The 107,254-nt window shown below is 39.7% G+C and overlaps 1 protein-coding gene across 6 annotated transcripts; it reads right to left on the bottom strand.

Moving 5' to 3' along the window:
• Positions 1–39,002: 39,002 nt before the first annotated feature.
• On the bottom strand, positions 39,003–106,484 carry TMCC2 (transmembrane and coiled-coil domain family 2). Of its 6 annotated transcripts, none has more exons than XM_003767614.4 (5): positions 106,278–106,484; positions 79,238–79,798; positions 43,898–44,832; positions 41,423–41,558; positions 39,003–40,647 (listed from the first exon to the last, which is right to left on the bottom strand). In XM_003767614.4, the coding sequence occupies exons 1-5, from the start codon at positions 106,482–106,484 to the stop codon at positions 40,336–40,338; spliced, it is 2,151 nt and encodes a 716-aa protein (XP_003767662.1). In that variant the 3' UTR covers positions 39,003–40,335. The 6 variants fall into 6 exon arrangements, with proteins under 6 accessions (XP_003767662.1, XP_031793086.1, XP_012403299.1 ...); XM_031937226.1 differs by lacking the exon at positions 106,278–106,484 and adding an exon at positions 105,131–105,380; XM_012547845.3 differs by lacking the exons at positions 79,238–79,798; positions 106,278–106,484 and adding an exon at positions 63,368–63,611.
• Between the last annotated feature and the right edge of the window lie 770 nt (positions 106,485–107,254).

Below are 107,254 nucleotides of genomic sequence, written 5' to 3'. Positions count from 1 at the left end.
TGGGAAATGACTGAATAAATTGTGGCATATGATTATTATAGGATATTATTGTTCTCTGGGAAGGGATAAGCAGAATGCCCTTGGGAAAAACAATTTGGAAGGTCCTCCATGAACTCAAGCAAAGTGAAATGTACTACATACAAAGTAATAGCATCTGGGATGACCAGCTGCAAATGAATTTGCTATTCTCAGCAGTACAATTATCCACAACTACTATGATGAAAAATCCTGTTCATACTGAAAGAAGAAATTGGTTGTATCTGAATATAGAATGAATCATAATCTCTTCCCCAAGACAATTGGAATTAAGTGACTTGCCCAAGATCACACAGCTAGGAAGCATTAAGTATTTGAGGCCAGATTTTAACTCAGGCACTCCTAACTTCAGGACTGGTGTTCTATCCACTGCACCACCTAGCTACCTCCCTCTCCCCTCTCCCTCTCCTCTCCCTCTCCTTCTCCCTCTCTCTCTCTCTCTCCTTCTCCTTCTCCCTCTCTCTCCCCTCTCCCTCTCCCTTCTCCCCTCTCCCTTTCCCCCTCCCTCTCCCTTCTCCCTCTCCCTTCTCCCCTCTCCCTTCTCCCCTCTCCCTTTCCCCTCCCTCTCCCTTCTCCCCTCTCCCTTCTCCCCTCTCCCTTTCCCCCTCCCTCTCCCTCTCCCTGTCCCTTCTCCCCTCTCCCTTTCCCCTCCCTCTCCCCTCTCCCTGTCCCTTCTCCCTCTCCCTCTCCCTCTCCTCTCCCTCTCCCTCTCCCTCTCCCTCTCCCTCTCCCTCTCCCCCTCCCTCTCCCTCTCTTTGTTTTTCTTGAGATTTTTTTTTTTTTTTTACTAATATGGCAGAAACTAGGCATTGATCCACACTTAATACCATACACCAAGATAAGGTCAAAATGGGTTAATGACCTAGGCATAAAGAATGAGATTATAAATAAATTAGAGGAACACAGGATAGTTTACCTCTCAGACCTGTGGAAGGGGAAGGAATTTATGACCAAAGAAGAACTAGAGATCATTACTGATCACAAAATAGAAAATTTCGACTATATCAAACTGAAAAGTTTTTGTACAAACAAAACTAATGCAGACAAGATTAGAAGGGAAGCAATAAACTGGGAAAACATTTTTACAGTCAAAGGTTATGATAAAGGCCTCATTTCCAAAATATATAGAGAATTGACTCTAATTTATAAAAAATCAAGCCATTCTCCAATTGATAAATGGTCAAAAGAGATTTTTTTTTTAGAGTAGAAGATCTATATTTTCTTTCACACATAACTTTTATGCAAATGTTTTGTATAACTTCACATGTGATTTCTAAATGGGGGCTAAAGAAAGGGATAAGGAAGAGAAATGGAATCCAAAAGTTTAAAAAAAATTCTTTAAAAAGGTTTAAAATGTAATTGGGGAAAATATTGAATAAATAAATATGATTTTAGGAAGGCAGCATGATACATGATATCCCACTTTTTGTGAAGTTAAAGGATTTGGGTTCAAATTCTGCCTTGAATGTTTGCTGCTTATGTGATCTTAGGCAACTCATATAAGTCCTGGGACTTGGGTTCCTCATCTATAAAATTGGAGGGCAGGACCAGATGATCTCTAAGGTCTCTTCCTCTTCTAGCTCTATGGCATATGAACAATTTGTGTTATGCAAATCCAATGTAATATTATTTTACAGTGAGAAATATAAAAAATTCAAAGAAATATGGGAAATTTTTATAAAAACTGATACAGCACAAAATAAGTAGAATTTTAATGCATAATCTTGTTGTTCAGTCATGTTGGATTTTTCATGACTCCATTTGGAGTTTTCTTGGCAAAGATACTGGAGTGATATACCACTTCCTTCTTCAGCACATTTTATAGATGAGGAAACTGAGGCAAACAGGGTTAAGTGACCTGTCCAGGGTCACATAGCTAGTAAATGTCTGAAACTGGATTTAAATTCAGGAAGATTAAACTCAGGAAAATGAGTCTTCCTGACTCCAGGCCCAGAGCTCTATCCACTAAGCCACCAGCAGCTAGTTCTACATATAATTACTATAATGTAAATGAAAAATCACTAAGGAAGCCAAATCTGAGTAACCAAAAAATGAGTGATTTCCCAGAGCATTACCTATTATTGACCATGGGAGAGATACCTCAGTCTTCTTGGCAAAAACAAAAACAAAAAAACAGAAGAGTAGTAGGGCAGAACAATTTATGTATTGGCAGATATGGTTTTTTCTGGGAAAAGGGAGGGTTAAGGCTGGAGGGACAGGAAATAAATAACTCTGATGAAATGAAAGGTAAGATTTGAACTCAGGACCTCCTGACTTCAGGACTGGTGCTCTATTCCCTGCACCACCTGGCTGCCCTGATGAAATGAGGGGAAGGAAGGAAGGAAGGAAGGAAGGAAGGAAGGAAGGAAGGAAGGAAGGAAGGAAGGAAGGAAGGAAGGAAGGAAGGAAGGAAGGAAGGAAGGAAGGAAGGAAAGGAGGGAGTGAGGAAGGAAGGAAAGGAGGGAGTGAAGAAGGAAGGGAGGAAGGGAAAGAGGGAAGAAAATTGTCAGAACTGAACATATGCTCTAGATATGGTCTGGCCAAGGCAGAAGACATCAAACAATTCATAATGTGATCTAAGAACAATAGTAGTCAGCATCTCTTAGAAGTCTAAGGAGGGCCAAAAAACTATAAGCACTCTAAAAAGCTAGAAAGCTTAGAACCTATTAAAACTGGACTTTATGTTTCCTTTTTTCCTTTTTTTTTCTAGAGGGAATAATCAAATGAGTTATTTTATTGTGTGAATAATATTGACCACTTCTAACCAAAAGGACTTTAATTTGGGAATTTGGGAGACAACCACAATATCTGTAATAAAGTTCTAAGTTCCATATTACACAGAGGACACTGGAAAATATCCCCTTAATATAAACCACAATTCTTTTTGAGAGGAAATAAGTATTATGGAGTGTTTTAATAAGCCCAAATAAAAGCCAAATGACTTGAGAGAACCATGACCTATATAACTGTGAAGTGCAAAGTCAAAGTTGCTTTGTCCATTTTATACCTAAATCAATTTTCAACTGCTTTTTAATTTTAATAACTTACTTTGTGGACACTCTGGGATTACAAATATAAATTTTGTACACACATTCGTCATGCCATAATTTAGGAAAAAGAATGGTAAGTGTTATACTTGAGACCAATACCAAGTTTACTTAGATTCTAATTAGAAGAGTAATTTGACTTTAGAGATCATGGCAATATATATTACTTGATCCTGATTTCAAAAGTGTTCTTCATTTGGAATTCTATTTATAACTGACTAGTATATATATATGTGTACCACTCCATTGGACTTTATGACTCTAGGTTTATACATCTTTATTTTTATATGTCACTTAAGGCTTTACATACATTATCCCTTTGGATGCTCACATCTATATATCACAGATATTATTATTTTATTATTTTCATTTCACTGATGAAGAAACTTAGACTTAGCAAGATTAAGTGATTTGCCAGAGGTTATACAGCTATTATATATGCTTATTCTTCTTTCTCAAAGAGCACTGATATTAGAAAAGCAATGCCATGACACAAAAGTGAATTGGATTTAAGTGAAGTTAAATGTTGAAAGCAGAGCTCCTGGTGGAAAGATCTAAGTGGATGAAAGGTGCAGAATTAGACAAACCTCTTTAGACAAGTTCAGTTTGTGCATTTGGCTTGCTTGACTACACTTGCTCCAAAAAAAAAAGGGGGGATTGTGTTTTTATTTTTTTAAGAAGGGAGAATTATGAGAGGAGTAAGAGAGAAGTGATACTGATACCAAAAAAAAAAAAAAAAAAAAAAAAAGAAAAGAAAAAAAGCCATCTGTGAGGTATTTAAAAAGCACACAGAAGTTTTAGAGGAAATGCAGACAGAGCAATATTGGTACTACTGTGTTAAATTTATTACTTAAAAAAAAGGAATCAGATATATTTATTATATGTATTACAGATTTATGGTTACATATTCGATCTTTTTTTGTTCTTCATTGTATATGGAAATTTTTAATTCACAATTTTAAAGAGGAATTTTTAAATTAAGTGCAAAGTAGGTATTATTATCCCCACAAAACAGCCAGCTATACAGTCTACTGCCTTGATTCCTTTCCTTATTTGTACTGTTACCTCTCGTGCAATGCCAGATACCAGCTCTGGGTTACTCCAACCACCTGTTTTCTATGCTCCTACTAAATACCTCAGGAGTATGTCATACTATCATGTCAACTGGTATTGTTGTTCTTCAGTCATTTTCCAGTCATGCCGTATGCCATCTTTGACCATTTGGGATTTCTTGGCAAAAATTCTAGAGTGATTTGCCACCTCCTTCTCCAGTTCATTTTACAGATGAGGAAGGAAGGCAAGCAGGATTAAATGACTTGGCCAGGTTCTCACAGCTAGTAGGTGCAGGAAGATGAGTCTTTCTGACTTCAGGCTTGGAGCTCTATCCACTGTACCACTTAACTATTCCATGTCAACAAGGTCTGCTACAAATTTATCCTGTTTCATCTCAATGTCCTCACTGTTCCATAGGTAACAATTTCTTTTTCTCTGGTTGACAAACACCCCCACAGTAGCTATTATAAACCCTCTTCTCTATGTCCCTTCTCTCATCTTTGCTTCCTACTGAGAAAACAGAGATCAATCATCATGACAAAGTGAGCTCTTCTCTTCTCTGTTCTGTCCTTGCCAAGGCCAACCCTTCTACTTCCATACTTAGTCCCTTTCCCTCTCAATTCCCCCAAGACCTCATCCCTCCAGCCATCTCCCAACCTTTTAAATAGCTTATCTTCTGGATCCTTTACTGTCACTGACAATCACACCCAGGTCTCCCCATTTCTTTAAAGACTTGCAATTGATCCTGTCAACTCTATTAATTGAGCAGTTTTCATAATACCACTCTCTCCTGGTTCTTCTCCTTCCTTACTAATTTCTTAACTAACCCCTCTTTTCCAATCTTCCTTTCTGGATCATCACTCATCTATTTCTTTCTCTGTCTGTCCTGGGCCCTTTTGTCTTCTCTTTTCTCCCTACATATTTTCCTTTAGTGACCTGATAAGCTTATCAGCTTTGTCCCAATGACTCCCAAATCTAGTTCTCTAGCTCTCATCTCTCTCCTCAGTTAATCTACCTTCTGGATGCCTCTATCATCCCAATGTCTCACTCGAAAGTCAAACCAATCTTATCCAAAACAGAGTCATTATCTTCCTTTCAAGGCAGCATCTTTCCCCAAATAGCCCTATATCTCTGGAGAATACTACCATCCTCATAATTAATAAGGTACAAAACCTTGGTTTCATTCCCAATCTCTCATTCTCTTTAGTTTTTCTTTTTTAAAAATTACTAATAGTTTTTTTTTAATTTTTCAAAATACATGCAAAGATAGTTTTCAACATTTACCATTTAAAAATCTTGGGTTTTAAACTTTTTTCCCTCCCTCCCTCTCCCTTACCCCTTCCCCTAGACAGTAAGTAATGCAATATAGGTTAAATGTGTGCAATTCTTCTTGATGTATTTCCACATTCAGCATGCTGCACAAGAAAAATCAGATGAAAAGGGGAAAAAACAAGAAAGGAAAAATAAGGAAACAAACAACAACAACAACAAAAAGATGAAAATATTATGCTGTGACCCACATTCAGTCTTTATTCAGTCCTCTCTCTGGATGTGAATGGTATGGAATTGCATTGAATTGCTGAAAACAGCCAAGTCCATAGGCTTTTTCACTTGGATTTGCAACAGCCTCATAATTGATCTTTTTGCTTTCAGTCTCTTCTCTTAATTTATTATTCACATAGTTTTTAATCTTCCTAAAGCAAAAATTTGACCATGTCTCTCTCCTGCTCAAGAATATTCAATGACTCTCTACTGGTATTATATCCAAATGACTCATTCTAACTCTAAATTCTAGTCCTTCTAATTCTAAATCTATGGTCTTATAAATTAGTCAATTTATCTAAAATACATTGACTAGGTTTTGTTTTCATTTGGGTGAGAGATTTATGTTTTCTTTCACAACTTCACTTTTATGGAAATGTTTTGCATAAGTTCACATGTGGTTTCTTAATTGTGGTTGGGGATAAGAAAGAGAACCTAGAACTAAAAATTTTTAAAAACAGATATAAACAAAAGTTTTCAATGTAACTGGAGAAAAATATTAAATAAATAAGTCAAATACCGAAAATCATAAAATACTCTGACTGTAAAATATGCAAGAAATTCAACCTGAATTTTCAAAGCTATCTTGCTTTTCTGTGCTTCTTTCTGGTCTCTCTTTTCCATTAAAAAGGAAAAAAAACAGATGTCTTATTTGCTCACTTTTTCTTTTCTTTTCTTTTGCTATATAATCCCTATCCACTCACCTCATTCTATCCCCTACCTCAGTCCTCACCCTTCTCCAATGGAAAAACAAAGTCTATGTCTTATATATTCATGGTCAAAAATTTTCTGCATAAACAGGCTGTGGCCCAAACATGTGACTCTTATTCTGCATCTTGAGTCCATCATCTTTCTGTCAGGAGGTGAGTAACAGGTTTCAATCCTTTGGAATCATGGGTGGTCATTAAATTGATTTGGGAGTCCCAAGTAGCCACTCTCCTTCTTAAGCCTTAAGATGCAGACAAAACTTGTTTATCTCTTTCTCTAGACTGATTTGGCAGAGCAAGGATTGCAACATGAATCTCTGGAAAGTCTAAAGGATGGAGAGAGTCAGACTCCCTTAGTCCTAGAGACTCTGATGTTCACACCCTGATTTCCTCACCCACTCAAGCCACTTTCATTTCAGAGGTCTTAAAGAAACAGATCTGAGTGTACCATCTCCCAGATCCTCACTATTACTAATTGTCTCAAAAATGTTGCATAAAAATTGGAACAAGAGGTTTGGCAATTGTTATTGCTGTAAAGTTACCCATACATATAATCTGTAAATAAAAGGCTATTAAATAAAACAAACAAATAAATAAATAAACAAAAATGTTGCATAAACTACATTAAAAAGTAGCCTTCCTCCCCCCATTTGTCAGGATTCTCATGAAAATCACAGGCCTTATCCTGGGGAAAGAGAGTATTTCCTGGATCTCAACTTTTTATTTCATGGACCTTTAAGCAACGCTTCTCTATTGTCAGTTAAAGATCAGTGAAAATGAAAATATGTATTTTTTTTCTCATTCACATTTACTGTCCCTTCCCTTCCAATATCTTCATGTACTATGGGATCATGGACTTCATGTTAAAAACTCTTGCACTAAAATCTTAGGTTATCGTGGGAAGGAATTGGGGTAAATGCCAGAAAGAACGTGTGGTTCTTCTACTGGAGTCACAGAATGTTAGAACTGATTGTTAGACCTGAAAGATCATTCTAGATAATTTTAAATATGAGAAAATTGAGTCTCAGGGAGATAGTCACTTATCCAGTGTCACAAAACTAATAGCAAGCATGTATAATTGCACCTTATATCTTATTTGAATCTCACAATAACCTGTGATGCTGGTGATATTACCATCCCATTTTATAGATAAGAAAATTGAGAGTGTGGTTACGTGACTTGTTCAAGGTCCCACAGTAAATATCTAAGATTATATTTAAACTCAGGTCTTCATGACTCCAAGTATAATGCTCTACTGAACTACCTGGATAACTACTTAGTAACTGATTTGTGTGCAAGAAATAAAATAGATTGCACCATCAAAGAAACATCATGGGAAAAGGAGGCAGGACCAGTCATTTAGTGAGAGGAAGCACCAAGAAATAGATAACCACAGGGTTATACTGGTACCCAGAAAAGTCCTAGAAAGAGGACTTAAAGGATACGGAGTAAATTCTTCATAAAGCTAAACTAGATAGGTCCATGCAATAAACAGGATTTTGTTAAGATTATGGATCTATTTTTAAAACTCCATTGTCTCCCTATTACCTCCAAGATCAAATGTAAAATCCTCTGTTTTTTAAAGATCTCCATAATCTGGCCTACCTCCCCAGGCTTCTTATAAATCACTTCTCTCCCCTCTTTGATCCTGTGCCGACTTTTCTACTATTTGGAGCATTTTTACTGGCTTTCCCTCAAGCTTCCTTTAAGTCTCAGTCCTATCTTCTGCTAGAAACTTTTGCCAGTGCTTAATGTTAAAGCCTCCTTTCTGAGGTTCTCTCCAATTTATCCTGTTAGTTTCTTTTTTTTGTACATAATTCTTTGCATGCTGTTTTCCCCTTAATGACTGTGAGGCCCTCAAGAGTAGGTATTGCTTTTGGCTTTTCTTTGAATCAATGATTAAAACAGTATCTGTTACTTAATAAATATTAGTTGACTTGATTAGTCTTGAGAGAAGAAAGCAGATAAGATAGCCTCCCCAAAGGAATATAGCAAAGAAACATATGTAGCACAAGCAAATAGAGATACAAGATTATATTCTGGTGATACATAGACAAAATCTAGCTAATTTATTCTCGAAGATCTTCCAGTCTATGGGAGATAAAGACAAGTACAAAGTACATGTGTCTAATACATAGTTATTGTTCATTCATTTCAATTATATTCTCTTTGTGAACACACTTGGAGATTTCTTGGCAAAGATACTGGAATGATTTGCCATTTCCTTTTCCAGCTCATTTTACAGATGCCAAAACTGAGGCAAACAAGGTTAAATGATTTGCCTAGTTACATATGTTCTAAATTTTGGGGGCCATATTTGAACTCAGAAAGATGAGTCTTCCTAATTCCAGTACTCTATTTACTGTGCCATTGACCTGCTTCTAGTACATAGATGGGGCTTAATAAATTCTAGTTAACTGATTGATCTAGAAGAGCCTGAGTAAAATTCTAATTAGATGGTATATATATGAATAAATAATTATCTATACTAGCCAAGGGAATGCTCACATTGCTCTAATTCCAGATTTTTTGATGCATAAATAAATAGAAATGGATGCCATCACTGATGTAATGCCTCAGGATTCTGTTCTGTTCAAATCAGTGATATGGATGAACATATAGACTTTGTGCTTGTCAAATTTACAAATGACACAAAACTGGGAGAGGTAGTAAATATTCTGTCTAATAGAACTGGGTTTGTCTTGGGAGATCAACAGACTAGTCAATGAGATGAAATTTAATAAATATAAATGCAAAGTTCCACATAGAGGTCCAAAAAATTTACCCCCTGGGTTAGAGGACAGAGAGATAAAATAAGACATAAATTCCTGTAGCAAAAAAAAAATCTGGCAATTTTCATGAATTGAAGACTTCAGTTGTAATCCATATTGAAATAATAGCTGTAATGCCGGAGAAACTGAGCAAGACAGAAGTTAGAGACCAATTTAATAGTTTATTAAATGGAGAGTTATACTGGGACCAAATGGATCTTGGTCCCAGGACTGGATGAGACTATCATCTCAAAGAATCCAGCCCTAAGTATCAGAGAGCAAGATTTTTTATAGGATAACAAGAACAGTGACATAATGGGGGAGGTACCTGGATGGGCATAACCTAATGGGGGAGAAGCACCTAGGATGACACAATGGAGGGAGGTACTGGAGAGGTTACTGATATTCTAATGATCTCTAAAATGGATAAACCTTTATCCTGTCAAACATTAAGAAGGAATGACTATAAGCTAAAGATATAAAACCTTTATCTCATCAACCATTTAAGAGGGAATGATTATAGCCTGGGGTTTTGGGGCAGAGCAACTGAGGTAGACCTTTATCTCATCAAACATTAAGAGGGAAAGGTTATAACCTGAGACAGGTTATGGTTCTCCATAGTTCTCCTAGTTTCTCCTAGTTTCTACTAGGTCAGGACATCAAAAGGGAACTGTGGCACAACATTCCACACTCTCTCTCTTCTAACTATTCAAATCTTTGAATTGCCTTCCTCTAGAAGGTCTTAGCACCATAATTTTGAACAACCCTATGTGAACTAAATAGACCAAATCAAAATCAAAATAAAACTACAACAATGCAAGGTCAAATCTCTCCCTGATAACCCTAGAGTTAATCTGCCATACACAAAGTTCCTTATTTCAATCATGTCAGGCCCTCTGCAGTTGGGGAGCATCGGCAAACCCCAAACTTTTAGAGGCCTGATATCAACTACAATGTCCTTTTAAGTATGCTGAAATACTAATTAAGGACCTGGGGTAACAGGAGTGGAGAAACAGATCAGAGACTGCCAGTTCCAAGACAGGTATACAATTTCTGGTTGTTTCTAAAAAATAATCCCCCAAACTGAGTCTGCCAGGGCAATGCCAACAGAATAATGGATTTCAAAGTTAAAGCACAACCAGCAAATCATAGTTCAGTAAATTTAAGCAAGGAGTAAAAAATAAAAGGGACTGTTTAAAGGATTTCCAATTAAATCTTAACTAATAAGATAGGGGGTAGGATAGACATGCCTAAGAAAATACACCAATTTACCCAGTTTCCTATTTCTTCCTCCCTTTTTTTTTCTTTTGGAAAGGAATTATCAAATAACCATCCCACATATAAGTCATATATGTATGCATATGCATAACAGACTAAAAGTCCCTCAAACATAACAGCAATAGTTACACAAGTTTACCAATTTCTATCCCAAGTCTTAAACACACAGTAATACAGTTAAAATTCTAACAATTTAACCACTTTCCCACTCCCCCATATCAGTCTAAATTACATCAGGAAAAGGGGTGATGGTTCTCAAAAGCTGCTTCCTGCTGAAAATGGGCAAAGATGCTCAGTCCAGGGAGAGGAATGGATGTAGTGTGGTATGCTGACCATCAAAGCTTGATCTAGATCCCAGAAGCAAGTCAATATATCTGTAATTTGACCAGATCTAGAAACAAAAACAGATCTGACAAAGAAAAGTTAGAACAGTCTGAGATAGAAAGACTGGTCCACAAGGACTGCTACAAGATGTGGCCTCTCATTAGTTATAAACCTTAAAAAAAAACTTGAATATCCAGACACAATATCTAGCAATCAATAGATGACCAGACTAAATATTTATTTGCTCAAGTATTTAGGATATAATGATTACAGATAACCAGATTGGAAACAGCAATGCATGGCATAGTTGAATTGCATTAACAATTTCTTATTGACCATTGCTCTGATTATAGAAATCAGTAACAGGAGGGAAAAAAATGCAGTGACATTAACTACAAACCCAAGAAATTTTGCCTCCAATAACAAATCCTAAACAGATGTTTATTATAACCTTGTATTTATACAAATCGGTTTGCTGCTTTTAGCCAAGAACCAGGTAGCTACAACTTGATAAAAAAATGTCTGGAACAGTTTAGAGGGAGGGGGCAGGAGAGGATTCCATGTGACTGCCTTTCCCCCCACTCCACCTCCAAAGAGACAGGGGTGGGGGGAGGGGAGTCAAACTAAACTTCACTCCAGGCTAACTAAATGCTCCAATAGCTGAAGTAACAGCAGTGGGGGGCAAGTTCAAATCTTTACAAAAGATCCCTATCCCACCCAACATTTAAAGTAGCAGAAATCAGTGGGTGGGTGAGTAGGTGGGGGAATTCCATAAAACTCACATGTCCAGCAGAGCTGGATTTAAAGCATAATTTACAATGTTATAATATAGGTAACAAACAGCTTTAAATTCCCAATAATATGAAACTGCTTTTCTTATCTCATTTCAAATATCAAAACAGCATAGTTTCTTTCTCTCCTTCTGGTCCCATGTATCCATTATTCCCAATGAACTTCTCCTAAACTCCAACTTGGCCAAAGTTGAAGCTTTCAGAAAAGTCAGATCCTTTTTGCTACATACTTTACCTAATTAGAGGCACATGACCCCTTTCAGGCAAGTTAACAGAACTTCTTTAACAAGCTATTGTTCTTTTATGATCTTATATTTAAAGATAACCAATTCTAGCCTGCATAGGCAACAGTAAAATTTATTTCCCACAATTTTAAAACTGCCCTTAGCCAGGAAGGAGGGTAAGAAATAACTTGTAGCCAGATGTCAATATAAGGATACTGATATGGATGGCCAGGTACACCAGTAACTATCTGGTGCACTGCTCATGCTATTTCTTTATCATATGTTCCTTCTGGTGGCCATCCTACCCCAAAGGAAGGCCACACTTTTTGGCAAAACAGTTTTAATTTATCCTTTTTCCATAATATATCCCATAATCCCATAATCATCGTGTTTAAATGTCTCAGAAAAATGTTTAAGGAGATGATTTGGCTTTGAGACAGATTTTCCCATGATAAAGTGACCTTATAGCATATACTACTAGAACTCCCAATATCTTTTTAACAGTTTTTTTTTTAAAACCTTAAGCCACAAAACAGGCTATAGCATTGAAGACATACAGAACATTGATCACATTTAGACTGCACAATTACAACATTCAGTAGGACACTGACATTAAAACCAAGCCAGTGGTATCTTGAAAGGACACCCCAATAGTGACAACCACATCCAATTCGACACTAATCAAGAACCAAGCCAAATGGTGTCTTAAAAAGACACCTCAGTAGTGACAACCATGTCTGGTTCAACATTTAATCAAGGCTAAGCCAAATGGTGTCTTTAAAAGACACTCAGGTTTATATTCTGGAATGCCCAAAATTGTGCCAACTGGTGCACTGAACCAGATGTGTCTTAGGAGACACTCAGGTAGTGCCAACCGCGTCCGGGATGGCACTACTTCTCAGATTTTAACACCTGTCAGTATCCTGTTATTCTGAAAACCCAGGTGTAAGCACAAGCAAGTATCAGACCAGGTGTCTAGGAGACACAAAACCAGAGGGTATTATCCAGCCTCCTGAATAAGAGAATCCAAGTGCCAACACAGACAAACAAAAGCAAATCAGATTGGACTTACTCTCTCCTGGCCAAATCGAAAGTATCCCACTATTGGGAGTGGCCCCAGCTGGTGAACTGCTCTCTTTCTGGAGCCTCTGGAAGAATCCAAAGGGCTAGCCTTTCCAAGAAAGAGAAAACCCAGATCCCCAACTGTCTTCCAGGCCCAAAATGGAGACTTGAAATGTCTCACCCCTAGTCCCATTCTCAGTTCCCAATATCTCGCTGGGGGAGCTCTAAAATGCAATGCCAGAGAAACTGAGCAAGACAGAGGTTAGAGACCAATTTAATAGTTTATTAAATGGAGAGATATACTGGGACCAAATGGATCTTGGTCCCAGGGCTGGACGAGACTGTCATCTCAAAGAATCCAGCCCTAAGTATCAGAGAGCAAGCTTTTTTATAGGATAATAAGAACAATGACATAATGGGGGAAGTACCTGGATGGGGATAATCTAATGGGGAAGAAGCACCTAGGATGACACAATGGAGGGAGGTACTGGAGAGGTTACTGATAGTCTAATGATCTCTAAAATGGATAAACCTTTATCCTGTCAAACATTAAGAAGGAATGACTATAAGCTAAAGATATAAAACCTTTATCTCATCAACCATTTAAGAGGGAATGATTATAGCCTGGAGTTTTGGGGCAGAGCAACTGAAGTAGACCTTTATCTCACCAAACATTAAGAGGGAAAGGTTATAACCTGAGGCAGATTGGACAATGGGGAAACTAGGTCAGGACATCAAAGGGAACTGTGGCACAACATAGCAACTCTCAAAATTAATAGAATCCTAAGCTCCATTAACAAAAGAAGCACAGTGATCAGGAAAAAAAGATCATAGTAGAGATATACTTTGACTTGGTTAGACTGCATGGAAGTATTAGGTTGTTTTGTGCCCCACATTTTAGGCATGGTATAGACCCAAAAGGGTCACTGGGATGGTGTAGAAAAATTAAAGGACCTGGGAATGTTTAGCTTGGAGATGAGAATGGGAGGATATGGGAGCAACTGTCTTTAACAATCTGAAGGATTTCCACGAAGAAATGATGTGGCTGATGTAGACACCAGACGATGGTGGGCACCAAGTGTTGGGGTCAGGTCATGTGAAGAATTCACAAGGGGCATTGTCTTTGGCAAAAAGCAGATTTATTTAGGGAAATGGTTACAGACAAAATGATGGGATACAGTAGACATCAGGGATGATAAACATGAAATAGAGTGGGAGAGCATATGAAAAACAAGTTCCTTAGTGGAACTCACAATTCCCCAGTAGAAAGGGAGCACCCCATGAGTTTGGGAAACATCTTTAGCTGGCAGGCTAAATCCTGAAAAGGACTTAGTACCCCAGAAGAGTTTGCTAATAAGGAGAAGTGGGGTCAAGAAACATAGTGGAGTTAGGAGAGATACCACATGACATGGGAAAGAAGGGGGGAAAACACCATGGAGTTGGGGAGAGGACTGACCAAAAGGAAGGCAAAACCAAAGCCAGGGTGTCTTAAGGGAAAATTTAGCCTCAGGAACTTGACGTAACTAGATTATCTCCACAGAGGGTGGGACCAAGAAACTGAACTTATCTGTATCAAAACTTATCTCTAGCATAGGCTTCTTCCTGCCTGTCCCAGGGAACAATTTAATTTTATCAATACTTCAGTTTCTCCCTGCCTACCACACCCACCATTCAGGACCTCTTAAGAAGGATTGGCACAGCTTGGTAGTACAGTGGATTGGAAAGCAGGAAGTCACCCGGAGCTCTTTCACTTTTCTCTGTTTTATCCCAAACTAAGCCTCTGCTCTTTAGCTGCTCCAAGGACTGAATCAGGTTATTTTTAGTCTGGTATACAGGAAAGAGGGACTATATCTCAAATTTTCCAGGACTCACAATTTTTTTTGTTTATTTTATTATAGCTTTTTATTTACAAAACATATGCATGGTAATTTTTCAACATCGACCCTTGCAAAACCTTCTGTTCCAACTTTTCCCCTCCTTTCCTCCCCCCTCTCCCCCCCAAATGGCAGGTAGTCCCATACATGTTAAATATGTTAAAATATGTTAAATCCAATATGTGTATATATAGACCCACAATTCCAAACCTTCTCCAATTGCTGGAGTCAGGAAGACCTAAATTCAAATCCTGACCTCATTCCCTTACCAGCTAGGTGACCTCATTTAACCTCTACTTGCCTTAATCTACTGAAAAAGCAAATAGCAAACCACATGAAATGACTTGGACAGATGAAACAACTAAACAACAAACAGGTAGAAAAGGATTTTGACTTTTTCTGCGGCCCCACAGGGCACAATTAAGATTGATGGGTAGCAGTTACAGAGAGGCAAATTTCTAGTAAATTAAGAAGAACATCCAGAAATTAGAGCTGCCCCAAAGTGAAATTGATATGTTGCAGCTCCTAGGGAGAATGTAGCAATAACCTTAAGGCAGCCTGGGCTGGAAACCCAATCTTTTGGGGTCCCCCTTGGATCACAACAAAAGTAATTGTTTTAGGGAGTAGTGAGTCTGCTTCTGGATCTTCAGGTGGCAGGGATGTCTGATTACATACAAATTGTCCTAGTTGACCTTTAAACTCTGACATTCTAATTTTATTAGAAAAATAACAGTATAGTATCATGGAAAGAGCTCTGTTTTCATCCCTGCTCTCTGCTCTTCCTCCCTATGACTTTAATTTCTCTGGTTCTCAGTTTTTGTTTTTGTTTTTGTTTTTTTGTTTACCTATAAAATGGGACAAATGGATTCAATAACCTCTTCTAGTTCAGTGTGTATAATCCTACCATCACATTAGTGTTTTCTACATTCAAGGCTTGGGTGATTTTTATAATGGTTTCCAAATCCATCAGACCCAAGATTGAGAATCTCTGTCTAAACTAAGGTTTATCTAGTTATCTATAGAGGAATTTATGATTTATGTGTGAGGGAAAAGGCTAAATGAGAAGACCATCACTATCTCTTCCACCTCTAAGAGTCTGTGATTCTAAGATCTGTTAATTGGATCTCTTCTCCCCTTTGAGTTTTAGTTCCCTCCTATAGGAAAAGGAGTAGCCTCTAAGCACCCAGGAAGGGAAACAAGACCTAAGAATGAAGAGTCATGTCAAGAGTCATGTCAAACCATGTTATGATTATTTAAAAGAGGAAGTGTGGTCTGGTGGACTGACTGGGAGCAGGGAAGGCAGGCTTCAACTTGTGGTCCCTGGAGAACATCAAATTCTCAGCAAAATGAAGTCATATGGCCCTCCTTCCCCACATATCAACTAAAAATAATTTGTTTGACTCAGTTCTTGCAGGGGCTAGAGAGGATAAGCTTGGTACAGGACAGAACAGAGAAGTGAGAGGGCTCTGGATAAAGTCACATGAAGGTCACAGCAAATGTAGGTGTGGCAATAGGCTAGATTTCTAGGGAAGAGGGATGCTGCACTTTTTTTTTTTTTTTTTTTGCTGAGGCAATTGGAGTTAAGTGACTTGTCCAGGGTCACACAGCTGGGAAGTGTTAAGTGACTGAGGTCATATTTGAACTCAGGTCCTTCTGACTTCAGGGCTGGTGCTCTATCCACTGCACCACCTAGCTGCTCTGATATTGCACTTTTAAGGAACAATGTGATTTTATGGAGAGAAAACAAATTTAGGAAGACAGAAGCCCTGGGTTCTGAAGCTGGGCTCTACTAGCCTTGTGACTGATCTCATGCAAGTCATAATTTCAGTGGGGCCTAATTTTCTTACCTTGTAAATTAAGGATTATTGTAATAATAGCTCACATTTATTTAAAAAAAAAAACTATTTCAGATTTGCAAATCCCTTTACATATATTACCTCAAGTAACAGTTCCAATTAAGAGGCCTTTCCTGTTTTCCAATTGTCAGTCTACACTTCCACCCATCCACCCCCCCTTTAAAATTACTTTGCTTTTCCTCCATCATACCCCAGAAAACTTAATCCTGGCAGATCACTTCAACCAAGGAATTCATACCTCAGAAGTACGCCAGGATCAAATGGCATAATATTTGTTAAAAACAAAAAACAGAACCACTTAATACAACCTTACATACCCTGGGAGCTCCATAAATGCTTATTCCCCATCTTGATGCTCCTCCCAGAACCTGCATTTAAAATAGGTTCTCAGGCTTGCAATCTCTTTATTTCTTCCCTGGTTGTACTTTGGATCCCTTCATCATGCCCCAGGACCAGAAATGGCCCTCTCCATTTTCCCCATTCAACTCTCCCTTTTAGAATGTAATGTATGGCATTTCTCCATTAGAATATAAGCTCATTGAGGGCAGGAATTGACTAATTTGCTTGTATTTTTATTCTTGTAATTCCTGGCACTTTGTAAGGGATTAATAAATGCTTGTTGGCTATCTATATTTTGTGTTTATTTTTATCTCTGTATATGTTTTCCTCTATTAAGGAAAGTTTTTTTTCTAGTTCTTTTGCCTAAGAACAGAAACTTCCAGTGCCTGACACATAGTACCCTTAATAATTAATGCTTTTTGAAATAAATCAAATTTCATTTGAGTCCCTGCCTCACAGCAACTCTAGGAAGGAGGAAATGTCCTTATCATACTCATTTTAGAGATGAGAAAACAGGTTCAGAGAGGTAAATGACTTACTCTTTTTTTGGAGGGGGGAGTGAGACAATCAGCATTAAGTGGCTTGCCCAAGGTCACACAGCTAGGAAGTGTTAAGACTGAACTCAGGTCCTCCTAATTCCAGGGATAGGGCTCTATCCACTGTGCCATCTAGCCGCCCCTAAATGATTTAATTTTGCAGCTACTGTCTGAGGTAGGATTTGAATCCAGGACTCCCAGGTCCAGTACTTTTTCCACTGCACTGTACTGTGTCTCCAGTAAGAAACAAAATCTCTTACTAAGAACTCCACAGACTCACTGGTGAATGCAGGAAAGATTTATTTTACATTCTTGCAAGTATGGGTGCCTAACTGAATAGACGCACACCTTTGAAACTCCAAAGACAGCATTTTATTCATTTATATTCCTATCCTGAATCACAAGTCCCTTCCCTGATTCCCCATTAATTGGATGATACAGAAATTCCATGACAAGAATCTCCATCCTTCATTAATAGCCAGTCCCTGTCCCCTAATAAAAGTGGGAAACTAATAGAAGGCGGCTAAGGACAGAGAACAAAAAACTCTTTACATTTTAGGTCACCATCTCTGATTACAAAAGTCCTGTCCCCAAGGAGCTTACAATTTTTTGAGGAAAGATAATCTCTATCTTTGATTATTCTTTGACAGCCTACATTACATAGTTTGATGCTTGGTAATAGAGGTAAAGTTCCTGTACAAGTGGAGTAAAATGGGCAGAAGTCTGTGTTCAGCCATTTTTTGATCTCATCCTGCTCTTCAGGACCCCATTTGAGATTTTTTAAATAAAGATATTGGAGTAGCTTGCCATTTTCTTCTACAACTTATTTTCACAGATGAGAAAACAGGTAAATTGGATTAAGTGACTTATCTAGGATCATACAGATACTAAGTGTCTGGGGACACATTTCAACTCAGATTTTTCTAAATCCAGGCCAGACATTCTATCCACTGTACTGCCTAGCACCCCATGGCAGAAGCTTAGCTTGAGGGAAATGATGCCATTGCTGGCATGATAGCTTGATTCCTGAATTTATCTGCCAATTTGTTACTGGAACCCAGGCTTAAAAAGTTTGTCTTTTTAAGGCTATTGAGCCTAAAATAAAACCAAAAGAAAGCAATGAGGTATTGAACAGTAGACAGGTTAGCCAAAAGAGGTTTGGGACTCTTCCTAGAAGCTTCTTTTTCAAATTTATTGTTTTTAACATTTTTAAAGATCATGAGTTCCAAAGTCAACTCCCACTCACCCATTGAAAAGGCAAGCAATGTTATCAATTACATATGCAAATTTTATAAAGTAAAAAAATATATATATATATTCACTTTGTACTCAAGAGTTCACAGCTCTCTCTCTGGATATAAGATAGAATTTTTCATCATGGGATGAATTGTCTTTGGAATTGTCTTAGATCATTGTATGATCAGAGTCACTAGCTAAGTCTTTCTTTTTTTTTTTTTAATTTAATAGCCTTTTATTTACAGGTTATATTCATGGGTAACTTTACAGCATTAACAATTGCCAAACCTCTTGTTCCAATTTTTCACCTCTTACCCCCCCCACCCCCTCCCCCAGATGGCAGGATGACCGGTAGATGTTAAATATATCAAAATATAAATTAGATACATAATAACCATACATGACCAAACCGTTATTTTGCTGTACAAAAAGAATCAGACTCTGAAATATTGTACAATTAGCTTGTGAAGGAAATCAAAGATGCAAGTGGGCATAAATATAGGGATTGGGAATTCAATGTAATGGTTTTCAGTCATCACCCAGAGTTCTTTCTCTGGGCGTAGCTGGTTCAGTTCATTACTGCTCCATTGGAAATGATTTGGTTGATCTCATTGCTGAGGATGGCCAGGTCCATCAGAACTGGTCATTACATAGTATTGTTGTTGAAGTATATAATGATCTCCTGGTCCTGCTCATTTCACTCAGCATCAGTTCGTGTAAGTCTCTCCAGGCCTTTCTGAAATCATCCTCTTGGTCATTTCTTACTGAACATAATATTCCATAATATTCATATACCACAATTTATTCAGCCATTCTCCACCTGAGGGGCATCCATTCAGTTTCCAGTTTCTAGCCACTACAAAGAGGGCTGCCACAAACATTCGTGTACATACAGGTCCCTTTCCCTTCTTTATAATCTCTTTGGGCTATAAGCCCAGTAGTAACACTGCTGGATCAAAGGGTATACACAGTTTGATAACTTTTTGTAGCTAAGTCTTTCATAAGTGATCATCTTTATAATATTGCTGTTACTATGTATATTATTTCTTGGTTTTACTCTTTCTGGTATGCATCAGTTCATTTAAGTCTTCCTAGGTTTTTCTGAAACCTTCCCTGTCATCATTTCTTGTAGCATTCCATCACAATCATATGAAACTACTTGTTTAACGGAGACATTGAAGCTTTTAAGTCTATAGTCCTTAAGTCAGAGAGAAAATGCCAGATAAAAAGGACTAAGGCACCTAACCCTCGGTATCTTTCTCTACAATTTAATTGACCCAGAAGGGCCAGACAAGGGCAGATGTCTTAACTGAAATACCTATCTCAGGCTGCTCGTGCTTATCATAATGAGTTATCTCAGGAGCCACTTCATGTGGACCAAATGACATAGATGGTCCCATTTGCCTATCTTCAGAAGGTGGATCTGTGTTTCCTTCCCCTTCTCATAACCTCTGTTCTATATTTCAGTGTGAGGCTCTTAGAATTATAGATTTAGAACGGAAGGGGCCATAAAGATCATCTAGACCAACCTTTTCATTTTACAGAAGTTGTCTGATTTGCCTGAGGTCACGCAAGTTAAAAGTGGAAGAACTGAGATTTGATCTCTGGTCGTCTGACTGTAATGGAAGGAAGACAGAGAAAGGAGGAGGAAAGAAGGAAAGCATGAGGAAAGATAATATTCAGGAGGGCAAAAATACAGTGGTAATTTACCAATAGAAAAGTGGAAACTGAAGCATTTATATGATGAAATGAGTGAATTATATGCAAATAAATGACTTTTTTGGTTTGTTTTCTGTAAAGGAAACACCTGTTCTCCCCATCCTGTCTCTGCTTCACTGGTCCTGAGACCCCTCCTCTGCACCCATCTATACCCATCATGCCCAGGATCCAGGCTATGGTACAATTGTTAATCTCTCCCCAAAAGCAGTCCAGTCTTTTCCCTCACCAATCTGAGTATCTCAGAAAGAACCACAGCTTCTCACTTAATAGTATTTTATTTTTTACCAAAGACATGTAAAGATAGTATTCAACCTTCATTTTTGTAAGATTTTGACTTCCAGATTTTTCTCCCTTCTTTCTCCCCAAGACAGCAAGCAATCTGTTAGAAGAACCCCAGCTTCTCACTCGCTATCCTCTGGGCACAGTGGGATATGAGGGTTAAGGGTCCAGGCTGAGACCTAGTAGCCATGAGCCCAAGAGAAAGGCAGGTTATTGGATCTCCTGGATTTTCCTCCTTTTCAGTCTCTATTGACTGTTTAACTTAAGTCAGGGAATCCTCAGTCTAAGGATTATTGTCCTGAAAAGCTACCCATTCTCAAGGTCACTTCTCTCTTCATAGGGGTCAAGCCTGAAACTCCTCATTTGAGGAGATCATGAGACGTCACGAAGACCAGGGTGCTGAGCAGAGTATCCAAGGCTTCAGTCTCCATTACTCCCTTCCAACTCCTTGGGTATATGGCCCATTGTACTTGGATGATGAGGAAGAATCTTGAGCTGGGATAGTAAATGAAGTTTCATAATTTTCTAGATTTTGAGCTGGAAGGGACCCCAGAGATTTAGGATTGGGATTATATACTCCCAAACCTTTATTTTTCCAGAAGAAGGAGGCTCAGATAATTTAAGTGACTTGTCCAAGGTTACACAAATAAAAAATAGTAGAATGGTGTCTTTTTAAGTCTTCTGTCTCCAGATCCAGTATTCTTTCCACTATGCCAGAATCAAATTGTAGCATAGTGGGTAGATCACAACTGAGTCAGAAGAAATGTATTGGAATCTTGTCTGTGACACTTCCTGATTATAAGATCAAAGACAAATCACTTCATCTCTTTCCTCATCCATAGTAACAGGATAATACCTACAGTGCCCACCTCATGATGTGATTGTGAAACCCAAATGAGATCGAGTACAGAACAGCAGTATATAAATGTCAGCTGTTATTATTAGGACCAGATCAACAGCTTTTAGCCTGTCCCTGGTGGCCTTGGAGAAGATGAGAAAAATGTCTGTGACTCACTGCTTTGTCACTGGAGACATTTAAACAAAATCAGGATGCTGTAGAGGAGATTCATGCTCTGGAGACGAGTCGGACAGGATGATGTCTGGTCCAACTAGACAACAGTCCATCTAGCCCGGGATAGTTGGGTAGGATGCCTTCCCTTTGCCTGGCCCTTCTGGCTAAGTGAGTTGGAGAGAAGGATATTGAAGATTAGACATAATGATATTTAATTTTTAGATACTTTTCAAATCTGTGGTTCTGAGTGAAAGGCTTTAGCTCTCCAGTCATTCAAAAACTACTCACCTAAGAGAAATGGGAACATTGTGGAAGAGACAATAGGCTCCCCTGTGTCCCTGGCCTAAGGGTAGATGAGTCCCCCTTCCTAAAGGCAGGAACAGCTTGGGTTGCAGGGTGTCTGGCTCCCAGACATTTATATTGTTAGGACATGGCTGAGAGGGCAAAGTTAGTTATAAAGTCAGCAGTCTGATGACTCTTGGCTCTACTACTTATTGGCAGGTCATGGAACCTCTCCAGGTCTGTTTTCTCATCTTTAAAATAAGGAAAGGGGTTGGCTGAAAATAAATAAATGTCCATCAATTGGGCTCTGTAGCATGTGAATGTAATGGAATATTATTAAGAAAAGATTGCTGTTGTTCAATCATGTCTGACTCTTTATGATCTGATTTGGGGTTTTCTTGACAAAATTACTGTTATGGTTTGCCATGTTCTTCTCCAGTTCATTTTACAGATGAGGAACTGAGGCAAACAGGGTTAAGTGACTTGCTTGCGTTCCCATAGCTAATAAGTATCTGAAGGTGGATTTGAACTTAGAAAGAGGAATCTTCCTAATTCAAAGCCCAGTGTTCTATCTACTGTACCACCAAGCTGCCGAAAAAAAGAATGAATGTGAAGAATAAATGAATATGAAGAATAACATGGGTGGGCTCCTATGAATTGATGTAAAGCAAGCCAAACTGGGAAAACAGTATTTACAATAATTGCAATCACCTATTTATAGAAATCAAAATGCCTAAACCTCAACATTTTGTAATTATAAGGCTCAAAAGGAAGAGAAGAAATAAATGCCCCTCCCTTTCTTCTTTTCTAAGGTAGAAGACTATCCTGGCCTATACTTGCAATTGCCATTAATGTATTGGTTAATTTTGCTAGACTGCTTTCTCCCCACTTTTAAAAACTTTCCTTATTTTTTTAAGCTTTGTTGTTGTAAGGTATGGCCTTTTGGGAAAGGTAGGAGAGAGGGGAGAAATATATTTGAAAATGAATCTTGCTTATAAATAAAAATTATTTTTAAAAAAATGAAGAAATTGTGCTCATTGATGTCTCAGTGGCCCCTTTCTGGCTCTGAATCCGTGATTCTTTGATTTCCCCACTGGAGATGACTAAGTAAAGGAAGCCGTTGGAAGGCTCTGCTGAGGTCCATACCACTCCTGGCTCCCCTGACTTTCTTCTAGCCCTTTCAAACAAAGCCTCCCTAGGTGCCCCACCTAGATCTCATTCCCTGCCCAGACCTGCCACCAGGCTAGGCCATGTCAGCACATGCCATCTTGAAATAGATTAAGCTTATTAAGTTCTGTGATCTTATGCTGGAAATAGCAGGTAGCATGGGCCAGTGGAAAGGCTACTGAACCAGGAGTATTGCCCTTGGGTGCTCTTTACTACTTAATACTTGTATTTTAAATCATTTCATCTTTCTGGGCCTCAGTTTGCTTCTCTGATATAGAAGAGGATTTTATTAGATAGTTTCTAAAGGTCTCTTCCAGCTCTAAGTCTGTGATCCCCAAAGTCCGCATTTAACAACATATGGAGCACTGGAGGAGCGAGGGAGAAAGCTAACAGCAATGAAAGATGATGAATTACCTGCCTGAGAGGAAGGGCAAGAGCCACAGCCATCCTCCCCACCCAGCCCCTTGGCAGGAGCTGGAGGTGGGGATGTCTGTCTCAGCCGTGACTCAGTCAGGGCTACTGTCTACTCCCTGGCTCTCATTTGGCAAGTGTTGGGCCTGTGGTCAGCGAGGCAAGTGGAAGCAGGTTCTCCATCCTGTTCCTCAAAGCCCCAGGGGCCGGCCAAGGTGCTCCCTTTGTCGACAGCGGATGCAGCCCCCCTGGGAGAGCTCACAGAAGGGTAGGGGCGGCCGTGTTTGCACTTTTCTGAGGAGGTTAGGGAGAGAAGCAGCAATAATAGAACCCAGCCTGGTGGCCCAGCATCTCAAGGATTTGCTCAGTCTTTGTTGAGGGCTTTGCTCCACCCTGTAGTATCTGGCACCATAAATTGTTCTGACAGGCTCCCTTGCAAAAGTGATGATGAGACTATGAGCATGCAGGAACACACCTTCCCAGGATCCCCCCCCCCCATTCCCCACACCCCACCCTTCCTTTTGGAAAGGAGCTCTTGCCCAGCAAGAGGGCCAAGTCTCCAACCTTGCTTCCTTATAGGGAAGGAATGTGGGGTAACTCAGGGTCACGTGCATACTAGTCTCCCCTCTGCCCCTGGCCTGAGGCCAGATGAGCCCCACTTCCTAAAGAGGGCTAAGTATTCCCAGGAGCAGCCTTTCAGCCTGGGATGCAGGAAAACGATCACGGCTGGTTCCCAGACATATACTGGTAGGACATGGCTTTGAGGGCATTTTGGCCTGAAGTCAGCTGGAAATATGTGGACGGGGGTAGAGTGGAGAAGAGTTCTCATCCTGAGCCTTAAATGGACACCCTTACTTTAATGGATTCATTAAAGTCCCAGGCTCAAAATGGGTTCTAATTGCTGATGTGGGTTTGTTAGCAATTTCAGGTTAATGCCCTTACTTGCTCCACCCTTAGTGTGCCTGCAGCATTCCTTCTCTCTACAGACCCAAAAGAAATAATTCTAGAATCCGAGGCCCTCAGGAGCTCAGGGTCACTGTTTATGTTTTCAGCAGAGAAAACTGCTTCTCAGAGATGAGAAATCATTAATGAAAGTTAACGTTGCCAAATTGCTGGGGAAGGGTGCTGTCTAATAAAACAGACTCAGTTTCCTCATTAATAAAATGAGAAAGCTAGAAAAGGTGATTCCTAAGATCTTTTCCAATCAGAAATCTAAAATGATCTGGGTCCCTGAATTCTTCCCACCTCTCATTTCTCTGGCACCCACAGCCCTAATACAACACATACCCATCAGGTTTCCTTTGAGCCCAGGAAAGAGCCCCATTTCTGACTCTTTGGCCTATGACACAGCCTTCTCCTAGTCCCTTAATGAACCTCCCCTCTCTTCCATCACAGCTGCGTTTCCCAGTGTCTGCAGAGCAGAGTTGGATAGTGCAGTGAGGAGAGGGTTCAGATAAGGACATTAATTCCTGAAAGCAGACCCTTCTCTGATGGTGACTTCTTGAGGGTAGAATCTTGTGTCATGTCACAGGCATCTGGAAAGGGGCTTCTAGACCATCTAGTCCAACCTTTTCACTTTACAACTGAGGACCCTGAGACCTACAGAGATTGTGGCTTGCCCAGAGTCACACACAAAATAACTAGAAGAGGTGAAATTCTAATCTACATCATCTGACTCCTGTGGATCCAATGATCTTCCCACCATACCACCCTGATGCTCCTCACATCTGCATCCCCTGCGGGCTGACACAGAGCTGTGCACAGATTACTCAATGTTTATTGAAGTTTCATGAACGTTTGCATCCAGAGAAGAAAAAAAATGACAAAATTAATTGGAAATGTCTTTATTGCTCTAACATTCTGAAGGACTCTTGCCTCTCTCTTCCATAGTAGGTTCTTCTTCTAGAGTTCTTAAGAATGATAATAATAACTAACATTTATATGGTGCTGTAAATGAACATTTTACATATATATTTATACATATACATCTATATATATATATATATATATATATATATATATATATTCTTATTTGGTCCTCATGACAACTCTTGGAGGTAGGTACTAATATCATTCCCATTTTACAGATGGGGAAAAAAAAAACTAACAGTGGTTAATTAACTGGATCGTAGAACGCTTATTTTAAGTATCTAAGGCAAGATCATGGCCTGCTTGCTGACCTTAAGACATCTACCTGTTGTAGTGGCTGAAGTGCCATATAAATATTGGATATTATTAAATTTCCTGACATCGTATGGATACCAGTAGAGTATACAGGATGTCCATCTCTTTTGCTTTCCACATGACCAATCCACATTGTTTTACCATCGTATATTTCTCTGATGACAACCTTCAAGATCACTTTTTAAAAAATGCATATACTAGTTACAAAAGCTAATCACCTGTACAAATATCTGTGTAATAATGGAGTGTCTGAGCTCTAGAAAGCACCTTAGAGAGGCCATCTCATCTAACGTCCTCACTTTAGAAATCATATTCAGAGAGAAGATAGTTTGTCTAATATTTCTCTCACCCAAAGAGACATTAGAAGAACAATGACTTAAATGCAGGTCTCCTAATTCTGTTTTTTTGCTTCTTGGGAAAAAAATGACCATATTGAGGTCTTTGGGAAAGATTTCTGGAGGAACCAAGGATCAGAGGTCCAAAGTCCTAACTAATGAGAAAAAGGCCCTGGGGGCTCTTGGAGGATCCCAGATGATTAGCGGGGAGAGAAGATTATAGGTCCAGATAGTAGGAAGAGGCACCCTGAGTCCTGAGCAGATTAGCTTCATGTTTGCTGTTGCTCCTTGGAAATGGATCTGATATATCAGAAAAGAAAAGGGGCTTATTTCTGATTCTTAGTTACTGCCCACATGCTTAAAATTCTAGGTCACAGGTAAGGGGCTGGCTCTTCTACTCCCTACCAGAGTGACCTTAGCTAAGGTGTTCAGTAGTCCTCAGTTTTCTCATCTCCAAAATGGAAGGGTAGACTAGCCTGGCCCCTGAGGATTACCAGGTCTAATGAATGAATGAAACAGGATTGAAAAGGGATAGAAATTTTGGAGTATGGGAGGAGAGATTAGAACTTGGGGCATTTAATTCTCTAGGCCAGCAATTTTCACCCTTTCAAGATCTGATCACAGTCACTCACCCTCATACCCCTACTCAACATTCTAGTGGATCCCTACATCCACTGATCACCTCCAGGATCAAATGTAAAATCCTTTGTTTGTACGTTAAAGTCCTTCACAATCTGGCCCCTTCCTACCCATCCAAACCTCTTACACTTTATTACTTCTATATACCCCATGATCCAGAGACACTGGCTTCCTTGCTCTTTCTTGGACCTGATACCATCTCTCAGCTCTGCTGTTTCATTGGTTTGTATTCTGGACCAGAAATGCTCTTCCTCCTCCCTTCTGCCTCTTGGCTTCCACCCCTGCCTTCTCTAAAATTCAGCTCAAACCCATCATCTTTAAAGAGCCCTTTTCTATTTCACATCCTCTCTCCCTGCTGGTACCTTCCTTTCAAGATTTCCTTCCATGTGCACCATCTTTAACTGTTGTATGCATAGTTACTTGCATATTATCTTGATTAGAACATGAGCTTTTGCCTTTCTTTGTATCCCCAGCTCTTAGCACAGTGTCAGGTAGATAGTAAAATTTTTTTTTGAGGGGGGGGGAGGCAATCGGGGTCAAATGACTTGCTCAAGGTCACACAGCTAGTAACTCTCTGTAGCTGGACTTGAACTCAGATCCTCCTAACTACATGTGCTTTATCCACTGTGCCATCTAGCTGTTCCATAGTAAGAGTTTAATAGATGTTTATTGTTCTATCATCCCCTTTGGCAGTGTGGTAAAAAACAAAAAAGTAAGGACTCATTTTCAAAATAATGTCTTTTTTAATGGACATAATAAAATATATGGAGCTTTATCAAAACTTTTTTTTTTTTTTTTTAAGTTCACATGCCTCAATTAATAGCTTTGCTGGAGGCAAAAAGTGGCCTGGCAGTCTTTTCCATTTGTACAAAGAGTGGTAGCTAAAGCAGCTAGGGCTCTTGAACATAAGGATCAGAATTGTGGGATTTCTTTTTTTCTGAGTCTAACAACAAAGAAAATGATGTCTGAGCTGGGTTGAATGAGTCTAGGACTAAGGGAAAGGGAATTCCAAGATAAGGATTGTGTGGTAGTAGGAGAAAGAGCAGAGGATCCTGATTCAGATTCCTGTTGTGCTACTTGCTACCTGTTTATGCTGGGCACATCACAAGACCTCTCTGAATTTAGATTGGCTCATCTGTGAAATGGGAGAATTGGACAAGATAATCAAGCTGATGAGTTCTTAAGTTTCCTTCCAGTTCTAGTTCTTTATTTGAGCAGTAAATATTGGTTAGAATACTTGTTCTAGAATCAAGGGGACTCCTCTTCCTGAGTTTAAATCTGGCCTTAGACACTTAATAACTGTGTGATCCTGAGCAAGTCACCTAACTCTTCTGGCCTCAGTTTCCTCATCTGTAAAATGAACTGAAGAAGGAAACGGCAAACCACTTCTGCCAAGAAAACTCCAAATGGGGTCATGAAGAGTAGGACGTGACTGAAAACAACTAAATAACATTTGAAAGCCAGAGATTAGGGATACTACTAAGGAACTGGATCAGAGAAGAGATAATCCTGCTGTACTCTGTCTCAAAGTACTTCATGCAACTAGGAGATGCTCAGAGTCAGAGGTCAGGAATGCTACCAAGAGTCTGGACAAGAGAGGAGACAATCCTGCTACACTCTGTCCAAGTTGGAAGACATCAGGAGTAGCATGTGTCACTTTTTAGGAAGGATGTTGCCAAGCCAGAGGACCCCTGGAGGAGGATGGCCAGAGTAGAGAGGGGAATAAAGTTCATGATTTTCAAGAACCCATTAAAAGAACTGGAGATGTTTAACTCTAAAGGAAACAAGTTTCAGGGGGGACATGATAGTGATCTTCAAATATATTTGTCCAGCCTGTTCACCTAAGGCAGAACTCAGAGAAATGGGTTTAAGTGGCAAAGAGGCAGATTAAGTTTCTGTTCAGGAAAATCTTAACAAATAGAGTTATCCACCTTTCTCACTTTGCAGAGCTGAGAGTCTGTGGTTGTGGAATACTTCATATACTCAAATGATATATTGGGTGCCTTTGCTTTTCTTTTTTTGTCTTTGTTCCACAGGAAATCTTAACAATTGGAGCTATCCCACCTTCTCCCTCTTCTTTGCAGAGGCGGGAATCTATGATTGTAGAATAGTGCTTGTACTGTCAATCTGACTGATCTCTCTTTCTTTTTTATCTTTGTTCCAAAGGATGACTCTCTGGAGAGAACAGGAGGAAGATTTATATTTGGAAATGATGGTGATAAGTGGTGCAGTGACACTCCTTAAGCCCTTGAGTGTCAGCTCTTAAATCAGGAGGATCTGAATTTAAATCTGGTCATTTACTATCTGTGAGACTGTGGACAAGTCACCTAACCCCGTTTGCCTGTTTCCACATCTGTAAAATGAGCAAGAGAATGAAATGGCAAACCACTCCAGTACCTTTGCCAAAAAAATCCCAAATGGGGTCACAAAGATCTAGACATGACTAAACAACTAAACAAAAAATAAATAAATAAATAAAAGCAAAAGATATCCACGAAAAAGAATCCCAGCTTCCCCAAAATGAAATAGAAGTAGTGATCTACCTATCATTAAAGGTCTTTCTGCAGAAGCTGGATAACCATTTATTGAGGTGTTCTATGGAGGATATGCTGGTTCAAGTTGGATTAAGTGATTCAAATCCCTCCCAACTAAGAAATTCTGAGGTTTGAGGAGAGCAAGGGCATTTTTGTGGGCTCAGGATGTGGGAAGGTTACTGATGATTGCAGCTACTCATGCCATATCTGTGGCCCTGTAGGCTTGTGACTCAGACCCTCCTATCAGCCTCAGGATGTGCTGGGACAAGTTTGTAGCTTCCATTCCTTCTCTTATCCTCTCACACCCCAAGTGCCACTTCAAACAGGCCAAGTGGGTTCTTTCTTCATATTGACATCAAAGCTGCCCTCCTTTCCCCTCCTCCCTCATCTAGTACTCCTTTCCTGGTGGATCTAGTTAATGTTTGACAGGACCTGTTTCTCCTATTGTAAAAAAAAAAAAAGGACCCTTTCTCTTTGTTCTCAGGAGAGTCTGAGAGCATCCTTAATTCCGCTCCCAAATCAGGGCTGGGACCAAGTCCAGTATAATGACACCCAACCAGTACTAGTAAGACAAAATCACTTTTCCATTTGGAACCTCAGTTTCTTCATATGTCAAATAGAGGTGACATTTTTACTCCTTACCTCAGATATTTTGAGTCCAAAACTGGAATGAGATGACTCAGAAAATGAGGGGCCTCCCTTCCTTGAAGATCTTCAAACACAGAGAATGAAAGCTCATTCATCATATACTAGAGATTCCTCTTATTTTTTGTTTTTTAAATCTGTTTACTTTGAACACACATTGCTTTATGAATCATGTTGGAAGAGAAAAATCAGAGCAAAAGGGAAAAACCAAGGGAGAGATAAAAAAAACCCAAAAAACAGAAAAAAGAAGTAAATACAGCATATGTTGATTTACATTTAGTCTCCTTAGTTCTTTTTCTGGATGCAGATGGCATTTCCTGTCCAAAGTCTATTGGGATTGTTTTAGATCACTGAACCACTGAGAAGAATCAAGTCTTTCACAGTTGATCATAGTATTGTGTACAATGTATTTCTGCTTCTGCTTATTTTCGCTCAGTATCAGTTCATGTAAATCTTTCCAGGCCTTTCTATAATCAACTAGTTCATCGTTTTTTACAGAACAATAATATTCCATTACCTTCATATCTATTCAGCCATTATTATTCAGCCATTCCCCAAATGATGGACATCTAGTTATTTTCCATTCTTTGCGACCACAAAAAGAACCACTATAAACATTTTTGCACATGTGGGTCCTTTTCCTTCTTTATGAGTTCCTTGGGATACAGATCCAGTAATGGCACTGCTGGGTCAAAGAGTATGCACAGTTCTATAGCCTTTGGGGCATAATTTCAAATTGCTCTCCAAAATGGTTGGATCAGTTCACAGAGGTTCCACTTTGTATGGACTAAAGTAGATGGTTATGGAGGTCCCTTCCAACTCTCAAATTCTATGATTCTGTAAATAAAGAGGTTTGTAAACACTAAAATTTCAGCTAAATGTGAGTTATTAAGGGCCCTGAACATTGCCAAAGAATACCCAGAAACTTTATCCTATCCTAATTTTCACTACTAAGTGGCTCTGGTGTCAACCTGGTCCAAAGTAGGGCTACCGAGGTCTTCTCTAGCCCAGATTCCAGGTGAGGCTGATTCAGAACTGAAACAGCCTCTTCCACTGTGTGTTTAGGAGGGCAGACAGCCCACCAAGTACCGGGGCTCTCCCTGTTCCTTTGGGAAAGGATGGTGGAAAGGAGGATGGAATGCTATCTCATATAAGATGAATGAACTAGAACAGCCTCTCCTTTGCCCCAGAATTCACTGGTGGGTCAAAGGGGAAGCATCTCATTGTACTTGCAGGCCTTAGGCTCTGATACATTAGGAGTATGACTATGGGCAAATCCTTTCTTTCTTTCCCCAAGTCTCAGTTTCTTCATTTATAAAAAGGAATAATAAATAATACTTGGACCCAGAGAATTGTCTGTCAGGAGGAAAGCACTTTATAAATCTTCAAGTGCTAGAGGTAACATGGCTTAAGGCCTTTTAATCAGTCTTGCCTCTGACCCATACTGGCTGTATGAGCTTGGGCGAGTCAATTGATTTCTTACTGTCTCCAACAACTCAGTAAGATCCCCGAGTCAGTGATATTTCTACTGTACCGTGATAAAGTTGTACCTGGAAGATTCCTTCAAGTGGTCTCCTTACTTTCCATTCTCTAATCCCATTATTCCTCAATACTCTCTCATGGGCCTGAGAAATCTGAGGGTGGAGAAGATATTAGCCATAGTTATTTCTCTGACTCTCTTCACAACAGTCTTGTTAGGTGGGTAACAAAAGCATTATATTGCTAAGATGTGGGTTTAACTATGGAATTCCCTTGCTCAAAAGCCTGGAGTGCTTTTGAAATAAAATATAACCTCTTCCCCTCTGAAATAAAATATAAACTCTTCAGCTTGTCATTTAAAGAAGTCTAGCTCTGGAATTGGAGGCTCTCAGTTCAAATCCTACTACCTTGGATAAGTACCTGGGCCTCAATTTACTCATCTACAAATGGGTGAAATTGGACTAGATGGCCTCTGAAGTCCATTCCATTTCTATACCTTGTAGCCTTATTTCACACTATTTCCTTCTCATACTCAACTTTCCAGTCAAGCTGGACTACTTGCTTCTCTGAACTCAGCATTCCACCTCCACCTTTGTACCTTCACACAGGCTGTCTTCTTCCCTTCTCACCCCACATAGTTGACTGAAATACATTCCCTCCCTCCTCACTTCTGCCTCTCAGAGTGCTCAGTTTGGAGCTGCCTCCTTCACCCAGCCAGCCCTGATCCCACCAGTTGTCAGTGCTTTCTCCTCAGGTGATCATGTATGTGTCCATTTGCATGGATACATGTAAAAGTGTCCCAGAAGAAATGCAAATTCCTTAAGAGTAAAAAGTATTTCCCTCTGTGTATTCCTATTCTAATCCATTGTTGGGGTCTAGTCTGTTCAATTATGAACCTCATTTTTGCGATCTTTCTTGACAAAAAAATTGGAATAGTTTACTATTTCTTTCTTAAGTTCATTTTACAGATGAGGAAACTGAGGCAAACTGGAATAAGTGACTTGCTCAGAATCACACACCTAGTAAGTGCCTAGATTTGAACTCAAGAAGATGAGTTTTTCTAACTCCAGGACCAGCATTCTGTCTACATAACATTACTTAGCTAAGCAATTTTTCAATGGTTGTTGAATTACATTGTATTATCACCATTTCACTGACGAAAAAAACTGAGTCTCAGAGATGAAGTAATCTGTGAAAAGCTACACAGCTAGTGAGAATCCATGCAAGTACAGGTTGGACTAGATGGTCACTGATGTCCCTTCCAAATCTCAACCTCCTGGGATTTTGAGACCCTCGATTCAAGCCTGGGTGTCCTGGTTGAATCCTCAATGCTTTGTACATTAGACATCTAAATTACCTCTATGGTGCCCCTAATCTCTCCTTTTTCTATACTGTTGTGGGCTATACTGCAGAGGTGTGAGGGAACTGAGGGGAGTTGGAATAGCAAATGGTTAATAGGAATTGGGTAAGTCACATTGACTCCATCTTGTGACAGTCTGGAGCTAGCTCAGTTTCTTTTCTATTCAATAATGGGTTTTCAATTTCTAGAATTGAGAAAACTTTATTCAATCCTGGGAATTGGAAGAAAACCTAATTATTTTGTTTGAATCTAGCTCTGTGGGGCTGTGAAGCTGACTCTCCTCTACCTGCTGCTCAGAGATCCTTAACCAAGGACCTAGACTATGCCGATCAGAAAACCAATCTGATCCAAAAACCGAAGCAATTTCTTACAAGTTTACATCTCAAGCTCCCCAAATGTCTTTTCTGAAATCTGACCCTATATTAATCAACCAGTTATTGCTTCCCTGTTCCTTTGATTATTTACAAAGACTTGGAGGGACCCTTCATTTTCTGAATTCAGGGAATAGTGTCTGTTCTCTCTCCTCCTCCCAATTTGAAAAGTTCCTAATCTTTCCTCCAATTAGAAATCAGATTGCCTAATGTTGTGTTTGTTTTCTTTTAAGTAATTGGTCTTATTTGATGAGTTGTTTTTAATGCATAAAAGTCTCTCTCCCCTTGTATTTGGGATCTAGCCCTAAACTGAGGATGTCTGTCACAGTTTGTTAGCCAATGAGTATACATTGTTTAATAAATCAATATGCTCAAAAGCTCAAACCTTTGTTTTCTCAGTCATTTGATCTTTCACTTGTCACAGATGTGAAACACATCATATAGGTCCCACATCATTTCTTCTTCTTCTTTTTTTTTTTCTTTTTTGCTGAGGCAACTGGGGTTAAGTGGCTTGACCAGGGTCACATAGCTAAGAAGTGTTAAGTGTCTGAGACCAGATCTGAACTCAAGTCCTTCTGACTTCAGGGCTGGTGCTCTATCCACTGCACCACCTAGCTGTCCCTTCCCACACCATTTCTGAACCAAATTGAAATGCAAGCGGGAAATATTTAACAAAGTAAATAAAAAATATATATAATAAAACATAGATGATCATCTGGTTTTCTAAGTCAATATTCTATTGGCAGAGAGCCATATGTATAGTTTAATGGCCCAGTTTCTGTTTGAGTGTGACGCTACTGGGTTACACTAATTGTAAAAGCCCCACACGCTGGAATTCACTTTCTCCAAACAAGAGGGTGGGGGAGCACCCTAATTCCCCATAGGCATCATAACCATGCTCTAACAGGCCCTTCGTGCCACAGGAGTCTGCCCTAGGCTTTGGACACCTGCCTGTTTAATGCCCAACAGTGAGATGAAGAGATGGCCCTGGGCAAAAAGCTCTCTCACTCATCCCCACCCCAGAGATGGACTAAGGCCTATTGTGTGCCAGCCTGGATCAGTGCCATGGCCCCTCCCAAGAGAGGTTGTATCTCTGGTAGGTGCAAGGGTCAGAGGCTTGAAGGGACAGGAGCTCCAGGCAGGAGCCAGATCTTACTGAGTGGTCAGCTTCCTCTTCACCTTACTGGAGGGATCCCTAAGCCCTAATGACCCAAATTCAACCTTGCCCACTTTAAAGGTGGAAAGAAGATAGACATAGGGGCCATCCAAGCTATTTTATAAAAGTTCAACAAGGCCCAAACTAGGCAAATAACCGATCTGAAATAACACAAGAGAGAATTTGACCAAAAAAAAAAAAAAAAAAAAAAAAAGAGAGAGAGAGAAAAAAAAAGAGTATGATTTAGAGTAAAAAATACTTTATAGCTTATCTAGAACAGTGGTTCTTAATCTGAGGTCCATGGATATATTTGAGAAGGTTCATGAACTTGGATGGGAAAAAATTATTTTCATTAACCTCTGAGTGAAATATATTTCCTCAATTATGGGTGTCTCACAGTAGTTCATCAGTAGTTCATCAAACTTGTAAGAAATTGCTTTGGCTTTTGGAGCAGATTGGTTTTCTGGTCAGCATAGTCTAGGTCCTTGGTTAAGGATGCTTTGCCAAAAGGTGTCTGTACCACAAGAAGGGTTAAGAGTCCCTGCTGTAGATCAATCTTCTCATTTTCAAAAGACTAAACTGAGGTCCAGCTAAAGGAAGAGATTTGCCTAAGGTCACAGAGGTAATAAGAAATAAGGAAGAATTTCTTTCAAACCAACATATAGCAGGCTGAGTCAAGGAGTCCCAGCTCCCAGCTCAGGACAATTCCAGGCCCAATGTGGTCAGTGGCTCTGAAGCCCGGCCCAGCCTGGATATTCCCCCTGTGCTAGGTGTATGCTCGGTTAATTCCAGATTTGCTGAGGAGACACTGACCCCCTGTCCTCTCCTCCGTCCTTCCCTCCCCAGTAGCTGGGACAAAAGCAAGGGAATTGTTTTTGAGAGTCAATGAGCAAAAACCTCCTGATCTTGAGGAGGAATGTGTAAAATGTCTGTGGCAGAAAAACAGTCACCCCCCACCAGGGTCCAAGAATGTGGGCTCCCTGTTTACTCCTCTCTCCTTAGGGGAGGGGAGAGAGGTGGAGGAGGTGCACTGCTGAGGCAGACAAGAATCATCCAATATCAAAAAGGGGAGAGGGACCATCTAAAATCCAACACTTTCATTTGAAAGAGGCAGTGTAATAGAACACAAAGCTTGGAGCCAGAAGATCAGAACTCCAACATTTAAATAGTTGGGTAGCCCAAAATAAGCTTTGACCCTCATTTACTGAGCAAGGGACCCAAGCAAGTTTCCTCCCTTCTCAGTCTTAGTTGCCTCAGCTATTTAATGGAGAGAATATTAGGGCATTACCTAGTTTACAGAGGTGCCTCTTTTGAAGAGAACTTTTGTAGACCTTAAGAAACCATGGAAATACTAGTTATTATAATGATAGAGCATTCCAAAGTTTAGGCAATTCCTTCAAAAGCTTCGAGATAGGTAGTGATTTTCCCCAATTAGTAACATCTTTCCCTTCAGGATTCTCACAGCATTTGGTTTTGTACCTCTCTGAGATACTTCAATCAATCAATCAACAACGTGGACATGTTGCCATATTACTGAGCATTAATAACTACTTAATTCCTTTCCGAAAGGGTAAACTCCTTGATTCTGAGGAAAATTTTAATCTAAATTTTGGGCAGTTTTTAATTTAAATCTCTCTCAGTGACTAGCACTGTGCTTAGCACACAGAATAAATATTTGTTGTTATAGTTTGTAGGGCAAACAGTAGTAGCTTCCTTCCATGGAGGAGGAACTGGGTACCTGTTTTTATCCAGGATCATTCAGTGTGAAATTATCACAGTTCAACGAGATTCTTCCCATTCTCTCCACATCCCACCCTCTCCATTCAAATCTAGATTTCCTGACTTCAAGATCAGAAGGCTAGAAAAAAATTTATTTTATATTATACTAATAATGAGACTAGAACTAAGTGAATCTGAGAGTCAGGTTTCCTAACTTTCCAATTCAATATCCTTTCCCGTAGAACAAAGTATTTATTCTTTTGTATATGTGTATGTTGGAGACCTCAGGAAGTCTAGAGAAGCCTGGGACCCCTTTTCAAAGTAATATTTTTAAATGCATATAATAAAATATATCAGAAAGGCCTGGAGAGACTTGCATGAACTGATACTAAGTGAAATGAGTAGAACTAAGAGAATGCTGTACCCAGTTACAAGGATATGTGATGATGGATGTGGCTCTTTTCAACAATGGAGGTGATTCAAGTTATTCCAATAGACTTGTGATGGAGAAAGCCATCTGCATCCAGAAAGGAGACTATAGGAACTGATTGTGGATCACAACATTTTATTTTCACTTTTTGGTTGTTGTTTGCTTGCATTTTCTTTCTCATTTTTTTCCTTTTTGATCTGATTTCTCTTATGCAGCATGATAATTGTGAAAATATGTATAGAAATGCACAAGTTTAACATATATTGTTATATAAAATTTATATTTAACATAATATTAACATATTACTTGCTGTCTGGGGGAAGGGAAGGAGAAAAAATCTAGAACACAAGGTTTTGCAAAGGTGAATGTTGAAAATTATCTTTGCATATATTTTGAAAATAAAAAAACTATTATTAAAAATAAAATATAGAAATTATAAAAGAACCTATTCTATTGAACTATAATTAGCAACCTTTAAAAAAAATTGTGGACCCCAAGTTAAGAAACCTACCTTTCTTCAAAGGTGTCAGATTCCCCACCTTCTGGTCACAAGTGGCCCACAAAACTCCTTGAACTTTTACATGTAGTTGGGAAATGTTTAACAAAATAAATAAAAATACAATAAACATAGATAATGTTGATTTATGGTTTTCTGTGTCAATATGCAGGAATCTGTTTCTATTTGAGTTTGACTACTATATGCCATTATTTTTTGCCACACTGGGGCAGGCAGGTTCCATTTTCCCCTTCTCCCACAGCAAGCAGTCCCATCTTCCAGAAGACAGCCCTGAGTCTGTTGTGGGTTTCCTGGTGGAATGCAAAGATGGCTTTTCTGGGTACAGAGGCATGTTAAGGGGTAGAGAGGGGCAGGAGCTGAAATGTCATTAGCAGATAGCAGGGCTTCCCTGTTCAAGGCTCAGACTCCTAAAAGGAAAGGGCTCTGACCGACTGGTCCACAACCACATTGCCACAAGGCAATGAACAACTGGGGCTAATGGAGCCAAAGAAAGTCTCCCTCTTTAGGCAGAGCTGAGATATATATAAGGAAGACTCTAAGAAGGAAGGCTTTCAAGTATCCCCAGGAAAAGTTGGGACTTTGTTTCCCTCTTGTGGCCACATCTAGGTATGACTGTGAGGGCCTTTCCCCTTTCATCAATTGATTGCTCCCTTCTCTCAAATTCTCTTATTCCAGAAACACTTTCCCAGATGGAAGAGGATGGAAAAGGATAGAAAAATATATATAGGAAATGAGCTATTTCTTTGATAACACTAATTTCTGGAAGCCCTATGATTCCAGATGATATCACCAGATAAATACTTTGTGCACAGGTCATACTTAGATCTAGGGACAGAAGGGAAGTTGGGGACCATCAATCGAATTCTTGAGAAAATAATAATTAATCACTCAAATAATAACAATGACAGTAACTCAAAATTAATATTCTCATTTTTTTCCAGAACAAAGGCCCGATTTTTATTGGGTTGTTTTTTTTTTAAGTTTCTCAAGTGATTGTGATTTTATACCTTTCCAATGCATCTTCCAATTTTTAATTTTAAAGACAATAGTCAGTCCCCTCTGTGATGAGAATCCTCTGGAGAAAATTTATCTTAAAAGGTAAAGGTGAAGGGTAGAAAGGACTTTTCTAAGTTCAATTTGAGTGAATGTCATTTAATCCATATGTTAGCAAAGTTTGATAAAACATTTACTTGTCATTCCTTTTTTTCTTTTTGGTATGTAGGATAATCTCTTTACTGATTTCTCCTAGTGGGTTTGGAAAACATTGTCTGGCTCTGTCGCAGTTCTTAATACCAGATTGTCACCTAGAAGCAGGCAATAAATTATAAGTGTTTATGACATTTAAAGCACCATCTCCCCAAAACTAGGACATCTTTTGAATGTATAATAGTTTAACGCCATCGGCTAAAGTCATTTGCCCTGAAGGCAAAGAATTCCTACCCTATATGTATTTATAATTTCTTCTGTTTTAAATTTAATAGAGCTTAAGATTATATTCAACTGTTCATGGAAACTGATGACATAGTGGATGTAGCCCTAGGCTTCAGGTCATGAAGTACTGAGATAAATATAGCCTCAGAAACTTTCAACAATTAATATTCTCAAAGCAATTTTCTTATTACCCTGTGACATAGGTAGTAAAAGTTTCATTATTCCCATTTTATAGATGAGGAAACTGAGGCCAAGGAAAATATACCGACAATTGTCTGCATGAGACAATTTTTGTTATATTGTGGAAAGAATACATGTTTTTGAGTTAGACTCAAATTTGAATCACCCATTCTGATATTTGCCAGGGTGATGAGGGGCTATCCACTAATTTGTCTGACCCTCAGTTCCTCATCTGTAAAAAGAAGATAATTCTATTCAGACTACTGATCTCACTGGGTTATTGTGAGGAAAAGCACATTGCAAAGATTAACTGTTCTCCTCATCTTCATCTTTATCAGTAGTGACAATATAGTCATAATATTTTCCTGAGGATTCCACCCATTTTACTAGAGCTGTTGGCAGGGAAGGGTGCAAGGGAACATAGGACAATGGCTTTCATGGATACCTCCTTTACAATCAACTCAGACAACACAATGTGGGTTTGAGAATTCAGGGAGGTTCTTTATTTCTCTTGAAATCCCCAGTCAAGTTCCAAGTGGACAGGGCTCACCCGACACTGGGAGATTCTATTGCTCATTCTCCCAGGAACCCCCTTTTCTTCTGGAAGCGCCAATGGGAAGGCATGAACTGTGAACAGCAACCATACACAACACTCTAGTGATTTAAAAAAAAAAAGTACACACACACACATACACACATATATAAATAATAAATAGACATAAAAAATGGAGGCCGAGACGTGACTCTTCCTGCCCCCTCTAGGGAGCTGCTCCCACAGGAGAAATGCGGTGGGGGTTGGTAACTTTGCTCCCAATTTGGACTCAGTGATCCAGAAGGCAAATTGTATGAAAGTGCTACTGCTACCCAGATGGAAATCCCCAGGGTAGGACCCTGGTTCCAGGCAAAGAAGAGGCGGAAAAAATACTTGGGGGGGCGGTCCCTGGAATTCAGGGTGGAAAGAGGAAATGCAGCCATAAATAAATAAATAAATAAATCGACAATACTTGCAGGAGCCCCAGATCTGAGAGTTGGGGCCCCTGGGTAAGTGGATAGGAATGCTGTATTTTTCTGAAAATGCCAGGTCGATGACAGCATGAAAAGGACAAACAAAAAACAAACAACAAAACCCAACAACACACAATTCCCAAGTGCAGTCCGTATCCTGTGCATCACAGGGTTCAGCTCTGCAGCAGACAGGGCTGAGCTAAGCTTGGGAACCAGCTCCTCTCAGTCCCCCTTTGCCCTGCAGACATCTGGGATCCCAGGGACCACTTTCTGGCCCTTCAAAGACCTCTCTCCTCTAATGGCCTCTCCTAGACCTCAGGGATCTGTGAATTTCTTCCTCTCTCCCATTTGGTCTGCTTGTCCATCTCTGTCCTGAGCTCAAATTGGAGAGAGGTCTGCAGGGTGAATTCTCTCCCAAGGGACTCAGAGCAGAGATCTCTCCTTCCTCCCTCTTTCCATGACTCTTGAGCCCCAAAGAGTCATCTGTAGGTCAGCAGGAAGACCTTGAATGTCTTTTAAGTAATCAAATAAATATAACCCCTGGTTTTCTTCTCCACTCTGTTATGGTTCCCATATCTGTGCTGAGGGAGGGAAGCGGTCAGCTTCCGAACTACCCGTTTTCCCTTGGGAGGGAGGAAACATCATCAGATATGAATGAAACACAAGGAAAAGGAAGGAAAACAACAGAGTGCAGGGATCTGGGGCGAGAACCTGAACCAAACACACGAAAAAGTCCAGGGGTGCCAGGTCTCCCCACTAGAACAGAAGCTGCTTGGGAGCTGGGGAAGTGCTCCGGCTGGTGATTCAACTGGGCAGTAGTACGTGCTCCAGCAGGTAGCTGAGAGAGTCCCAGTGTTTCCAGAGGAGGAAGAGGACGAGGACAAGGAGGGCAGTGCTGGCGATACGGAGACGCGTCTTCATGAGAGGCGTGATGAAGTTGGCGATGGTGGAGACAAACACCAGCAGCACGGCCATCAGCGCCAGGATCACATTGATGAATTTGCCCAGCAGTGCCCGCGCGTTGGCGTTCTCGACACCCTCCAGCTGGACCACCTGCTGCTGCTGCTGCTGGAGCTCCAGCTTGGTGACCCTTGTCAAGCAGGACTCCACAGCCTCCTGGGGTGGGAAAGAGGACCAGGGTGAGGAAGGAGACCCATGTGCCCGGGAAGCCTGATCTACCATTCTAAACCCACCTGTAACATATGGGGAAGGGGACAGAGCTTGGCTGGAGCCCTACATTGGAAAGATTAAAATGTATAAGGTCTCAAAACATGGATATTAACATTAACTAAGAGCTGCAAGGGATTTTAGAGAGTATTCATTCATTTGAGAGATGAGAAAACACCTGCCCAGTGAGGAGAAATAGCTTGTTGAAGATCACACGGCAAGTTAATGGCAAGATATGCCTCCTGACTATCAGTCCTGTGCTTTGCCTACTTACAACTTTGATCTGGGCTGTTCCATTTATGAATGTGAACATAAGAGTTTAAGAAATGAGGTCTTGGGAAGGGAGTAAATTGATCCAGTCTTAATCAGAAGCGTTCTACAATCAGCCCAGAGTGCTCCTTGTGGCAAGGATGCTGAGGATGCGGTTTGGCAAGGGCCAGTATCTATTTGCAAGGCAATAGCACAGACTGCCTGGAGATGAGGCACTTGTCTAGCTCTTCCTGTGTCCAGGGGTCTATCCCTCATTCTATCTCACCAATATTGGTGGGATTTTTTCTTTCTTGCATTTTCTTTCTTTTATTTCTTTCTATCCTCCTGTCTTCCCCAACTCAACAAAGAAAAGAAGTCTACCCTGCTGTTATCACCAGTCCTTACAGGAGGAAAAAGCCATTCTCAGGACCATCCCTAGCCTGACTTGGCTTGACACAGTCCAACCCCTACATACCTGGATGTCTCGAGCCCTCTCATAGGACTGGTAAGCCACTTTTTCCTCCATGCTGGCCAGCTCCTGCTTCAGATTGGTCATCTCGTTCTGGTGTAGCTCTGTCAAGTCATTCAACTGCTCCTCTAGGCGCTCATACCTGGTGGAGGAAGGGAGTGACAGTCCAACTGCTACTATAGGTCCAATGCCTTCCCCTCTTTCCCTGTCTAGTTTTACATTCATTCATTCATTTATTCATTCATGGTTTAACAAACATTCCATGAGCTCCTAGTCTGAATACAGGGCAACAAAAGGGGAGGGAAAGGGAAGAATATAAACACAAAGGGGAAATCTATGGTCTCCAGAAGTTTATAATCTAGCTGAGGAGACAAGATAACTATCTAAAAAGATAACCAATAAGAAAGGCAACAAATGGTAATACTGTATTCACCTTTTTTTTGTTTGTTTTTCCTCTCATGGTTTTTCCCTTTTGTCCTGACTTTTCTTTTACAACATGACTAATATGGAAATATGTTTTTTTTTTTAACTGATATGCATGCTAACCAGAACAGTGTTAGGGACAACAGGATCTGAGAGGCAGGCACAGACCTTACAGAATGATAACAACTCATATTTACATAATACTAATAGCTAGCTTTTATGATGGCTTTAAGGTTTACAAAGTATTTTATTTATGGTAACTCATTTGGTCCTCACAACTAATAATAGTAATAACAATAGCTAACAATAAAAAACAATTTACAAATATCTCATTTTATCCTCACTGTGACCCTGGGAAGTGGGTGCTATGATTATCCTCATTTTATATGGGGAAACCGAGGCATTCAGAGGTTAGAGGACTTGCCCAGGATGACATAACTGTCTGAGGCAGGATTCAAACTCAGATTTTTCTACTCTAGGTTGAGAGCTTATGAACTGGTGAGCTCTTATTTCTACTATATATCATACAACTATCATACAGCATGTATTAATAGTGCAATGTCCATAGAAGGCTTGTTTAAATTCATAATTTTATTGCCTCCCTTCTGCTACTTATCACTAATATATCCTGTCAATAGCTTGTCTGTCTCTAGCCGCTTACACATTGTCTCTGCTGACTTTCTGCCTTCCTTTGTATCTTCGGCACTTAACCCAGGGCTCTGAACACACAGTAGGAACTTAATAAATATTTCTTGTTTGACTGGTTGAAAGGAAATGGCTTTGAAAAGCATCAAATGCCAAATGAAACATGAATTATCACTATGACAACAACAATGACGCCATCTCCACTACTAACTTATCACTCCTCCTCCTATTTAGGGGAGAGAAAGAAGCCCCAGTTGGCTTTGGCTTGGTATCAGAAATGCTAACTTAGACTGGTTCTTTTCTTCATTTTCCTCTCCGTGTAATGTCCAAGAGCCTTTTGCTTGCTTGGCCAACCTGTGCTTGTTATTTTAAGGATAGTCATAGACTTGTAGAATTTAAGAGACCAAAAATCCTTTAGAGGTCAACAAATCCATCCCTTTGGTTTGCAGAGTAGGAAAGTGAGGCCCATTATTTGTCTAAGGTTACTCAGCTGTTTAAAGGTCCAACTGGGACTAGAACCCACTATTTTTTCCACGATACTGCCACTACCTTTCCTCATCCCTCCAGCTCATAAAATCATAGAATGTCAAAGCTGGAAGAAAGCCCAGAGACCATCTAATCCAGTCTCCTTGTTATACAGTTGGGTAAAGTGAGGTTCAGGGAGGTTACTTATGTCCTATAGCTATTTAGTGGTAGGCCTGGGGATAGAAGGCTCACAATCTTCTTGCTTTACCTGTATCGTATACAGGTATGTAGACTATGATAAAAATAGCTATTTTATGTATGTTTGTATGTATACATATGGTATATAAGTGCATGTATACGCACATATTGTTGTCCAGTTATAGCTGATTCTTTATGACCCTGTAGAACAATATTGTCCATAGGATTTTCCTGGCAGACTCCAGTATGGAGTGGGTTGCCTTGTCCTTCTCAGTGATTTAAGGCAAACAGGGTTATATGACTTGTCCAGAGTCACACAGCTAATAAATACTTGAGGGCACATTTGAACTCAGGTTTTCCTGACTCCAGGCTCAGTGCTCTGTCTGCTAAACCACTTAGTTACTTCCTACACATATACATATGTGTGTATACACAGTGTTTGTACACATATATAGATATGGGTATATATATGTACACAAAGACAGACACATAATATACATACATATATATATATATATATATATATATATATATATAATAGGGTATATTAGGATATATATGTGTGTATAAAATCTCCTAGGGTCATCCTAATATACCCTTATGCTTTTAGGTAGCCCTAAAGTATTCTGTGATCTTCCTAGATCCCTTTTCCATTCTCACCTCATAGAGAAAGATTTAAGCATTAAGTATGAAGAGAGAAGAAAGAATCCAAGTTTTCAGGAACAAGCAGAGTGATCTTGAGTCTCTTACCTGTAGCGCTCCTCCTGTAGGCACTGGGTCATGTAGGTGTAGTCTCGCTGCAGCTGAGCTTTCAGGTCCTCCATGGAGTCCTCCATGTGGGACTGGCCCTCCTTGATCTCCCGCAGCTCTTCCAGAAGAGTATCCAGGTTGTTGGGGTGACTGTACAGGGTGTTGGACTTGGGGCTCCCCAGCCCCCCACCAGCCCCCGCCCCAGAGTTACTGCCTGCTCCAGCTGAGCTGGCACTGGCGCTGGAACACTCATCATCACTTCCGTACTTGGGACTGGACACCAGGGTAGCACTGCCACTCAAAGCCCTGGCTGCCTCCTCTGGGTGCCCGTCCTCAAGCGGGTCCTTTAGGTGAGCGATGTTGTCCGCGCTGCCAAACTTGTTGCGGATGAGGCTCGCGAACTCCCGGGGCTTGGATACCACGGCCGTGTGGGTCACCTGGGAGAGCCCCGAGAGGCTTCCCTTCACGCCCTCCACCACGCCGCCCCCAAAGCCGCTGATGCCCGCCCGCATGTTGGCACCCACATCCTTCAGGCCCTGCTGCATGTCCCTCAGCACATCTTTGGGCTGCCGCGAGGGTCCGTTCTGCTCGATCTCCTTCAGCCTCCGGTGGTAGTGCTCGAGCTTCTTGTGCAGCTGGGCAATGGTCTGGGCTGACTTCTGGTTCTTCTTTTCAAACACCTGCTTGATGCGAGACACCTGCTGCTTGTCTGCATTGTTGGCCAGCTTCAAATATTCGGCCACATTGTCATCCCGGGCCTCCTGCTCGATCTTGATCTGCTCGGTGATCTTGAGAATCTTCTGGTGCAGGTGTTCAATGGCGGCCTTGGTCCGGTGGGGATCTGGGGCCCCTTCGGGGACATCCAGGCTGATGGGGCCATCTGACTCACCATGGCCAGGGCCCCCGGGAAGAGTGATGAGGTCACCCTTTTCTGCCTGGAGATGACAGGGAAAAAAAAGGAAAGAGATTAGTGAAATAGATTGGGGATAATGGGGTTGATTCTTGGTTCTGTTTCTTAAGAAAACTATGTGACTTTCACTTAATTGGTCCTTTTGTGTTTTTGTCTTTTTAATTCAATTAATTAATTAATTATTATTATTATTTTTGTTTGTTTGTTTGTTTTTTTCCCTGAGGCAATTGGGACTAAGTGACTTGCCCAGAGCCACACAGTTAGGAAGCATTAAGTGTCTGAGATCATATTTGAACTCAGGTCCTCCTGACTTGGGGCTGGTGCTCTATCCTCTGCACCACCTAGCTGCTCCTTTAATTTTATTTTTATTCTAAATTTACCAAACAACAAATAAAATAGGCATTTCCATGTGGAAATATGTGACAGGAAAATAGATTGTATCTAAAACTGCAGATCACTATTATGCGAGGCAATTGGGGTTAAATGACTTGTCCAGGATCACATAGCTATTAAATGTCAAATATCTGAGGCCACTTTTGAACTCAGATCCTTTTGAATTCTAGGGCTGATGCTCCATCCATTGTACCATCTGTCTGCTTCTCACTTTGCCATTCTAAAATAAACTTTTTGCTGATTTTTTTTGTTGTTCTTACAATTTCCCCTTATATCCTTTTTCCTCTCTTCTACAGAAAACCATCTCTTATAACAAAGACTCGATTTTTTCAAAGTATATACAACAAAGCATATACTTTTAAACTACATAACAAGTTTAGCCTATAGTTTTCAAAGCTGTCCTACTTATTCCTTCTTCCTGGCTTTCCTTTTATTCTCTTTTCTGTGTTTTTAAAAAATGCCTTTTTTTTCCTTCTTTCTTTTCCTTCCTTCCTTCCTTCGTTCCTTCCTTCGTTCCTTCGGCTTCCTTCCTTCCTTCCTTCCTCCCACCCTTCCCCCTTTCTTTTTCTCTTTTTTTTCTCTCTCTTTTTTCTTTCTTTTCTTCCTTTTGCTATCAAATCCCTATTCCTCCCTCACTTTCCAACCCACATCTCACACAAGGAAAAGGGAAAAAAAAACCTAACTTGTTCACCAACAATGCATAATCAAGCAAAACAAACGACACATGGTCTTTTGAGACCTTGATTTCCCCACCTTTAAATAAAATATGCACTGAAAACTTCTGGGGGAACGACAAACAGCCTTCATCTTGGTACTTATATTAAATAAATTCAGCTCTTTGTTGGAGAATTATAAAGATGATGTTGAACTTAATCCAATCCTCCATTCAATATCCACAGGAAAGTCCTGCCTTCCCCAGACTCAGCCTCCTTCTGTCCCCACCAGGCTCCCAGCTGCTGGGTCTGTATGTGACCCCTGAAGCACTCTGGAGTATGGATGATGTTACCTTCCATCTTTCATGGGGAGTCACCAATATCTTCCGCTTCATGGTGGTGGGAGTATCCAAACCCCTCCCTTTTTCCCCTAGGCTTTGGGAAGACTTCAGACAGACACCTAGCCAGCTGGCTAGAACCCACCAAGAACTAAAGCTGAAAGAAGTGACTCATAGGCCAAGTAGGATAAGTCAGGTGAGAGGTTCCTGACCACTCTGAGGACCTGAAGGAGTCAGCTTCCCAAGGGAGGCAGTTGAATTGAGGAGAAATGACAGACACTGTTCCTCTCCCCTCCCAGAAACAGCAGAGTTCTACACAGAACACCAGTGTCAGCCACAAGGAAAGAGAACAAAGAAAAAGGCAAGAAAAAGAGACAGGGAAAATCACAGGCAGATGGAAAAAGCATAGAAAAAAAAAAAAGGACGCAAGAAAGGGAGGAAAAAAATACCACCACCCAAAAGACACAAAGAACAGAAAAACCAGGAGACTTTTCAGAATGATACCAAACTTCTAGGCTGCCTAGTTCAGCCTGTTAGGAGGATCTGGGGTATCTTATCACAAGCAACAACGGAAGCAGAAGGAAATGGCTCAACTTGGGTATTTTTATGCACAGCACACCCTACGTATATTGCCATGTCAGCTGCGTTCTTCTTTGTGTTTGTGTTGGGGGGAGGGAATAAAGTGAACGAGATAATGGGGTGAAAGCTAAGAAAAGCCCCATTTCACACCCTGTGACAGGAAAAAGATCCATTCCAATTAAATGCAGAAGCCACTAGACCTGATTTCCACCAAGGTGCAAATTATTGGACAACTTGGCTTTGTCAATGTCCTGAGATGAAAGACCTCAGAAATTCCAAGGCTGGAAATCAATTGGCTTTTCTAGTCCTGATCCCTTTAGCCTTTGATGAATTTGCCATTAACTTTCTGCTCCACCTTGTTCAGGTCACTAATTCTCTCCAAAAAGACCCTAAGTCCAAGCCTTTTCTTTCAAACTATTTCTTTTGGTCTTTGCTATTTCTCATACTCCTTTCTATATATACTTTCATGCATATACTTTCATACTTTTGTACATATATTCATAAATATATATGTATATATATGAAAGTCTCTCTCTTTCTCCACATATATATATATATACATATATATATATATATATTATAATCTTTGCTCCTCAGAATCTCAGGTTGCTCATTAGCAGGAAACAGAATTTTTCCTTAGTCCCTTTAATTTCAAATGAAAAAATCTGAGTTCAAATAGTGGCCTTGAAAAAGCTTCACCTCTATGTTGTTGTCATTCAGTCATTTTCAACTGTGTCCAACTCTTTGTAATCCCATTTTAAACAAGATACTGAAATATTTTGCCATTTCCTTCTCCAATTCATTTTACAGTAGAGTTATGTCACACAGCCTGTAAGTATCTGAGGTCAAATTTGAACACAGAAAGAGAAGTCTTCCTGACTCCAAGTCTAACACTTCATCTATTGTAACAGCTAGCGTCTTTCACCTCTATAAAATGGGGTTAATACCAATTTATCCTACCTTTCTCACATGGCTGTTTTGAGACTGGTCATTAATGGATAAGCATGTGCTAAACAGCTATTATGTGCCAGGCACTGTGTTAAGAGCTTATGTTCTTTTTTTTTTTTTTAAGTCTTTTATTTAGGTTGGGAAACATATAATCTTTGGCATTAATAAATCCACATAACAAGAATAAATCAATAGCTAGCATTTATATAGCATTATTAGATTCCAAAGTACTTTACAAATATTATTCCATTTGATCCTCACCATCACTCTGTGAAATGTTATTAGTACCCCATTTTTTTTGCTAACAGATGTTAAATGACTTGCCTAGAATCACACAGAAAAGATTTTCGGCAGAATCATAGCTTCCTCACTGTAAGCCCAGAGCCCTAACTGCTTACTCTATCACCTAGTTGCTTATGTTGCTTCTGAGGAAACAAATTATACATACATAGATACATGTATACATATACATACATATGTATATACGTATATATTTACAAGTGAAATACAAGAAAATAAATTAGATCTTATCCATATCATATCTGTTATTTAAAGCCATACACAATGCTATGTAAATGTCAGCTCTTAATATTCGCAACAATAACTCTTTTTCCTTTCTAGTAGGCAGATAAGTGGTACAGTGGACCTGGAATTTGGAAGATTTGAGCTCAAGAACTTAGTAGTTGTATGACCATGGACTGCTGTCTGCCTCAGTTTCCTCATCTGTAAAATGGGAATGATAATAGCACCTAACTCCCTGGTTTGTTGTGAGGATCAAATGAGATAACATTTGGTTTTTTGGTATTTTTTATAATTGCTTTTTTATTTTTCTAAATACATGCAAAGATAGTTTTCAACATTAACCCTTGCAAAACCTTATGTTCCAAATTTTTCTCCTTCCTTCTCCCCATTCCCTAGACAGCAAGTAATCCAATATAGGTTAAACATGTGAGATTCTTCTAAACATATTTCCATATTTATCATGCCATGCAAGAAAAATCAGATCAAAAGGGAAAAAGGAGAAAGAAAAAAAAACAAATCAACAAAAAAAAGGTAAAAATACCATGTTGTCATCCACATTCAGTATGAGATAACATTTGTAAAGCACATAGTAGGTGATATATAAATACTTGTTTCCTTTCATTCACGAATCCATTTTAATCACTGAATTTTAGAGCTGAAAGGAACCTTGGATTAACTCCCTATTTCACTAATAAGGAAGCATAGGTTCTTGAGGCAAAGCATCTTACGCTTGGTAGAGTTGGGTGTTTTCCAACACCTAGTTCTGTGTTCTTTCCCTCGTCCTATAATTAGGAGACCTGGCCTTGCCAAGTAACTAACCTTAAGCAAGCCACTTAATAATGTCAGGTCCTCAGTTTTCATTGTCTTGAAAATGGGGGAGAAGTCCTTCAGAGCTCACAGGGTTGCTGTGAAGACCAAGTGACAATCTGTCTTGTGCTAGTGCCTGATAATTGCAATGAGAGTGTGTTCATTAACAAAAAATACAGGGCTCCAAGTTTGGCCCATGTCCACCCTAACAATGCAATGTCTTCCTTTCCTATTTAAGGGTCAGACAGAAACTGCTCTCAGCAGCTAGGCTGAAGGAACAGAAAGGTTAAAAGTTATACAAGCCACATTAATGAGATGGTAAGCTCCTTGGGGGTAGGTCTTTTGCCTCTTTTTGTATCCCCAGCACTTAGCAGAATTCCTAGCACATAGTAGATGTGCTTAATATATGTTTATTGATTGATTTGATTGATTGGTAGATGACTGGAGCTCAAAGAAAAGCCTTGAGTCACCAATCTGATTTTCTGTGCAGCCTTTTCTTTCCCAGGGGGACAACCAAGCCCTAGGTAGGTTAGCAATCGGACCCAGAATGGGTACAAAAAAAGTAGATTGCCCCAAAACCATGGTCAATGCCACCAACTCTGATTCAGGCAATCAATTGTATTTTAGATAGGATAAAGCTAAAACCTCACCTCCTCCCCACTGATTTGCTGCTGCTGCACCTCGTGCCCTTAAGGTCTTCATTCATAAAAGAGCCCTTACTCATGCAGCTATTTCCCTTGGGGGAGGATTTCAATGTGGACATTAAAAATGGCATGAAAAACTCCTACAAACATCATGATTGCCCACTTCCATAGTCAGCATTTTGTTCTTCTTGAGTTGCTATTCTAAGTGCCCTGGAAGCAGAGGAAGGAACAGCTGCCCTGAGAGCTGGGAGGGGGGAGGCCCCAAAACTATCCTTGATCCAAAAACCTCAAAGGTGGAAAAAAAAATTATCCCCATCTGGTCCAGGAACTAAACTATTATTGCTGGCTAGGGTCTTTGACTTCTGAACCTGGTTCTATCTGTTGGGCTTCCTTGCTCTTATGAGCTTATTTACCTCAGAATGGAAGGCTGGAAGGGTCCTTAAAAGTCAATTAGTCCCAATTTCCTGACTTTAAAGAGGAGAAAACAGATACTTAGTGATGTAAATATCAGTCCAAGGTTAATAAATGGCAAAGCTGGAATTCACACTCAATGCTCTTTCTATTTTCCAAGCTGTGTAATGGGTTTAGCCTTCTTCTGTAATTTACTTTTACACATCTGATATAACACAAGAAAAAATAAAAGCATTCAACTCCACCTTCACTTTCTAACCTTCCTTTTGCCCTCATTAGGAAAGAATATTTATACTAAGATCAAAGATAGAGCAAGAAGAGACCTCGAAAGGTCTTTATGAACCCTCTTCTCTCTCCCTCAAAAAAAAAAAATATTTTATTTTCATTTCTCTCCCTTCCCCAACCACTGAAAAGGCAAGAAATGCAAAAGACACTGCAAATATGAAGGCACGCAAAATGAAAGTCCATATCAATCCTATTTAAAAAAAAAAAAAAGAGGAAAAAATGCTTCAAAAGTTCCTAAGTTTTTCCATAGTTGGTTGTCTTTATCATTATTGTGCTACTATGTAAACTATTCTCCTGTCCACTACCACTCATCTTACAAAGGAGAAAACTGAGGCTGGGGGGTGGGGTAAGAGATTTGCTTAAGGTCATACTGGGAATTAAGTGTTAGAGACAGGATTTGGACATAGGTCTTTTGTCTTCTGAGCTAATGTCCTTCCCTACCATCTTTTCTCCCTTACTAGAATTATAGAATGTTATGATTGTGACTGACCTTGGGGCTCAATCCAACCTAATTTTATAGACATAAAAACTGAATCTCAAAAAGATTAAAGAGCTTGCTTAAAATCCAATAGCTATTAGAAGCATTGCTAATTAATGGGTAATCATTAAAGCAGTATCATTGAGGGCAAGGACTCTTTTGCCTCTTTTTGCACCCCGAGCTTGGCACAGTGCCCAGCACATAGCAGATGCTTAACAAGTACTTATTACTTGATTTTTCAATTGATAAAAGTAGTCAATACAGAATAAGAAACCAGTTCTCCTTCTTAAAAACCTTCCTGTAACTCTTAGTAGCATCAGAAATCCCCAATCATCCGATCCTAAATTGGCCTGTAAGCAGGTAAGTGACCTGTCCAGAAGGATCCCTCAGTGGCCCTCTCCCTGGCTGCCTCCCTAGATGCCATCCTGTAGCCATCTTTGGGGTGTGCTAGGACACAACCATATTGGGCTTTCATGAGGGAGAGATAGGGAGGGGAAACGTTCTATAGAAGCCAGCAGAACTGTATCCTGCCAATACGTTAGGTGACAAAGCAACTGCAAAAAAGGGGAGAGTGACAGCTGAGCAACTCCTCCATCCCTGATAAAGGGAGGGTCTTCCAGTTAGAAGGTAACCAGTTGTAATACAACAACAACAACAACAACAATAGCTAACATTTTTTTAGCTTTTAGGGTTTGCCAAGGGTTTACATAGTTACCTCATTTGAACTCTGGGAGGTGAGTGCTGTTATTAACAACTCCATTTTACAGATGGGGAAATTAAGGCAAAGAGAGATTTAAGTGATTGGCTCAGAGTCACTCATCTAGTATCTGAGGCATGATTGGAACTCTGGTCTGCCTGATTCCAAGTTCAGCCCTCTATTCATTGCCTGGTGGCCTAGGCATATGGGGTGACAGCCGTACCTTTGGTGAGTAGGAGGGGAGAGTCCTAAATTAAAAAAAAATCACATAAGCCGACAGATCCTCCCCCACCATCCACTCCAACCCTTCCCAGGTGCACACAGTTCCACCCATGCCCATCAGGAGCTCTGAGGCAATATGTCACTAATTCCATTAGTCACTGCTATACTGAGCACACTGGTGAGCAGGAAGCAGGGAAAGAAGCTTTAGAAACACAGATACAGAGCCTATCCTAGCTTCCTTACCCAGGGCTAAGTTATTCTCGAAGCTCTAGGGTTCCAGTCTTCCACAGACCCAGGCATTGATCTCTCTTCCGTACTCAAGGCAAATGGACTACCTGAACTTAAGAATCTGGAAGAGGGAACATTTTAGGGTTCTAGAGAACGAGGAAGATTGCTGATACTCTAACCAGAAGCCCACCCCTCTGCTCAGGGTCTCCTACCTCCATCCTAGAGGGAGTCCAGAGAACCACTGGCTGTGCCTGGCTAAGCTCGAAGAGAATGTGAACAAGCCAGTGTTCAGCTGCAAGCCTTGTAGCACTGCCAACAGCTCCTCTCCCAGGATGGGCAAGAGGGAGGGAGGCTGGGCTGAGGACAGCACTAGGCAATTGTTTCTAAACTTTTCAGTCGCAGACACAGGAAGGGGGGAGATGGAGGAGAGGGAGAGAGGAATGAGAAGGGAAAGAGTGGGGGTGGGGAGGAAAAAAACAAGGGAAAGGGGGAGGGAATGAGGAAGGGGAAAGACAGACAAGGAATAGGGCGAAGGAAAAATGGGAAGAAGAAAGAAGGGGAGGAAGGGAAAAGAGAAGAGAAAATAATGGTAGAGGATGATAAGGAAAGAGTAGAAGGAAAGGAAAAGAAGAAAAGGAAAAAAGAGGGAGAGGAAAGGACAAGGAAAGAAAGGAAGAAAACAAAGAAGGAGAATAGAGAAACGATAGGGAGGAGACAGAGGGAAACAAAGAAAGATGTAGAGGAAAGCAATGAGCTCCACACTAAGACAAAGCAAGAGTTGAGAAAATACGAAGAGGAAAAGAGACAGATGGAAAGGGTGACGAAATAAGTCAGTGAGGCAGTGAGAGGAGAAAGACAAGTATTTGGCAAAGCTGAAACCTTGTTGGGGGTGGGGAGAGGAAGAGCTTCCATAATAAAGACAACTCTAGAGAAATAAAAGCTGCACTTTGATGGCTGATGATTTTGAGCAGCCCTCTCCCCAAAGCCAATGTGATACAGAGAAAAGGTCACTAGACTGGGCAGGAGCCAAGTATACAAGATTGGGAAAGAATTGAGAGAACTGAGTTCTGGACCTGACGCTATTCATCATCTATGTGATCTTGGACAAGTCACATCACTTTTCTAAATTCAGTCTCCTCATCTGTAAAATGAGGATAATAATATTTTCACTAGTTGAGCAAAGTGCTCAAGTAATGATAATGATAATGATTATAAATTAAAGATTCTATCTTCCAAAAGCTGGAAGAAACACGACCAACAAGCATTTTCCAATTCAAATCCCTAATATATGCTCAAGAGTAGGAGCTCCCAGGCCCCTCTGATGGTTTATAGATGACCACCGGGGTTTTGGAAGTGAACCTCCCCATCTCCCCCATTGCCACAGACACCTGGGCACACACATTTGCAAAATCATCCTCTTCTACCTCCTCCAATTAGCACACATACACCCAATAGGCAGCTCAGCTCTCTGCATGAATCTTGGAAATAAATCCCACCAAATGCCTGTACCCAGCTGTCAGCCCCCATATCTGGAATTGTCTCTATTGATACTGTGCACTCCCCTTTATCAGCACTCCTTCCCTCTTTCCCAGGCCAATCCAAGTACTATTGCACAAGTGATAATGATCAGGCCCCTGGGAGACGCAGAGTAAGCAATGCCCTTGTTGGATAACTCCCACCTGCTAAACCAGGCAGGCTCCTAGAGCCAAAGTCTTGGGTACCTTAGTCCAATGTCTGGCTGCTGACAGAAGAAAGCCATCTGGATGACGGATCATTTTTTTTTATCCTACTTCCTATCCACCATGAGAACTTATTTACCACCACACTCCTGCTTACAGTCTTCGTTTAGAGAGGTTCCTTTCAAGGGTTCTTAATTTATAAATCTGACAAGGCTCTTCTCCCAGCCCCTGTGCCTTCCTCTAACCATGACACTGAAGCAGGCTTCTGGGAAATCTAACGGTATCCTAATGGTATCCTTTGGACTGAAGGTGAAGGACCAGGCTATTGGAATGAACATGATTTGAGTGGCATCTAGTCATAGTGCTCTAGGACCAAGCCTTGCACACATTAGGCATTTAACCAATATTTGCTTGAAATTAAATAAACTAATAGTAATCCATCTGAGGCTGAAGAAATGCTCTAACATCACAAGGTGGAGCAGCCTTCTTCTATATGCTCTTTTCTAAGGGGGCTGCGATCTTCCCAGTGCAGATCATCTATGAAAATGGGTGACCAACCAATAAATACATTCAGTGCTGAAAAGAACCTAAGAAACCATAGAATCCAACCCTCTTGTTTTCTAGATGAGGAAACTAAGTCTAAGAGGTTAAATAATGTGCCCTGGTTTATTCTACTAGGAGATAGAATTTGAACTCAGATCTTCCTGAGTTTAAGTTCAGGATTCTAACCACTGTGCCCCCTGACTCCTTTTAAGGACAGGGTTCCTTCCCAGCAGCACTAAGAAAACAGAGGAGGCACTCTGCCTGTTAAGAACAGTTAGACCTGCACACCCAGCCCTTTCGGAAGCTCACACCTGCTCCTCCAGCCCCTGCCTCCTAAGCTGTGGTCTATTTTCTGACATTAATCTAGCTCCATCCAGTTGAAAAGGCATCCTTCTTAGTGCGTTCTAGACACTAAGATGCCCATCAAGTTTGTATGAATTGTTGAGAGATGATGGGAGCAGAACCAGCAGAACCATTTTTACAATAACCCAACATTTTGAAGGATGACAATTTGAAACACTCAAGAACGTTGATTGAAACAAAAATAATGAAAATAAATTCTGACCAATGTAATGACCAACCACAGCTCCAGAAGACTTTTTGAAGCACACCTCCTATCACTTGCTAGAGATTAGTGATTCTCAGATTCTCAGACACAGCCAATATAATACAATTTGTTTGACTTGACCATGTTTAGCTGTTAGAAGGGAGAACTTTTATTTGGGGGGAAAATTGGTAGGGTCACCTAGTGACATCAAAAAAAGAAGAAAAAAATCATTGAAATATATATTTTTTAAATATAAAGAAGAGAGGCAGCTAGAATATAGTAGATAGAGTATCTAAGCTCGGAAGTCAGGAGGACCCGAGTGCAAATCCAGCCTCAAACACTTAACATTTACTAGCTGTGTGACCCTGGGCAAGTCACTTAATCCCAAATGCTTTACAAAAAACAACATAAGAACAAAAAAATAAAATAAAATAAACAGAGGAAAGAAGGGAAAACAGAAGCAGGGCAATGTTGTTACCATCATGTTAAATTTAATATAGATAATTTATATGTTTATATAATATATAACTTTTTATATAAATACATAATATAAAAATAAATTTAATATATACATATATATAAAATACATGTATTTTCAGATATTATAATTTTATTTTTTGTGCTGTTATTCAGTGTCTGTCATATTCATCACTTCCTGGTTCCTTTTATAAATTTTCAAAGAAGGTATCAAAGAAGGATAGAGGTGTGAAGCTTCTGTATAATCTAGAAGTCTTATTCCGTTCTCATTTCTTTTTAATATTTTGAAAACAAGCTGCATGGAATAGATCCACGAGGTCATGAAAAATCAGACTTCTTTGTATATGAAAACACATGATTTTTGTTCATGTTTTCTAGTTCACAATTGAAAAAAATAATTAAGAAAAAAGATTTCACATGCTCAGAACAAAGCAGCTATATAGTGGCAGATACTGGACATTACCTGGACTATTGTCGTCCTGACAATGGAACCTCAAGGATGGCAGCTCCCCTACTAATCAGGAGGGATCTTAAAGATCATCCAGTTTGACCCTGCCCTGATCTTAGAGATGGGGAAACAGGATCAGAAAGGGGAAATGATTTCCTTCAGATCACACAGTTGGCAAGTCACAGACCTGAGATCTGAACCCAGAATCAGAATTCTTGCTATGAGGCTGTATATCAGGAAGCCTGCAAAGGGAACTCTGGACCTTAACCACCTGCACCAAGGGCTGGGCAAATATCATCTTGAGTATTAATAGGAACTGAACAGTTTCCCTCCAAAGGAACTCTGAGACCAAGAAGAAAAACCTTGTGGTATTCCTTTGTCCTGCTAAGACTGACTTTGCTCTGTCTGTGCACTACCCCCCGGCTGTGTCTCCCAGGGCTTGGGAGTCTGCTGTAGATTCTGCTGCTCTGAGTCTGCAGGATATTCCTGGAGAGCTGGGGACGGCCAAGAAAGACAGGTACAAGCCAGAGACTTCTTCCAAGGTCCAGGACTCCAGCTGGAATTATTCTGGGAGATTCAGATCAAAAGGAATTTCTCACCTCATCTTTTATGATCCTGAGGTCTGGGAGAAAGGGCAAATACTGGCAAAGCAAAACTTTCACCTCTCAGTGCCAGTCACCCGACAACTGAGCTGATCTCACCTGAAAAAAAAAATTAGGCTTGGGTGCTGGACTTAGAGGCAAGATGAGACATGAGTTCAAATCCTGCCTCAGACACTTCCTAGCTGTGCAAATCATGTAATCTCTCTCAATCTCAGTTTATTCGTCTGTAAAATGGGAATAATAATGACACCTACTTCACAGGATTGTTGTGACCAAGACTAAATGTAATAACATATATAAAGTGCTTTGTAGACTTTAAGGTGCTATAAAATTCTAATTATTATTAGCTCCCATCTCTCAGTGGAGCTTATCATTATCATTTCTTAAGTTAGTATCTATAAACTTATTTGTGTTATATAAAATCTTTGGACATAGGATTTTTACCTTTTTGTTGTTGCTGTTATTTGTTTGCTTGGTTTTTTCTTTCTCTTTTTTTTCTTTTGATCTGATTTTTCTTGCATAGAATAATGAATATGGAAATGAATAATGGAAAGGTTTAGAAGAATTGCATGTGTTTAGCCTAAATTGGATTGCTTGCTGTCTAGTGCGAGGAAGGATGTATAGAGGGAGAAACATTTGGAACACAAGGTTTTGCAAAGGTGAACATTGCAAACTATCTTTGCATATATTTGGGAAAATTTTAAAAATGATTATAAAAATAAAAAAAATTTAAAATATCTTTGGATAGCTAATTTCAGTACTCCTATATAGTCTATTTTAGCATCCTGTTTAGGACCTGGAGTCAGGAAGACTCATTATCCTGAGTTCAAATCTGACTTCAGACACTTACTAGCTGTAAGTCACTTTACCCTGATTGTCTCAGTTACTTCATCTGTAAAATGATCTTAAGAAGGAAATGGCAAACCATTTCAGTATCTTTGTGAAGGAAACCTTAAATGGGGTCACAAAGTGATGGATATAATGGAAAAATGACTCAACAACAAAATTCTATTTTATGCATTTAAATATATGGTTTTGAGAAGAGTTTCATAAACTTCATCAGATTGCCCATGAGGTCTGTGGCTCAAAGAAGATTGAAAACCTCTATTGTTAACTGCCATCCTCCCTAATCCAACACTTTGCTGACTGTGTGATCTTAGGAAAGTCATAACATTTCCAAAACTATTTCCTCTTCTTTAAAATGGGAATACTAATTCCCCTGCTTCTTCTACAGGGTGATATGAAAATTTTATGAGCTATAAAGCACTTTGAAAGATGTTATTTCCCTATTATTCCTCTTTTCATAGGAATATAAAGGTTAGCAAAATAAACAATCATAGCAGTCCACGATGATAATTTTAACATTTGTTCAAAATAATCCTGTAAGGAAATGTGAAGAAGTTTTCTCATGGGGAAAACTAAGGCTCAGATCAATCACATAGCTAGTAAGAGACCTGGAGCATGGACCCAATTCCACATGAAGTGACTCCAAATCTGATTATTTCTCCATCATACCAAGGACTGAAAGGAAAAAAAAAGGTAGAGACCTTAGAAATCATTCATCCCTTAATAATCTCGAATGATGGCTCCATAGGAAGAGCTGGGAGAAAGGGAAAGAAGTGGTCTGTTAATTCCAGTACCAACTGATATCTTTGATGATCGAGGCTGGGCAAATATTTTCTGGGACCTGGTTCTGAAGTCAGAAGAGGGCCCAGGCTCCCAGACTTGTCCTAGTCGAGGGAAGAGGGAACAGACATTCTATCTCAGCATACCTAGTAGTTTGCTGTACAGTACTAAACCCCACAGCCAGAGGCTTCTGAAACCTTGACTCAAAAGTGTTCCCAGACCCTTTACTGCAGACGGCTGGGATTAGAAGGCAGACACTGACCCACCCAGCTAGGCAGTAGTAGAAGCCTAAGAAGCTTTCCTCCCAAAGTTGCATTTAGGAATCAGCTGTTTAGACAGGCTTAAGGCAAGACACTCCCTCCCTACAGCAAAATGTTAGATGAATGGAGCCCTCAAGGAAAAGACTTGCAGCTGGCTGAAGCTTTCTTTTTGAAAATTTATTTTTATTCTGAACTTTACCCTAAATAAAATGGGCATCTTCCTATACATAGTAGAAGAATAAAAGATCTGTACAGGAAACAGTGCATTTCTCTTTTCTGCATAGCTTGTTTTTCTTTTTTAAGTAATTAATAATAATTTCAACTTCCATACCAATAGCTTTCAACACATACAATCTATACAATCATCTATACAACCTTTTAATATAAGCAATCTATACAAACAATAGATTTCAAAATTGTCCTTGTCTGTGTTTCCTTTCGACAATCCTACATTAAAAAAAAAAAAAAAAGATTCCTCAAAGACCATTTTATTTCTTTTTCTAGCTGCCCTATCCTATCTTTGCCTTCCCACCATCCTGCATTGGGTTGAGGGTGGGAGTTGCAAGGCGGTGGTAGAGAAAAACAAAGCCTTTGTAACAAATATGCATAGTCAAGCAAAATTAATTCTCACAAAGGCTGTCTAAAAATGCATGTTTTATTCTGCATCTTGGGTCCTAGTTATTTTTACCATTACAAATTCCCAAGATTTCCCCTCCAAAGTCTGTGCCTTGGAGCAGGCTGCTTCACTAGGGCATCTCCCTGAGTTCAAATATTTTGCCGTCCAAGTATCTCCAAGTCCTTGGAAAATGAGGAGAGCCCCAACCTAAGACTCAGAGCTTTTTTCCCTTTTATTTATCTGGCCCCGTATCTACCCCCAAAAAACATCTAATGCACCCTTGGGAGTTGGCTAAAGTGCATCAATATTTTAAAGTAAAATATATATGAATTATCTTTGTTAAGCTTCTTTCTGTTCAGGTACACAAAGACCAAAAAACAACCTGCATCAGAGGCAAAGCAACAAATGAAATCATTCCGTGCCTGTCTGTGTAAAGTGCTGTGAAAGGTTCAGGTTTACATTATTTAACGAATTTGGCCCATATTTCAAGCATGAATTAGTCTTTTCTAGGCACTCTCTGTTTCCCTTCTTCCCATGGCTCCCCCTTGGCTCTGACAATCTCTCGTCATTTCTTGCTAATTCTAGGCCAAGGCCAGGCTTACTCCTCTCCATTTATTTGGTTCAAGAAAGAGCAAGGCTCTTTTCTATCTGAGCTCCAAGTCCAATCATCAGCTTCAAGAAGAATCTGCTCTTTTAATAGTCACCTGAACCCCAAATTAGCTGCTGCCGTGTGGACTCCACTTCTTCTCCCCACCCTAGGAATTTGCTGAACTAATCTCTCTTCTGAACGAGGCTCTGTTCCGCTGTCCTGAAATGCCCCCACCAAGCTCCATCATGGGACTCTTCCATTCTCCATTCCCTTATCCTTTAAAAGCATCAAGTTAAGAACCATGAGCCCCTTGAGCATAGGTTCTGTCTTTTGGGCTCACAGTCCCTGGCACACAGTAGGTATTTCATAAATGCTGGTTAGCTGACTGACTGACTGACTAACTGTGAAGTTTATCCAGCCTCGCAATGGATAAACACATCACCCTCTTCAAGAGGGTCTCATCTCCAGCCCCTATCTAACTGACTGACAAGGCATCTTCTCTAATAAAATATAATCATTCACTTCTCTACAATTCATTTCTCCAGCCCAAGACATATAGGATATATTCAGGGAAAATCTTCTGTTTTGTTGGTCACACGATCTCATAGACGGGGAGAGGAATACCTAGCCTTTCCACAAGGCTCCCACACCATAATTTATCCAGGCAAGGGATCTCTGTGTACTTTACAGAACCTCAGCCCTCACCGGGAGAATCTGGTCATTTCAAGATAGTCAATAGTCGATCAACATTTATTAAGCTCATACTATGTGTACCAGACTACCTCCTTCATCAATCCTGCCAGGCTATTTTTTAACCCTTATATTTCCTCTAAGTCAAGATTCTTATCCATTTTCTCCTACTCCCCTCATCCCTACACTACGTCTTTTTTCAGATCTCCTCTTGGACTCCATTTTTAGCCTTCTCAGCCTAAGTTTCTGATCTTACCTCTCTAGTTCTCTCCTAGGCCATCTGGATCTCATATCCAGGAAATATTTAGGCAGGTCAAACATCTTTCTTATTTCCATTATCTCCTATCACCTTCAAGAAGAGAAAATGGGGCTACAACTGAGATTCTCCTGGGGCAACAGGATTTAAAAAAACCTGTTAACTCCCTTTTTTACACACACACACACACACACACACACATGCATGCACGCACACACACACACGCACCCCTAAGATGGATCAGGCTGCAGAGAATCTGAGGTGCCTCCCCTCCACATACCCCTCCCAGCTCCCTATTTACATGGGCTCCTCCAACATACTGAGGACCTCACCTGCCCATGTACCATCTCCAAAAGCCACGCTGGTGATGGGATCTCAGGCTCTGTGACCCCCCAGCTCTCTGTGGACTGGGTCAGGTTCAGGATATCAATGTCCCTGGGAAGTGCCAGCCTTGCCTTGAGAAAAAGGGGTCTTCTAGCCAGCACAGAAGGGCGTTCTGATATGTCCTTGGTTGTCTCATCTGAGTACCAGCCCTGGGGGATTAGGGACGGATTGCTCTGAAAGCCTTCCCATCCCTCCCCCAACCCCTCCCCCAGCCCTGGTGGTACTGTGTATTCCCATCTGGCAGCCTCCTGGCAGGTCATCAAGGAGGGATCATCGGGAGTTGGACCTAGATCTGTGGAGGGGATCCTCCTGGGAGGGTTGTCCCAATCCCTACTCCCAGCTAGCTAACCTTGGGACTCAGCCAGCAGATATCACAATCAGCCACTTCTGACTCAGGTGGGAGCAGTAAAGCTATTGCCTTGTATAGACTCCCCTCACAGACACAATTCTCTCTTCCAGTTAACAGCACACACACATGTAAAACCCTATATATTTCTACATATATGCACACAAACATGTAAAACCAGCCTTATATAGTTCTATATACATGCACACACACACGCATGTAAAACCAGCCCTATATATTTCCACATACATGCACATATACATACTCATTATTTATGACACAGTAGCACACTGTGACAGGAACATATGTATATTTGCACTCAAACCCCTACATACCCTGGCTGACATATATACACACACCTATGATTTCCTCTGCACAAAGCACAACATCAATCAACCCAGAAGCATTTATTATATTCTGACCACCGTTAGAGGCTGGAAATACCAATACCAATCACCCTAGCACAGGCCCTTATATCCCAGATCAGTAGCTCTTAAAAGTATAGTCCAAGGAGCCCTGAGAGTCCCTGAGATTTTTATAAGATCAAAACTATTTTTATAATAATTATAATATGATAATAATTTTACAATAATTTATAATTAATTTAAACTAATATAATAATAAATTATAATAATTATTATGATATAATAAAAATATTAACACATGTTTATTTCCAAATTGTTAGCTAATCATTGATAAGCCATGTAAACAAAACTATCCATGGGGGGTCTTCAATAATTTTTAAGAATAAAGAGGCTCCTAAAACTAAAAAGCTTGAGAAATGCTGACTGAGACTATTGAAATAATTTTGTAAGAATTATTCCTGCTCCCACTCTCCACCAGCTCTGGATCTGCCTTTGCCACTGCTGTCAGACACATCTTTCTCACTCAGAGATCACAGATCTGTTCCCCCACAATATAAGACCCTCTTACCTTTCTAGTCTCACTTCACATTATTCTCCTCCAAGCACTTTATGCTCATTACCCAGAATCACTCTCTCTCCTTCCTCCCTCAACTTCACAGCAAATTCATTTCTCCTGTCTCTCTCCCTCTTTTCTAGATATTTCCTGTGACTTCCCCCTCTTACCTGCTAAATTCCTATCTGTCTTTTAAAGCTCAGCTCATATGCTACCTCCTAAAGAAAGCCTTTCCTCATTCTGACAAAGACCTTTCTTCCCATCACCTGTTCTCCATCTCTTCCTCCCTCTCCACCCTCCCCCTTTTTTGGTTAACTCCCATAATCTTGTATATTATAGCTACCTATTGGGGGATATGTTTTTTGAACCATATATGTGATTTCATAGAGATTTCTTAGTGAAGAAATTTTCTTACCTATGCAGACCTCACCTGCCCTTCAAACTATATAACCTTCTTCTGGTTATTATTTATTATATCTGGTTAATTATTATAGAAATAGTTTTGATCTTGTAGGGGTCTTGGGGCCTCCCAAGGCTCTCTAGACTATACTTTAAGAGCTGCTAATCTAGGTTATAAGGGCCTGTCCTAAGGTGATGACAGCGGGAACACAAAAAAGTCAGCAGGACAGATGAAGGAGATAAAAGTTCTGGAACACTGAGAAATCATGACATCTAGCTTTACACAGATTATAAGCATCAGAGGCAGGAAATGGACTGAGATCTTTCTTTCTGACTCCATTCTTATTTTGTCTTATTCTGACTCAAATGTCAAGTCTTTGAAGTTACAGATTGTTTCTTAGCCATACTGACTATAAACACACACTAGATGCTTAAGAAATGACTGTTGTATTATGCTTAGGAACCATGGGATGACCTTCAAATCACAGAATCATCAGTTTAAAACTGAAAAAAGTCTTTTAGTCTAACCCCTACCTTTTATAGGAGAGGAATCTGAGGCACTTAAGTGACTTTCAACTGCCTCCAGCAAATAAATCAGTCTGGCCCCAAAGTGTCCAACTAAAATCAAGACTTTTGGGAGACAGCTGGCCACCTGTTCTACCCAATTTCTTAGACCCCTAGATTTCTCTTAATTAGAGAATGAAGAGCTGAAACTTCAGAGAGCAGCTAGCCCAAACTCCTTTTCTTACAAATAGATTAACCAAGGTCCAGAGAAGTGGATCTATTTGCCCAAGTTCACACAATTAATGAAGTAGAACTCAGGTCTCCTGATAGACACCGACTCTATACTAGGTTGAGGCTGGAATCGCAGCTTCCCTTTAACTTCCCTTAAGAGATTAGCTTTCCCTAACCTGCACCAAGCCCTTTATGCCCCAAAAAGCAGCTTCAGAGAAAATTCAAAGAAGGCCAACATACAATTTTCTTTGCCTCCTGGGACTTCATGGGGACGTTTCCAATCAGCAGAAGAATCTCTAAGTAGCCAGTAGAGGGGGCCAGGAGTCCACAGAATGGAGTGAAGCCAGTCAAAGGAAGAAAGTAGCAGGGGGGTTTGGTAAGCTGGGGTTTCCAGGCCTCTGTAATGAACTTCCCACAACAGATCCACCAGGTCACACCGTCATCCAATTCTGCACTTGAGGTCCCGGACAGGGACTCAGGCCTTAAATACAGAGAGTCACAAGATCACGTTGACTGTCAGTATCCGGCAGCTCAAGAAGGAGAAGGGAGATAAGAGCTGCTGGTTGGTATCTCTGGGTTCCCTGATGCAAAAAAAAAAAAAAAAAAAAATAGGGTGGGGATACAGAGTGCATGGGAAAACCCAAAGAGATCACCCTGAGCCCATGATGATGACCTGGACATATGAGTCATAAACTCTAAAAAAAACCTAATAAATATTTGTCATTGATGATGACTTGGGGTATCTGAGGTCAAGGAGCTGGGTTAAAGTTGGTTTGTACATCCTGAATTTATAAAGAAGAATCAGAGGCCAGAGCTGGGCAGCAGGGGGAAGGCAGAAATAGGGGATAGGGGAGAAAAGAATTCCCAGATCTCAGAAAAACGCCTTGCATCTTAACCCAGAGGCCACAGATGAATTTCAAGATGTGTATAAAGTTCAATGAGAAAAAAAAATCCATCTTTATTTCACTATGACTGGTTTCCTTTGTATTATTACATATTTTATTTTATTATTATATTACACTATTAAAATATGAATCTGAAAAAGGGTTCATAAAAAGGATTAAGGATCCCTAGGTTAGATGTATGCTCCAAATTCATTTACTAGATAGATATTTATATGAAAATACTCAAGAAAAACAATGACTACAGCAAGTTAATCTAAATCAACTGGTTTATTAACTGAACGTTTCCTGTGTGCCATGCCCTGAGCTAGGATGCTATGGGAGCTACAAAAAAAATAACATATGGTCCCTACCTTCACAAATGAATGAAAAAGGAAAGAAACAAATATAGAAAAAGAAATATGTAATGGAAGACATCAATTGCAAGAAAGATGACAAAAGAAATGTCCAGAAGGCAGTCTATGATGTTAATCAAAAAGCACTTATTCAGGACCTATTATGTGGTAGACCATAGCTTCATGCAATTTGGAGATGATCTTAGAATCTTAGAGCTCATCTAATCCAGGGGTTCTTAACGTTTTTGGTGTTATGGTTTTGGTGAGCTTGTGGAACCTTTCTCAAAGAGATGTTTTTTTTTTAATTTTTAATAATAGCTTTTTACTTTCAAAATACATGCAAAGATAGTTTTCAATATTCAGCCTTCAAAAACTTGTGTTCCAATTTTTTCTTCCTGCCTCTCCATCTCCCTCCTCCCCTAAACAGCATAGGTTAAACATGCAATTCTTCTAAACATATTTCTACATTTATCATGCTGCCCAAAAAAGGAAAAAAAAATTAGAAAAAATAAAAAAGCAAGCAACCAACAACAACAAAAGGTGAAAATACTATGTTGTGATTCCCATTCAGTCCCCATAGTCCTCTCTTTGGAAGTAGATGGCTTTCTCTATCACAAGTCTATTGGAATTGATCCGAAAAGATCATTGTTGAAAAGAGCCAAGTCCAAGAGTGATGTTTTTAAATGCATAAAATAAACTATATCAAAAAAATCAATTATGTTATAATAAAGATATATATTTTCCCATCCAAATTCAGAGACTCCCTGAAATCTATATATGAACTCCCAAGCTAGGCTCTCAGATTAGGAACCCTTAGCTAAAGGTTCTGCTTTTGGCTTTTCTATATACATGTTAGGAAATGTTTCCTTGACATGCCATAAATTCAATTTAATGAAAATTTATTAAGTGCGAGGTGCTGAAAATGATAAAGTTTAGGTAAGACAAAGATGCTGGGCCTTCGGGAGCTTACAGTTTGGTGTGTGTGTATGTGCGAAATATACAGATCACTATGACAAACAGTAACATAAAAATTAGATTGGTCCTAAAAAAGTGCTATGTGAAGGTCAGAGGGAAAGGGATCATTGCAGATAGTAGGGACCAGGGAAGCCTTCAAAGAGGTCTTGGGGTAGAGAGAAGGGAATAAGCACTAGGTAGCACCTACTATCTGCCAGGTATTGTGCTAAACTCTTTATAAATATCATCTCATTTGATTCTTACCAAGAAATCGGCGCTGTTATTATCCCCATTTTACAATAAGGAAATTAAGGCAGACTTACTCGGAGTCACATCCAGTGTCTATTCAGGACGACACAGCTAGTGTCTGAAAATGGATTTAAACTCAGATCCCCCTGACTCTCAGTCCAGCGGGCTGCCCATCGCACTACCTAACTTCCTGATTAAAAGGGAAGTCAGAGAAGAACAACATCCTCCCCAGCCCCCAACCCCTACATCCTGTTTTTTCAGACCCTGAACAATTGCTACCTTTAACCTTTCTTTGTAAATGAAAGGAGCCAACGGCTTTGGAAAATGATAGAAGGGCTGAATGAGCCCAAGAAATCTCTGTAGTCAGAGATCTTGAAGATTATGACAAGGACATATTTTAGGGATCTTTAGGATTCTTTTTTTCCCCCTGAGGCAAATGGAGTCAAATGACTTACCTAGGGTCACACAGCTAATGTTTGAGACCGAACTCAGGTCCTCCGGACCTCAGGACTGGTACTCTATCCACTAGTCATCTAGTATCTAGCTGTTCTTTGATCTTTAAGTTTCTTAAGCATCAAGACTAGCCTACAGCACATTAGTCATAAATGTCCTGTGGATTTTTTCCCCAGCCACTCCTAGAGTCTTGCCATCAGTCCTGTTTGGAGGTCTCATTTCCAGTCTAGGGAAGACTTTCTGCTCAGCACATTTACCCAGCAGCAGGTGGGAGAGAAAAATCACCATCTGCTAAAAAGGAAGGATGAGAAAGGATAATGACTGGCACACAGTTTGACAGAAGAGAGAAAAGCTTCCCTACCCTGATATTTCTCCCCTCTGTTTTCTTCTCTTCTTGAATGTAACAGAAAAGTACTGGACTTGGAATCAGGAGAAACTGAGACCCAGCTTCTCCCTCTGACTGATAGATAGCCGACTAGCTATATGGGAAAGTCACTTCATTTCTCTGAATTACATTCCCTCATCCTTCATGGATAATTATAGAGCCTACCTCGAAAGACTGTTTTAAGTATTAAATAAGGTCATGTATGTTAAAGAATTTTACAAGTTTTAAAGTGATATAGTAATATTGACTATTATTTTTTTCAGATCCAAAGAAAGATCTAAAATACAAGGCGTCAGAATTTCTTGCTCCTGAATAAGTTGAGGATTCTGTATATGCTGGGTAAAGAAATGCAGAACACAGAGCAGTTCTACTTTCTGAACCTGGTGTCTGGATACTGATGCCATACAACAGGTCTTCAATAAACCTCTGTTGAATGGATGGATTAATGAAGAAAGAAAGAAATTAATATCAAAGGTTCAAAGATGGTAGAACAAAGCCATTCCCATCAGTTTCTTCTCTGTGGACTCAAAGGTAATAGTAAAATGAACAACTCTGAGTCTTGAGAATTCTGATCCATGCAATGACCAACTATAAATCCCAGAGGACTAATAATGAAGCCATCTGCCCATCTCTTGATAGAGCACTGATGAACTCAAGATGCTGCCAGAGGCACACGTTTTCAGACATAGCCAATGTGAAAATTTGTTTTGTTTGACACTGTATATTCATATAAGAATTTTCTTTTTCTTTTTTCCTGTGGGAGAACGTTTGTTAATTGAAAAAAAATTAAAAGAAGAAAAATTGAAAAAAACCCCACAAGTCTATATAAGATAAAAGTTCTTCCTTGGAGGCTGATGGGGAAGTAGGTGAGGCAGCACCTCAAAGAGAGGGCCTGGTGACTCGATTAAGTGATACACTCTCTGTAAGTCATGGGATTCTCCAACCACTAAAAAAAGATATAAATGTTTGCTGGTTGGCAACAAGTTAGGTTTAAGCTGTCCTTAGACTCCATCTATAGAACTTTTTCTTTTGCTGGGAGAGGGGAAGGATACAATAGGCATCCACCTAGATTCTAGCTGGATGCGTTAGAGGAGGCAGAAATGTGATTTTAGCAGCAATGAAAGGAAAAAAAAAATGAGAGAAACAAAAATCCAAGAAGCTGGTTTGGGAAAGATGAGGTATAGAATAAATGTAGTTCTGCAAATAAAAATGCTGTTTACCAGAAATTCTAACAATCCTGCAAATCCCAATTTGGGGGGTCTGAACTTGGAAAGGAAAACCTCTGCCTTTCCTTTGGAATGGCTCAGGTAAAGCACATGATCTCCACAACACTGCAGTATCTAAGAGAAACTGATTTTTTTTTTTTTTTTTTTTTTTTTTTTTTTTTTTTTTTTTTTTTTTTTTGCTGAGGCAATTGGGGTTAAGTGACTTGCCCAGGGTCACACAGCCAGGAAGTGTTAAGTGTTGAGACCAGATTTGAAACTCAGGTTCTCCTGACTTCAGGGCTGGTGCTCTATCCACTCCACCACCTAGCTGCCTGATGTAACTGAATTTTAATAAAATTAGGTCTTCTTTCTTTAACACTGACTGTAGGAAGGAACTACAGCTTCCACACATCTCACCTGAAAATTAGAACTAACAAAATATACAGGTTATAATAAATAAAATAAACCTCAGATTAGACCTCGGAGAGACTCTGAGATCTGAGATATCCCTGAGATGGAGCAGTGGCACAGAGAAACTGATTCAGAAGACTTGGATTTGAGTTTCACTTCTGCTACTTAGTGCATATATGACCCTGGGCATATTATTTCATCCTGTATTGGTTGCAGTTTCCCATCTATAAAATAAGGGGACTGGAATAGATTTAATTCAGTCTTTAAAAGCCTACCTGCTTTATTCAAAAAATTGTTAGGCTCTGGATATTGAGGAGAAAGTAAATCAAAACAATTATCCAAGATGGTGATATTCTATTGGTTCCTCAGCTCTAAACTGTATGAAATTATAACCTTCCTATTTAATTCAGTTCTAATTGATCAATGATGGACAGAATCAGCTACACCCACAGAAGGAACACTGGGAAATGAATATGGACTACTTGCATTTTTGTTTTTCTTCCCAGTTATTTTTTACCTTCTGAATCCAATTCTTCCTGTGCAACAAGAGAACTGTTCAGTTCTGCACACATATATTGTATCTAGGACGTACTAAAACATATTTAACATGTATAAGACTGCTTGCCATCTGAGGGGGGGGCCTGGAGGAAGGGAGGGGAAAAGTCAGAACAGAAGTGAGTGCAAGGGATAATGTAAAAAATTACCCATGCATATGTTCTGTCAATAAAAAGTTATAATAAAAAAAGAAAGTATAACCTTCCTTAGTATAGTATTTTGCACATAGAAGGCATTTAATAAAAGCCTTATAAAATGGCTATTTACATACATATATGTACACACATATGTATATATACATGCCATACACATATAATACATCTATATATTCTATATATATTCATATTCATATATATTTGATTGTATCTTCCTAGCAATATTGTCATTCTCCACAAGAATTTCCTGGTTTCTATCATTTTTGTTGCTTTTCCATTTTTCTTTATTTTGCTAATCCTGCACTCATCCTGAGCTTAAAGAGCTTTCCCTCCACCTCTGTATGATTTGGGACAAATTCCTCTTTGGGTCTCAGTTTCCTCATCTATAAAATGAAAGAGTTGGACTAGATGACTGAGGTTCCTAACAGCTCCAGCAGTACGAGCTTATTATCTGCCTCATTTTCTTCCATTTTGACTTTGGTGTCCTTTTCATCCTTTCCTCTCTTCTCTCCCTCCCTCCATCCCCCCATGTCCTATCTGTTTTTCCCTTCCTTTTTCTTTCTTGTTTTCAACAATATAGCAGCACACAAGTCATTGTCAGGAGGGGGGAGGAGAAAGAAGGAAACACAGGCTGGAGGAGCAAATGGCATCCAAAAATGCTAAATTTAGTGATTTAGAACAGGACAGCCTGGAGCTCCGGGAGTTTGGACTATAGCAGGGAAATCTGCCACCCAAGATTCCTCCTTCAAAAGCTGGGGATTCAGACAATAAAAGTGAAAGTGAACATCCTTTCTTTCTATCGACAAATGTAACAAACAAAAGTGGAAAATGATAGGTAATATCAATGGCAAGTAACCCTTCTCTCAGGTTGTTTTTGCATAATTGTTTCAGGGAAACAATTTTGTGAGGAGTTTGTGTTTTCTGTATTTACATATGACAAAGAGATGAATCTTTTTTTTTTTTTTTAATGCTTGGTTTGCCTTTAACACTCTTCTTTCTCTAGCTGGCTGGTTCACAAAAGTCAATATTCATTACCATCTCTCTTTCCTACATCCTTTTTCAGATCTAGCCAGATCTGCCTATGTGGAAACTCAGAGAAGACCTAGCTGAAAGAGATCGCAAAGGCCCTCATCCTCATTCTACAGAGGAGAAAACTGAGGTCCAGAGATGTGATTCGGCTAGGATGACACAAGCAGGAATGCTGAGGCAGAATTTGAATGAAGTCCTCTGACTCTAGAGCCATTGTGTTTTCTGCTGTGCCATTTAACTTAGCAAACATTCGCCATATACATAGCTCTATGCTAGGCACTAAAGAGACAAAGAGAAACAGAATGGTTTTTATTCTGAAGGAACAAAATAGGGGCCCAAGAGAATTTAACATGTATACAGATTAGTAACTTTGAACCTCTCTTCTCCCCCCACCCCCTGAAGGAGATCCAGCGTGGAATCATATTTCCTTCAGAGTGAATTAGGACAGCAAGGGTACCAAGGTTTCCTGACAGTAGATAGGGGAGCGCTTTTCAAAAATGACCCAACACAGACAGGCTCAAAGCATAAGGTGGTAGGGAAGCTCTATACTGTGCAGCTTCTGACTACAGACATACAGGGAGAATTGTATATACAAATGTGCCTTGGGCAGAATTCTGTGTGTGGAAGTCCTTCTCGAGTAAGTATGTAGGTGGAAGGTGGGTGGGTGTAACACTGACACGGTACCAGAGACTGTTCCATAGAAACAGTCACTCACTTGAGTTAGCAGAGGCAAAGCAAAATTTGTGCCAGGCAAGGGGAAAAGATCCTTGGTTTCACGTACTTCGCATTCATGGCAACTGCCACAGCAAAAGATGGGCTGGTAAAAAGCCAAGGACTCGGGGAGGAAGCCAGATTTCTTTCCCTGGAGATCTTTAAGAAAAGAGAAAAATCTTTCCCTCAACATCCTTTTCTTGGGATTATGTAGAACACGCCTGTCTGGAGACAGGGGGCTGAACAAGATGATCTTTACAATCCAGTATCTCTGCTTTTTTATCACATGCTATCTTTGTGCTGGGAACACTATCAATGGGGCTTGTCTGGCAAGTCTGAGAGTCTGGGCAGGGGATACAGTCACAATGCCATCCATCCCCCAAGGGGTTAATAGAAAGGCACAGAGCCCAGATTATGTGCAGGACTGAAACCGTCTTTCTCAGGCTATGGAGAAACCTTATGTAATGGAGTTAATGTTACAGACAATTCTTTCTAGGACAGGGTTCACCTTTCCAGCAGCCCTAAGGAGGCCTCCTCGTCACAATATCGCCTTGGATCTGATTTTACTTTCAGCTATGAGACTCACTAAATTATTCACCAGATGTGAATGGAGGCCACCCTTGATTTGGAAGGGGGTCCAGGCTGTGGGTTATACAGAGAGGAGGGTGGAGACTCAATGTACCCTCATTCACATCCCTTTAGTGGATAGATTGACAGGGAGGTCAAAGGGGACTGAAGAAACAAGGAATGTCTTGGTCAGGTTGTCAAGGATGCTAAAAACTCTAACAACTGCAGAACTAATTAATGGCAGCAACCCCTAGAAATCACTCACTCCTTGCCAAGCCCCCATCTCTCTGCTGTGGATTTTCTGAGGGCCTACTATCTTTGGAAGCTTAGCTCACCACCCTTCAATGAAGCTTAGGGAATTCTTTCATTTCCCAGGGGACTAGAAGGACTTATTATGTATGTTACATCCATCTTTGTTTCTGTTTCAAGTCACTTTTCCCCTCCAAGTATAAATAGAAAAAGTCCAAACATAGTTTATACAAATGGGGGTGGAGGTGGATCAGGGATCAGGTTCCTAGTACTGTATTTTCATTGCCTCATCAGGCTACAGAAGGGTCCAGCATCACATTTCACTTCTCAGGGATGTGGCTGGATCCAGGGAGGAATAATTTGCCTCAGTGACTAGGAGTACTGAGCTAACTCCCTCAGCCCCCACCCACCCTGCTAGATGAGGCTCCTCTCGGTCTGAAACCCAATGCCACAGAGCTTCTTCACCTCTGTCTATTATTGGCTCTGGCACAGAGAGGTTTGACACCTGAGACTCCAGTAAGCCTTCCTCCCAGGCAAAGAGTTAGGGGGTGAGTGAGGGAGCCAGAGCTGAAATGGATGGAACCCTGGAGAAGAGACTAAAGAATTAATTCAGCAACTTTCCTCTGTGTTTGAACTAGTTTCACCTCCAAATCTCTACTGCCAAGATAGTCTCTTTGAAGAGTCATTGACTTGAGCTAAGAAGCAGGAGGGAAGAGGCCTGGATCAAAACTCATGCAGGCCAGATCCCTAGAAAAAATTTACTTAGAGATTCACTGTGCCCCAAGTTTCTCCCTCTATACCTCCTCTGAACTATACTTGGAGAAGGGATAAGAAGAAAGGAGAAAGAAAGAAAGGAGGAAGGCAGGAAAGAAAAAAAGGAACAAAAGAAGGAAGAAAGGAGGAATGAAGAAGGAAGGAAACAAAGAAGGAAGGAAAAAACTAGAAAATAAGGAAGAGGAAAGGAAATAAGGAAAGTGGGGATAAAATAAAGAGGAAGGAAGGAAATAAAAAATGAAGAAAATAACAAAGGAAAGGAAGGAACAAAGAAAGGAAGGAGAGAAATGAGAAAGAAAGAGCATTTAAGCACCTATTATATGCTACTATGTGCTAGGTATTGTGCTAAATGCTTCACAAATCTCATTTGAAATGATATTTGAATGGGTGATAGGAAAGAAGTCTTCTGAAAAGAATCCAGAATGAAGGGGGCAGAATCAGGAATGGCATAGGGGAAGAGAAGAACACAGCCTTATTCACAGGAAGCCAGCATCCTCACGAGACTGGACAGAGGAACAGAGAATGGACCTGTGATTTCACTAATATCGGGAACTCCCTGGACAACGAAACTCTGTCTATTCATGACATTTTCATAGTTTTTATAGCCTTAATGAGTTGCCTAAAATACTGAGATATCACTTGTTAGGATGTCAGATGCAGGAATTGAATCCAGGCCTGGAAGTGAATTAAAAATAGGTTATCCTCATAAGGCAAGAATAACTTCAAGGAAGCCAAAAGAGATATTTATGATCCTCAAAGCTTATCTTTTTTGGGGAAGGGGCAGCTTCCCACTTTCTAAGACCTCTTCTGATACAGCCTTCAATTGAAAAATGAAGAGTACTATTTAGATTTAAGGAATCTCTTGACCGTGATCACCATTTGATTCTCCAAAGGGCAGAATGCTGTGTTGGAGCCTAAAGGCCTCTGGGATTCCGAGGAGCTTTTAATCACTAATGAATAAGGATTCCTGGCAGATCAAAGAAACTGCTCCTCCCTCACTAGTAGGAGCAGGCCCTGCCAAGGAAGGTTGCCTACTGGGCGATGCTGGATGTTGCTCTCCTGGTTCTGCCTGAAGAAACCAAAGGGTTCCAGAGTCCAAAAGCAGATTATCCATTAAGCATAGGACAGGAAGGAGGAAGGAACTTATCCTCTAGCATATTAAAGAAGAGGTGTGGATATGTATGTGTGTATTTGTGATGAACACAAAAGCAATTACACAGTTATACTTACAATATAGTGCATGTGTATATGTGAACATGTGTACTGTAACGGAACAGCTCAGTTCCCATGTGGACCTAGGCCAGGAGGTCCTGATTACAGCCCCAATTCCTTTGCTCTCTCAGCTCTCAGTAGGCTAAATAGGCAGGTGCCTACTTAAGTTGCTTAATAAGCAACTCAGCTTTTTGGGTTTGGATGCTTCAGATGACAATATGGCCTGGTTGGTGGCACTGTAACCATTGATTTTTTCCCCCCAACTATTTCTCTTCCTCTTCATCCCAAACAGAGGAGGGAGATGTTCAAAAACAACTCTCAGAAAAGGCAGTTTCACCCTTCCCCCTTTCATTGGGCTCTAGACACATAAACAAGCAGGAATCCCTCAGCTCTTGCCAAGATCTTAGCCTTTTTCTTGGCAAGGGCCTCCAAATGGGGGCCTGTCCCTCACTAGCTGTCCCTTGTGGTAAACACGGGTGTTTGTTTATGCAGTGAGAAAATCTCAATCAGTTGCTAAAAGTGGAAGAGGAAATTAAGAGACCAGGAAATGTGAGGTCTTCCCTCTATTTACTGATTTATTGATTCCCTACAGCCTCCGGTATGGGTCCTGGAGATAACACTCTGATGTGGATATTAGAAAAAGCCCAGTCAGAGTATCCCAGGCAAGCTCCACCCTCTCCTGCCTAGTCCCTTAAGACCAACAGTGATCTCAGTTCCTTTTCAACACTAGGGCTTCAAAGGAGACGGTGTAATTTGTGTGCTGGTCGGTCAGCCCCACAGCATCAATTCTGCCCATGAGGTTTTCCAGAATGCCTTGGATTTGTATTCCCTAAAGCTAGCAGGAATTCCCCCCCCCCCCAAGCTACCAGCATTCCACCCATGGAATTTCATTCATCTTCACTCCAGTCCCAGGATGGAAGTAGTTCATATTTCACAGAGGGGCAAACCAAGGGTTAGAGGGTAGCTCGAGGTTACACTTGATAGACAAGAGAAAGACTGGACACAAACTCAAGCTTCTGAACTTGGATCCTGCTGTGTGAGCCTTCTGAGGCTCAAGCAGAGAAGCCCTCAGCATGAGATATAGCACTAGCCAATAGGGCCCCCCCAGTGAAAAGCTCTGGCTCAACAACAGGCAAAGACCAGGAAGAAGGGAAGAAAGGGAATGAGAGTATATTTCAATTACAGAAGGACAGAAGAGGAATGAAGAAGAGCTTTACAATGGGCCTTACAAATGTTTCCCAGGGGAAGAGTGGTGGCCAGCTTAGGATGAGTCAGAGACCTATATTTCTCCTTCTCCCAAGGATACAGCTATTTAGCAACAACTGGGAATGTACTTATTTGTCAACACCTGAGATGGAGGTGGAAATAAGCTCCATTTTCCAAACCATTCATTCCTACCAGGATTTTTAAGAAGTCTCTTGGATGGGTATGTGAAGTTAGTTTGGCCTTTTAAAGGTCTTTTTGGTGCCTTTAAAGTAAATGTAGATTGAGGAGAATCTATGTTTTATCTAGACTCCTTAGCCCATGGAGAATCTAGGAGACTCTCTGGAACTTGTCTCTCAAATTCTGACTTATCTTTTTCTGGCTCAGGGTCTCTTGCCTTTTTGGGGTGGGAAATGGAGGTTGGGTGTAGCCAAGGAGCAAATGTTAACTGTCATGGTGGCACTTGGCAATGTAGCATTCCAGCTGGGCCATCTCTGGTCAGGAAGCCAGCTGGTGAGCTTGAAACAATGGCAAAGGGTGTAGGGAGCGGGGGAAGCTTATGAATTAAAAATAGATGCTAGTAATAGCCTGGAGACTGGAGAGAGCATGTGCAGCTCTCTATTTACGAGAGAGAAGAATACTTTCTATTCAGGCATAGAGACTACAGGGATTAAACCACTACCACCATGGCTTCTCACATTAACCAAGTGTCCTCTGGTGCCTGAGGGAAACCAGCTGCTCACAGCAAACCATGTTTCCTGAACGGTCTCTTTATCTCTCCTCCCTGGTCCATCTTCTAGTTGTTCTTCTAGGTAGGAACGCAGGATCAGAGTACCACCAAGATCATCTAGTTTAACTTCCTCATTGTGTATGAGGCCTAGAAGATCTAAGTTAAAGATAGTTAAAGTAACAAGATTTGAACCCAGGTTCTCTGACTTCAAATTCAATCTTAACTCCTTGAAATTCCCACTTTCACACTCCTGAAGGAAAAGCTCCAAAGGCTGGAAAAGCTTAAGGAAAGAGGAGCCAAGAGGATCAGTCACTAGTATCCATAATGAGGAAATGGATGGATGCCTTACTCTCGGGTCCAGCGACCCTAGCCTCCATGCCTTTCCTCAGCCAAGACCCTCCATCTTTTGATTATTTCTTTTCTCTGGCTTTCTCCCACACCTGGAAGGCTCTATGAACTCATCCCTCCCTCTTGGCTTCTCTGGCTTTCTTCAAGACTCCACTTATATTCCGCCTTCTGTCGGAAGTCTTCCTCAGTGTCCCCCACTACTAGTTCCCTCCCTCTGAGATTCCCTCCAGTTTACACTGTAGCTATCTCTTATGTACATACTTGTTTGCATTTTGTCTTTACCAGTGGAACTCAAGGTCCTTGAGGGTTGGGGCAGAATTTTTGCCTTCCTTTGCATCCTTAACTTTTAGCATGCTGTCTGGCACATAATAAATTCTTTTTGACTAAAAAATCAACTCAAATCACAGTCAGGTCTAACGAAAAGACCAGAAAGTTAGGCCCTAGTCCTGGCTGTCCCTCTAAATAGGTGATCTTAGATAAACAGTGAAGCTGATGACCCAGTGGGACACTACACAGAGCTCAGCCACCCTGAAAGCTTCAGGGACTTTTAAGCTGGTAACTGTTTCTAGCTCTCAAGGTGCAAAATATTCTAGGGCCCTACTACCTTGAAAGGGTTAATGCTATATCCACAAAAGTCAAACTTAGAACCTCATAATAATCATTTCAATCAAATACTAGAAAGTGAAGTGATCTGGAAGAATATTCTATTCAACACTTTGATTATATGGGTTCAAATTCTTCCTAGTTACATACCAACTGCGTGTGACCCTGAATAAGTCACTTAATTCAATAAAAAATATTTTTTATGCTTAATCTCTCTGTCTTAGCTTCCTCATCTGTAAATTAAGATAAGCACCTATCTCCAAAGGCTATTATGAAGAAAAAATAAAATAACGTATATAAAGCACTGGCAAATTTCAAAACGCTGGCTCTTGTTATTACTTAATGTTTTTAAAACTAATCAGTGTTAATAATTCCTAACCTATCTACTTTTCATAGTAGATATGAAATCAATATGAAATCAATTCAGGTCATATATGTTAAAAACTAAAAGTGACTCACAGATGCAAAATAGAAATTACTATTATTATCTTAGATAGGACCCTGAAAATTCAAGAATCCAAGCTATAAGAACAGGCTATGTGATCTGGTCAACAAGTCACTGGATGCCACTGAGCCTTCATTTGAATCCTCCCTCCTTGTCTCGATCTCTCAGGAACAATGTGCAGATAAAATGAGACCACAGATGGAGGAGCCTGGTGGGTCAGCTTACCAAACAACTAGTATATCCAACCTGTCACTAAGAACCCTATCATCCCATCTTTGTGTTGCCAGAATCAACAACTCCCATTCTCCCCTTACCCTCTGCCTTCTATTGACCTTTGCTTGTCTGGAAATTTTTCCAAATTCTGTCACTTTCAAGAATGATGAAGTACAAAATCTTTTATTACAAAACAGAAGTAATGATAGTTTCTTATTTGTACTTAAAAAACAACAGCGATCAATACATATAAACAGGCCCTATGTATGACCACCAGATATTCATTAAGCTCTGATGTTTTAGCATTCACTACCTTACCCTCTCTGGATCACAACAATTTCAGTGGAGTCATTCACCTCCCATCTTTTTGAATAAAGATCATTAACTTTTTCTGAGAGACCCACTTTTAATTCCACCCCACCCCCCAAGGGAAGAGCAGAGAACTGTGGTATCCAAGTGCCATGAACTCAAAGTTCTGGAGTATGGGGCTGACCGTCAGGTATACTCTCTTCCTGACAAGCTAAAGAGTAGCGGGATTGGTAGTTACCCAAAGTGAGCTTTGAGATCTACTAGCGGATAGGCATTTACCAATTAGAGAGCCCTGATCTGAGGTATCAAGAGTCAGAATCATCCATGGAGTTTCTAGAACAGTTCAGGAGCCAATGGTGATGATATAGTCTGCAAAATAGGATTGAACCAAAGTATCATAAAGGATAGAAATTATGGCAGCCTAGAAAATAGAACTGTATTTGTGTTGAAACATTATGGATTCTATTATCTTGTGCCAGTTTTAGCTGGCATTAACTTTTTCTTTTTCTTTTTGGCATTAACTTTTTCTGAGACAACTACTTTTGATTTTCTCCCAACGGAAGAGCACAGAATAGTAGTTTCCAAGTGCCATTTTGGAGGATGGGGCTGACTGCCAGATATGTTCTCTTCCCCACAAGCTAAAGAGTAGCGGGCTTGGTAGTTGCCCACACTAGGTTTTGAGATCTACTGGCAGATAGTGATATATCTATCAGAGAGCCTTGATCTGAGGAACCCAGGATCAGGATAATTCTTGGAGTTTCTAGAAAAGCTCAAGAGTCAATAAAGAGTAGGTTCTACAATTTGCAAAACAAGATTATACTAAAGTATAATATATCCATGAGGTCTTGCCACAGCACTGTGATGTAGTCAGTTCAGATATAAACAACCCCCTTTGGTGGAAGGGGAAATTGAGATTTAAAAACATTTTACATCTCTATTTTCCTTCTCATTCATGGTACCAACACCTTTTTTTTTCATGTCTTCATCACCTCTGACCTAGATTATTGAAAAAGCTTCCTGCATAACAGGTCTCTCTGCCTCCTTCAGTGTCTTCCTCCACTAAACAGCTGCCAAAATAATGTTCCTGAGGCACAGATCTGACCATGTCATTCCTGGTCCAAACTCTTCACTGGTTCCCTATTACCTCTAGGATCAAATAACTTTTTAGCCTGGCATTTAAAACTTTCCACAAGATAGCTGTCATCTATCTATCTATCCTTATTTCACATTATTCCCTTTCTCACATTCTACAAACCAATCAATTAGAATTACTAGCTTTTCTCTAAACTTGCCTTTTCTCCAGTATTTGTGCATTCACACAGGCTATCCTTCATGTCTAGAATCCACCTCCTCTGTGGCTGAATTCCTTTTCTTTCTTCATGGTCCAGCTCAGATGCCACTTGATCCACAAAGCCTTTCTTGATCAGCTGAAAATGATCTCTCCCTCCTCAAATTTTCTTACAGTATACTGTCTGGATTTATTCTTTGCTTAGCATTTTGAACTTTGGATCACACTTACTTGTGTTCAGGTCACATCCCCACTATTGGTCTGTAAACATCCCAAGACCAGGAAGCGTATCATTTTTCATCTCTATATCTTCAGTACCTAACAGCAGCTTGTAAGCATTTAACGAATGTCCATTGAATTGAACTAAGTCAATCAAATAGTGTGTACAAGGTCAGGGTTATAAATGATACAGTCAGGACTAGAGTCCAGATATCCTAACTCTCAATCTGGGGCTCCTTCAAATGCACAACACTGCCAATCAGCACACTTCAAAGCTATTTCCTCCTCCTCATCAGCTAGTCATTCAAGGACAGCAAAGCAACTTTGTCATCAACCAAGGCAAAATGTAAATAGGAAGACAGATTAATGCAAAATCATCAACATATATAAATTATTACTTTTTGTTATCCCCTGTTTGGGATCATTTATTCCACTGATTCCTTCCATCAGTGCAGATGATACTTGTCTCTTAATAGCAGCTTTGTTATGAACTGAAGCAGAGAGGTTCCTTAGCTCAGGACAGGCTTTCTCCACCTCCTCTCTTATAGAACCTTCCTGACTCCCTTCCTCCACTGCTTCTTAGCTCCCACCCAATCCGTATCTCACCTTATCAGAAAGGCCCTCGGACTCTTCAGCCAAGAAATAGGTATTGCTGCTTTCTGCCAACAGCAGAGCAGTGTCAGTGGTGGAAGAAGACCGGGGTCGACACTGGTGTTGGTGCAAGATGGCTGTCAGGCTGCTGTCTTGAGGGGCCTTGCGCAGCAGGTGAGGACTGCCCCGCTGGGGCTCCAGGGAGCTGCTCTTGGTTCTGCGGCTGCTGCTACTGCCACCACCACCCCCTCCACTGCCCCCGCTGCTGCTGTGTAGACTGGCCCCCCTCTTAATGGAGGGGCGGGAGCGGATCTGCTGCAACACACGGTTGAAGGCAGTGGGCCGAGCAGGCAGGTCGTGCAGGGACATGGCGTAGGAGACACGGTGCATCTCTGGAGAGCGCTCTTTCTCGTCCGGGGAGTCATGATCTGACATGCCGTGCTGCTGCTGCTGGGAGTCCTGAGATGTTTGCTGCTGCTGCTGCTGCTGCTCCCGTTCCCGGGACCGCCTTCGACTGTGGAACAGATGCTTCAGACCGTGGCCAAACATGGATCCCTCAGAAAGCTGCTGGATTTTCTTAAGGAGAGAAGACAAAAGACAAAAGCGATCAGAATACATATTCCCACCATGACTTAACAGGTCTTTTGGATCCATGTGAGATCCCAGTCACTAACAAATCTCCAAATTCAAAGGTCCCTATGGATAAGTTTCTATTTACAAACATCACTATTTGGAAAGATGTCATGCACCACCCACTCCATGCCCCAGAGATTCATTCCCATGGCTACCACATGGCATACTAAGAGAGTGTAGAGGGAAATGACAGGTTCAGGGATACTGAACATCATGCTACTTTAATTACATTGGATGGCTCACTATTTCCCATGGAATATATGACTTTTATAAGCAAGTTTTATTTGCTCAGCCAAGTTCTTCCTAGCTTCACCAGCATGGAGCATAGTACAAAGAATCAGACAGCCTAGATTCTAATCTTAGTTACTCTATTATTTGTGTGAGCTGAGACATTTAACCTCTGTATAGTTCTATTTCCTCCATAAACTGAAACAATAATTCTTTTTTCTCTAAGGTTAAATATGTGCAGTTCCTTTAAACATATTCCCACATTTCTCAAGTTGTGCAGAAAAAAAATCAGATCAAAAGGGAAAAAAACAAACAAACAAAAAAGGGTGAAAATATTATGTTTCAGTCCATATTCAGTCTCCATAGTTCTCTCTCTGGATTCAGCCTATTGAAACTGCCTTGATTCAGTGCATTACTAAGAGCCAGGAACATCATAGTTGATCATAACATAATCTGGTTACTATGAACAATGTTCTCTTGGTTCTGCTTGCTTGATTCAACATCAGTTCATGTAAGTCTTTCCAGGCTTTTCTGAAAGCAGCCTTCTTATTATTTCTTTTTTCTTTCTTTCTTTCTTTCTTTCTTTCTTTCTTTCTTTCTTTCTTTCTTTCTTTTGCTGAGGCAATTGGGGTTAAGTGACTTGCCCATGGTCATACAGGTAGAAGTATTAACTGTCTGAGGTCAGCAGATTTGAACTCAGGTCCTGCTGACTTCAGAGCTGCTGCTCTATCCACTGTGCCACCTAGCTGCCCCCTAATTATTTCTTAGATAACAATAATATTCCATTCCATTCATTCATTTACTATAACTTACTCAGTCATTCCTTAGTTGACAGGCATCCACTCAATTTCCAGTGAAACAATAATTTTTGCCTCCTCATTGTGAGTGAATCAACTTAGATACTGAAAAACGTATAAAGTGAAACTACTTTCAAAACCATTAACAGTACAGCATAATAGAAAAGAGAAGAGTATGAGCTGGATTTTTAACCAAAAGAACTGAATTTGAACCTTGCTTATGCTATGTACTACTTGTGTCGCTCTAGGCAAGGTATTTCATTTTTTCCAGGATTCAGTTGTCTTATTTGTGATAATAATATTTATAATAGCCAACATTTAATAATGTCTTAAGGTCTGCAAAATGCTTCATAAATATATCACTTGATCCTTGCAACAACTCTTCAATGTATTATCTGCATCTTACAGATGAGGAAACTGAGGCAGATAGGGGAAGGGATTTGCTCAGGGTCACACATCTAGTAAGTGTCTGAGACTGGATCTGAACCTGTAAAACGAAGGCATTGAGCTATATGACCTTACAGATTCCTTCAATTTCTAACATTTGATTGAAACTATTGTTATGAAGTTCTAAATTTGACACTTCTAGAAGCAGCATTAGCCCTTTCAGGGTAGAAGGACAATAGGATCTTTTCCATCTTGAGAAACAGCTGCCAGATTAAAAATCAAATCCCTGGTGCTTTAAGAATAGTTTTATTTAAAACCAGAGACGCTTGGTTATTCCAACTCTTTTTGTCAAATGGATTACGGTTGCAGAATGAATAAAGAGGCAGCAGGTGTAATGGATATGATATCAGTAAAATCTATGTTTAAATGTCTCCTCTGATGCTTACTAGCACTGTAACCATGGGCAAATCCTTTAACTTCTGATCCTTGGTTCTCTCCTCTATAAAAATAGGAATAATAATCTCTGCAGTGTTTATCCCATGGAATTGTTAAAAGGCTAAAATGAGATGTATATCAAGTTCTTTGAAAAATTTCAAGTATTACATTGCTATAAAATGTGTTCTGTGTACTATTTATCATAAAGTACTTTGCAAACTTTCAAGTACTTCAATACACTAGGTTGAGTATGACCATAAAATAATAAACACAATCCAGCACTCATCCAGGAAAATGTTCTTTCTTTTAAACTATACCCTTAGAAAACTATTTTGGTCATCCCAACTGTGCTTACAATACTTCAAACATTTTTTGGAAAAGCTTTTAGGTCTGCCTGCAGCACATTTTTCTGAATAAAGGATTACAGAATTAGAAGTGGAAGTTGTGTAGTCTAACTCCCTCATTTAACAAATTGAACAAATAAGGAAAGTGGGGATCAGAGAGAGTAATTGACTTGCTCAAGGTCACACAACAAATGGCAGAATTGGGGTTCAATGGAAATTGAGTGGATACCCCTCAGTTGGGTAATAGCTAAATAAGTTATGGTATAAAGGCAATGTTCTATCTATAAGACATGATGAGTAGGTCAATTTCAGAAAAGCTCAGATAGATTTAGATAAACTGATGTACAATAAAGTGAGCAGAATCAGGAGAACATTGTATACAGTAACAGCAAAACTGTGTGATGATCAGTTGTGATGGACTTCAATCTTATCAACAAGATTATTCAAGGCAATTCCAATTGACTTGTGAGGGAAAGAACTATATGCATTCAGAGAGATAATTATGAAGATTGAATGTGGCTCAAAGGATAGTATCTTCACCTTATTTTTTGTTGTTGGGGTTATTGTTTGTTTGCTTTTTTCTTGTGTTTTTTTTTTCTTTCATCTTTTGATCTGATTTTTCTTGTGCAGCATGACAAATATGAAAATATGTTTAGAATTGCACATGTTTAACCTATATTGGATTGTTCTCTGTCTTTGGGAGTGGGTGGGTGGAGAAGAGAGAAAAAGTTGGAACATAAGTTTTTGCAAAGGTGACTGTTGAAAACTATCTTTGTATGTATTTGGTAAAATAAAAAGCTTTAACAAAGGAAAAAAAAGAATTAAGGTTCAAAACCAAGTCTTCTGTGTTCAAATCTAGGACCATCTTCCCCTTCCCTACTAATTCAGATTGTTTTTACACCAAGGATACAAAGCTGTTTATAAATTAGGAAAGCAATTAGTAAAATTGTTCATATGTGCATTAGAAAGGTGACCATATTAAAACACAAATAACCAACTTTAACAAAATGCAATGTTCATGTCTGCCAAAACTCTAAAAGAAGGGGTCCACAGGGCCATCAAATTGTGCATACCCTTTGATCCAGCAGTGTGTCTCTACTGAGTCTGTATCCCACCGAGATCATAAAAAAAGAGTAAAGAACCCATACAAAAATGTTTGTAGTAGTCTTTTATGTAGTGGCAAAGAACTGGAAACTGAGTGGATGCCCATCAGTTGGGAAATCAGTTGGGCTGAACAACTTATGGTATATGAATGTTATGAAATATATTGTTCTATAAGAAACATTCAGAAGGATGATTTCAGAAAGACCTAGAGAGACATACATGAATTGATGCTAAACCAAGTGAGAAGAACCAAGAGAATATTGTACACAGCAACAAGATTATATGATGATCAGCTCTGATGGACATAGCACTTTTCAACAATCAAGTGATTCCAGTCAATTCCAAAAGACTTAGAGCCATTTGCATTCAGAAAGAGGACTGTGGGGACTGAATGTGGATCCCAACATAGTATTTTGCTGTTCACTTGCTTTTTTTTCTTTCTCATTTTCCCCCTTTTTATCTGATTTTTCTTGTGCAGCACAATAAATGTGGAAATATGTATAGAAGAATTACACATGTTTAACATATATTGGATTACTTACTGTCTAGGGGAGGAGTGGGGGCAAGGGAGGAAGAAAAATTTGGAAGACAAGGATTTTTTTGGTTTTGTTTTTTGCTGAGGCAATTGGGGTTAAGTGACATGCCCAGGGTCATACAGCTAGGATGTGTTAAGTGTCTAAGGTCAGATTTAAACTCAGGTTTTCCTGACTTCAGGGCTGGTTCTCTATACTCTGTGCCATCTAACTGTCCTGGGACACAAGGTTTTGCAAGGATGAATACTGAAAATTATCTTTGCATATATTTTGAAAATAAAAATCTATTATTAAAAAGAAAGGAAAAAATACATATAAAAGAAGGGGCCTAACTGTGACTATAAACACGTATTTGAAGCTAAAAGCCAACATATTTACAAAGAAATTAGAATATAAGTAAAGTAATAAGTAAAGAGGTAAAGCAAGGATATTCCTACCCCTACCCCTTAAAAAGATTTTAAAATTGTACTTATTAAAACAAAAGAAGGGGGGGTACAAAATTACCCCCTTTCTCTCTATTATTAATAATAGCAATTTAGTGAGACTATGCTTCATTATTTTTGTTCTTTTGTGAGGGATTATTTCTTTATATTCATGAAATAAACAACAAATTAAATAAGTATTTCCACATCCACAGTTGAACAGAAGATCATATATGAAACTTTGAATCTCAACTTTGAAGATCCTGCTTTATAATTATAATTCACCATGTAAGTGTCAGAGCTGCTCTGCTTCTCTGTGATTATTTCTAGTGTTTCTGTTTTCTTCTAGGCATTTTAAAATACTTCAATGATCTTTTCTTAATTTGGCGGGAGGGGGGAGGAGATTTGATTCTTCTCCCCTAACCCTTTCCCCCAAATATATCTTCAGTGGTGATAGTCATTCTTTGAGAATGGTTTTGGTTTTGGGAAACAACCAAAAGTCATTCATAGCCAATTCTAGTGAGCAAGACATACAACCAACTTGGAAAACAGGGACTTTATGAGCAGAATATGGTACAGGACTGCTTTTCTCATGTCACTTAGTATGATTCTAAGGAAACTGAATGTTTGGGGCAATGGTGCCAACCTGGAAAGCTTCATATTTTTGCTGTGGATTAGTGGCTAGGGCTGGATTTAAATGTTAGAAAACTCTGGGTTCAAAACTCAGTTCAGACACTTTATAAATATGACTGCACAAATAATTTACTTATTCTGATCCTCTGTTTTCTCATTTGTAAAAGGGGGGAAAATAATATATATACATGAAGTACTCTATAAACTTTAAAGACATTTGTTGTTGTTATTCAGTCATCTTCAGCCACTTGGGTTATCTTGGCAAAGATACTGGAGTAATTTGTCAATTCCTTCTCCAGCTTCTTTTGCAGATGAGGAAAGTGAGGCAAACAGGGTCAAATGACTTGCCCAGGGTCATATAACTATAGTAAGTATATATATGAGGCCAAATTTTAATTCAGGGAGATGAGTCTTCCTGACTTCAGGCCTGGCCCTCTATTCACTCCATCCATTTAAAGGCAGATAGATAAATGTATACATAAATCTATATATACATATATGCATGTATGTATAATGTACACATGCATATGTATGTATGTTAGAAAATTATATATGAAGGTATACAAAACAAAAAAAAACCAATGAAATTAATCAGTCTTTTTTAAAAATAGTTTTTTATTTTCAAAATATATACAAAGAAAATTCATCAGTCTTGAAGTCAGAAATGTAGCAAGACACAAAAAACAGCTCAGTGACTCTTCATTTCATGGCTACATATATATGCGTTTGTAGATACATTATACACATATATACATATACATGCAAATATGTATCTAAGTACATATCTTTAAAGTGGGTGTGGGTGTGGGTATCTGTGTGTACACACACTAACTGTTAACTGTTACAGTCTTCTAAGGGGACGACTCTGAAGACTGATACTCCATAGTCCATACTCTATTCAAAGACTTCCTTTAGCCCCAAATGAGCTTTCCATGTTATTCCTCTTTAGATATTCTTCAAGTAAGACTACATACCATCCCCCAAATATACTGCATTTTCCTGCTTTTGCTTAAAATATTTTCTCTGCCTGGATGACTTCTTCCTTTAGTTCCTTGGATCCCCATTACAACCAAACTGAAATTCTATCTAGCCTTCATGGTTAGATCCAGATTCTCCCTACTCCTTTAATCTCTTTTTCTTCTTTTATTGCCAAGGCTAGCATTTCTAATACAATATTGAATAGCAGTGCTGATAGTGGGCCAACTTGTTTCACTCCTGATCTTGGGAATGGTTCTAGTTTATCCCCATTATATATGATGCTTGCTGTTGGTTTTAAATAGCAGATTCTCCCTTCTCTCTGACTTCCCTGATCAGCCTCCTAGCTCTCCTTGACCTGTTCTCTCCCTATTTTGCACCCACAAAGTACTTTTTAGGTGGCACAATAGAAAGAATGTGAGATTTGGAGTTAAAAGATTCTATTTCCAATCCCAGTCCTGCCATTCATTGCCACCTGTATGATCTTTGGCAAACCACTTAGTATTTCTGAGTCTCAGGTTCCTGTTCTATAAATGAGGGAGTTAAACTAAATAACCTCCAAAGCCTCTTTCAACTCAAATTTATTCTCCCATAGCATCTTATGGCCCTTATCACCTTATGCCTTAAAACAGAAGTTTTATTACACACATCTGATCTTGCCTACTAATTAAAAGTTCCTGGAAAAGGAATGACTATTCCTTAATCATCTTCACAATACCCACAGTAGCTACAATATTTAGATCTTGAATGAATGTGGACATATAAATTCTGTCTTGTAAAAAAAATCAGCCATACAATCCCAATAAATTTTGGATAGAAAATGCCATCCACATCCACAAAGAGAACTATATAAATCAATACCTGCTATGTTCACTTTTTTTTTTCTTTTTCTCCTATTTTTTCTCTCATGGCTTTTCCCTTTTGTTCTGATTTTTCTCTCCCAACATGATTCATATGGAAATATGTAAGAAAACAAATGTATATGTATAACATCCACCCAAAAATTGTTTTGATATGGGGAAAATAAAAATTTTTAAAAAGTCATATATATGACTTCAGATTTCATGTAATGAACAATCTTGGTCCCAGAAAACAGATGAATTATACTCCCTTTTCCTCAGCAGAAGGTGAGAAACTAAAAGTACAAAATATTGTATACATTGTCAAACACAGTCATTATATGAGTCAGTTTTAGTCGATGGTTTTTGTTCCAAAAGAATGTTTTGGGGCCAGGGTAGCAGAGTTTATCAGAAAATGATATTTGAAGGAATACTAAACAAAAGGTATCATTGAAACAAATCTGTCTTGAAGCCAAGAATGCAGTGAGACAATAGCTCAGTTGATCCTTCATCTTACAGTTGCATGACTCTGGCAGTAAAGGCATAGGAAGGGATCCAAAAAAGATCCCCTCCTTCAAAGGAATAGAATGTAGACTCAGGGCTTAATCAGCAAATCTACAAGTAAATATTTATTAAGCACAAAATTTGAGGCCAAGCATTGTACTGAGGTCTGGGGATAGACAAACAAGTCTCTGCAACAGGAAATAACATATACATAGAGAGGAAGATACAAGCTAAGAGTCAAGATAATTTTGCAGGAAAGTCATCAGTAGCTGGGTAAGGAGTATTGAGGGGAAGGGAGTAATATAGAAAAACTTCCTGTAAAAAGAGTTAAGCCTGGAAAGAAGTTGAAGATTCTTAGAGGCATTACTGAAGAGGGAATGCATTTTGACAGGGGATACCCACTACAAAAGTAGAGATAAGAGAAGGGTAGTTTGGTTGAGCTATAGCAGAGCTTCTTAAACTTTTTCCACTCACAACCCCTTTTTGTAGAAGAAATTTTTACATGACCCTGAGTATGTAAGTATATAAGCATATAGGTATATAAAATAGGTATACAAATCAAACATTTACTTATAATAAATCATAAAGAAATTTATTTGAAAATGACTGCTTGGTACACATATAATTTACCGTTTATTTAAGATTAAAGCAAATTTGCATACTAATGAGATGAATGTGCTTGTTTATTTTTACATAAATTATTTTAGTGGAATATTTGATATTGAAAGAAGTAGAATATTCAGAAGCCTTTTATTGTTGCCAAAGTTTTCGTGAACCCTCCTCCCCATATGGGCTTGTGACTCACAGTTTAAGAAGCTTTGGACTTCAAGATACATGAAGAGATTAGAAAACTAAGTAATATAGGGCCAGGTATAAAGAGTTTTTAAGTGCTGAAGAGAATTTATATCTGATAACATATAATATAACATAGTATAACATGATTTGTGTTATATTTAAAAATAATATATTATATAGTATATAATATATTATATATAATTATATATAAATATAATAATAAATAACACTATATAATTTTATCTTTTATTATATCCACATAATATGTTATATGGATATAATAAAAAATAAAATTACATATTATGTTATATCATATTATATTTTATCTTATCTTATCTTATATGGGAGCCACAGTGGTTCAGAGAGCAGGGGAGTGACAGTTAGATCTCCACTTAGAAAAAAACCCACTGTTGGACACTTGGTAAGTCACAACCCCAATTGCCTCCAAAAAAAAAAAAAAAAGCACATTTGCAGCTGTGTGGAAAACGGACTGAAGTATGGAGACTTTAGACAGACAAACCTGTTGGGAGGCTACTCCAGTAGCTCAGGGGAGAGGTAAAGACCTGAATTAGAATGAAGACCATATGAGTGGGGAGAAAAGTATGGTGCAAGATACGTTTTGGAGGCTGAAACAAGAATTAATGTATGATTTCCACATGGTCTGGGATGATTAGTAGAAAGAGGAACTGGAAAAGAATTTAATGCTAAGTAGGGGAAGATTGTGCTCTTATCCCCTCTGAATGATCTTAGCCAAGGAACTATAGCATATCTTGACCCAAGCTTGGGCTATAAGAAACAGTAAGTCATCTCCAATAGTGGCCTTGTATACTCTCAATTGATTCCATTCCTTTCTTCACTTCTTAGCATTCATTCTTTGAATTACTGTGCTTTAGTATATAGTAGATAGAGTTTTAATCTTGGAGTTAGGAAGACCTACATTCAAAGCCCATCTCAGAAATGTATTTTCATGTTATTTAACACATGCTATTTAACTTGTGAGACTCACTTGCCTTCTGTAAAATGGATTGTAGGATTATTATGGGAAATCCAGTAAGATCATGCTTAGTTTGCACTTTGAAATCTTCAAGTACTTTAGAAAGGTGAGTTGCTGCTGAGTTTATATGCTACTACTCTGCTGGTTTGCTTATTACTTTCAATGATAATGATCAGAACTATAGCCACATTTCTCATTTATGCAAACCTCCATAGAGATTCACCCATTGTGTTTGAGCTCTTCCTCTTGTTTTTGAAATTTCAAGAGTACCAATGTATCACTCAGGTTGTCCAGCTGTTATCCCTCATTACCTATATTATGTGATTTGTTAGCTATAATCCATCCATTCTAGTAAGACATAGCCTGCTTATATCTGTCATGCATTATTTTAAATTCTGAACTTAACCCTTCATGAGTATTTCCATATTTTCATATTATTCCATATTCCAGTTCAACACACAAAAAGGATTGTATACAAAACCACGAGTTTCCATTTTATACTTTTTAAAACTATATAACAAATTTCACACATAACTTTTAAAATTGTTCTACTTATCTGAGCTTCCTTCTGGATTACATTCTGCTCTCTTCTACACATTATTTAAAAAAAAATTCAATGGTTCTTCTCTCTCTCTCTCTTTCTCTCTCTCTCTTTCTCTCTCTCTCTAATATTGCCCGTGTGTGTGTGTGTGTGTGTGTGTGTAATTTTGCCTCAGTCAAACTGAGAGCTTTTAAAGACCTTAGTTTAATAAGGTCAAGATCTTCCACTGAATCCAGAACCATTTCCAATCATCTCGATGTATATCTGGCCACTGGACTGAGATGGCTCTAGAAATGGCTCTGCAGGAGAGAGTGAGACTGATGATTTTGCACAGCTCTTCATTTAAACCCAATTCAAATGCATGTCATGGCATCACCTCCCTGATGTCATGGACTTCTTTGAAAACAAAGGACAAAGAACCATTTTCAACTTCCTCTCCAATTAAAAATAGGAGAGAAAAAAACCCACTTCTTTGAACAGAAAAGAATAACTAAACAAAACAAATCCACATAGTAGCCAGGTCCAAAAAATGTATGTCTCTTTCTGCATCTTAAGCCCATCAGCTTTGTAATAGGACAGTAATTTGCTTCATCATAGGCCCTCCATTTGGTAATTGCTTTGATCAAAATTCTTAAGTCTTTTAGAGTTGTTTTTCTTTATGTTATTATTGTATACATTGCTCTCCTGATTCTGCTCACCTCACTCTGCATCAGTTCATACTTTCCAGGATTCTCTGAAATAATCTCTTTCATCATTTCTTATAATGGAATCATAATATTCCATTACATTCACATAACACAATTTGTTCAGCATGTTCCTCATCTGATGGGAACCCTCCCTCCTACTTTCTAGTTAATTTCTTGCAGGTATTTATGTAATGCTTGTAGAAAATCTATTTTTCTTTTGAGCCTCCGCTCGCAGTTACTATGGCATTACTCTGTCCTTATAAATTGGATTCTGGCCATGTTTGGATCTATAATCATTCTTCATAGTGGTTGGTGTACTCGTGAGTTTCTTTATCTCTCCAGCCTTGATTTATGAATTGGGACTTTGTAACAGGTTCAGGCTCTCCATGCTGTGGTTTTGAGTGGGTGAGGTAGTCTCAGTGCTTGGTTTTGTCCTGAATCCCTTATCTCCCCTCACATCCTTGAGGGATCCTTGGATTTTTGAAGTTCAGAGGTCTGGATCTATAAAGACTTTTATGACATCTCAGGTCAGTTAAGGATCTCAAAAACCCTGACCCTGGGGCTACCTATCCTGAGTGATAATGTGACTCTCTGTGCCTCCCTGGTTGATACAAGGTACTCCATTGTGAGTTTCCCACCACCCTGGTGTTTTCTCCACTCTTGTCAAGACCCACAAAGACTCTTAGGGTCCATGTGTAGTTCACCTCTGCTAGCCCTGAGAAGTTGATTTGCCTGAGCTGGTGGCCCTCTTTCCTACAGCCAATGGGCCAGTGGCTTCTAGCTGCCCTCTTATGCAATCCTGAGATGGAAGAAGTCACTTATTGTAGTTTCTCATTGAATTTTTTGATCGTTATTTGGCCTGGTGTGTTTTTCAGGTTATTGGAGAAAGTGAGGAGAACCTAATTGGCTTATCTCTGTTCAGGATGGCATTTTGGCCAAGAATCCCCAAGCATCATCTTTCCTTCATCCTTCTGAAGTATCTATCATTTTTTTTTTCAGAAATCATGTGTCATGGTTTGCAGCTATGTCATATCAAGGGAGTAGAATTGGTATCTAAAGAGATGGGGAGTTGTACCAATGAGAAGTCTAAGATCACTGAGTACTTACTATATGGAATTACTGAAAACATTCTGAGATCACCAGTGAATTGCTGGAAGTAGCTTGGGATCAATAAGAGGTTACCTAGGACAGCGCACTAGCTGTTGATGTTATTGTTGCTATTTTGGATGAGACCCATGATTTCTTTGTAATAGGAAATACCAGATGAGGAACTTCCTCTCCCAATGCAAATTAGATGTTTATAATCTTGGACAATTTGTCCAGGGTCCTGAACCAAGTATATATAGATAGATAGATAGATAGATAGATCAGAGAAGAGGATTGGAAGTCAGATCTTCCTGCTATGAGACCAGCTCTCTACTTATTATATCAAGCCATCCTGCCTCTCATATTTGTACATTTACTATGTGGTCTAATAATTTGCATGTTGCTTTTTCCAATATCTAAATATTTTCCTATATGTGAGTCTCACTTTCCTCAGACTAGACTGTGAAGTCTAAAGATCTCTGTTTTCTTTTTCTCTAGCATCTCTCTCTTGAACCTCTAATGCAAGAGCATAACACTTTCACCCACATTATCTCATTTGATCCTGAACTCAAAAGCATTTAAGTTCTTTACGCCAAAACTTCAAGGATATAGGCTAGGCATTATTATTCACATTTTATTGATCAGAAAACTGAGACTCTAAGAAAATAAACAATTGCTCAATGTCTCAGAGTGATCAAGTGTTCTGAGTAGTAGAATATGACTCAGGTCAGATTTATTTTTTATGATAGCTTTTTATTTTTCCAAATACATGCAAAGATAGTTTTCAACATTCATCTTTATAAAACCTCGTGTTCCAACTTTTTCTCCCTCCCTTTACCTTCTTTCTTCCCCCAGACAACAAGCAGTCCACTTGAAGTTAAACATGTGCAGTTCTTCTAAAGATATTTCAATATTCATTAATCAAAAAATCAGATCAAAACAGGAAAAAACATGAGAAGGAAAAAAAAACCAAGCAAACACCACCACCAAAAAAGATGAAAATGAATCGTCTATCACAAATGATCATCATACAGTCTTGTTGCTGTACAATGTTCTCTTGGTTCTACTCATTTCACCTAGCACCAGTTCATTTAAGTCTTTCCAGGCTTTTCTGAAATTATCCTGCTCAATATTTCTTATAGAATAATAATATTTGATATACCATATCTTATTCAGCCATTTCCCAACTGAGAGGCATCCACTCAATTTCCAGTTCCTTGACATTACAAAAAGGGTTGCTACAAACATTTTTGCACATGTGAGTTTAGGCTCTTGACCTAGGTTCTTTCCACTGTGCCACAGACACTCAATAAGTATTTATTGATGGATTTTTTAAACTCTCTTGACTTGTTATTTTCTACAATTCTATAGAGGGAAAGCAAATATTTACAAAGATTTTTATACAAGTGGGCAATCTGGAGCAAAGAAGAATCCTGTAATTCACCTTTGACCTATAAGACCTCTTCAAACTCTTAAGTCTATAATTCTATTAAGCTCTTTCTTTGGGTTCACCCTAAAAGAGCAGGATTTCATCTGAGAAATTTTTATGCAATTTTGAGCATGTATACAAATCATTAATTGATTAAAAAATCATAATTTCACGACTCCCACATTTGGTTATGAGAACCCATATGGGGATCACAACCACAATTTAGTTAAGAAGTTTTGTGATAAAGGACCTATTCCCAAAGGTATCTGGTTATAGCATTTTACTTGTTGCTTATATGACAGTCAAATAACTTTTAAAGTTTGTAGCAGTTACTTCCTTGTTCCATTCTCATCGGTTTCCCTCCTTACCTCTAGGTTCCAAACCTGCCACTACCTTTTTTTCTTTTTTTTTAAACACTATAGTTCTTCTGAAACAAGCCTTCAGCTAAAAAAGAAAGGCAGCCATTTCAGATGGATATTACCAGATCAATGTTGTCCACACTCTCCTTACAAGAAAATCCTCAATCTTTTCCTCCCAATTCTGATAAGAGTAGAAAACATTATCCACCATTACCTGCAGAATGCTTTGGAGTCTAGAATTCATAGCTACCAAATGACAATATCAATAATAATAAAAAGGATAGTTTGTGGTGCAATGTATCCTATTACTGCCTTTACTCCCCAAGGATTAGGATGCAGAAGATATTCTCTTCATTCTGTTGATAAGGAAACTGAGGCAAAGAGAAGTTAACAGCTTGGGGACAGCCAGTTGGTGCAGTGGACAGAGCATCAGCCCTGGAATCAGGAGGACCTGAGTTCAAATCCAGCCTCATACACGTAATACTTAATAGCTGCATGACCCTGAGCAAGTCACTTAACTCTAGTTGCCAGGCAGGAAAAAAAAAAAGATATAAATTAAACAATTTGTCCAAAGACACATAGCACCTCCTAGGTTATCTAATTCCCAGTCTAATTTCTTTTCTACTGATCACAATATAACCAAGAGCAGATAAGTACAATTCTATTCCAACTATTGATAGTAATGGTCATTTGATAGTGTCTCAGGAATTGGAATCAAGGTCAGAGTACAGGAGTCCTGACTGTCCCACACTATAACCTTAGGCATTCCCCTTGGTTCTCTCAATCCAAGTTTTCCTATACTAAGTACTCTGGATTACAGTCATTTTAGCAAGCAAGACTCCCAAAGCTTCTTCCACTACTCACACTCTGAGGGGTTTGTGGAAACCCCTTGAAATGAGTAAGAAAAATCAAAGGGCAATCATGAGCTGGGGATACTGAAATGAAACCATATTTCTTCCTATCTGTGTGACGCTGAGCACTCCTCTTTGCTTTTCACTAGATAAGTAGGTTCTTAGCACATTAGCACATTCTAACTTCCTGCCCTAGCATTCTATCCACTAACTGTGTAATTGTAACCAAGGTTTTCCACATCTGTGGACCTCAGTTTCATCTGTAAAATGGGGATAATAATATTTAAAGCCCCAGAATGCATATGGGGCTCAGATGAGAAAAAAATATATATATAGATTGAAAAATTTTATATTGCCATGTAAATTTCAGTTATTATTATGTTTTATTACCCAAATAGGTTCTTAGGTCCTTGATATCAAGGGTCATGTTTATCATTATATAATGCTCTGCACCCCAACCTCAAACATCGATTCTGTATATAACTGGTGCTTAATAGAGGCCTGGTGAACATATTAAGGAGGGACTATAGGAAAATAGGCACCACATGCACTTTTAGTGGGGTTGAAAATTGGTTTAACTGTTTCAGAAAAAAATGTGGATTTATACTAAAAAACCAAAAAAAGCCACTGAAATGTACTTGTTCTATGACCCAGAAAAACCACTACTTAGTCATATATCCCAACAAGGTTAATAACAGAAGGAACAGTCTCATATATTGAAAAAATATTTATAGTAACACTTTTTATAGCCTAAAGGACTGGAAACAAAACAACAGGCCATCAATTGCAGAATGACCAAATGGATTATGGCATGTGAATTGAATGGAATATTATGGTATGGTAAAAAATTATGACTATGGAGAATTCAGAGGCATGTGGGAAGACATATATGAACTGACACGGAGCAAGGTAAGCAGAACCAGAAGAATAACTTATTGATAAACACCATAAATAGTCTAAAGGAAAAACTCCTAAAGACTCCAGAAGTCTCATGAAAGCAGTGACTTCAAAAGGCTGATGACAGCAAAACATGTCTCTCATTTTTTTAGCACAGAGGTTATGGATTCAAACATGACTGATATTCAAATTCATTTATATACTGATTTATATTACTTGACTATTTATTTCAAGGAAAAGTTGAGGGTAAAGAGTGGAAGATGATTAAATAGAAAGTGACAAAGATTAATGCATTAATAAATCGTTAAGATGCCTTAAGCAAGAACTAACTTTGGTCTAAGCTAGGCCCTTGGGGGGCACCATAGTACATAGATAGAATGCACTAGATAGTCAGGAACCCTCACTGTGTGATTCTGTGCAAGTCACATCACCCAGTTTGCCTCAGTTCTCTCATTTGTAAAATGAGCTGAAGAAAGAACTAACAAAACACTCTAATGTCTTTATCAAGAAAATACCAAATAGGGTCACAAAGAGTCAGACATGACTGAACAACAAGAAGAACATGGTCCCTCAGCAGAACTGATTTTTGGAAGAACTGATTGTTGGTGGTAGCTTTACCTTGAGCTAATGGTTACTGGTGCTGGGGTCATATGCTGGTGTTTGTTGGAATGGGAGTGAAGAGGGAATGCAGCCCTTCCTACTAGATTAGAGAACTGGACAAATTCAAGTAGAGTATTTTTTTTTTTTAAAGAAAAGCACATATACATATCTACCTCAACCCAGCTACAAGTTTTAAAAGTAAGAAAAACCATGGTGACTTGTTCTGGGGAACTCGGCAACCAACGCATGACAAAGCAACATCTGTTCTAACTAGAACACTCCAGAAAAGAAATGTCACTTGCTTTTTCATCAAGTCTTAAAAAAAACCTTCTTTTACAGGTGGAAAAAAAACCAACTTCAAACTTTGAAATGGCCAAGTGACAGCACATGTTGGGGAAGTAGAGCAGATGGTCCCTGAAAATACAGGCCCAGGGAGGTCATAGAGACTGTACACCCTGAGAACTTCTGAGAACAGAAAAGTGCTTACTTCTTTAAGTGAAACCAGGAAGAAAGTGGAACTTCCTGCTAAAGAAGTTGTTGGATACAACAATATAATATAGAATTATTATAGTATAATAGGAAATAAGCTAAATATTTCCTTCCCCTAAAATTTAACCTATTTCATCCCAGATTTCTATCTGTCTGGAGTTATCACTCCCCGGGATAAGAAAAGGTAAGATAGGCCAAATGATTTCTGAAGTTCACTGAAAGAGGAGTCTGAGGTCTCTAGGTTTTTATAATACAAGTGTTTTTCTAACCAAATCAACATGCATTTATTAAAAATCTGTTGTAAGGGGCAGCTAGGTGAGACAGTAGATAGAGCACCAGCCCTGAAGTCAGGAGGACCCAAGTTCAAATTTAATCTCAGACACTTAATACTTCCTGGCTGTGTGACCCTGGACAAGTCACTTAACCCCAATTGTCTCAGGGGAAAAAAATCTATTGTATACTCAGTACAGAATTCAATGATGGGAACAAAAAGGCAAAAGTAAAATCAATTTCTGTCCATAAAAAGCTTATATTTTGCCAGGAGATACAGTATATCATATCATAGCATCACAAATTTAGACTCAAAGGTACCTAAAAGACAAATTATTGCATGCTTTTACTTTATAGATGAGAAAAAGAAGCTTAGTGGAAAAATGTTTTTCTGCTTGAAGTGACCTAGACAGCCAGCACTAAGGTCAGAAACCAGGTCCTCAGATAACAAATCTCAATGCCTTCCTATTGAGGCAGCTGATAACATGGATAGAGCACCAGATCTGGAGTCAGAAAGACCTGAATTCAAATTTGGCCAAAGATACTTAGCAGCTGTGTGATCCTGTACAAGTCATTTATCCTATTTGTGAAATGACTACTATAATAATAACACTTACCTCTTAGGATTATTGTGAGGATCAAATGAAATAATATTAGTAAAAAGCACTATATGCAAAGCCTGGTGTTTGGCAGGTGCTTAATAAATATTTATTCCAACTGTGCCCATTTCATCATGTTGACTTTACACAGCTATAGACATAATACATACATACATATATATATATATATATATATATATGTAAAATAGATACAAAATAAACTAAGAGTAGGAAAGTATTAGCAATTGGGAGAAAGAGGGATTGGGAAAGAGAGACTTACAGCCAGAGCCACGGGGGCTATCTTCCTTTTGGAATACAGACTGCCCCATGCCAAAAATAAAAATCTCAGCCTTTTGTTCCATTGGCCTCAGAAATACTCAGACACAGCAGCTCATTCCTAAAAGTTCCCATGGTTTTGATATTTCTAAGAGAAACTAGAAGAATTTTTTTTAATCTCTTAGTTAATGCACATTTACCCTCTCCATTATCACTGACCCTTTTCCTCCCAAGTGGGCTTAACCTTGTCATTCATTCCTGAGGGGGTAAGATGGGGTGACTAGGTCATCTTGAGTCACATAAAGCCGAAGTCCCCACATTATACAGTGAATCTTCATTTGGAGAAATAAGGATTGAAATTTTCCTCTATTTATAGGGTCTCTATGGAAACAGAGTTATTCATCGTAAAAACCCACTGTCAGGGTACAAAGTGAATTGAGAAAGCCTGGGTTTGACTTGAAGAAGCTTCCCACAAAGGAGGTGTAAGGGGAGCCATTACCCCAGGTTTAGAACTCATGATGAGGACAATGAAGGGAAGGGAAAAGCAGCACAGGAGTTTGGGATCTGTTCATGGTCTCTACTGGAAATAGCATCATACAAGGTTTCCAGAATCTTTATTGTTCCAGTTTTCAAGTTGATATTAACAAATAAATCTCAGCTCAAGGAAGGCTCTCCTCGATGTTGTCAAGGAAAGAATTTTGGACAGCCTAGAAGTCAGAAAACTAAAATCCGACTCGAACACTGTGGCTCTTTCTGTTTCCTAATCTGTAAAATGAAAGGGCTGAACTAAATGAGGATTTCTGAACCTTTGTGTGTATGTTATGGATCCTTCTTTGGCAGTTTGGTAAAGCCTATGGACCCTTTTCAGAATCATATTCTTAAATGTATAAAATGCAGAGGATTAAAAAGAAAGCCAATTATATTGAAATATAGTTATCAAGGTATATATTATACACACACATTTAAAACAAGTTCATGAATCTCAAATTACATACAGATATGTATATATATATGTGTGTGTACGTATGTATGTGTATATATACACACACATTTAAAACGGGTTCATGGCCCTTAAGTTGTTAGTCTCCAAAGTATTGTCTAGTTTCGAGAGCCAAATTGCCATTGGTATATATCAGTCAGACTGAAATCCAGACTTCAAGATCCTACTCAAATCTCACCTTCTGTGAAGCCTTCTTTGATTTGTTCATTCAGATTGTTCTTGGCTTTTCTTGATTTGGAGTTTTCTGGTCAACACACTGGAGTGGTTTATCATTTCCTTTTCCAACTCACTTTACATATGAGGAAACTGAGGCAAAAGGGGTTATCTAGGGTGATATAGCTATTAAGTATCTTAATAGTTTTGAATTCAGATCTGCCTGACTCCAGGCTCTACACTCTATTCAGGTGTTCTATCCACTGCACCACCTAGTTGCCCCCTTCCTTGACTATCTCAACCTAAATTACGCTTTCCCTTCTCTGTGCTCCTACTACATAAAGAGTACCATGCTCCTCCTCTGTCATACCTTGTTATAACAATATCATTCATTTGCATTTTTACCTATTTCAATCGATATCATTTATTTAACTTCCCCTTCCAGTTCTCAATAGCTCTCAGCCAGGAAAGCCCTTTTTTATATCTACGACTAAATCCATCATTGAGCAAATGATATCCTTCTTCTCTTGCCCCAACTCAGCCTTTCTCATCCTGGAGACTGAGAAGTCACTTGTGCTTCTCGGTAACAATTCTCTTCTAGCAGCAAATTACTGAGATGGAGTTGGTTTGGAAGGAAAGTTCATAGAGGAAAGAGCTAAGTCTTGTTTACTGTTTTTGTAAACTGGCTAAGGGAAAAAGGTGAGGGAGGTCATGTTCTTTAAACCCAGCGCTGCTCTCCAGAGTACAGGACACCATCTCCTCTTTAGTTTTGTTTCAAGCCAAATGACCAAAGAAAGTTTTGATCCAGCCAAGTTACAAATATTTTTTTCCTAAATGAAATACCCAAATGACAACAACAAAAACCACCTGTCATCATTCACCAATCTTGTTTCAGAAACTTCAGCCTCGTGAGGGCTTGGATCACTAAGATGCTGTAAGAACTAGTCCAATGGGGTCAATGGCAGTATTCCAAAAATTCTCCTCCTTAAACTTCAGGGATTTAAAAAGGAGAAATGCCATTCTTAAGTGGAGAGAGGAAAATAGAGATGTTTCTGAGCTGGCTTCTAAAGCCACGGAAAAACTGCTGTGCCAATTCTTCTTTTAAATTCCAATCCAAAATTGAGACCAAACTGGCTATTTCAATTTCTCACTAAGAAAGATATTCCCATCAATGGGGCTGACAGTTAAAATGCAATTAGGAACAAACTAAGAGATGGTAATTCTGTAAATACTGAGCACACTGGAAGGCAACATGCCATCAAACCAATTAATTCAGAACCCAAATGCACACAACATTAGCATAGAACACTTCATTTTAAATAGGCTTTCCCAACATTAACTCATTCAACCTGATTCTTGTTGTTGCTGCTAGTACTAATAGAGCATATTTTATACAGACAACTTGTAAAATGCTTTCCTCATAATAACCCCATGAGGGGGGCAATTTAAGTCAACTTCCTATCCCTTTGCCCATTTTACTGATGAAGAAATTGAAAGAGAGATAAGATATTTTGTCCTTGGTCAAACAGCAATTAAATAGTAGAACTGTGACCCAAACTCAGATCTTTTAACTCCAGATCCAGTGCCCTCTTCTATGACATACTATATTCCTTGTGGTCTTCCTGCGAATAGGGTAAGCACACAATGAAGAATGGTCCCCTTAAATTGAATAGATAACTGAATTGTTTGACTAGCCTGCCTAGAAGATCTAGACGGAATGAAATACATAATTTTGACAATCTTTACCGCACAGAAAAGGGGACATGAATTGACAACAAAGGCAGTTGGATGTCCAAAACAAGTCATTTTTAGGATGCAGCAAACAGGTGTGCTTGGCCAGAATGGTATTTCTGTATTTTCTTTAGCAATCTTACAGATATCTAGTTTCCAGGATTAGAATTAGATTGAGAGGTAGATTAATTAAGAACATACCTAATATATGACTGGTATTATGCTAAGCACTATACAAATGTTACTTCATTTGATTCTTATATCAATTTTTTTCATTTAGCAGATGCGGAAACTTAAAGACTTGCTGAGAGTCACATAGCTAGTAAATATCTGAGCCCAGATTTCCAGGACTCTATTCACTTAGCTACAAGTCCACTTGGCTCCGGCAGCACTAATGTAGTTTTTGAGGCAATTGGGTTAAGAAATTTTGCCCAGGGCCACACAACTAAGAAGTGTTAAGTGTCTGGGGCTGGGATTTTAACTCAGGTCCTCCTGGATTCAGGGCTAGGGCTCTATCCGCTGCGCCATCTAACTGCCCGTAAATGTTGTCATATAACTAGCCTCTGGCAACTAGATATTTGCAAGGCTGTTAAAAGAATGCCAGAGTCACGATTTTGGCCAAGCATGATAAAATTCACTTGTTTGGGAATAATGAACACTGCCCCGCCCCCCCCCCCATTTTTTTAGAAAGATAATTCTTCTTTATGTATGTCTCTCTCTTTCTCTTTCTCTCTGTCTCTCTGTTTCTGTCTCTGGCTCTCCTCTCTTTTCTCTTTGTCTGTCTCTGTCTCTCTGTCTCTGCCTCTCTCCCTCTCTCTCTCCCCCCTCTTTCTCTCTTTCTTCCCCAATCCTCTATCTTTCCTTTCCCTCACCCATTTTCTCCCTTTCTCTTTCTCTTGTGTTTTTGTTTTTGTTTTGTTCTGATTTCGAGACTGAGTTTTTCTATCTTGCCCAGGGTGGGAATTCAGCAATACCTCACAGGCCCTATCTGAATACTAATGGGTCCTATCTCTTATCAGATCTATCAGATTCCAGGCCGTCTGCTGGCCCTTTGCTCCTCGGGGCTCAATGTCTCAACTCAAGCAGTTCCTGATGTTGGGGAAGCTGAGATAGGTGGACTGTTTGACTTCAGGAGCTCTGAGTTTCTGAATGACTAAAACCAATAAAATGTTTGTTCTAAGTCCTGCAACAAGACTAGTATCAAAGGTTTTTCCAGGACATGAAGACGCTAATAAATGCATCACTTTACAATTGCAAAATGCTTTTCTACTCATAATCTCACACAGATCCATATTTTGTTGCCACAAAGAAGCCCGGTGCGCGCGCACACACACACACACACACACAACTTTATTTGGCATTATCTACTTATACCTGTCATAATGAATAATGAATAGAGACAGAATTGATGCATAGTAAAGAAGGAAATCATCAGGAAACCTGGTTTATAGTCCTGGATCTTCTCAAGAATTATGGTATGACAATGGGAAAGTCACTTTATCATTGTGCCTCAGTTTCCTCACTTATAGACTGAAGGAACTAGACTACGTAATAGCTAAAGTTTCATTTCTGAAGTCTTCTGATCATTAAGTCCCCAAACTCAAATTTCCATAAACTTTTTTCTTGAGACCCCAAAATCATTCTTTCTGTTTTTTACTCCAACCATCTGAATTGTATAGCAGTATCTTTCCCATTTTATAGATGAAGAAACTGAAAACCACAGAGATTAAAAGATATATTCAAAATCACAAAATAAATTAGGAACAAAGCTAGAAATATAACCTAGGCCCAAAGTTCTCTAATGATGTCTTCACTAGACAATGTAACGAGTGCTATAATACTTAGGCACATGGACGGGGCTTGTGATCAAGCAAGGATAAAGAACCTACAAGATCTCATTAGGAATTCCCTGAAATGTGCTGCTCCTTATCATGTTTTCTGTTCTCTACTCTGAGCCAAGGAAAAACTCCAATGAAGACAATATTAATATGGATGGAAGGGAAAAAAGACAACATATTGAAACATAGGCTCAATGGGTAGGCTGAGACTGGAGTTTAAATTCATCCATAAAATATGTTTTGCACGACTGCACATGTATAATCTATATCAAATTGTTTGTCTTCTCAAGGAGGGGGGAGGGGAGAGACAGAGAGAATTTGGAACTCAAAATTTAAAAAAAACAAAGGCTAAAAAAATTTTTTACACGTAATTAAAAAAAATGATATATAACCATAACCATAACCAGGAATATATGTCAAAAAGCTTTCTTTCTCTTTAGGGAAAGATATCATAAATATCATATGTTCCAAAAATCTTAGTGAACTTTTAAGCTATTAAAGATTGTAAATCACATCAAAACTTTTAAGACATTCTATATTCCTGCCAGAAGGATGGCTTTTGGATAGTACAGCCCAGAATACAGTTGGTTCTCTTTCTCTCCCCTTTGGGGAAAATGCTAAATTCCTTTAGTTACAAGGAAAATGGAGAGGATTTAGAGGTGGTATTTACTTTGTGGGACCCTAGCCTAGCACCTCTAAAATGTTTCAGGAAAGAACAAGCTCTCTCTCCTGCATCCCGTGTGGCATTAGTCACTATGCCACAAACTTCAGAAATGTCTATCACAACTGTATTTTTAAACAGGCCCATGTGCCCCGGAGTCTGTTTCTGTTTCTCATCACTTAAGCTGCTAAGGATGGGGGCGGGGGGAGGAGATAGAGAAAAAAAAAAAAGAGAGCCAAACTTTGATCTCACTGGGACAAAGCTTTCTTTTCTGCCGGAGTTTGCAGGTGTACTTTGGGCTCTACCAAACCTCCCTGTGATGTCCTAGACCAGTAATGTCAAATAGATATGAGGACCAAACCAGAAATTAACATTATATCACATTATATATAGATCTAGATATGTGCATATGTATATAGAAATATATACACACATATACACAAATATTTTTATATATGGGTAGGTATGTTTCATGGAACATTTCCCAATTACATTTTAATACAGTTCCAGTTAGTTTAGTGTTAGGCTTAAAATTGCACTAAGAATTCTGGGACAACCTGAGCATGAAATAACTGCAAAAAAACCCTGAAATATTTGCATATAAGTTCCACATTAGTGAGGTATCCATTTACATCATCACATGGTAAAGGAAATAGAGACTGGACCTAAAATCATTAAGTCCTACTTTCAAATCTGGCCTCAGACACTTTCAAGCTATGTGATCCTGGACAATTCATTTAGCCTGTTTGCTTCAGTTCTCTCAAATTTAAATTGGAATAATTATAATTTCTATTTCTCATGTCTGTTATGAGGATCAAATAAGATAATATTTGTAAGATTTGTGAAATATAAATGTTTGTTCCCTTCACTTCATATCAGCACTCTTTAAAAATTGTTGCTTGACTTTTTCCCTCACCCACAATCACAGATTGGAGTCTTTCCCATCAGAATTGAATGATAACAGATGAGAAATTTAGGGATGTGAAGTAACAGAACCAAAAGAAAATAACAGCAGCTAACATTTATAGAGTGTTTTAAGGCTTGCAAAAAAAAAACAAAAACACTCTGCATTGGGTACATTTGACTCTTAAAACAAGGAGGATACAGGGCAGGTTTTACTATTCCCCTTTGACAGAGAAGGAAACTGAGAGTCAGGGGAATTAAGTGATTTAATCTAGATTACACATCAAGGAGCCCAAAGCTGAATTTAAGTCCAAAGCATCCCTCCGCTTCATTATCCTGTCACTAATTGAAGAAACCTTCTGCTAGGCCACCTATGTCTGTAGAGCTTAGAATTAGGAGAAAACTCAAGTGGAACATCATCCACGTCCCTCTGACAAAAGCTTTAGACATGACTTTTTAGCATCTTTTGGAAGATATTTGCAAACTGATCACAACTCAGAGCTATGTCACTGGGAGAAAAATGAAGTAGAAGCACAGGTGCTCATCAAAAAAGTTTGGAGAAAGCTCAAACTGTTGGTCTGGATTTACAAAAGGCACATGAGAAGATTAATAAAAAAAGAAATTCTCATCATTGGGTCTGAAACACCTCCCAGCCCTGTCTTACCACTTCAACCTTATTTCAGGGAAACAAATTTGGGCACGATGCTTCCAATGCTTTAATCTAGTTCATCAGGATTCCTCGCCTCTTTTCCCAGGGCCAAAAGGACCAAGGAAGTTGTAACATGCCCAAGATGCCACACAGTAAATAAAAAACAGAGTTAGGTAAGAAATCAGCAGCTCCACTTCCAAGTCCAGTCATTGCACAGAACTGTAAACATGTTATGATGACAGGGTCAGAGATAAACAGGAAAAGGCATCATCTACTTGCCTCTCTTGATTCCACTGGGCAAGCAGTGCTTGAGTCTTATCTCACTTGTTCACAGCTCAAATCCGAGCTGCTGGGTCCAACCTCAGTAGTATTTTTTCTGAGTGATTTCCACCCCCTTTTCCCAATCTCTATTCTACACCCAAAACAAATTCTTGTTCTAGGGAGTACTGCAGCTAATACTAAGAAAAGAGCTGCTGCTGCATCTGCCACTAGAGAGGATGGCAAAGTAATAGCCAGAGAGCTAGAGAAGATGTGGGTGGATAGAAGAGGTACAAGTCGCCATAAGACTGCCTTGTTGATGAGTACAAAATATTAGACTGCCCACACACTGTTACCAGTTCACTCTTTGTCAGGAAGATAACCCCCCAGAATAAAATGAAAGAAATTAGCAGTCTTTACTACGTGCCCGTAGGCCAGTGCATATTTCCAAACTATCTCAGGGGCATAAGAGGCTTTTTTCCCGATCAGCAATGAAACAGGGTTCTCTGTAAACATTGGGGAAAGGAATTCTGTGAAAGCAGAGTGGGCAAGGTTCTTTTGGTTCAGCAGAGAAAGAGTAGGAAGCCTGGAGTTGTGAGATGGCATTTACCTTACTCATACTGTCAATAAAAATGACATTTTAGAATGCTGTTTATTTACTAGGATTTAAAGAGCAAAAGGTTACTGGGATATACAGAAGGGTTCTAACTTCCCTTGGATCGTGACATTATCCTAGCATTCCCATTTAAAACCCATCCTACTCTGGGATATAGGTGTTCTCAGATCACTAAGATAAAAGATGGAGCAAACATGTTCCAAAAAACATACCCCATATCCTAAGGGGGTCCTGTCTGCAGTTTGCCCTCTATTCCTCCTGCTGGCAACAATCAGGTTTTTCTTTCTTTTTTAAGTAGTTAATTCAACATGGAGTACCTTTTTGTTCTGACCCCCCAAAGAAAAGCAGACAGGTAACGTACAGGGAAGATAACTGACTTCTAAACATACTCACCTCTACTCCTGACTTGAGTCGGCTCACACAAGATAAGGACTGTCATTGGGTTTTGCTGGAGAGCTCCTTAGTGGCTGCTGCCATAGGTTACAGGCTTTATTTAAAGTAACTGATTCCTCTCTTCTTTCCTAGCCCAGGCCCTGCACCCCCGTGAGAGAAGCGATCTCCCTGATGCATCAGTCTCCACAATGCTGAAGTTCTTCCAGCACCCAACATCCCTCAGTAAGATGAGAACAAGACAGTGCCTGTAATCGCAGAGGGCACTCTTTCATAAAGGTACGTTATTACTGATCATCGCTGTTACCCACAGTATTATAAATACTCAGTACTAGAAGAACCAGTCTTGAGGACTTCAGGCCTAAAGCTAATGACTGCTAGTTGCATATATAGCTTCCCTTTAGTTCTAGTTCTGGGCTCCTCACTCAGCATGTGTTCAACTTGAAACAAGTCCCTGAAGCAGCCCGAGTATTACTTGCGCCACCTGTCTGTTGCCCATTCCCATCCAGGGATCTCCAAGCACCAGCTTAGCCTCTGGCTCCACCTAATGGCAAGATCTCCCTTTTTCCCATTTCACAGGTGGGCAAACTGAGCTCCAGGGATTTCCTTCCCCCCTCCCCCCAAAGTCATTCAAAAAAGAAGAAGAAGAGCTCAAGAATGGACTGCTGATCTTACAATTATTACAATTATACAATTAATTACAATTCTCAAATCATATCTCTTTTCCTCTCCCCTCTTCTCTCAGCCCCCAAAGAGATAATTTGACATTGTTAACAGTTTTAATTTCTCCAGATCATTTGCTGCTAAGGAGCTAAAAGTACTTCACACATGATGTCAGGAATCCTCCTCTCTGGGTGAGTCACTAGAATGTCTGATATTTAGCCAGGGAAACAAAGCTGAGGCTTGATGCCTAAGCTGTATGGTACGGCCCTTAAGCAAATAATTTTCCTTTTCCACGTCTCAGTTTCCTCATCTGTAAAATGAAGTCGTATTACATGACCCAAAAAGCCCCTTCCAACTCTTAATATGTAATGATTTATGATTCCAAATCAGAAGCTCAAACTCTCTGACTCCTGACCTCAACTTTCCTCCGCACCTTTGGCTCCAATTACTAGTTGCTCTGAGGGCAAGAAGGGGATGTTTGGCTCACCTTTAAATCCGGAGGCTTGCTTCGAGGACCAGGGTTGGGGGCCATGGTAACACCCACATCTGGAGCCGCTGGAGCCACGGCGGGATTTGCACTCATGACCTCTCCAGGTTTCAAGTCCGGGCCCGGCAGGTGACAAGCAGCATCTTCCAGCCCCGCTCCATCCTCCTCCCGCTGTTGCTGCAGTTCGTCAGACTTGCACCTCTTCATGGTGAATGTGGGTCGGTTTGGGGATCTGTCCCTTTCAGCGCTGCCTTCTTAAGGGAGAAATGTTCTCTTTCCTTCCCACCCAGAAAAGGAGCAGTGAGTTTAAAAAAAAAAAACCCAAAAGATGAAAAATTGAAATTTAAAGGGAAAAGAAAGGGATGCTGAAAGAGTAGGGGAACCTTGGTAACTGCCTGGAACAATTCATTCTGATCTGGGTACCAGATGCCAGGTCACGGTAAGGACTGGGCAGCAGAAGTCCTTGGGCAAAGTCATTGGAGGGGAAGAAGGATGAAAGACCCCGGTCCCCAAACTTTCTGCTTCAGGGTATGGGCTGCAAGAGGGAAAGCTGGGCTGCAAACTGCAGTGGACGGCGGCGCATCCTTCCCCGCCCGCTGCCTCGCCAGGGCGAGGTGGGGCATGGCGTGGGGCAGCCAGCCGGGCAGGTCCTCCTTGGCTGCCCTCGGCGCCGGCCGCAGCCCCCCAGCCCTGGCCTGCCCGGCTGCGTCCCTCCCCGCATGGAGCGGCCAGCGCCTCGCCCGCAGAGTGCCCAGCTCCCGCTCCCTTTCCCTCTTCCCCCGCCCTCTCCCTCACTACCCTCCCCGAGCCTGCTGCAAAGGCACAGCTGCCAGAGCTGGAGAGCGGCGCGCACAACCTACCCCGCCCGTCTTCCTCTGCCCAGGAAGGGATGGCAAACTAGGACGTCGAGTGACATCGACGCGCGGCCAATAACCGGGCGGCAGGCCGAGGGGGCGTCTCCCAGGCACGTTGGAGGG

The sequence above is a fragment of the Sarcophilus harrisii genome, chromosome 4 (genome assembly GCF_902635505.1).
Source record: "Sarcophilus harrisii chromosome 4, mSarHar1.11, whole genome shotgun sequence".
Classification (NCBI taxonomy): domain Eukaryota; kingdom Metazoa; phylum Chordata; class Mammalia; order Dasyuromorphia; family Dasyuridae; genus Sarcophilus; species Sarcophilus harrisii.
Note: the sequence above shows the minus strand (reverse complement) of the source record. Positions and strands in the feature narration are given on the sequence as shown.

Coding starts and splice junctions, on each gene's coding strand:
- TMCC2 (XM_003767614.4), bottom strand. CDS start 106,484: ATGAAGAGGTGCAAGTCTGACGAACTGCAGCAACAGCGGGAGGAGGAT. Junction 79,799..106,277: donor GCAAGCCTCCGGATTTAAAG/GTGAGCCAAACA, acceptor TCTCTCCTTAAG/AAAATCCAGCAGCTTTCTGA. Junction 41,559..43,897: donor CTACAGGAGGAGCGCTACAG/GTAAGAGACTCA, acceptor TTCCTCCACCAG/GTATGAGCGCCTAGAGGAGC.